The 141,466-nt window shown below is 45.3% G+C and overlaps 5 protein-coding genes across 12 annotated transcripts in view; 2 read left to right on the forward strand and 3 right to left on the reverse strand.

The window, feature by feature from the left end:
• Positions 1-7,277: 7,277 nt before the first annotated feature.
• LOC113479946 (rho GTPase-activating protein 20-like) lies at positions 7,278-27,771 on the forward strand. Of its 4 annotated transcripts, XM_026848372.1 has the most exons (16): positions 7,312-7,385; positions 9,466-9,572; positions 10,733-10,815; positions 13,488-13,658; positions 14,225-14,374; positions 15,932-15,973; positions 16,721-16,805; positions 17,698-17,775; positions 18,498-18,564; positions 20,533-20,721; positions 21,177-21,352; positions 21,857-22,018; positions 23,097-23,206; positions 24,017-24,206; positions 24,830-24,947; positions 25,497-27,771. In XM_026848372.1, the coding sequence occupies exons 3-16, from the start codon at positions 10,736-10,738 to the stop codon at positions 27,212-27,214; spliced, it is 3,336 nt and encodes a 1,111-aa protein (XP_026704173.1). In that variant the 5' UTR covers positions 7,312-7,385; positions 9,466-9,572; positions 10,733-10,735; the 3' UTR covers positions 27,215-27,771. The 4 variants fall into 4 exon arrangements, with proteins under 4 accessions (XP_026704175.1, XP_026704174.1, XP_026704173.1 ...); XM_026848374.1 differs by lacking the exon at positions 9,466-9,572 and having other exon boundaries at positions 7,278-7,322; XM_026848373.1 differs by lacking the exon at positions 9,466-9,572 and having other exon boundaries at positions 7,288-7,385.
• Positions 27,772-30,190: 2,419 nt separating this feature from the next.
• Positions 30,191-44,185, reverse strand: LOC113479948 (adrenodoxin-like). 2 transcript variants are annotated; one of them, XM_026848377.1, is made up of 6 exons: positions 44,093-44,185; positions 43,733-43,950; positions 35,985-36,200; positions 31,711-31,835; positions 31,195-31,324; positions 30,191-30,943 (listed from the first exon to the last, which is right to left on the reverse strand). In XM_026848377.1, exons 3-6 carry the CDS (start codon positions 36,161-36,163, stop codon positions 30,823-30,825), a joined length of 555 nt encoding a protein of 184 aa, XP_026704178.1. In that variant the 5' UTR covers positions 36,164-36,200; positions 43,733-43,950; positions 44,093-44,185; the 3' UTR covers positions 30,191-30,822. The 2 variants fall into 2 exon arrangements, with proteins under 2 accessions (XP_026704178.1, XP_026704179.1); XM_026848378.1 differs by lacking the exons at positions 43,733-43,950; positions 44,093-44,185 and having other exon boundaries at positions 35,985-36,319.
• A 209-nt stretch (positions 44,186-44,394) lies between these two features.
• Positions 44,395-69,914, reverse strand: MSN (moesin). Its single transcript, XM_026848376.1, has 13 exons — positions 69,878-69,914; positions 63,669-63,752; positions 54,846-54,941; positions 54,039-54,313; positions 53,483-53,566; positions 52,988-53,134; positions 52,433-52,529; positions 51,301-51,464; positions 50,708-50,838; positions 49,880-50,040; positions 49,275-49,367; positions 48,620-48,853; positions 44,395-47,619 (listed from the first exon to the last, which is right to left on the reverse strand). Exons 1-13 carry the CDS (start codon positions 69,881-69,883, stop codon positions 47,455-47,457), a joined length of 1,737 nt encoding a protein of 578 aa, XP_026704177.1. The 5' UTR covers positions 69,884-69,914; the 3' UTR covers positions 44,395-47,454.
• A 36,534-nt stretch (positions 69,915-106,448) lies between these two features.
• LOC113480111 (potassium voltage-gated channel subfamily C member 1-like) lies at positions 106,449-112,739 on the reverse strand. Of its 4 annotated transcripts, none has more exons than XM_026848714.1 (4): positions 111,824-112,739; positions 110,788-110,834; positions 108,584-109,121; positions 106,449-107,975 (listed from the first exon to the last, which is right to left on the reverse strand). In XM_026848714.1, exons 3-4 carry the CDS (start codon positions 109,073-109,075, stop codon positions 107,172-107,174), a joined length of 1,296 nt encoding a protein of 431 aa, XP_026704515.1. In that variant the 5' UTR covers positions 109,076-109,121; positions 110,788-110,834; positions 111,824-112,739; the 3' UTR covers positions 106,449-107,171. The 4 variants fall into 4 exon arrangements, with proteins under 4 accessions (XP_026704515.1, XP_026704516.1, XP_026704514.1 ...); XM_026848715.1 differs by lacking the exon at positions 111,824-112,739 and adding an exon at positions 109,689-109,809 and having other exon boundaries at positions 110,788-111,593; XM_026848713.1 differs by lacking the exon at positions 111,824-112,739 and having other exon boundaries at positions 110,788-111,593.
• A 668-nt stretch (positions 112,740-113,407) lies between these two features.
• Positions 113,408-141,466, forward strand: part of LAS1L (LAS1 like, ribosome biogenesis factor) — a 31,184-nt gene continuing 3,125 nt past the window's right edge. Inside the window, exons 1-11 of the mRNA XM_026848905.1 lie at positions 113,408-113,444; positions 113,633-113,702; positions 114,761-114,842; positions 115,817-116,008; positions 117,857-117,903; positions 119,041-119,150; positions 125,213-125,298; positions 126,272-126,487; positions 127,675-127,810; positions 128,398-128,777; positions 129,533-129,674. Coding sequence (XP_026704706.1) covers positions 113,667-113,702; positions 114,761-114,842; positions 115,817-116,008; positions 117,857-117,903; positions 119,041-119,150; positions 125,213-125,298; positions 126,272-126,487; positions 127,675-127,810; positions 128,398-128,777; positions 129,533-129,674 — 1,427 coding nt within the window. The 5' untranslated portion in view covers positions 113,408-113,444; positions 113,633-113,666. The remainder of the gene's footprint in view (positions 113,445-113,632; positions 113,703-114,760; positions 114,843-115,816; positions 116,009-117,856; positions 117,904-119,040; positions 119,151-125,212; positions 125,299-126,271; positions 126,488-127,674; positions 127,811-128,397; positions 128,778-129,532; positions 129,675-141,466) is intronic.

Below are 141,466 nucleotides of genomic sequence, written 5' to 3' on the forward strand. Positions count from 1 at the left end.
AGGGACTGACCTCTAAGTGGTGGAAAATACAAATTCCATGTAGCTCTTCTGTAAACCTTGCTGGACAATTGTTTTCTGCTCCAAACACCTCAAAATTGGAAAGATTCTCTCAAATTACAAGGTATATATCAAAGATCCACAAAAATGCTCATGACTGGAAGTATTAGTTTACACATAAATGTGTTAAAGCCAAGTAATGGGAAGTGAGGCATAAGGGGTAGATTAGGAAGCCTTTGGGGTCGTCTGTACCCCATAATGTGTTCTGTATTTGCCCTAGTTTCCGCTGATACATTTTTCACCCTAGTTCCTGTAGAGATTAAGGCAAAAGTGAAAAAGAAATACCAGGAGAAGTGAAGGCGGGGAATAATATATGAATCAGGATACGTGTCTTTAAATAGAATGTTTCTCGGAGTTTTCCACTGCCTGCCCCTTCAGGCTGCGCCAGAAATAGTCACAGGGAGTGACATGCCCAGGAGCCCCGTGGCCACGCGGGCTGGGTGCTCCCAGGAGACGGTGGGAGCTCTGTGCCCCTCTGTCCCAGAGCAAAACCACCGCCCTGACCCCAGCCTGTGCCCTCCCGCGGGACACGAGGAGTCACTCTGCTCTCTCGCGGTTGCTTGATTCACTGGAGATGTCTGCCTGCTCCTATAAATCCTTCGTGCTGCACGGCACTGGCATTTTATCATTGGCTTCAGTGGAACGAGACATTTTCTGCCTTAATCCTTCCTTCTCCTTGTCTCATCTGTGAATTTCTGCAGTAGCATGCACCAGTTGCTCCTCTGGAATAATGTCTAGGGAACATGCAGGGAACTTAATGTGAATAGTTGGATTCCACTGCTTATCTTTTTTCCACCTCTCGTGTCATCAAAGAACTGGGACATGTTCTTTAAGGCCGCACAACTTAACTTGCATTGGTTCACAGCAAGAGCTTTTTACTATAAGAATGTGCATATTTCTTTGTTAGCCTCACTTGGCAAACCATCCTCTGGCTTCCAGGCTACTTGATCTCGGAGCTCTTCATCCTCCACGGTTTGCCTCCCCCCTTCCCTGTCTCTGTCCACTGGTAGCTCTTCACACCCCTCCTTCACACCTTCTTTTTTACGTGGGCTCAGCTCACAGAATGCCTCTCCTGCCTGCCTTTCCATTCCTGACCTTTGCCCAGCTGCTGAGCCATGCCTCTCCCTTGGCCTCTGTCACTATTCAACCCTTAGTGTCTTCCTGCAAATCCAAAAGCTGGCAAAAAATGTCCAGTTGTTTAAGCCAAAGTCTACTTTTATTTGCCCGGCTCGTGTAACTTTAGACTTGCAGCTCCACTGTAATCGGAGATGTTTGGATCCTCATTTAAGACTGGGATGCCTGTTTTTCATTTGCATCAACTGCAAAATCCGTGGGATTAAATCCTACAATTTAGCACAAACCTATCATGAGTTTTGAGGAGTTCAACAGTGAATGTTACTAGTAAGTGTGTTAGCCGTCCTGATGCTGACAGGCAGATGAGCAAGCAACAGAAAGAGGAAAATGCCTTTCAGAGTGTGTGTGCTAGCAGAGGTGCTCTTCATTAACCCGTTTTTCAGCCAGGCAGCGCTAAGAGTGCCATTTAAGAACCCCAAGTCTGTGTAATGCTGACAGGATGCTTATAAGGCATTAATGTTCAGCTCTAATGAAATCCAGGTGCACAGAGCTGACTCTCTTCGAGGTCTTTTCCATGGCCAAGCTGCAAATAAAATGATTGAGCCATTTTAAATAGACAAGAAACACCAGACTTGCAACATGCACTAGGCCCTTAAACTCGGGGGCACCAAGAGCTCTGGCGGTTGCTGGGTGGAGGATGGGGTCACCCACGGACCCTCTGCCTGCAGCAACCTCCTTCGGAAGGTGGGACCGTGGGACCTTTCCCGGGAGCACAGTCGGTGCACTTTGTCCTGGGGCTGGGGGGAGCTGTCGGGGAAGCAGGCCTGCTTCTGTCCCAAGAGAGAAAGCCAAGGCGGGCAGAGAGGGCTTGGTGAGACTGGTCTGTCTGTCAGGGTGCTGGCGCCCCACCGCAAGCACGGGACACGCGTCCAGGGCGGGCAGAGGAGCCACGCCACAGCATCCATGCGCTCTCTGCTCAGGGGACTTGAAGCATTGCTGCCTTCTAGAGTGTCTGTAGTTTACACTTTCTCTTCCTTGTGTGGTTTTATATCCTCCTGTGTCTCACACCGAGCATGGTGCTGTGTGTTTCATGCACCGGGAGTTAACCTGGGCCCTGGCTAGGCCTGGACCAGCACACTTGAGCTCAGAGCCCTGCTTTGGAAAGGCTGGAGTCATTCTGTAGCTGAGGAGACCCTGCTATGAGTTTTTAATTTTTAATATGGCAGGAGGGGGAGTTCTGAACCAGGAGAGGGGAAGAGAAGGGGGTTATTTTAAAGACATGAAGGAATGCATTACATTTTTCTATTCCTCAAGTTTGGCTGCTCTGCAAGCTTTTCATTTTGCCAAAGTTCAATTCAGTGAACTATTTATTTGCATTTTTAAAGAAAGAGCATGATTCTTAATTTACTTTGGCCTCGGTGATGAATTCCTATACTGTGAAACCCAGCAAGTTCCCTTCCACTGCTATATATACATCCAACTTTACAGCAGAAACCTCAGCCACAAAGTGCCAGCTTGAATTAAATGGTTTAAAGGGCTTTATAAAAGTGTGCCCCCACTGTTTTCCACGAGTCTTATCAGTAGTCACCCCATAATTGTTTGGTGCTACACTCATAACCAGAGTGTGCCACATCATGATGCTAGAGACCGTACGTGTGTTTGTAGCTATGTAGAGGTTTTCTTTAGAGCTCTAGACACAAGAATTCCTCATGAGAAGTTCCTGGGGTAGCTTTCATTATTGGTTCAAAGGAAGGAAAAGGGTGATGAAAGTTCTATCAAAACATACAGGGGGAATCTGTTGCAGTGTGTTTTCACCATGGGAATAAGCATTGCAGGAAAATCCCAACAGGCAGCAGCTGTTTGGTCTAATCCATTGTCAGCAAATAGTTAAATTTACTCAGCCCTGGACATCAGAATGCAGCCAAGGCATCGGGACCTCCAAGAAAAGGTGAATTAATTTTACAAAACAAGGTTTAACTTTTCCCACTGCTTTTGGTCTCCTATGCTGGTACTAGAAGGGGAAAACGCTTTCTCTGGCGGCTGTTGGTTTCTTGCCAGGCCAGAAGCACCAAGTACAGAAGTATTTCTAAATCAACAATCAACATGTACTGATCTCTGAAGTTTCCCTCAATTAGCAATGTGCTGTGCTGTGCTGGATACAGAGAAGAGACTTCCATTTGTGTCATTCAGAGTTTTTCAAATTGATATTGATGCAAAAAAGACTTTGTCCAGGTGCACCATTCAGATGTTCAGAGCCTGATCCTGTTGAAGGTGATAACCAATAATCATCCTCACCAGCAGTAAGTGTTTTTCTTGCAGGTTTTTTTATAGTTGTTGTCCCAGAATACATAGATGCCACCCCTCCTTGTGAACCTTCAGACTGGCAGAGAAAAGACCATCCATGGGTGTTTTCAGCAGCAGTTGCCCATAATTTTCATAGAATTTGTCCACCAATACTGTATCAGCAGGCTGAGGCTTAGAAATAGCAGGATTTTTTTTTTTTTTAAATTCTTGTATTTATCAATTTTCACCTCTCTGTCCAGTACCGGTCACCACAGTAAGGATGCACAGAGCTCCAGGTGGGCACCCCTGTTTATCAAGGCACAGCTGATGAACGGGAGCTGTGGCCTTATCTTCGTACTTCAGGCTTTTGGGTGCTTTTTTAGGTACCTGTCCGGCTGTTTGAGCGACAGTTGAGAGTTTCCCTGTGGTTAAGGACCCTGGTGCTGTCAGGGACCAGACCCTTGTGCTCATCCCCAGGCATGGACGCTCCCAGAGGAGTGCGGGCAAGGCTGTGTCCAACCCACCCAAGCCTTGACAAATTCCAAGTGTCCCGGTTTGGGGTCCAGCCTGGTGTCACTTAAGAATGTGGGCCGTTACATCAGTTGTTCAGAGAGACCCACTCCAGTCGGGAGGGCCTCTGGTGCTCCATGAGACAGCAGTCCTCTCTGTGCTTCGCAGGACATCCTCTCTCATTGCCATCCGCTGCTGGTGTTGTTCCAGACTCCCAGGCAGGCCCTGCAGGCACAAGTCATCCATGGGAGTAGGGAAAAAAAGTGGCATGGAACAGATTAGTGTGAATCAAACTAATCCCCAGCCACCTCCAAGTGGAAAACCCACTTGGCCTTTGGCAGCTGAAATTGCTTCTCCCAGTCCCCCTTATATGGGCCATTTTAAAATAAACCAGCAGGGCTCCATTTCTTGGAAGGAAAAGGAAATGTTTCAAAGTGTGTCCTTGCAAACTGATTTACTGCCATCAGGCTCTGTATATTTTAAGAAATGTTTAAGTTTGGTTGGATCTGTGTTTTAGCAGTAGAGGAAAGCAATTAGTGAAACAACACGGGAAGATGAATTTGTGTAAAACGTCTCAGATAAATATTTACACCCAAGTTTCTTAGCTCTGAGTTCACATTAAACCCTGCCCAATCTCTCTGAAAGGATTTGCATCCACAAATAAAATACTGGTCTGTGGCTACCCAACATTATTTTACACTTCCTCCTCTGATCAATTAGGCTAATCATGGCTCTTAAGGAATTCAAAGGGTTAAAGTGGGGACAGGAGAGTTAAAGATTCTCCCTAGCATTTGGAAGGAAATGTTAATGCTTTACCATATGCTTCTGCTGGTAAAATTCACCCCAGAGAGCTCCTAAAACAGCTGCAGGTTTTTTTTCCTCTGTTCTGGGCACTGAATCTTCCCCCTGTGCAAAGTGAAGTAGTGCGAGCTATTAAAATATAGATGGACAGATGGACACACGCACAAGTTCTTGCCTAACATGAAAGAATGTGGCAAAATAAGACAGGATGGATTGAAAGAGGGTTGCATTAGCCAGAAAACAGAGTGGACTGCCAGTCTCGGTAGCAGGAGGCACAGGGCAGTTAGCGTAGTGCTAATTGGGGCTGTGTGAGCAGTTAATGCTGCTCCTCATTAGCTGGGGTGAGTCATCCCTGTTGTGGAAAAGCTTCTTGTAGCCCCAGTGGTAGCAAACAGGCCTGTTTCTTTGGACAGGTAGATAATGGCAAATGTTTAGATATCAGGAATTTGTGATAATATTCCATGAGGTTTGATCTGCTCTGATTCTGTCTGCTGACAGATGTTGTTGGGTCTGTCTGGTTTTGGATAACATTCTGGGGAAAGAACTGCAGGTCTTGATTTTGCAATGAAAATGTCACAATAATGACTCCAGGAGGTTATACCTTATGTTTGGAGGAGAAAGAACACCTAGCTTAGCCCTCTCCAGAACAAAGGCCTGGCTTCCAAGCCTAGCTTGCCACCACTTTTCTGCTCTGCCAGGGCCATGCTACTTAAATCTTCATTCTGAGCCTCAGTTTCTCCATTTCCCAAGCAGTCACGTCGAAGCTGGAGTAGAGATGTATGATATAAGAGTAAGGAAGGGCTTGGTTGAGTAATGACTGTAATGTGGTCTAGAGCCCATCAGCTGGAAAGCACAGTAGTTATGTGGAGGAGGAAGCAGAGTACACTTTGCTAAGGCCACCGCTGTCTCAGAACCAGCCCGTGCCAGTCCACTGGTGGGTAATCATTTTAAGTGCAAAGCAATATAAAGTGGCAAGCCCAGTTGTTTTCAGCTCGTGTAACTTAATGCTGCATTTCCTTTTATGTAGTGAACAATTTCCACTTCTTTTTCTTTGTCTGTCTCTAATCGGGTTTTCTAACTAGAAATGCAACCGCAGCCTTGTACGGGCCCTTTGTAACAGCATCCTTCGCTCACATAAACAAGAGATGTACCAGAGCAGGAGGCTGAAGTGTCTCACATTATCTCATTAAGATACTTCTGTCAGAATGCCACTGCTAACATAAATACTCATTACTGGATGGAAGAGCAGCAGCCATTGTTTTCACATGGATGGATCCAAGCCCGGGCGATCAGTTAATTGTTTTTGTACTCTTAACTGGATTCTTAAGTATTTTTATGAATGTTGCCTGAGAGCTAAATTACCATGTGCTGCATTTATACAGCAGCTTTTGCTGTTGCAGTAGACCACTGAAAAATGGGCCTTTGCTGGGTTCAGTTGATTAATAGCAGCGATCCCCACCTGCTCTGACACAACATACCAGTACTGTGCTGAGAGCGCTCGCAGAAAGAGAGGGTTTCACAGGATTCATCCAAGATTGAGAATAATACCAGTGTTATTGGCTCTGAACAATCTGTGATGCTCCAACTAATCAAAGACATTGCTGCCCCTGTTTTGCACTCTCTGACTGGGCCTTTAGCAACGTAAGCCTCCCTAACTGATCTGAGTGTCAGCATGGAATCAATTCAGAGCCCATGTTTATAAAAATGTATGTAGTTTTTTTAAAGAGTATGTGATACCCATTCACCACCTTCACAGCTAGAAAGTGGACTGTGTCTAACATGGGGAGAATGACACTGACAGCCAAATGTTTCACATAAATGAGTAACAGAACGTGGAGCTGAGAGCATTGGGAGAAGCCGATTTCCCTTGGCTGTGTGAGCTGGTGCCTGCAGCCATGCTAGGGACGTGTTGGTCGAGTCGCTCCACTCAGTGGCATGCAGAGAACCCACGATGAAATGTCGGGGTGCTGAGAATAAGGGGAGATCTAAATGAACTCTCTCCCTATTTGATCTTACTGCTTTTAACCCCTCTGGGTACAGGGAAGCCAGCCCAGTGTCAGGTCTGAAGTCTGAATTGCTTTGAGAGAGTCTTCCAGTAAAATGGAGGGCGGGCTCTGGAGGAACTCTTCCTGCCACACAGGATCTTAAAGCTTCCTGCCAGGCAAGTTTCCATTGGAACACGTCCTGAATTCATGTCAGCTTACCCACCCAGCCCCATGGTCTGCAGCTTTGCAGCAGCCCTATCATATGGATTAGCCCAGAAACTCTTTTAAGTCCTGTGGATGTGCCACGTCTTTCTGTGCAGGTGGTCCTGCAGCCTGGCGCTTGCAGGTGGCCGAGCCAGCCAGCCCTTGGCTCCTGTCAACTTGCAGCAGCTGCTAGGGTCAAAGAAAGCACATGGAGGTTTTGAAGACACAGTGCATCGATGTTTCTGAAACAAATATTTCAATTTATGTTTTGCAGGAAAATTGCACTGTTAAAAAAATGTTGTTTTCATTTCTGAATGTGAACTAAACCAAATGGCAGCATTCCAGCACCAGTCATTGCAAGTTTTGACCAGCCCTTGACAGAAGGAAAATCCACCCTCTTCTAAGCAGGTGTCGTCATTTTTCGGCTCCATCCCACCTTAACTATCTGAAGAATAACATTCAACTGCAGAGGTCAGTGGGGGGAAAAAAAACCCGCTCATGCTGGCCAGGCGAGCCGATAATGTAGGCCATACATGGGTTTGGAATGAGGGGTATTAGACTCACAGCCTCCCCGGTGCCAAGAAATACACAGCTAAAATGGGCAGCTCAGAGATGAGTAATGCACAAAACCGGTCCACAGCGTTGCAAGTGCTCAAGCCCTTTCAGAGTATGTTGGGTAAACGATTATCTGTTTCCATGGCATCAAAACAGCACACAGATGACGCCAGGTCCTGTTGGCGGTTCTCTGATTCCCAGGCCTGGTTAATGTGAGCTGGACTCCCGGCAGGGGCGCTTCCTGGCTCTGAGATGGAGGGGCAGAGCTAAGGCCCCCTCCATCCCAGGCAGTGCTCGTGGGAAGGGCTGGGCGAGGCTGCCGAGGGGTGGCAGGGCCCGGGCACCGCGGCTGCTCCGGAGAGCTCCGGCGTCGCACAGAGGCCTTGTGGTGTTCCTGCTGTGTCGGGAGAGGAGAGTGCTCTTTTGCAAGAAAACCGTAAAACTGTAGACCTTGGAAGCATGCAGGATTCAGAGCACATTTTGGTGGCACTGGAAGAACACTCAAGGTGTTCAGAGGCCGCTGGACGAGGAGAGTCTCTGAAGGAAACATCATTCACATGGGTGAGCCCCTGCAGACCAGAATTGTTTAAAATGGGGTACGCAGCTAGGGTCTCCCATGCAGGGAACTGTTTGACCTCGCAAGGCTACTGAAATCAAAGGCAGAACAATTTATTATTTCTCTATTAAATGTGCAAATTAGGATGTTAACTGTGAAATGATGCCAATTAGTTGTGTCCTGTTCCCTCAGTAAGATGCCACTCGTGTGATCACCTCAGTGATGTCCTAGGCTGGCTAGGGTCAAAGAGACTTTGGCTAAGGGCTTGGAAGGCAGTTTCTGGTTTGCCTGGAGGCTGTTTGGCTGTTTGGCATCAGGCAACTGGATCTCTGGGCAACGGATGATACCCATATTTGGTTTGGGGATAGCATGTGTGCCGAATACCTTGTGTCCTGTAGTCACAGCGTCTCCCTGGAAACCCAGGGCTGTGTCTTTGTGAGACTCCCACAGGTAGCCCAGCGCCTGCTGGAAGCGGTGCCAGTGAGAAGGTCCTCAGACTCCGCTGGAGAAGTGCAATGGGTGGGCAAAGATGAGGCTTCTCGGAAGGCACTGCTGCACCGTTCAGTTACAGCCTGAAACCGTTCCGAACCATCGGGAGAAGAAATCTACCGGTGCAGATTCTCAGATATCCACCCTGAAATTTCCTCTGAGTAAAATATCCTTCTACACCACGCCCACATCATGGGTGTCATTGGCACTCCTTACCACCTTGTACCACAGAGAAGACTCGTTCTGGGATGGCTAAAATACTGCTTTATGTACAGTGAGGTTATTATGTGCTGTAGGATTCTTTGGCACAGAAGATACTGTTATGTGCAAGGTTTTCTTACAGTGCCACTCAAGCTGTTACTACAATGCCCTGGCACGAAGATGCATCGGACTGTGCTGCTGTGACCTTGGCAGCAACAACCGGCTGGAGTTCCCCCCAGGCCACCACACCCATCCTCTCCTGAGATACAGCATGACTGAGGCTCTGCTCTGCTGTGTTTTGTAGGAACATTTTACCCTATTAAGGCACCTCTGAAAACCAGATGTTCTGTTTTGGTCAGGACTCTCTCTTTTTAAAACAAACATTTTTGAACTGATGTTATTTTTATGTAGTTCTCTCTGTGAAACTTCCGAAGACAGATCTTTGCTTGGCAAGGTCGTATCAGGGAATGAGGAAGAAATTGCCATCTATCTGTCACTGTCTACATATATACATGTACTCAGGGAATCTACTTAGAAAGCACTTGCAGATGTTGCAAAACTGAATATTCATGTGTTAGGAAATTGCTTTATTGCGCTTGGGAGTCCCACTCCCACTTTGAGTTACATGATCATGCGCTCTTTTTCACAAGGTCATCTGTGCTTTGGAGGGCTGGACCTGATCAGGCGATGAATCAGGAGTCTGTGTTGTAGAGAGCCCTTGCCTAAGAATTCCTTGGTCTTTTGTCATAGAATTCAAAGGTGTACTGTACATGAAATGGGATGTGAGGAGGAGTGCGCCTTCCCTGGCAGCTGGACTCCACCCTGGCCTCTGCCACAGATCTCCTTTCTGAAGTGTTGTAAATCACTTTCACCAACTTTTGAAGTGGTCACTAATCCCTTGTTCTTAATTTCTGGGGTTTCTGGAGACAGACTTACAGCCATGCTGAGTGCCTGTAGCTCCAGCAAAAGCAAGCAGGAGGAGTGTTTCAAACCAGCCCCACAGCCAACCTTTTGTCTGCTTGGAAAAGCCCAGCCCAGTGTGCTGAACACCAGGCACCCAGATTCACTGTAATCGCTTTGTTCTTGTCCTTTCCATCAGTGAAAAGAGGACAGTACCTTCCTCTTAACATCATAAGAATGTCAGGATATTGTGGTTGTAAGGTACTGAGCTGTAATAGCATCGTGTACTCAGAGATGGGACTAATGAGCTCACATCCAAGGAATAATTCTGCATTCAGCACAGAGTTTGAAAAGTATATGGTTAACAAAAGGGACACGCTTTCTCCGTAGGATCTCTCCTCAATCAGCAATCCTGGTTTCTTTTATTCTTAGGATATTCCATATTTTGATATGTTCAGAAGTCAAAAGATCAATAATTCTCAGCAAAATCTAATCTTCACTTAAAGCTCTAATACAGGCAAATACTGAAATTAGAAATGAGCCATGGGACAGATTTCTCCATGCTTACTAAGGAAGAGCCATTGACAGAGATACAGGTGTCCTGAGGTTACACTGCCTGGAGAGGGGCCTAATAACAGTATATTTGCTGAATCTGTGAGTCATAGAAAATGAAGACAGAGAAAAATCTACTAAATAGCCTCATCCATTTCTTCAGCCCATAAAATAGGGCTCCCTACAGTGTTTTATGCTGTTCATAGCTTTGTCCACTCCAGTTTTAAATTGGATTTCTATCCCTTTCCTTAACAAAATCTTCCATGGCATGAGTGTTAGGAAGTTTTTCCTGACCTTCAGCCTGTAGTTTTTTTCTCTGTATTTTGGCTGTGAAAACTGGAAGCTTTTCAAGTTAGGAAAGTTTTAAACGTCCCACATAAATGTGAGAGTTGACAAGTGTTTTAACAATAAGGAAGGGGAAGGAGGTGTCTGAAAGCACAGATCATGGCTCTTGGTGTGGAGGTGTCATGAGTGTTAACTAGATAAAAAGAGAACTTGTAGAGTGCAGTGAGCAGAGCTGCTTCCAAGGCGGCCAGGCTAACTGGAACGTCTTTTTGTCTTGCAGAAGATGAAGCCCATAGTCCAAAGACGACGATCTACCCCTTCTGCCATTACTAAAGCTCTCAGCAAGTCAAAGTACCATTCCAGGTAGGGGAAGTACCATTCTGACTCCTTTTTCTGCCTTTCTGCCTATACGGACTGAAATCAAACTGGTTTTCAGATTCATTTAATGGTGTTGAGGGCAATTTGTTTGTGGACAGTTAAGGAAGAGTTTCTTTGTTACTGGAATGACATGGTGTTCAGCAATACAAGCTGAGGGGACATTAGTATTATGGCATTTATCTTCCCAAGTAACCACTGTGTGTTCTGAGGCCCTGCTTCCCATGCAGAGGCTGGGCATCTGCCCGCTGATGGGAAGTAGTGCATGAATTCCTCTTTTTTCCCATCTTATTTTCTCCCCCTGTCCTGTTGGGAGGGAGTGAGAGAGCAGCTGGGTAGGGGTCTGGCAGCCAGCTCGAGTCAACTCACCATGCAAGGCTGGCTGGTTATTTTCAGTGCAGATAATATAGAGATTGAGGGAGCTGGGAGTGTTCAGTGTGAGGAGGAGGAGGCTGAGGGGAGCCCTCGTCCCTCTCTGCAGCTCCTGACAGGACATTGCAGACAGGCTGGGGCTGGGCTCTGCTCCCAGGGGATCAGGGACAGGACAAGAGGGAACGTCTGGAAACTGCCCCAGGGGAGGGTCAGGCTGGGCAGGAGGAGAAAATGTTTCCCAGCAAGAGTGGTCCGAGAGTGGAACAGGCTGCCCAGGGAGGGGGAGTCCCCATCCCTGGGGGGGTTTCAGGGCCGTTGGGATGAGCTGTGGGGGGATGTGGGGTAGGGGAGAACTTTGTAGAGTCGGGCTGAGGGTTGGACTCGGTGACCCCGAGGGGCTTTTCCAACCTGAATGATTCTATGATTCTATACTAGGACTAGACATCTGATGCCTGTTATATCCAAGTTTAAATACACCTGGACAATGTAACACAGTGCAGACACCCAAGTAAAATCAGGTACAAGAAATGGTGTTTAAGCTCCTGCTTTTCTGAAACGTGTGTGGGGTCAGTGTTGTAGGATCATTTAAAATAAAGTACAGGAATGATTTTCATCTGGTTGTCTTCTGACCAAGTTATGTGGCTTATTTGTCATTCCCACCCACCACCTTCTAAAATGCACTAAAAAAAAGTAGAGAAACAAATTCTTGACTTTATTTGGCTGGAGAATATCCCATGAGGGAGGGAAGCTTTAAACATTTCTCTTGATGGATTGCTCTGGAGGGAGCTGATACAATGCCATCTTTGCTTAGGCCACCAGAGTATTGATGAGATTTTTTTTTTTTTTTTGCTATCCTGTGTTGTGTTTACAAAGCTGTGTAACTCCTCCAGCTTTAGGAAATCCACCGCTGAGATTGTGAGATGGTGTGGCTCCCACTGCTCAACTGACGCACATGGAAAGTTTTTAATATCAAGTTTAAAGGTGATTTAGCTTCTCACTTGTAGAGGCAACAGATGCATAAGCCAAAAATTCACTCGTTGGTGACTGTGGAGTGGAGAGGAGGGAAGAAGGATTTTCTGCTTGCAGGAGTGCGGCTGTTCCTGTAACTGGGGGATGATTTTAGAAAAGCAGCTACTGGTTATCTTTAACCTCACTCCTGTGAAATACACATAGCCCAGTTATGAGGCCAGTGGAAACTGAGTTAAGACTAACAACGTCAAAAATATTACCTTTAAAGCTCATGTGGTTTCCCATTTTTTGCATAGAGACTGCCCTCAGACTAGACTAGTATTGCTGAGGGGTGGGTGGAAGGTAAAGCTCCTCCACGTGCATCTTTGCCTGCAGGCAAGAAACACATTTTTGTCTGTGTGTAGAGACAGGAGGATTTCTGGTTTTCTCCTATCTGCATAAATCTAAGGCCGTGTCTCGGAGGTTAGTTAATGCGGTCAGGGTCGGGCACGTGAACATGGTCTCTGAACAAGGCTCAGCAAAGAACCATCACTTGTTCCTTCAGCACAGGCCATCTGCAGAGCAGGGGCAGACCCAGGCAGCAAGGGTGGGACCCCCTGTACTGCCAGCATTGCTGACCTGAGCCAGGGGCAGCGCTGAGACAGTGCTGGGAGGGTGCTGAGAGGCACGAGGGGAGATATGCACTTGGCAGAGCTTTTCCAGCTGGGAAGAGCATAGAGAAGGGCTCTGGTTTGATCCCAACAATGGCTTGTTGACTGCAGACAACATGCAAAACCAGCCAGGTTTTCTTTGGAAATGGTAAACACCTGTATCAATCTCAGTAGAAACAAGATGCTGGATAGCAGCCAGGCAAGCCAGAAACAGATGGCTGGAACTGGATGAGTACGTGCAGTTCATTTTCTTTGTGCTGCAGCCCCTGCATTGACAAGCAGTTCAGTACGGGTGGAAGACATGCACTGAGATGGCAGTCCCTCCCCACGCCAGGCTGAGCAGTGCCATGGGTTTCTGTGTTCTCCTCGAGTCACAGCTCACACCCATGTGCAGGAAGTAAGTGTTTTACCTGAGTGAGAGATTACTCAGAAATTAGTATTTCAGCAGCTTAACCTCCCCAGATTTGGGGTGGGCATTTTCCATCTGTCTGAGGCTGGTAAAATTGATTGGCCAGAGGCAGGCAGTTGCAGTTCATAATTGAGAGCAATAGGGGCAGTGCTGGGAGCAGTAGGGGGCTGTCGGGCTGTTCCAAAACAGCCTGTGTCCAGTCACAAACCCCTGTGAGAAAAGCTTCTGATAAAGTCTTACAATTTTTCTTCCTCCTGCAGGGAAACTACCCTTTCCTCTTCCCATTCTGACAATGGGCTGCCAAGTGGCCTGTTCAGCAGCCCAGGCTCCACTTTCATCCTGGACGAGCGCGTACAGCTAACCGTGGGCCTGCAGACCCAAGAAAGACATCTGATTTTGTTCAGTGATGTGCTGGTCATCGCCAAGTCCAAGTAAGAGGAATTTGCACTCACTCCTTCTCCCTGGTATGTGCTGTTGAAGCTATTTGTGGAGCAGACATCAAAACAACTCTTCTTTACAAATGTGGATCTAAAATGGGGCATCTCCCCCTTCCACCTCCAGAAATTCTTCTTGGTATTAATGTTTCGCTCCATTTTCCTCAAGGAAAAGGCTGTCTAATTGGTTATGCGGCTTCTTGGAGAAATAGCATGAGGACAAGAGGCAGTAAGGACAGAAGACTGCGTCCTGGTCTGGCTACTTCTGCCACACATAAATTCAGAGCTTAGGTCACTCCAGTCTAATGCACAGACAGTAATTAGCCTAAATCACCCTTACCTGCATTGGGGCTCTAGTAGATCACATTGCCCTAAGCCACAGCTGTCCCACTGCAGGCACCACCCCCAAAATCCACTTGCAAAACTCCCTTGTAGTGCCTTCACGTGCCTGGACATCTAGATCTGGGGGACTTGTACATCCATATAGTGGAAAGTGGCACAACCAGACTCTGAAAGTCTAGATGTTAGTATCTGGCCTAAGAAATCCGTAATTTGAATTGCAGATCCTCCTCCAGCCTGAAGCTGAAAAAGCAGGTGCATCTGAGTGAAGTGTGGACTGGCACCCATCTCAGCGAAGTGACAGAGAAAAAGATGGGTCCTGAGAATTCATTTGTCATCGGCTGGCCTACCACCAACTATGTTGTCACCTTCAGGTATCTCATCAGACACCAGACCTCCCTCTGCAGCCTGGCAGCTGCCTGAGTCTCTCCTGTGTCAAGCAAAACAAGGACTGAGGCTACAGAGCCCTGAACTCTACTACAACCCTTGTCCCCATTGAGTAGAGCACTTCCACTCAGGCGGCGTGGTAAAAACTTAGATGTTGGGAGACAGTCACCTTAGAGAGATATCTGCCATCTGGTCCCTGAGAGCCTTTCAGAGGCCCAACCCTTGTGAGCGTTGTTATAGCAAGGGCTAACCCTGCTGCAGAGCATCCTGGGACATCACAACCAAATCTGCTGTAGCAAACCAGCTTGTGCCATCATGTAACCTACAAGATGGTGTTTCAGCACCTGTCAGCAGCCATTTCTGTCGGGGATTAGCCCTAGTCTGAGAATTTTTCATTACAGAGGACAGGTTAGTTATGTCAGTGAAAAGTGCCAAATGGCCTTATGCCGAGACTAAGTCCTTTATCCACCCCATGTGGGCAAACCTTCCTCCTGCATTTGTCTGCAGTTGTCCCAAGCCCACAGCAGCAGGCTGTAAAATGGAAAGGTTCTTCAAGGTGGGTCTGCACAATCAGCACAGTCCAGAGCTTGCTTAGCCCTTGCTAACCCCAAAAGCAGAAATGGAGGGGAGTATGGAGCAGGCTAGAGAATAGCCCATTCCTACCCAAACACCATCTCGAAGGCTGGCCCAACGTTGTGCCTGAGCTAATAAGGCTCACTAAAAAGCAGGTGAGCTTTTTGTTACCTGGAGTTCACTCTAGCCTGGATAGATTCAGTCTAGAGCTGGTATGTCCACAGGGAGCTCCGGGCACTGCTGGCTTAGGCACCTCTGCCTCATCCTCTCCTGCAGAGCAGAGAGGTCAGCAGTCTTCCAGGGCTGCTCTGCCCTCGGGGGTCTGCTGGCACAGCTAGGAGGGGCTGAGCTGCCCTGAAGCTTTTCCTTCCAGGGGCAGCTGCCTTGGTGGAAAAAGAAACGGGAACCATACCATGGTTTCATGCATGCTGTCTTGTCATTTCCAAGGGTCAGGATGGTCTGTCCTGGATGATGCATCCCTGGTCAGGATTTGTGCTCCGACACGCAGCTGCCGATCATGTCTCAGTCCAAACTCAACAGCAGTTCCATTGCCTTCACACTGCTGAGACCTGGGTAACCCATGTTGGCAGCAGAAGCTTCTCGGAACAGCAGACACTGGGAAGGAAATAATAGGAGAAAGAAAATAGCAATTAAAGGTCACTGCAAAGATAATAAGGGCTCAGAAGATGAGTTAACTCCAACATCACAGAAAGATATTTGTCCCTTAGCTGAACGCTCGCCATCCTGGGCAGGAAATGTAGTCTGGTTTGTTGCTGGGATTTTTTTGTTACTGTTATTTTTGTTATTCGTTAAAATAGGACACAAGCAGGAAAGGACTGTGCTTTTGTTCCAGGGCTTTGCAGGAAGGAACTTTGGCTTACAGCTATATATAAATGAAACTGGGTAGAGTTTCCAAAGGCTGTTACCCACTCAGCACTTGTTTGATGATCTGCCTCCCTTTTTGTCTTCAGCTCAGCTGACCTGAAGGAACGATGGCTGTCAGCATTACTGTGGTAAGTGACCCTCCTTTCATCCTCCTCCTGGGTGGTTCCTGTACAGTCCTCAGAGAAAGTTGTCATGCTAGGTGTCAAATTGCCCTCTGATCTTCAGCACATTGTCTAGCTACTGTTTGAAAAATCCACCTTTGAAACGTGAAAGTAGAAGCCCCTGGGTGAAAGCAAAATTGGTGTTAACAGTCCAGAAAAGATGAAATCCACCAGAAGCTAACATTGTTGGAGCACCATTTTTCCTTTGGAGCTGGAGGCTGATAACCACTATGAAAATGTCACAGGTGTTACTGATTCTTCAGATGTTTTCTGATTCGAACTAAAGTTTGTATTTCATGGCATCTAGAGGCTACATTTGTTTCTTTTTCATGTTAGGTTTTTATACGGTTTCCCCTGACATCCAGGCAGAAGTGTTTATTATATAGCTACGGAGAGGGGAAGAATTCTCCTCATTTGTGGAGAACAGTAATGATCCTAAGGATGCTGGAAGGTGTTATGCCAGACGCATCTATCTGCATTAAAGTACTGCCATGTGGGGTTTTGCTAGTCTGGGGCCTCAGGAAAGGTAAAGAAGCCAGTAAGAGCATGTGACCATGCTATGAACATTGCATGTTATTGTAACTGTCGTAATTAATCTGTATTTATTATAGTGCCAAGGAGCAGGTCCCTTGGACCTCTTGGATCAAAATCTTAGAGTCCTTCTCAAGTTTAGTTGGGAAATAATATTCCATCTCCCTTTCTTTGACTTTTCAGGCATATCAATGAGGTCAAACAGAATGAATATCTGAAGAATCTAACCCTTCAGATCTTTGTGCTGGGTGCTGACAACTGTTCTTCTGTAAGTAAAGCTAAGTACCTGCTCATCAGACCAATGCTACGTGGAGGTCTGTGGGGTAGGGTTGGGAAGGGAGGGCTGTGCTGCTGCTGCTGCTATCCCTGTTTAAAATTCAAGTCCCAGCTGTAAAGGTTTTAGAGGGTGTGCATCTGAGCAGCTGCATCCTTCCCGAAGCCCACTCAGAGAGTTTTGGTTTGGGAAATCAGGAGGTAGCCAGACCCTTACCAAAGAGCAGTCAATTCTTAAGATTATTCTTTGCCTCTGGCTTCTTTTCTCTTTTCCTTCTGCGTCACTTCATAATTGGTGATGGTTTGTGGTTGAGTGCCCAGTCATTCCCATTTTCAGTGCAGTAAGTTGAGGATATTGATCATGAAAGTCACCAGTGTGTTCTCCTGAACTAATTTACTGGAATGTGTCCCAGTCTCTTCATATTCATAGCATACATTTCTAGGTTTCATGCCAAGCTTGGTGGGTCACATTGAGCTCCCAGGGACTCTTCTCTCAGGGAGCGACCCCAAACACTTGTGGTTTATTAACGTTGTGCCATGTGCACCCTTGGAGTGGCAGTGGCACCACCATCAGTCAAATACTGATGGGATCAAATACAGCATCTAATAACCACCCACCCTGTGATTTCTACCAGATGAAATGCTTGGATGATATAATAACCCGTGATGGAAGTAGAAGAGAACAGTTTTCACAATGTATAGCCATCACCCTTAATGATTCCACTGTAGTTCAAATTAGTACAACTTCTCTAACCATGAACATTTAGTGAAGACAGTCAACAGACAGATGAGTGGCTTTTTATCCAGATTTTCAAGCTACAAGAAACTGCAACCAAATTTCATGCCTTCTTATTAGCTTCCCATGTTTTCTCTGCTTTCCTTTCCAGACTGCTGCAGTCAGTGTCTCCAACGTGGAAACCGCAGAGAGTGTGATGAAGAAGGCCCTTCTGCAGCTTGGACTTCCTGTAAGTGGCAGGTGCACAGTCTGCCTGATCTTAGCTAAGGAAGCTGCCAACGTCTGGCTTACTGGACAGTGCAGCTGTGGAGAAGTCTAGATGTGCTGAACCTAACCAGTAAGGCATTAATACTCTCTGGCCTGCAAGATGAATCTATTTGTGTGGGTGCCAAGTATTAGAAACACAGACATGCTTAGATGCCTATATTAAATTCAATCTTTGTATAATAAAGTCATTTGGATTTCAGAGGTGCTTGCAATCCAGCATTAGCCAAGCTTGTCAAAGGGTTATTAATGTGCCCATGAAATACTGAATGAATCAGTGGTGCTATCAGATGGGCCTTGCCCATTGCAGTAGCCCAGTCTTCCCCATCACAGTCTTTGACAGGTAGCTTTGACAGTGTTCCTGTAGTTTAATACCAAGGAAGGCTGTGGAACACAGTACTAAAATAGTATGGGAAACCACCATCATGTTGGTTTACGTCCTGCTGGCTCTTGGCCTTTTTATCTCCTGAGCCTTTCCCCCTCCACTCCGCATCGGGCAGACTGACCCCGAGCGCCATCCGCCCCGGCCTGCTGGCTGTCCTGGAGACACCCGTGTGTGTCAGGCTCCTCGGCCTCTCCGGGCGCTTGTGGCTGTCTTTTGCTGTCTGAGCGGAGTACAACCTCGTGGACCCTCACCCTGGCCCACTTCACCTCATATTTTTCTTTTCTCTGTTCCTCAACCGCCAGGGCAGGACAAGTGAACACCACCTCTGGGTGATCTCAGGGAAAGATGACCCTGCTTACCCTCTCATTGGTAAGAGCTCTTCATTTCCCCTCAGTCCTGGCACCACAGGAACTAGTGATAAATGGTACTGGTGTGTGTGGCAGAGAAACACCTCAAACATTGCACTCTCCACTTAAAAAAGCAATGGTCAGGGGACTGTTGCTGGTGTGAGATGTCACATCAAGCTGATGTGAGATGTCACGTGGCTTTTCATCTTTCAATGTCTTCCCACACACCTCCCTTTCCCAGGCAAATCTGGATGGGAGCCCGTGATGCTTTTCAGCAGATGCTTCAAATGAAAGGGAGATTTTTAGGCTGGCCTATGCAGTGGGTGTGATTCAAGGGTAGGACACGCCTCGAAGCCCAGTCCCATCCCCAGGGCTGCTGGTATGAGCTTGCAGGGCTGCGTGCGTGGAGGCTGCTCAGCTGTGCAGGCTTCTCCTCACAGCCAGCACTGTGGTCTGGGGCAGCCTCAGCCCAGCTTCGTTGCCATGGTGGAGACGTCCAGGGATGTCCCTCGCACAGAGCAGCCCCTGACACCTCCTGAGCACTTTGCCTTTGGGCTCCATCAGAAGCAGAACAAGTTGCTGCAGCTTGGTGGTCATTCAGCAAGAACATGCTGGGTCCAGAGGAAAACACTGGCAGCTGAAAGAAGTAGAATTTTTAGATGGTTCATTGGTGCCTTTAAAGCCCCTAGTTATGAAGTTAACATGTTTGTCCTACTTTTTGGGTATTTATTTAGTTTTCATTGCATTTCAGTTCACAAATAAGGAAACTGTTTTCCACGCAAGATGTCATGTCATATTAAAAAACAAATTTGTTGCATATGGCTCCTTAAAGTTACTGTCCTCTGACCTGCCACCTTAATCCCGTAACGATCTGATCTCATAGGCACACGTGGGCCACTTGAGGCAATGCCTTTGCAGGCTGTTTATTTGAAAACTTTCCTTTTTAACAATTTGTGTTTAGGTCTTAGAAACTTCTAAGGCTTGAGGGAAAGTAGGTGTGTATGTAAAGGGATTTGAGGAGAGTCACAACAGAGGAGAGTGCTGGAGATTTGCAGGAGATGATTTCAGAAATACAAGCAGCATTTTCAAATAAACTACTGAATTTTGTCTGTTAAGCATTCATCACAGAGATCACCAAAGGTGGAATTTTTCCAATAATAATATTTAGTTGTGGATTGCTGGCAAAACCAAGACAGCAAAATACAAGATTAAATGTACATTCTGCCAGAGAGGAAGCAAAGAAATACACTGATTTACCCAGCATCTAAACCAAAGCTGTTAGATGCATTGAAACTGCTGCTTACTTCTCCGACAGATGTGTCAGTGATGCAGCCACTGCTCAGACCCTATAGAACACTGCTTAGTTACGCTGAACGAGTAGTCTCTGCATTAACTCTGCATTGTGTTTTTATTGATATCCCAATAAATACATCCCCAGGTTCTCCAAGGAAGTTTATGCATGTTGGCTTATTATTAAAGAGATCTTGCTCCAAAGACCATGTTGTTGTAGTAAGACTATTCTGGGGCTATTTAGACTGCAGTTGTTTGTTTGTGGGTGTTTACTGGTGTTTTCCAAGTCGTCATGGCACATGCTTACGTTTTGCCTGCATCCAGTACCCAGCAGACTGTGGGAGTGAGCTGGCTCCTACCCAGAGCCACGCTCGCTGTGCTTCGTTAGTGCGGCAGGCCTGTGAGCCTGCTCGTGAGGGCGTAGACACAGGTAATATTGCTTTGTGGCATGATCTTCTGGGGAGCTGCTAATAAAGAGTGGCTGGCCAGGCTCAATTGGATGAACTTATTGATCATATATATGCATAGATGTGGCCCCCTTTAGTCCGCAGGTAGAGGCTTTCAGCGGCATTGCTGAGGGGCCCAGCTGCAGTCGGAGCCGTTGGATGCGGCCTGGCCACTTCCTCCTGCCCAGATTTGGAGCTGTTTTCACACAGCTCTGCATCCTTGTTTGCTTCTTACACAACTCTTTGCTCAACAGGGCATGAACATCCTTTCAGCATCGCATTGAACTGTCTCCGGGACTCTGCTGACCAGCAGCAAGGCACCAACAATAACACCCTCCTGGCTGACGGGACAGAGGCTTCCTTCCTCCATCAGCTCCCAAAGGAAAAGCAGTGCCAGTTTGTCCTGAAGCCCAGGCTCCAAGCTCCCATACAGCTGAGAAGAGGTAGGGGCTGCAGGGGGGCCTTAGAGCCAGGCAGAGACTATGCTGCTTTCCACAGCAGTGACAAACTTATGGCATCCTACACGTGTCCCAGAGTTGCTGACCTGAGCGTATGCAAAGAGGAGGAGATTGCAGAGGGGCTAAATTTGTCTGTGCAGATGTTCAGAATGAGCTTTCAGTCCTTGATTAGCTTTCAGTTGCAAGCCATTCGTAATGACTTGGACAGCAAGGTTCCCTGAAGAACAATGACTGAGTAAGAGTTTTGCTGATGGTTTTGAGAGGAACAAGTGGTTTCGGGGCTGTACGTTATCTGACCATCCCTGTTCAGTGTGTAGTTACTAAGCACACGATGGCAGAAGGTCTTGGCCTTGTTGGCAGCTCTGCCTCCCCTGTGGACCACTTGCTGGCCAGTAGGAAGCACAGACAGGTGTGTAACGAAGGCCTGTCTTTTCTTCCAGAGTCACTGCAGAAACACACCAAGAGGAAGAAGTCCTTGATTGACTGGGCCCTGCGGCGCAGCACCAGCACCCCGACGGGCAGCCCTCCCTCGCAGTCGCCCACCACCCCACGGAAGCTCTTTGGCCTGTCTCTGTCCTCTGTCTGTCCTGACGGGATCCTGCCCAAGCCCATCATGGTAAGGAGCAGCCAGGACTGTTCATCTTGACATCACCTTGATGTTAGCCCAGGATTTAAAGTCACTTGTGGTATTTATGAGGATTGGATCAGGAAGGAGACCATCATTTGCTTGTGATCAGATCTAGCTCAGTAACAGCAGTGAGAGCACCCCTCTCCTCTGTAATCTTGCCACTTTATGTCCATCCTGTCTCAGGGGGTGTCTCCAGTCAAGTCATCACACACTGACAAGGGGCAGTGTCAGTGGACTGGGCTGCACTACACAGCCTGGACCTCCTTCACTGCAAGAGTCCACTGGGCTCACATGTGTCACAGGATAAGAATACCCACATAAACTGTACCTGCAGCTTAGCTGACAGGCTCTTGTCTCTGGTTAAATCATGTGTCTGTCCTCTTCCTGGTACCGACTAGGTCTTACACAAATTAAGTTATAATGGGTGAGGTATAATATACGGACAACAGGGTAAACTGTTAGGCTCTTAAGTACAACTGGGCTTTCTCTTAGGATATGCTGCTCCTGCTGTACCACAAAGGGCCCTCTACTAGGGGCATTTTCAGACGTTCTGCCAATGCCAAGACCTGCAAGGAGTTGAAAGAAAAGCTGAACTCTGGAGATGATGTGCAGGTGGATGGAGAGTCTGTCTTTGTGGCTGCTGCTGTCATCACGGTATGTTTGGCCAAGTAACTCAGCTGTCAGGGCTAAGGGTACCTTCCTTCTTTGAGGAAGCAACTTTAAGGAGTCTTTATGGGTAGGGAAGATGGGGGGGGGAGCAGAAAACATTTTCCAGCAAGGCACATTCTCATTTGGTCCATCTGTGTGCACAGAGGTGTCTGCCGGGCCCCATGGTCCTCAGTTTCATTTGCAGATAGATGCAGTGGCCCTGAGGCCAGTGTGTTATTTTCACCTCCCTGTATAAAAGAGCCTCCAGCAGGCAACATCGTGACATCTGCCTGCAGGATAACCATGGTATCTATACAGAGCCAGAGTCTGGAGTCAGCAGGACAGATGCTGCACTGCCGTAGTGTGAAGCCCTTTGGTGGTGGCAGCACAGATGCTCTGTGTCCTTTGGACACACAGGGGAGACTGGGGGAGATGTGGGAGGACACTGAAGTGCTCTGCACCCCCCAGACAGGCCGTGCTCAGAGGAGCTGGCCTGGGCTGTCTAGACCCTGAGCCTTCACCTTTAATCAGCCAGCATGCAAGAGGGAGAACAGCTGCCAAATCCAAGCAGAGGGGTTGTGGTGAGTGGGGATGCAGCATGCAATAAGACCAAGTTTTAGTGAGAAAAAGCCTATCTTTTGCACTGGCAATTAAATCCGGTCAAAACAATTCACGTACCTAAAGCATCAAAAAACATCCCTGTCTCTTGCTCTTGTTAGCCAAATGCAAAGGCTGTTGACTGGGAGGATATTCAGGCACTTTCCAATGCAAGACATATATTATTAGATGGTCCCCTGAGGAAAAAAACCCAGCAGTCTTCATAGCTGAGAAATGTTTCAAACAGAGCTATGGGCAGCCTCGGGGGCGAGTCCTTTGCCCTCTCAGCAGAGCTCAGCCTGCTGCAGAGGAGTGGCAGGGCCGAGGGAGAGCCCGGAGGAGGCGGGGAGGGAGGAGAAATGTGTTTGTGTCCTGTCTTGTTTTATCTTGTGCTTAATATGAATAAACAGTGACTATATGCATCGTGAAACCACAACAAGGAATTCAAAACTGACCAGACTGCTCTGCATATATATATTTAATTCAGGATTTTCTCCGAAATATACCTGACAGTGTTCTATCCTCAGACATGCACGGACTGTGGATGGAAGCTGTGGACACAGAAAATCGGGCACATAAGATTGAAGCTATCAAAAGGTTCGTAAAAGCCTTTGTAAAACCTTCTTCTGGTGGGAGATGGGGGATCATACAGCCCTACACATAGACTTCATCTTCTGGGAGACTCCTGGTAATGCTCCAGGCCACAGTACAGCTATTGCTGATGGCTGGAGTCACTGGTCAGAACGTTCTCCTTTCAGAGGTCTTTTATGAATTGTTAACATTTCTGACCCCAAAAAATGTCATTCGAAAATTCCTTTCTGATGACCAGTTCAGGTTACCAGAACCAGTGAACTGAAAAAGTACAGTAATTCAGCCACCAGGAGTACATCAAATGTTAGTGGAATTAGATCCTTAACAATGGTAACTTTTCTCTTATGTGCACAAAATGAAGGTGATCATCATATTGGGAGTTAGAAGAAATGGCCCCATCAGGATGGTGACTGGGACCTTAAAAACAGCTTTACTGCCTTGAAGCTGCTGCCCTGAGCAGGACTGTCCTGTGCAGTATATCAGACCTCTTCTTGTCTGTGGCTCAGCTCAGTGTTTGACCCTGCCCTACGCCTGGGCCTGCTCCCTGCACTGTCCTGCATCACGGGGCCCAGAGCCTCGTGCATCCCCGTGGGCTCTGGACACACGTCCCTCAGTGCCGCCAGCTCTGACCAGGCGAGCAGGCAGGATGGATGTCAAGTTGTGGCTCTCTCAGAAGTTGCTTGAGGGGAGCGACAGAGTCTTAACTTTATTATCGAATGCAAAAGCGGGGAAAAGCCTTGGGAAGCACCTTCTGGTATCTGAAGAGTGGATTTTTGTGAACAGCCCCATTTTCCTTTGTCCCCACTCTCTGAACAGTCTGGTCAACCAGCTTCCAGAGGCCAACCTCATCTTACTCAGACACCTCTTTGGAGTCCTCCATCATATTGAGCAGAACTCCAGCGTGAATCAGATGAATGCCTTTAACCTGGCTCTTTGCATAGCACCCAATATGCTGTGGCTGCCAAGTCCTACTGGGCCTGAAGAGGAGAGCAGGTCTACAAAGAAGGTAATTGCTCATGGTTTAGCCTCACACCGCCTTCCCCTCCTACTGCTTCTGACGGGCACTCGTAGACTAGAGGAAGGCACAGGGCCAGTGACAGCACTGGCTGAGCGGCATCCGGGCTTCATCCTTTCCCCCATGCAGCTGTGTCTGTGCTGGAAGGGGAATTCATCTACTCAGTGTGTCCAGGGTGGAAGGGGAAGCTGTGGCTGCTTCACCAGAGCGACATCCCGTGTGGTCAGGCAAGCACAGGAGCAGCTGAAGTTAGACACTGCCACGTCAGCCTGGTCTAAAGCCATCTCATGGAGGCAAAGTAAGGAACAAACATGACAGTGCATCAGAGGGAGGAATGCTTGCTTGTAGCTTATGAGGTGGTATCAATAGTAAGGAAAATTGTAGAATGTGCTGTACCCCACTCACTGTACCAGTTCATGTAGCTCACATTCTTGCCCCAGGTGTAGTTCATAGAGTCACATTGCCACATTCTTAACAGCTCCTTCAGCAAAATGCTCTGTAGGGAATTACATCATTGTCCGAGGAAGAGGACCATTCTGGGGCTGATTTGACTTGCTTTGTACAGCTGGCTGCATTCTCCTGAAACTGACTCTGTAAATTCATGTCTTTGCCAGGTGGCCTTATTAGTGCAGTTCCTGATTGAAAACTCAGGAGAGATTTTTGGAGGTGACATTGCTTCCTTGTTTCAAAGACCAGACAAAAAGAAGTCCAGAACCTCAGAGGAATCTCTGGGTAAGTCAGTGGTGCTGTATCTTCCAGAAATGTTTAACATCTTTGAACAGGTAAAGTCCTCGTGCAGAAGAGTTTGCTTTCCCTTCATGTCTCTTCCAAGGAAAAGCATGGAAAAACAATTGGGTTGGGTTTTCCCTTTGCCTGTCAGGCAGAGGCAAGGGCAAAGCAGAAGGCTGAAGTACAGCACTTGAGACGTGCCCCTGAAGATGGCTCTGTCTCTGTGGCTGCTGTTCAGCCTGCTCTGCTCTCACAAGGGTCTAGCGTAGCCTTGGCAATGCCATGTCCCAGATTGAGCTAAACCAAATTCTTGAATGGAAAGAGATGGGGTGGTCTCTGTTAAATATCCTGTGAATACAGGCCAGTGGTGAAAGCTCAGGTCTTCAAGCCAGAAATTTTGGTACTGTTCCAAGTCCTGCTCTGGTCCCTGTGAAAATAATGGATCATCTTTGCTTTTCCATGGACTTGATAACATTTCGCTGCCATGATTGTAAGATACCATATGGAGTTAGGAGTCATAGGCAACAAACTGACTTGTGTTCTCTGTCCCAGGCGTAGGCTTGACTCAGCATGACGATTCCTCTGATGAGCTGGAATTTTCTGCTTGTGACCCAGAAGGACCAAAGCACCACCTGGTACCTGAAACAGATGCCATTTTTGGCCCATCCAGCGGCTTGTTACTCGATGAGGACCAGGAAGACTGGGACTTGTTCAGCGAGATCACAGCCTGCTACCAAAGCAAAGCCCGGAAGAACACCAGTGTGGACAGCTATGACCTCCTGGAAGAGGAGGGCTCCTTCTGCTCCCTCGGCTCCATCCGCTCCCTCAGCCTGGCCAGGGACCGGTGCTCCTCGGAGCCCAGCGTCTGCCTCAGCTCCCAGCCCGCTCCCAGCCACGAGCCGGTGGCCCGGCAGTCCAGCTGTGACGCCACCATCATGCGCAGCCACATGGACTGTATCCACCGCCTGCGGCAGCTGCAGGCCGAGAGCCAGAAGCTGATTGACGAAGGTCTAAGCCCTGGGGTTAGTAAGGCCAGGCAGAACTTGTGGCAGTCACCTCAGACCAGCTCTAGGGTAAAGAAGCTCAGCCTTCAGAAATCCAGCCTGTCCAACAGGTCCAGCTTCTCCAGCCTGTCCTCTACCACCACCTCCCCGTCCGCCTCCTCGCTTAGCTCCTTAGACAGTGCCTTCTCCTACTGCTCCGAGTCCTCAGCCGTCAGTCCCACAGACATCTCGGCCCTGCCCTTCATGTTCGGCACCTCTGCCAGGCTTCATGCTGTGTCCCCCAAGATTGCCAAGAGGGCCCCGAAAGAGTGGCACAAGTCCTTCACCTCTCCTGTGCCTTTACATCCGTGTGACCTGGAAGGTTTCCAGGGGTATGAGCCCAAGCCTGTGGAGAGCACTCGCTGCTTTGGCGAGGGGAGGAGGTGTCCGTCGGTCAGCGGCGCTGCTGCGGGGAGCCCACGAACTGGCGGTGACTGGGAAGAAGAGGAGGGACAGCTGAGTTGTGCGGGGGGCCCTGGCCCAGGGCTCAGCAGCCAGGATTATGCCAAAGAGTTTGAACAAATGCCAGAGCTCCCAGCTGCCAGCCCAACCGGCAAGAAGCCCCCAGAGGTCAGCCCCCAGCAGCACAGGGAGAAGGCAGTGAAGAACATAGCAATCAGAAGCGTTGCTGCCTGCCCGCCAAGCCAGGAAGGCCTGAAGCGCACCAAGATAACGTTTTATGTGGCCCCAAATACAGAAAGCTCTTGGGGGCTGCCGGAGGATGAGGAGGAGGAGAGCCCCACGGCGAACAACAGCAGCAGTGGGCAAGGCCTGCCCAAGGGCTTGCAGACTGTCCGAGTCCACATCCCCCAGACAGTTTTCTACGGGCAGAACACCCCCCTGGTCCTGCAGTCCATCTCCAGGCGCTGCCACCAGGAGCCGGTGATCCCGTCCCTGCAGGCAGAGCGCAGGGGTAGCCCCCCCCGTGCCCCCACGCCCCAGGAGCCGCAGAGCCAGCCGGTGGAAACAGCGCAGGCGCCAACCCCCAGCCAGGGCTTCAGCACCTTCAGCCACACCATCCGCATCATCCTCCCCACCTCCATTCGGAACACTGTCAGGGAGTATTTCAAGCACGATGAAACCCAGCCCTGTCCCACGGCCGAGGCAGAAGCGGTGGAGGATGAACTCCTTCGGAGCAGGGAGCAGTGGCTCAGGGGCCAGCCTGCGGCAGAAGCGGGCACAGAGGAGCACAGTGCAGTGGCCTTCGCAGAAGAGACCTTTGTCTAGGGGAGATGGGTGTGGAAGAACTGAGTATTTTTTTGTGTATGATGTGCAGCAAAATGGAATTTGTAAGATATGATCAGGGTGTGAAGAATTTAGCAGGCTCCATGGGGCAATAAGTGTAAAGTGACACTCTTGTGTATGTAATGTTGGGGTTTAACAGTCATTTTGGCTGGGACAGGGTGGGGGGCAGGGGCTTGTTTGTTTTTTTTTCTTTACACCATTTTTCTACAGCAGAGATTTCACTGGCTGGTGTCTAGGGGGCTGAACGCCACCAGACTCTCCCTGCCTGTGAATAAGCTGACCTACAGGGTCTGACTTTTTTTTTTTAAAAAAGCTGTAAAGGAGAAATTCTTATTTTCTTCAGCCACTTGTTGCTGCTGTGTGTGGATGTCCAGGGAGCTGGGACAGCTAATGCTCCATCAGAATTAGTTAAAAATCTTTATGCTTGCACAAAATTCTCCACTGTTCACCACCACCATTCATCCAGAGGAATACCCTTCACCTCCATCCCAGAAAGTGCTGCTGCTCCTCTCAGCTCACCTTGGTCTATCTCACATGTGGTCCACCAAGCAGAGCCCAGAGCCCAGCTTTCACTGGCAGATTGCATGTGTAACACTTTAACCCTGAGATATTGCTCCCCCCCGCCCCCAAGTAATTGTGCATTAATGCTCTTCTCATACCTCCCCCCAAGCTAGCATTTGACAGAGCCACAGCTACTACAAGGATTTTAACACTGTCACTGTGGCAGGGCTATGAATGTTTGTCTTCTTCAGTGTCCTCTGGGAGTACCTGGTCCTTTTAGCCCTAGTAAAAGGTGACATTATATTTCTGTAAATAACTCTGACATTTCAGAAGGCCCTTTTCCAGAGGCAGTGTGGATGGGGCAACTAATCAAATTCCTAGTCCTGCTGACAGGGACTGAAGAAGGATTTGGCTTTAGCATGAGGTCGAGGAGTTGTGGAAGTTGTTAGTCTCAGTTGAGAGTCTCAGTCCAAGAGCTGAGACTCTCCAGGTGGAGAGATGCACAGGCCGCCTCTTGGTGACACGTGGGGTTCCCACTAGCACAGGACCTGGCCCAGGTGCAGCAGAACGCAGCCTGGGGAAGCACTGGGCAGACGCAGGCTGCTGGGGTTGCATCACTACAGAAATGCAGCAGTGGACTCTGGGGGTGTCCCTGCGATGCCTCTCGGAACGATGCTTGAAGCACTGTAGCCACGGTGGGACTTGCTTAGAGGGTTGTGATGCTGCCAGCTGAGCTCTGAAAGAGGCTGAGAGCACCATATTAGTCTGACAGGCACTAAGAAAGTGATGGAAAAGGCCCAGCGGTTAAAAGGTTCAGGATGTTTCATTTCAAAGTGATGGGAGAGTTTTCGAAGGTGGTTTCTCTCGGAGACACTCCTTTTACAGAATTATCAGTGAATGCATGAAGGACCAGAGGAATACCCAAACCCTAATGACTGACAGGGGGTCCTGGTGGGCAGCTGTAAGTGGCCATACCTGGAGCTGCCAGAAACCTGCCATGGTTCAGTCCTTGTGCAGAGGGGAAGCCCCACTCCCACTCCCCACCATCAAATACCAGGGCAAGGAGAGAGGGGGAAGCCCACAGCCCCCATTCCAAGGTGTACAGCGTTTGATTTGTTATAGGGAGGGTGTTGAACACTCCCTGTCCCAGACCACGTCAGGGGCCCTTGTATGATGAAAGGTGCATGTAATCATAATACAACCCCCCACCATCGTTCCCCTCACACATGAACACTGATAAGGCACTCACAGCCTTTTTCCAGAGCTACAGTTGTAACTTTTTCAATAAAAGACACACAAGTTCGTCGTTGTGGTGCTGTTGTCACCTTTTGTTCCCTTGCTGTTACTTCCCTCCCTCCTATGCTTGGGCCATGGCATTTGGAAAGCACCAAACTGTGCTGAGAAGCAGTTGAGTCTCTGGCCCTGCACTCTTGGAAAGCCCAAGGAAGACAATTGCAAAACCTAGAACTAAGGGCCCCTTTCCTCAAGAGGAGAGTACCCCATCCTCACAGGAGGATGTGATGCTTGATGTCATTTTCCTGTCACATATTACATCCAACTGCTACCAAAATTCCTTTCTCAAGTCTCCCAAGTAGGATGTACCCCTCCCTGGGACAAAGAGGCACCTGGAAGTCACCAAGCAGTCTTGAAAAAGTTTCATAGCACCCAGCTTGCTGATAAAAAGAAATACCAAACAGACAGTGGTTTTCTGCCCCAGGAAGGCTACATTTTCCCTTCATGTACAGCCCTGACACAAATGGGCTTCCCTTCTCCCTCTGCCCTTTTTCAGACCCAAAGGAGAGATTTAGTCCAAGCTGGCCTGACACGTATCAGAAGCCCCACTCGGTGCCCCACCGGATGCAGTCGCTCAGGAAGACATATCATGCAGTTGGCCATCCGGGAAGCAAGGAGCCCTCAGGACCTGCTCCTGGCATAGATCAAGGCCAGACAACTCCAGCACATTTGCCTTGAAGAGACAATGACTCACAGCCTTCAGCCTCTTCTCATTTCTGCTTGGCATGTAGGATTTGTTCCCTTGCCCCACAGGCTGACAGAGACCCTGATGGAAGTTTATTTCAACCATCCCACTCCCTTCTCTGACATCCCAAAAGAGTCTCCCAAGACACATTCTCCCCCCTGCTCTGCAGGAGTCTCCTTCATTCAGAGTCCTCTGCACCACAGAACTGTCAAGGGACAGACGAGTTGGTTTAAATTGGTTGCTAAGGATAGCCTAGATTTTAACTAAATCCATAGGAAAGGTTTCTGTGCAGAATTCTGTTTGGAAAAATCGGTTAGAGATCATGGGTTCTCTATGACATTGAAATGGCAAGTTTGACATATTCATTCATACACAAGGGGAAAAATCCAGTCGAGTCAACCAGGCAACAGGATATTATACCTAAATTTCCATCAAATTCATTCTATCCCAAGCAGACTCATGTTACCACAAAAGTGCATCTCATAGGTCTATTAGACTGACTATTAGAATTTTATTTCATGTGGTATTACAGCAATGGGAAAACTTAATATTTGGAGAAAGTAGCAGGTTATGGCACATAACAATACAGTGACGTGTAACATCTTGGATTCACAGAAAGCGGTTCCTGCCCCAGGAGCTGCCGGTACCGGAGGGCTAACCAAGCCCAGCCTGTACCATCAAGCCAACAGCACACCGTCTTGTGCTTGGAACAGCTCTCTCTTAAGCTCCCCAAACTGGGAAAAATCCCCTCTACAGTTAAAGAGCCAAACCTTGCAAAATTCCCAGCAATTACTTAGAATAGCAGAATTCCTTAAATTTCAAAGGAGAGGGTGAGTCATAGCACAGATGTTTACTGTCCCCCGCCCAGGGAAAGGTGAAGCCATACGCTTTAGTCCAGTTGTATTCAGAGCACTTAGGCACTTAAAACATGTACCAAAACCCACAGTATTAAGCTTCGTTTAAATAAGAGATTTGTTGAACAGACATTTATACTGAATCAGACCTCTACAGTGTACCGCAAGCCAGCCACAAAAAACAATAGTATTAACCCAAAGCGAGTACCCTGCCACACCTAACATGAGGATGTGAGTTGTGCAGGAGTTGTTTCCAGCTACTGTTTGCTTTGCTTTCCAACCTCCAGCTGCCTCCTGATGTCCGACACATCCACAGGGACTCGCACCGTCAGACCATCCATCCACTTCTTAACACGCACCTGGCAGCCAAGGCGAGAGCTGAGAAAACAACACTGAGTGAGGCTCATCCATTCCCACAGTAAAGGGAGAAATTCCCCACCCGCATCTGGATGTCTGGTCCAGGCTGGGTTTTTACTAAATCTCCTGTTAAAGGTCTCATGTGCCCCAAGAGAAAACAGCTCTAGAGGCACAACTGTACCACAGAATAAGTCCCATCCCCTTGGAAACAGGTGCCAGGAGAATCTGCCTAGGATGTTTGAGAACCCGCTGTGGTCAGCGGGCAGGCTTACGTCTCCGTCAGCCCGTACGCCAAGTCCAGCATGTCCAGCTCTTCATCTGAGATGGCATCCAGCTTCTGGAAGGCGTCCTTCTCAAAGATGAGGTGACAGGTGGAGCAGGCTAATGTCCCTTCACACGCACCTGGCAGAGAAATGAGGGGGTGACAGCGAATCGGCAAAAACAAGGGGGTGAGAGCACTCATCTTGGGGAACAGTGTGAGAAAAGGTCCTTTAGCAGACCAGGAGCATGTCAAAAGAGATGCCAGAAAACTCAACAGATGATGCAGATTTCAGCCTGCCTCTTCTCTGGGGGGATCCCAAACAGTTTCCAAATTTGTACATCAGCTCTAACCAGCCAAACGCATTGGCACAGGAATCCCAGCAGTGATGGCACATTGTCACCTCCGTGTGGCAAAGCAGCCCAGCAAGCCCAATTCATGGTCTCGCCAGAACACAGTGACATGTGTAGAGCTGGTCACAGCACAGACACATAAACCCCAAGAGCACACACCCTTGTGCAACACCTACCAAATCCATCAATGGCCAAGTTCTGATTAACTACCACTTCCAGCAAACTCTCCCCTTCTTTGGCCGTGGCTGTAAATCTCTCTCCATCCCGATTTATAAAATGCACCATCACCTGGTCCGCAGAGCTGTAAAACAAGTTTGCAGAAATCAGAGGAACCCACCCCTCCTGCACGCCCACCGCCGAGGTCTTTCAGATGAGCACTAGAGACATGATACTTGGAGGGAAATGTGCATACAAACACTTTCTAGAGGGATTACAGCACTCATGTCAGAAGAGATTCAGATTATCAGTTCTCAGTGACAGGCAAATCCCAGTTGACCTAAAATATTTCCCACTTTATCAAACATCCCTCAGAATAAATGTATGGCTGCACATGAACAAGTGCAGATGCTCTACACCTGCTGCCTATGCTTGGGCAAAGCATTTGCAAGTCCTGGGCCTGGGATATTACATCCCTCTGTTTAGGATTAACAAGAACAGTGCTCAGGTTCAGATGCTAACCATGCAATAAAGGCTGTTGTCATTCACATTTTGTTTCCCCTTCCCAAGGGGATTAATCGATAACTGTTCCTTTTCTAATGCTTGTTCGTTCATGAAGTGCCTGCTCCTTCCTGAACTCAGTCACAGGAAGCCTTGTTATGATGAGACATGCTCAGCCCCAGCTTACAGATCAACTGTGCTGAGTAACCCCTGAGCCGACGTGAGCCTCGCTCAGGAGACGCTGATAGTTATTTTGACAGCCTGTGAGATTGAATCTGGTAGAGAGTTAAGAACAAGGCCATCGGCATCTCTTAGTGCTGACTTGCAGAAACCACATCTCCAAATAAGACGGAAACAGCACCCACTTCATCCCCTCCAGAGCAGGCTCTGCTCCCCACTAGTGTGGAGAAGGCTGCCACCCTCAGCAGCAGTGTCGCGGGTTTCTCACTGAGACAGCGTATTCCGAGACCATCTGTCATACGGGCCAGGGGAGCAGACAAGCACGGGGTTTTCTTAGTGTGCAGACCCAAATGGCCACTGGGAAGCAGGAGGTACCAGCGATTCCGAGGTCCCAGCCCCTGTGCTGAAGCAGGGCAGTGGAGGTTTTGCCCAGTACCCTCCACTGTGGCACTGGCCCTGTGCCCGTCAGCTCAAAGCCCAGGACCTTCTCCAGTGCAGAAGCTGCCCCCACCCTCTTCTCATCTGTCAGGCCAACACCACACACTACTCCCAGGGCCCTAGAAAGATCCACCCCTGTCCCCAGAGATCTGACCAGCTCCCGAGCACTAGCGGTGCCAGTGTTGCCCGTGGCCTTGCTGCTGACATTTCTGGCACTGGAAGAACGAACACAGCCTTGGAGATAGAGCGGATTTCAGTGAGAACTGCCCAAGCTCACAGTCCCCTGATTTTTTTCCACTTACACAAGACTAAGCAAAGCTGCATCCAGCTAATCCCAATAAAAGTGCTGTTTGGTACAAAGCTTGCTAACACTTCTCCGGGAAGCCCTGGGGCCAGTGGAACAAGCAGCAAGTATAACTCAGAGCTCTGAGAATTTCCAACCTGCCAATTTCTTGCAATATAATTGCAATATACACCGATACAAAGCCACAGCTCTGGAGTCACATATCACTGCAAACCTGCCAGCGAGGAAGGGCTGTAGCACCTACACTCCTCTGTGCCAGGCATCCTCTTGGACAGTCACAAAGGTTGGGAGAAGGAACTGGTTAAGTGGGAATTGTCCCTGGGATAGCAGCACCAGCAGGTGGAAGGCCTTACCCTGCCTGCTCATCCCTCTCTGCTCTGTAGCAGATGACAATGAAGTATGTAGAGATCTCTGCTGATTTCCTTTGAACATTAAGCACAGAAATATATGAGGATCAAGCTTAAACAATTTTCTTTGCTCTTTCTTAACTCATAAGAGGCAGAGGTGGAGTATGGGGGAAGTATCCAGCTGAATAGGAGACAGGAAAGAATTCCTGTAAAAGTGTAATGAAAAAGGGAGAAGAAATTTTCTCTTTCAAGTTTTTGGGTCTTGTTCATTCTGCTTCACATAAGTCACAATCACCATCTAGATCTAATCCCATTCACCTGCTGACAAACCTCTGCAGTACATCTCTAAGTGACTAAGGATGCTGGTTTTTAAAATGCCACATGGGCTTGACCAGCAAAACTCCAGGAGCAGAAAATTCCAAACAATTATTTATTTGGAAAGCCAATCCCCATATTCCATCGAAACTTGGAACTGGAGAAAAGAGTGAAACAGTGTATTTTGCCTTTTCTGCTCTTTTGTTTTTAGTTGTGACTTGATTCAGCTAGCAGGAGCAGAGCCTAGGGGCCACTGTACCTTCATCTGAGGCAGCTGGCTTCCTGTTTTTCAGAAAGCTTCAGCAGAAAACAATGCCTGGGCCATTAGTCTACAGCAGGGTCCCCTGGTTATGAAAACAGCTGTGAAGTTAGCACTGAGACCACACTGCAAAGGGAAGAGTTTCCTACATGCAGAATGGAAGGATCACACTGCAGTCACACACAGCCAAGCAGGACCACACTACCTCCCAAAGCAAACAGCCAAAGAACATCTTTAAGACATTTCAGTCTCCTTCAGGGAGACACCCACAGACATTTCTTTGTAAATAAGCAATTTAAAGACTAGTTCTCAAATGTCAAAAGAAAACAAAAGAACCTTCTCTATATTTTGATGGATTAGACTCATTTATTCCATTTTTATGGCAAATAGGCACGTTTCCTGGCGATGTTGGTTTTACAGTTATGGGTGAAATAATTTATTACACAATAGCAATGGTAAAGTCACAGGACTTAATGCTGCAAGTCAATGCATTCTTCAAGGGGATAATGCAAGCTGCCTGCCTGAAGGCAGAGCACGATAGATCCAGCAATCCCAGGGCTGCACGCATGTTTACTGACAGAAAACTTCATTCGTGTTGTCTCTGGGGCACCTAGAGCCCACATCAGCCCCAGGAGGATCCCCACACCAGGCTTCCAGGAGTGCTGGGGGGATCAGTTCCCTGCAGCCCCTCCTGCCCACAGCCCTGCCAGTTAAACGAGCCCGGAGACAGGTGAGCTGCAGCCAGGGACAGCACAGGGGGATCAGGATGGAGAGGGGGGAGCGCAGATGCTGTGGCCACAGACCACCCGCAGGACTCTGCAGAGCCTGGGTGCAGCAGCTCCCCCTCCTCGGGAGCGGGGATGCGGCCAAGCGCTCCTGCCCACCACACAGAGGACCCATGAGCAGCTTCTCTCTCTTCCCTGGCTGTAAGGGAAATTTAAGCTGTTTGGCTGTGTTCGTGGTATAGATGCCTCTGCCGGGGTCATAAACCCAGCCTGATTACTCCCCATTTTCACTGTTCAGTTCAGTCCCCTCCCACAGACCTGCTCACATACTGGCCTAGTTAGTTGTCTTCACATCCCCCAAAACAGTCCCACGCTCCAGTCTCCTCCAGAGGAGAACTGCTTGGTGTACCCTAGGCTCCAAGAGAGCCCGGAAGGAAAACATGGAGATTTCTTCATTTTCTATTTACTGTTGAATTTGTTTATGCACATTTCTGAAACTATGAAAAAATTCCTTTCACATTTTGTTAAGAAAATTATTTTTGAACCAGGATTTTAAAAACAAGTCAAAATGGATTAAACCAATTTTTGCTTCATTTAGGCTGAACTATTTTACAATGTCATTATTGTCACAGGACACAGTCAGAGCTTTGGAAAGATCAGGATGTGACAAACTCAGCACTGCAAGTTCAACATTTGTCATCTGAGTATCCCCTTTCAAAAAAAAAAAAATCTCAAACTTTCTATGACACATAGAACTAGTGAAGGGAGTTTCAAGAATGTTCTTCTCCCTGTGTTTTTCCCTAAAAGATACTTTCCAAGGCCATACAAACCAACAAGATGCCTACAAGTACTGCCAGAGATAGCTTCATAAGCAACAAACCAAGTAGAAAGAGACCCCACTGATAACAAGCCTTCATAAATCCCATTAGGCAGAGTTATCAGTATAGTTTTTCTCTAAGGTCAGACAGCAAAATGTTTTATTGCATTTTCTGTGATGACAGTTGGGTTTTTTTCTAGCGTCTAGCAGATTGCCATCTGACCCAGATCATACTGAACTAGGGGATCTGTGCATTCCCTTTATTTTGCTCAGACAAATGCAATCTCCTTCTGAATTATCCTTCAGGAACAGACAGAGGAAAGACTGGCTACTTAGAGGTTACTTACAAGGCAGAGGTAAGCTCATCCCTCCTGGATGCAGCAAGGTCAGGTTCAGCATTTCACTCACCTCAACTCCCCAGGGGCGTCCTGGAGCTTGTGCGTGGAGCTGAAGCCTCTTCTCCACCACTGCTTCACTGGTGTGTGACACTGCTCAGCCACCTCACGCAGATAAATAAAACCAATCTTGCTCATATTCAGTCCACTCCACAAGGATCGCATGAGCCCCGAGATGCCACGAGCCATCATGCTCTGTCTCCTGGGCTGTTGTCTGTTGCAAGGCCAGCTAGATCAAGAGTTATAAGTACAGCTGAGGGGTGGGGAAGGGGGAAAAGAAAGGAAAAGAAAAAGAGGAAAAGCTAGGACAGCCTCCCTGGGGGTGGAGGGAGGGAGGAGGGAGGGGAAAGCAGAGGGAAAGATGGACAGAAGGATGGTGCTTGGATCTTGCTGCAGCCTAGTCCATCAGGGCACGGGAACTGGGCGAGATGAGCCCCATCTCCACATACCAGTCCCCAGCAATGCTCACCTCGTCCTGCCTCCCCGACCTCCCTTTTAGGAACCAGACCTACCTCCAGTTACAGGGGCGATACTCACTGCAGTGTCTGATCATACAAGAGGTTGCCAGTTGAGGGCTGGAAGAGCCGAGAGGAGCACAGAGCGCGGCTGCCTCAGGCAGGGGGGCACAGCAGCTCTTAGAGCCATGGGGCGTGAGTAGGCCCAACAGGTCCCGCTCTTGACTGGATTGTCATCGAGCCACATCACTGCCTGCCCCAGTGCTGCAGCTCCCAGCTCTAAAATGTGAGTATTCGCTTCACAGGACAGTGGTGAGGAAGCAGCCACACTTTGCTCATTTGCTAAATTCTCTGCTGAAAAGTGTCATAAAGGCACAGATAAGGATTATTTATTTCACACTGATAGTTCATGCTAGTGAAACTTCTGTAAGAAGAAAACTCTTAAACGTATTCCCAGAAACACTGCCATTAATTTAGTCTACTCTCACCTCCAGGGTAAATCAATTTGCCCCCGAGGACCAAAATGCAACAGAGGACACAGTTTCAGTTCCTGGGTTTTGTGGAGTTTAAGAACAGCTCTCACCTCAGGAGCCCAAATTGTTCCTAATACCAAATTAACGTTTGCTTTAATCAAGTTTTTTTAATGCAGTAATGTATCAGTAGTCAGTATAAGCAAAAGCCTCTGAAACTAGACTCTCTCTAATCAATCCATACAGAGGAGATAAACTACACATGAGAACTAGCTAGAAATTGTTCAGAAAATGAATCCTCAACACACACACTGTGTTTTGAAGATAATTAGAAAGTTTTGGTTTTCCACCCCAAAATGAAAGTTTTCTACCCAAAGCTTTCAGATTAGAAGCAGATCCTTAAACCTTCTGAGAAAAGCATCGAAGGCACTGAGTGCAAGAATTTTCCATAAGGAGTGGGGAAGGGAATCCTATTCTTCAGTTCAATAAAGTTTTAAAGGCCAGTGTCCAAGCATTCAAACATGCCACCGAGGACCTGCAGTGGAGAGAAACTCATGGACAATGCATAAAGGATTAAAAAAGAAAAAAAGATTTCTTAGGGGGAAATCCAGTTTCAAAAGTCACCTGTCCAGTTCCCTCTCTTCCCTCTGCACCTGGTAGAGCAGCACAGAGCATTTCATTCCACCTCACTCCCATTTGCCAAGTGCAGGCTGGGCATGACTGCTCCCGTGACAGGGCACAGGCAAGAGGAGCAGGCAGTGCTCTGTGGAGGGACGTGATCTGAGGCAAGAGATTCGCATTTGCAGGGCATCACTGACCAGTCTCCTCGCCCCTTGTGCCAAACATGGGTGACACATGCCAGCTCAGTACACGAAGGGTTTGGCCACCAGCAGTCACAGCCCTGCAGCAGCCTCGCGCCAGCCCTGGCTCATTGCACAAATGCATTTTTTCTGTTGCAGGATTTGCTCCTCAGGTTTTGTTCAGACCAACAGCTCTGTGAGCGCAGAGAGGGTGGGACAAACCACTGAGTATCACCAGGGTTTTGATCCAGGGCGAGTGGTACCCCTGAGCCTGGAGTGGGCGAGAGCCACAGTGCGTGTCCCGGGGAGCAGCAGGGCCGGGCACGGCGCAGACTGCCCAGCCATGCCCAGGGTCACTGCGACTGCTCTGTAATTCCACCCCTTGACCCCAGCTAATGTAAAAATTCCTTACTTCCAACCATCTGTAGAGTGTCCTTCGAAGGCTTCCCCCCCCCCTCGCTCCTATGGGAGGAGAGCTGGCAGGGGCGTGAGCATTTGCTTTACCTGGACGCAGCCCTGGCCAGCGTCCCTGCTCTGTGCCCCCTCACTCAGGTCAGCCTTTCCAGGTGGTTTGCTCTCTCTTGCAAGCTGCCCTGAATGCCTCAGCCTTCAAACTCAAATTCTTGGGCTGCAGCTCACCCCTGAATTTAACATCCATCTGTGCAGCCTCCGCAGCCCTGCCTAGCCCTGCCTGCTTTTCAGGCCCTACAGGGAGGCAGCATTTCGGTGTCTCAGGCATTTCCATAGCAGGAAAGCAAGACTTGCCATGAGCGACACAAGGAAAGGGGCCACAGCACATCCAAACAAACCACAATGCATCTTATCTCTCCAGCAAACCTTGAACAGAGAAATACACCAGATATATGTGCAGTCGTTTTTCACAGCAAGGACACGTGTGTGTTTGCCCGGCCCTGACCCCTCCCCGTGCCAGGAGCTCAGAGCACACCAAGTGATGGGTCAGTGCCACCCGACGGGAGAGGGGCCAAGGCAGAGAGGGGTGTGGGGTCTGAGCACACCCAGCCCTGCAGAGAGGGGGGCACCAGTGGCCTCTGCTGAAAGCAGGAACGGCCTGCTGGAGGAGGAGAGAATCACACTCTGTACCGAGTTCGGATAGCCTGTTTTAGGGTCTTTGAAACGGGGAAAAAGGCCAGAAAAGTAAGATCATCTTTTCCTTCCTCTTCCCCAATTCCATCTAGCAGCAAGTCTAGATGTAAACGCAGCCTTTCCAGAGTAAACCAGTGTTCATTTAGCCCAGGACACAGAAATAGAAAGCTTTGCAAATAACCACCCCTCCTACAAAAAACAAAAAACGAAAAAAAAAAACCAAACCAAGCAAAAATATCCTTGCTTTGAAAAAACACTCTCAAAATGTTGCTTTGGAGATCAGCACACACTTTATGTGCAGGAAAGACACTGCCGAAGTGAATCTTTAACTCTGTTTCACAGAGGTCTGGCAGAAGACAAGTTTCCACGGGTGTGCTCACATGCTCACACCCCCCCGGCCCCCACCCTGCTTGCCAGCAGGTCACACTTTGCTGTTGGTGTGGTGGCTGTGCCTACACCTCTAGCGATGTGTTAGCACATGCTGGCAAGGAAGTGGTTTTCTAGCTCAAAACACGTTGCACCAACGCAAAGGACAATTTGCCCCTGCCCCAGTCTAGGGACTCTCATGCTAATGCCCAAAAGAGCTAAGAGGTGCCATTAACTCCACCTCATCCCTGATTTCTGCACAAAAAGTAAAACAGACTGAAGTCAGCACTGCACTGACCCAACAAAAAGTTCCACAATACCAGAAGCACACCCAGACCTTCTGAGGTATCGTCAGAGTTCCAATCCTTCCATGGGCGGTGCAGTAAACAGAGAGAACGTCAGCACAAGGCCGACTTGCATCGGTTCCTTTGGGCAGGAGATACTCTGAGCAAACAGCTCTGACCAGAAGAGCTCTTCCATAAACTTTGTGGCTTCCAAGAGATCATAGACGGAAGGTTTAAAATTATCTTATTAGTCTGCTGCTTCTCTGAAAGCAGATGGAAACCATTGTGTAATCCTGTTATTAATATACACATTAATACAGTTTTAACGATGCTGCAGTTCTGGGGTTGTGACAGTAACTCCACTACCATTTGAATCAAGATTTGATACATTTGATAAATGGAGGAAGAAGTTCCTCCGCAAAGGAGCAGAAGAGGAATCAGAAGGAGCAGGAAGCACCAGGAGAGGCAGCCTGTCCTGCAGCAGAGCAGCCAAGAGAGCAGGAGAGGGAAGAGACAAAAATCTCACACGAGTCAGAAACCACCTGGCTCCTACCCATGGGCAAGCTACAACATACACAGAAAGATTACAGGTGTCATCCAGGCAAGCAAAGTAACACCTGTCTGCTCCAGTACTGGAGGATTTCATCAAATCAGTACTTGATAAAATCCCAGGTGACTGACAGTGGAACTCCCACAGGAAGAGTGTCCAGAGTGGAGGGAGGACCTGAGCCAGAAGGTCAACAAATCATGACAACACTGAAGGCCAGCACTGAGCCCCGTCACAGAAGCCACTGCCCCGGCACCGTCTGGAGCAGGCAGGAGCGGCCGCGCTCTCCCCGGGTCTGGGGGCCGGTGGTCTGGGCACGCCAAGGGCACGGAGCTGGCGGCCTGAGCTGAGGTCTAGGAAATGAGCCACCAGGTTCAGCCACAATTCCTCTGCCTTAGAAGAAACACATCGTCCTCTGTGCCTTGTTTTACCTCTAAAGAAGCAGGAGAAAGGATTCTTGGTTGGCCTCTGAGGAGCGTGGATGAAGGATGATGGATGAGACAGAGAAGTGCTCTTGCCAGAGCTGCACCGTCTCAGTCATGCCAAGAGACAGCCAGAAGCAAACCTGCACTGTTCCCACAGGTGAAGTCTCAGGGACTGCAGTCAGAGCAGCAGACACACAGACCCAGGAATAATAAAGGTTTCCAGAACACAGCCTCCGTTCTTAACTTGAACAGCAAGAACAGATCACCCCCCCACCTCCTGCCAAGCCCACCACCTCGGAGTCCTGCGAGGGAGCAGATACAGGCTGCTTACGTGCACAGAACTAAAGCCACTGAACTAAACTAAAATTCTCCTTCCTTGTTGTCACTACGAAAACCCATCAACCACCCTTCCTGTTCCAGAACAAGCTGCTAATAAAAGCAAGTAGGACAAGTTGTGCTTGTTCTGCTTTCTCCAAGCCCACAAGAACCAGGTACAAAGTGCTGCCCCGAAGCAGATGTACTGACACAAACCTGCAGACCAAGTGCTCACATCAGGTGTACTCAAGCCACAGACACTGCCACGGAGACTGGAAGCTGAGGGGGAAGACGGTCAACATGTCTCATTTCTCTCTCAAACAAGACCACCGCTCATCCACTCCAGCCTTTCTCTAGGTGTTCCGCAGCCTTCTGAGAATCACTGCCAACAGGAGCAAGGGCCCAATTTTCACCACTGGAAGCAAGAGGGCAGCAATGCAGTCATTGGAGATGGGCCAATACAGCAACAAGGAAACAAAAAATTCACAACAGCGCTTCTTGACAGCAGCCACTTCTGCAGTGCAGCTGCTGCCCGGCTGAGTGAAGGCCACCGAGAAGTTACAGTGCCCCAGCCAAGGCCTTGCAGATGCTTCTCCTTTAGTCAGGGATGCTCCAAAGATAGATGGGAGCACATGTGGGGTATAGACAGCCTTCACCATAACCTCCCAGCTCAAGAACAGTATATTCCACATTACCTTGACCCTTCAGTCAGTCTTGTTGATTGAAGATCAACCCTGTCCGGTATTTCTTTAAAAGATGATCCACAGCTGGAGGCAACAGCAATCACAAGTGCTTGTAATTTTCCAGCTAGCTCTGCTCACTTGAAAGCAGCATCAATGGCATTAACACCTGCTCAGAGCAAGTGCATTCTCAACAGAAGTCAGAGGATCAGTCCCTGCCAGGAGTTCCCAGTATTCCTTTTTGCAGTCTCAGCACTACTCTTTCCTTAATGTCTCCTCATTGTTCTTTACTCCACTTTTCCCCATACCCACTTCATGCTTCCTTCTACCCTGAGAGACTCCATCTTAAAGTTGCTAGTAACTTCCAGAGACCCATCACTTACAGCCATAAGGACCTGCACCCTTATCCACAAACTGCATTTAAATTAGAGCTGCAGACATGCAAGACAAAGGCCAGCCTCAGCCTAACATTCAATGCACTGAGGCCCAGATTCTTTTTCTTACAGATAAGTTATTTTTTCTGTAAGGGAGACATTAACATCATGAGTCAACTTGCATAAGGGTATGCAGCAGTTATGGGTCGACATCAGCCACAGATGATTGCACTGCTCTCTGCCAGTTGTCACGTGCTCCCATTACACACTGGTGTAAGATCATTGGACTGTCTGCCCAAGACTGTGTTACGTACAGCTGGGAAGCTGGTACTCAGCAGGAGTCACACTGACTGGACAGGACAAAGCAGCCATTCCTCAGCTACTTGCTGCTTTCTCATCGAGATATAGTCTGTTCACAAGTGTGCAAGCAGCTGCTGTGCAACTGTCTACAACTATCATACCTTGTCCTGTGCGTTACCAGGCTTTGCAAGGTGTTGGAAAACAGCGATTAGATGCAGCTGCTGAACAGAGAGCTGCTGCAGCATGAAGCACCAAGTCTGAAGCCAGGTTACAGACAGAAGTAGCAGCTTCTAGGACCAGCTAAAGTGAGAAAGAGGGGAACAAGTCTTGTTTGGTATCTCAGACTATTCAACCCCAAACAGATTTCAAGAAGATAGTGCTGTCAAGTCAGAGTCCTACCCTGATAAGTAGAGCGCAAAATCTAGTTCTTACTGCTGTAGTTACTAACAGTTACTAACACAGTTCCCTTACTGCCATAGTTACTAACAGTATCCTACACAAACTGACCTGAACTGCCACGACAACATTTTTTTTAATGTGACGAACAATAATAGAATAAGTGGCTGGGAAGCTCCCAAGCCTGGTCATCTGTTCACTGAGAATCTCTCACGAGGACACTTCAAAAATAAAAATGCCCATGCTGCCCTCCAAATGTTTTAGCCTGAACAAGCAACCAATAAGCTTGTCACCTACTTGGAGAAGTCCCTACAAGACCTGTTTACACCAAAACAAATCAGAATTTAGAGACCAGCCCCTTGGTAATTCCCTGCCTTAAAGTGAAAACAAGAAAAGGAAAAAGCAATCATAGCCTTATTTCTACAGTTGCACTGACTCCAAGTAGGAGGACAAAGTATCCTAGGCCAAGTGGATTAGTCCACCAGACAAATGTATCTCAATAAAAACTTGATTCTACTGTTACTTTGGCTTTTAAGTTCAGTAAGCTCCACTGCTTAATAAAACCACATTCCAGAGCCTGCAAAAAGACAGTGTTTCTGGTCCCCAGTTCGTCTGAGAGCTTTTTATGCTCCAGCCTGTCCCTATCCCACAGAAAAAAAAGTCATCTGGGCCCCAGCACTTGTAGGTATGGCCTAAACTGGATCTGAAATGTAATACAGACTACAAATCCCACAGAAGCTGTCTACACAAACTAGAGCTTAAATACAAGTTGTTGATTCTAAACTACAAAAATGCCTTCCAACAGATCAGAAGAATCAGGTGTTTTTGTTTTGAGGTTGTGTTGTGGATTTTTTACACTATGTAGTCCTGTGGAAGCAGCCTTCTGCCATTAATGCTTTGCACTTCATTTCTTTAAAGACAAACTGAATATAGATATACCTAACTGGAGAATTACTAAGCCTCCTAAATCTCCATGGATACAGGCAAGGGAATCCATGAAAGCTGGACCACACATGCAGAAGAGTAATCTGGCTGCAAGAGCAGAGTCCTCAGAGACTCCAAAAATTATTGTGCATTGAGAAGCAAGGGCAATAAAATCATTAAGAACCCCATTTGTGAGAGCAACCCTTCCAGAGCAGCACAACCCTCACCTGAAGGCTGTGGCAGTACTGGAGCAGACACACAATTCCTCCAGGGGGGTTCAAGGTTTTGGAATCCTGGAAGGAAGAAACGAGAAAGACCCACCTATGGAAACTGGCTCTGCGCCAGGCCTGGCAGGGATTGCAGAAGTCTCTGCTGCTCCACACTTCACGTTTCGCTTACAGACAAGTTCAGGTTCGTCCCCTAGCACCAGAACTCTGCGCACTAACACACTCTGATGGAATCTCTGCCTTATTCTGCAGGGCAGCAACCGCGAGGCTGTGGTTCTGCAAAGCCCCTCTTCACAACCACGCTGAGTGCAGCTACAAACAGAGACCACAGAGTTAATTAGCAGGAAGGTGTCAGCAGCCACACTCCTCCATCACTGCTCCCAGGGCCAGGCGCAGCGCCGAGACCCCGCGCCCCCGGCACCCTCACCTGGGTGCAGGCGCAGCAGGCACTCACCCACAGCGAGATCCAACAGCGGCTCCTCCTCCATTTCCCCCATCTGATACAAATTTATACTCAGTGTCTCCACAGAGAAATGTGAATTCCAGTACTGGCTCCAGTCAGCTTGGAGGGCTGGGGAGGGGGAAAGGGAGGTTATTCAAGCACTTGCTTTTCAGGAGGCAAGTAAGCGATGTCCTTATTGATGAGAGTGCTTCAAGGCCAGTAACCTCTGGGGAGCCCCACGGCAGACCTGTTTAGCTTGGAGACACAGCACTAGACTCAAAGCAACCTTAAGTAACCAGCCAGACACCATCTGCTGAATTTCTCTGAACTTTATTGGCACTTTAGGAAGAACAGGGTATGGATTTTAACAACTCCTCGAAACAGGGGGAAAAAAAAAAAAAGCCTGAATATCAAGGTTCTCTCTGCAGATAAGTACATGGACCCATGAATTATTCCACAACTTTAATGAACTGATGTTTTATTATAATCCAGTAAAAAGACTGGTCAAAAACTTCCAACATAATTTACAGCAACAAATAAAACAAGAAAAAATAAGCCAGGCAAACATTTGATAAAGTACTTCCCCAACCCCCAAGAGGAGTAGTTATCCAATTAAACTGGAACATGAGAGGAAGAACAACTCACTGTATTCTAACAAATAAAAAAATGTGTCTACAAATCTCATTGTAATACTGAAAGCTTCTTAACATTAGTTTTCTTGCAAAATATCATTTCTTTACAATACAGTATACATTTCCAAGGGAAGGAGGACAATAAAAACATCCTCTATCCCATGACTAATATTTTCTAATTGTGCATAGCTAGAAGTACTGAAATCAAATATCATTAGATACCACTTGAATATAATACTGGTTAAGAAGGCAGCAGGGCTGAAACAACTACAAAGAGTTAGGTGGACTCACTGGCACAAGCCGTTCTATTCCTATACTGGACCATCTGGAATTAGAACGGTTAGAAAAACCCAATAAACAGAAGTCATGCCAGAATCATAATACATGAGCTCAGCAGTGTTGTGTGACCCATCAAAGCATAAAAGGTTTACTGGTTTATTATTTGAACACATATTCCAGGCACCATACATCAGCTTGTTAGGAAATTGTTAAAATGTAATAAAGGCTTTTCTCCCCCCAAATGCATCACTAGTTGCCACAGACAGAGCAGAAGTGCTGAGAACCAGCTTTAAAGCACCAAAACAGAAGTGCAAAGGTTGTCTGTTCCCTCAGTAACGAGACTCACATAGAGCCAGTGCCAATAACCCTCCCATATAGAAATACGCCAATCAGTTCTGACAAATTTAACTGCAATCTTTCATTTGTGACTTTCAAAGTACCGAGGCATGTGTTTTTGGCCAACCAAAAGCTTTCCATGCCGTGCATCCCCCAAAAGCATGCTGTATCCAGGGGAGAGAGAGGGACTCCCATGTGATCCACCTGAATGTTTAGAAGCAGCATGCTGAGCTCATGCTCCTAACGGAGGTTGGTCAGTTGGTATTTGTGTGGATCTCCACACAGACTTCTATTGCTTCCAAAAAATATATAATACAGCACTGGTAAGGTTGTTTCTAGCAACCCAAGGAATTATTGGGGAAATACTGCAGTTTATTAACACTATCATGAACAATTCTTTTTGGCACAGTCCCTCTTTACCTTTCCCGTAGAGCGGGGAGCTGAAAATGCTCTAGCATTCAGATGCTTTCCTTCTATCACCACTAGCAGTGATATCATACAATGGGGGAATCCACAAAGCTGAGAAAGTCACAAGACTTAGCATCATGCTAGGCAAGAAAATAAATCCCAGGCTAGCCTGATGCCTTCCTACATGGACAGGCCAATCCAAGGAGGGCAAAGCAAAGGAGGACTCCATTGCAGATGGAATCCATTTTTAAGAGGCCTCTTCTGAACATTAACATGTCCTTCTACAAAGGATCAAGGCAAAATCCAAGTCAACCCTGAGCACACACAGCTGATTCCTCCCCAGAAATGGCAGGAAGGATTCTGGGCAGCCACAGCATGGAAGACAGGAGGTGATGGGTATTACAACAGTTGGTACAACAGCTCTCGGGACCAGCCTCACAACCACTTGTGTCCCACTGCTGAGACAGAGCCTTCTGTTCTCAAAGCCACAGAGGGGCAAAGCATCCTTCTGGGGAAGGAAAAGCACTTCAGCCAGGGATCTGGCAGAACATCAGTGAGGATTAAGGCAGCAATTGGACAAATATCTCAGGATCCTCTCCCCTTAAATACTGCTTGAAGCCAGGAAGACAGATGCAGTCTTGTACATGTCCCAGATACAAGAATAGTTTTTGGTCCCCAGCTGCTGATCACTTTTTATGATTGCATCTAGTTTAAACTATAGACATCTGAGTTACAGTAGATCTATACAGTCATAAGGCACCAATGACTATGTGCTAAAAAGGCCTATTATGGAAAAAAAACTGAAATCCTATTCACATGACTGGAAATGTATTAGTTCAGCAAGGGAATACACAGCTACAAGAATTTTTAGTCTTTTACATTTCTACTCACCCCTTTAGGTCTCCATTGGCAAACCCCAAAAGGCAAGCAGCATTCTTTAGCTATCTCTGCCTCACTGGTTACCACTCAAGTCAAACAAATGACAGTGAACAAAGCCATTTACCAGAGACAACACTTCTGGAAAGCAGGGAAGTCAAGGCTCCAAACTACACTGCATCAGTGAACATATTTCAAAGGCCTCCTCATGGTTAAGAAATTAAAAAGTTCCATCATTAAACAACAAAAGGTAACACCAGCAGGAACGCCACAGAATCTGTTTGGTCTGTTTATGTTTGAAGGACAAAAGCTTTGGTCTTTTAGGAAGTCCACATTCTACTTCCAACACTTCTTCCTAAGCTCCAGCCTCCCCTTCTCAACTACATGGTTCAGACCCTGTATTTAAGTCAGAAATTCAGACCCTGGCTACTAAGCTTAATACTGAAGCTTGCACAAGTTAGTAGGAAGGCACAGTGTCAAACTGTTAGCGCTTTACTGTACGTAATTCAGTAAAAGTATCTGCTGGCCTCCCCACCCAACAGGGGAGGACAGCAACACAGCCACGTCAGTAAGCAACACAAAACTAAATGCAGTGAGACTTTACCCAAAGCCAAACAATCTCAGATTTGCCCCAGTAAATGTTTGTTTTCCCAAGCCACCCCAGGAAGATGACTGCTATTCCTTCTTCTGTCGCTTAACTCCAGCATTTGCCCAAAACTTGATAAATAAGACCATGGTCACTCTTCTGTAGTGGTTCCAGCGTAGCACGATTATGAGTGAATGATGGGAGAGGATGGGAAAGAGGGGAGAAGAGAGTGCAGGGCAGCAGGTGCAAGGGAGAGTTTACATGGACTCAAACTCATCAATTCGCTGCTTGGTGTTGCCCTGCCGAATCTGACGGAGGGTCTTGTACTTGTCTCGGCCTAGACGCATGTTCTCAGCGTGGATCATATCATTGGTCGTCTTCTTGGTTTCATCCCGAGCATTTGCCAACTCTGAGGAAAGAGCCTTTGGAGAAGGGGAAACAGACAGCAGTGGGTTAGCACATGCCAGACTCCAAGCTGGACAAGAAGGTTCCTTGCTGATCCTCCCAAAGATTCAGTATCACGGAGACAGGAAACAGATAAGCCCAAATGTTAACAGTTCTGGGCAACCTGCTCTAGCTGACCCTACTTGAGCAAGGAAGTGGGACTAGATGATCTTAAGAGGTCCCCTCCAACCTAAACAATTCTGTGATTCTGTAGAAGTTGTTAATATTTTCCCCTAACATTTGAAGGTAGAAAACATCAGGCAGTCTGTCACCCTATTTATCTTTGTCTAGCACAGTAAGAGAAACCAACTCCACTGTACTTATGAAGAGTCAAGTGGAGAGATCCCTAAAGACAACAGGAGCATCTTGCAGAATTTGAGCAATTACTACCTTTTACCAAAAAAGAAGCTTGCTGCAGAAGATAAAAGTGCACCTCTGTCACTCTGCTGTGCACAACCACCGCAGCACAATGCGAGTCAGTCAGCTAGCAGGCAGCGTAACAAAATGCTTAAAAAGAATCAACACCAGGACACTGTCGTTCCTTGTAAGGTGGTGGTGCAGCACTGCTCCCTCCACACTGAGCCCTGGTGTGTTGCTCTCGGGGTTTTGCAACACAACGCAGTCAGACAAGACAGTTACCAACAGCTGCTCAACAGGAGCTGGACCAAGCTCTCCGATTCACCGCAGCCAGGGCTACAGACAGCTGTCAGATGGCCGGCCAGACTCACAAAAGCACACTGTGTCTGACAGATGCTGTTTTTTGGCACTGCTTGAAAATACTTCGCTACTTCCAGCAAAATGGAAGTGCCAGGAGACAAGATCTGCCCCTCTGCTCAGTAGTTAAACAGCTACCTGGCAAGATCATGATTCCCCCTTCTTCCCCACCACCCTTTTCTTTTAAATATCAGTAATACCTCCCAGCTGCAATGAATGGTGAGAAGAACAGAAGCAGCACCCTCTCTGCTGCCAAGCTCTTACCTTCAAGTGTTTCTGGACCCGTTCATTCTTCTCTGCCTCAGTGGTGCGCTGCTCCTCACTGCGGTCCTTGATGGTGGCCTCTGATCGTAGCTCAGCACTGGCTTCTGCTGCATTCTCATCCTGCTCGTCATCGTGCTCATTCTCAGAGTGCATGGGCTCAGTGACGTGAGGGGTGCTCATGGCTGTCTTCAGCTCCTCTTTTGTCTTTTCTAGGTCCTCCTGCACCATCTGTGCCTGCAATAGGGCATGCCACAGTAAGTCAGTGTAAACTTGAGTGTGAGAGACTTCTGGCAGAAGCACTGCTCAATGCTTATTACAGGAAACCTTGCACCTCTTACACGTTGAAGTGGTACATTCCAAAGCTACTCTGCCGCAATCATTTGCAAAACTTTCTGCTGGATAACGCTTCAGAGATTTGAAGAATGATTGTAATTCATGGAAAATGGGCTATAGGCCTAGTAAGTCAAAAATATTTCTACATGGAGTTAGAATACGGCACTCATTCCAGCAAGAAAACTAAGCTGAGTATTTAGAACAGCCTCAAGCTCGCAGACACTCAGTCTAGTGAGTTACCTAGTGCAGTAGTTTAGATCACCACACAGAATGAAGAACAACTTCACAGAATGTATCGCTGTTTGCTCAGATTCTGCTTTACCTTCTGTTGCCACTCCTGGGCCTCACTCTCTTTCTTCTGCCTGGCCAGCTCCAGCTGCGTGATCCTAGCTGTGAGTTCTGCCATCTCAACAGCCTACAAAAGAAAGGCTTTTAGTGGGGACAAAACCAAGTACTTGCTAAATGAAGCATTTAGTCCAAGTCCTGAACAAACATGGTATCTCTAACATCCTTCCGGTAGAGAGAAAGCTTTCCTGTAAACTTCGGTCCCACTGATATCTCCATGATGCAAGGGAAAAGGAAGCCAAAAGAGTTTGGGGCTTTGTGTGGTGTTGTGTTGGTTTTGGGTTGGGTTTTATTTTCCCCTCTTCTCCCAACAAAGCTACAGAACTCAATTCTTGAATCCAAACCAGGGAAAGCAATTAGTAAGCTCTACACTCTGTTCTCAGTATCACATACCCCAAAAAAAGGCAAAAAGCACAACAATCCAGATCTACTGTACAAATGCACTTGTATTTAGGTATAAGAGGCTAAAAATTAAAGAACCAAACTATACTTCCTCACTATATTCATAGCCTGGTTTGCTTCAAGAGCTTAGATACCTACCCTGTCACTATTTTCCTACCTAATTTTCAGCCACCCACTTACCAGTTGTTCCTGGGTCTTCTGTTGATCATGGGATGCTTTCAATAGGGCCTCCTTTGCCTCTTCTGCTTCTCTACGTTCTTTAGCCAGTTTCTCTGCTTCCTCCTGAGCTCGTTTTCTCTCCTGTTCCAGCTCCATAGCTCTGCGGGTCTGTTCTTCCAGTTCTGAAAGAATAGGGGAGTGCATTTGAAGAGAGATCAAGTAAAGAATGGCAGTAGAGGAGGAAGGTGCCCTTACACCTCTATCTGGATGAGGGTTTTCCTTCAGAGGGACAAGTAAAGGAGAAATGCAAGCCACTGTCCCCTTTCCTCTTTCACATTGTAACTGGAGCTGGAAGATGAAGAGCCAGGCCTGTTTCAAGACAACAGACTACTTGCCTAATTGATTTGTGGGAAGCACCTATCCCAAAGTGACATTGTTAAAGGCAGAGGCACCCTTACAGCATTTTGCTTGGGCACCAGCACACCGTAAGACTGGCCAAGCAATGAGTAATCACACCAGAGTACGGGCTATGTGACCCCTGCTACACTTCGACCCTTCCTCTACAGATGTGCTGGGATAAAGCTTCCAGCCAGCACACGAGCAACTGCAAGGTTCTCCTGCTGCAGACAGGCATCTTGGCTGCCACCCATCTCTTTATGTGAGTCCCATAGGCAGCTGCTGACATAGGGGGCTCAACATCCAGCTTCAGAAAGCTAAACCAGGGCCATAGTGCCAGTTAGCACAGAATACTGGAGAGCCAAACGGCTCAGAGGTGCTCACAGCTTTACTGCTTGAGCCCTTCTCACTCAGACTAAGCATTTAAGGAAATACTGGTACACTTCATGTTACCTTGCTGCGCTTTCTTGGTTTGCTCCTCAATTTGCTTGAGTCTCTCCATTAGCTCCTCCTTTTCACGTTCAATCTTCTCCTTCTCCTTTTCTGCCAACTCCCTCTTCTTCTTCTCATTCTCCAGCAGGGCCCTGATGAGGGGGAAGTCATAATGTAATTTCAAATTAACAACTACTCTGATTGGAATGTTTCCTGGTGAAGCCATGAGCACACAAGAGATGTGCACTACAGGACTCAGCTGATGAGTTTTAATCCAGACATGCCCCTTTTTAGAAGTGCAGAAAAAAAAAGCTCTGCTGGCATTCATCTCAATGGTAAGTTCATAACAGGAACATTTAAGGGAAAGCTCCTTGTATCAAGATCCATACTAGTCCCATCAAAGAGACAGACAAATTTTTAACTCTTAAGAAAGTGATGGCAGGTCACATTTGTGATGAGTACCATTTCCATCATCCTATTAGAACTACTGAAGCAGAAAGCAATCTGCTGTGTTTTTTGCTCAAGCAGGTTACAATGCTGCCAGCAATTTATCCAGCACCTGAGGCTACTGCACAGTGACTGACAAAGTCCAGGTTCCTCAGAACCCTACCAACCTCTCCATCTGTTTCTGATGCTTCTCTTCCCGAGCCTGTGCTTTCATCTGCTGCACCTCAATGGTGTCTGGCTTACGTCTGCGCATGTAGAGCTCATGGTTCCCCATGCAAAGTGCCAAGATCCGTTTGTTAATCCGTAACCGAGGGGCATAGAATACAAAGTCCTTGGGACAAGAAGAAGGCAGCATTAGACTTGTTCTTTCAGCATAAGCAGCCCCCTCCGTATGCAACACACTCAAGATCCCAAACTTTCTAGAACTGTTAGCTAGCTTTTCTTATCGGTGTCTAATCATCGGTGGTGGTAGTCAGACACCTGCCTTTGAGGAATGAACTTCAACCTGACAAATAAGCACAGGGCAGAAGTGCCCCGACTTGTTGTTACAGCAAGCTGGGTTTCACTGCAGAGCATCCCAAGCACAGGGTGCACAGCCACTGCGCTTTGCTGTTTCATCAGGAACACTACCAGGGGCTGGTTCACTAGGCACACTGAGACCGTGACTTCCCCCCTCTGTCTTCCCACTCAGTTATTTAATGCAATAGTCTGGCCAGCCACAGCAAGTGTCACATTTTGTCATATGCCAGGAAGGGTGATAAACATTATCGTCCAATGGGTAAATAACTTTGTTCTGTTAAAAAGGAGCAACAGCAGTGAAATGCTTCCAAAGAAGCAACACAACAGGAATGACATGATGAACAGAAGGTGTCAGCTGACGCAGAAAGTTAATAAGCCTTACAAGATGAAATCGATTATATTAATTATAAATTTGCAAAAAGAAAAGCCTCCCAGCATGCCCTACAAAATGACCTGAAGCTTCAGCTTCAAGTAAGGTGAAAAATTGCAAAAGACCATGCCAAACGCCACTAAGGCCAACAGGCTGCAAAGGCAGCATTCAGTTAAGACAGGTGCCTCAGATCCCTAACTCTATTATCAGAGAATCTGAACAGCCTCAGGAGAATCAGAAACCCTAAGCAAAGAGCTTCTCTGCCACTGCCTTTGAACAGCTTAAGGCTATACTGAACAAATTTCTACTGCTTAAGTCAGCATTGACATTATTGATGAAAAGACTGTGTGCAATTAAAAAAAAAAAAATTGAGCTAATTCAAAAGCATAAATTTGAATATTGCTTCTTACCGGTGCTTTCTTGTCAATAGGCTTGATAACAAATTTCTTGTCATTGAATGAGATATTTCTGATCTCACTCCAAGGGAATCCAATTTTCGGTGTTAACCTGCAGAAATGGAAAGCAAAAGGAAATAAAAGCCTCAAGTCATTTCAAATTCTTGACTAACAATATAAAGCTGGAAATTCTACCAAATCTGCCCTCACATTTCAGTACTCTTACAGTGACTGGCACCAGCAAGCAAAATTAGTCATGCAATGAACTACAAACATAAGAAGCAGTTTTTCAATACCGCTTTTTTTAAAATGGAAAACAGGAATGTATCTGTGGCAGGAAGACTAGGGATACAGTAAAAGTAACTTGATAAGATTTGCCAATTTCTTGTGTTGTTGGGTCCAAAGCAGTACATTTTATGGATCATTCTGGTAGTGTCAAAGACACAGCCAAGAATGATATAGACACTGTAGCATTTAGTTTTAAAAGTTGAACTCCAGAAAAGATTAATTTTGAATGCTTTCATACTGGAAAGAAGCTGAAGGTAATGATGAGGAGAGGGCGTTTATTACCTGTCATTCTGCTCATAAATATTGAGTCCAAGAGCATCTACCCCCAGCCAGAGTTCAGAGCCCTTCTTGTTCTTAATGCTGAAGTAGTTCACACCATACATTTCCAGATCTTGTGCAATTTTCAGGTACTCCAAGACAGCATCTTCTCTGCAGAATGCAAAAAGAAAGCAGATATTCCTTTCTGAGTATATAAGCCATTAGAGCAAGAAAGTGCTCTCTTCGTACATGGGCAAAGGAGCAACAAACTGGCAAAGATTCCAAGTATCACCCTACTAGACAACAACAAACTCTGCAAACTCAGTTTTGTTTTACTAAGAACAGGCAGCTGATGGGGACTAGCAAGGACAGAGGCACATGAGCCTAGTTAGTCTGAGCAGAATAACCTGAAAAATGCCAACTTGCTCTGAAGCAAGCTACAGAATTCTGTATGCACTTGTACATTACAAACTAGCATATATCACACAAAATACAGCAGTTTCACACTGCATCAGTTACCTAATCATTCCTCGATGTTCCTCATGCCACACCTGGATCCTCTCCTCCCACTGGTCCTTGTTAAGCTTGTGCTGCTCCAGAACTCTGGAAATAGAACATGGGATGTTTGAGACCAGTCACTGCATTTATGCACACACAGTCATGTAACTCTTGAATAACGCTTCATTAAATACTCCACTGGCATCACAGTTCCCCCAAAAAAATATTCTAGGAAAATACAGTTTTATTATAAGGCTAACTACAGACACACTGGTCAGCGTTCAGGCTTCAGACAAATAACAAGTTGATTTCAGTTGTGCTGCTTGTACCGTTACTTTTTGTTCAAAGCTTCTCTCACTAATTCTGATCAGAGTTTCTTCAGTAGCAATAGGATGTTTAAAATCAAAGCTCTTAATTAAATGAATACTAACCCAAATCCTCGGAGAGGCTCCAGGCTATATTTTATTCTGAACGTTCCAATCAAGACAGACACACACACACACACATCCCCCACCCCTCAAAAAAAACCCAAACCCTTTGAGGCAAAGAAGGTCTAAGACTAGCCAGGTTCATTCACCTCTGTGGAAGCAGTTTGTCACTAGCGAGGTAGCCAGACTTGTGGACCTCTTTGTTGAAGTCTCCATATTTTGACTGAACAGCATAAGAAGCCAGAAGGACAGCTGTTTCTGGAGGGCAATAAATGTCATCATTCAGAATTGCCTCCTTCACTTGGAGGAAGAAGAGGCGCTGTGTGATATCCTGGATCAGCTCTTCAGCCACATCCTCTGGGTAGAATTTGGCACGGAATTTGAAAAGCAGGGGGCTTTCCTTGCGTACATCCTGTGCAGTTACCTGGAACAGAGGCATCAGATCTCAAAGCCTACTGACCAAGTGAAGGGGAACAGGTTTATGAACAGGAAGATGAGCACACATTAAGAAAAAAAAAAAAAAAATCTCCTTTCCAACACAGAAAAGAGCGTTCAGAAAAGCAAGGATTTTCAATTCCTTACTGCTAAATACCTCATCACCTCTCCCCACAGGATGTAAGACAAGCCACTAGCTACAATCAGTGGCAGGTAAGTTACTTTCCAGGTTTCTCTCCAACTGAGATGCTCACATGAGCACCACACTAGTGTGTTACTGGGAGGGGTAACAAACACACACTACTAGATGCAGGAGGCCCAGGTCAGACACCAGGACTCCTTGTACCTTGGGAAGGGTATGTGTGGACTGAAGGAAGGCAACACCAACTTGCTAATCTTGTGGTACTTCAGGTGTGTGGAGAGGCAAGGACAGATCCCCAACAGAAATACAGGGACTGAATTTGCCCCTACCCTCCAAGAGAAGGGAACCCAGGACAAGTGAAAGCTTGGAGCAAACATACCTTTTTGTTCAATTTCAGCCATGTTGAGAAGCCCTTGGTGTCTTGATACTGAAGTCCAAAAAACCAGACCTCTCTTAGACCAATTGTCTTGACAACCTGGAAAAAAGACAATTAGCAAGAGCCCCAGCCATATGGGGGGATCTCACTGGTGGTGGAGGATGCGTTAGGGGTAAGTTCAGACTAACACAAAGACAGCCAGTGCCGTAGCCTTCTGCCTCCCCTGCTACAGTGATAGGGTGTCTGAGGGGTCTTAAGTGAGAGAGGTGTTCTTCCTTCTCTCCCATCTTTAAGGCTTGTTGCTATTTATAAACAGCAGCTAGAACACTTTAGCTACTTATAAGCCAACATGTATAGACAAAATACAATGCAAGAGGTCTGAAGATGTAAGAGCTGCCAGGAATCAGTAACACAGCTCCATCCGCACCCCTCACTTAACATGCAAATGTACTTACTCCTGGGCAAGCCACAAATCACCCTGCTAGGTCGTGTCCGGTTGGGCTGTGCCATTTTAAGATCCGTATTCTACTCCATCCATAGCTGTGGACAGGCCTTTCACACATCTCTGAGTAGCAGCATTAAGAGGTACTGCAGTGGGTAAATCGATATGCTATCACTTGTGCCAGGACAAAGAGATGCTGCAGAAGTTAACTACACTGCTCTCCCATTAGTCATTTCCCCAGCACACCATGGGTGCTATGTAAATAAGAGTTAAGAAGGCTTTACAGACATACTGTAACAAGAGACAAGAGCCTCATGGAGAGGCAAAACTACTGCAGTATAATGCTACTGCCAGTAGGAAGGAGGGAAAAGTTTCTTGGTAAAGCCCATTCGCTATCATGAGGCCACAGCTTTGCGCCCTGGCAAGTCTGAGACATGTCACAGGCCACAGCAAGCCTGGAAACTGAAGTTCCCCCACATTGCTCCTGAATGCCCAGGAGCTGATCTCCTATCAGCAAACGAGGCATCTACTGTCACCTCCACTACTAGAGAAGGCAGAGGACATTTGTCTTTATGTCAGCACAGTACCGAAGGAGGACACTGCAGCTGCTTTCACACACCACCTGCCCTCAGGCTGGCTCACAGCTCCCCTCCCTCAGCAGGGATGAGCCTTGCCCTGGGAAAACCAGCTGCCTGGATCATGGAGTCTCCCCTGCCAAGTAAGCTGAGGTAATTCTGTACCACCCTGTCCCATGTTTCATGATTTCTCCCTGAATGCCTACTTCCTTTAAAATTACTTCCTTGATGAATCCTAAGGATGCACTGTTCCCTTCTGATGTGGTCCTCTAGCTTTGGCAAGATACAACACCAAGGATGCAGGTTCCCTGCAAGCACATTACTACTTAGATTCTTTAGGGCTTGGATCAGACATTTCTGGCCTTACAAAAGCAGCATTAGGGCCCTAGTTCCTTTCAGGCCCAAAAACCAAAGGGAACATTCAGCAGAGGCATACTACTAGCAACACACACGGAGGCACAACCTACACAAGGTCACATAGTCTATATACTTCATCCCACTGGAGTCCATGAAATTGTTCAGCCTTTTGCGTGAATATGAACTTGAGACTGCCTAAAGCCCCTGTAAACACAGGGGAACACAGGGCAGAAACCTCCCCTCGTGCCTGTCACGCAGTAGGATGCACACCACTAATCAGTTTGCTGCAAGCACTGAAAGCCCGTGGTATGAGCAGAGGAAGAAAGGCTGAGTCTAAGGCAAGCTCAGTTCTCGGCAGCATTAGCATCTGAATGGGATTGGAAGCTCCCCCTCTGCTGCATGTGTCCGCCTGCCTCCCTTCCATTTGTCAGCAGCTTAGGCCTGGCAATGCAACAAGCTGGACTGCCAGAAAGGAACTGAAAGGCCCCACACAAAAGGGCTTTTATTCCCCAGCAGAAGCCTGCACAGCAGTAGCAGTGACAACAGGGCTGGACAGAGGAGAGGGGAGACAGCACAGCACACATCACAGCCCCGAGCTGCTACTGAACAGGGGGGCAGAGAGTCCTCCCTCTCACCTCAGTTGTAGCAAGTTTACTTCCTTTAGCAAGGGAAAAAAGCACGAAGAAAAAACAGCTTGTAGAAAGCTGTAGAAGCTGCAAGGAGTCTGTCTGGCGGTTGGCAGCTCAGCCGTGTTTGAGGGCGTGCAGTGCTCAGAGCCCTAACTGAGAGATGTTCCAGAAAGCGAGCGGTTACTGGCAGCGGCTGAGGATGGAAGAGGGCTAGGCAGGCAGGGCAGGGCAATACAGACTAGCGTTTAACACAGACCACTACATTTCAATACCTAAAGTTTATACTCTCAGCTGGAGTGACATCTTTTCTTCATGCCAGGGAGAACATTAAGCCAGTCCCTGGGTCTTGTTTAGCCTGCAGTACAAGGCTTCGCCTACAACTGGCAGCCTCAGAATCCAGCTGTCCTGCAGTGCTGTGACCCCCCACGACAAAGCTCTTCAAGTACAGTTGCTTAAAATCCCACTTAGTAAGCACTACTGCCTCGGGGGAAAAGGTGCATTTCTGGTGACTCTCACTTCACTTTCTGCAGACAGTCCAAGCACACAGTAGCACAATTTCTACTCACGTTCAGTGAACAAACACAAGGTTTTCCAGGTAACCTTTTCTTTCACTCCTCCTCACCCCACATTTTCCAGGCCTGCATGAAAACTCCGATCCTTCCCCTCAAGCACTCACACATACCTCTCCAAACCACATTCTTGTCACCAAGAGTTGCCCCATCACAGGAGAACCATAAGCAACCTCTTAAATGTAGATTTTAGCATCAAGATGATGCTTGAAGATTGCCTTCATTCTCAGCCCAGGAAATACACCACCCCACTGGCAAACAAGCATGGATCCTGCATGAAAGCACTATCTACACATGGGCAAGACCAAAGCCTCAAAGCAGAGAAGACATTCCACTCAGACCAAAGTCCTGCAACAAAAGTCAAAGCATCTGAGGCTATACAGAAGCACAAATCTGTCTTGAATCTCACCTGCTGTCCTAGTTAAAGGTGAGTGGCCTCTCTCCCTTTCTATGACAGACACATTGAGCGCTTCTGAGAGAACTGCTATCAAACCTTAGTGCTGGAGGAGCTCTGAACTGGTGCCACACCTGCATATGCCAGAGCCAAAAATGACTTAGAACATGGTCTTCCAGGTACCCTAACTTGACACCCAAGATGGGCTCCCTCTACAGCCATAAATACTCAACAGTTCCCTTTCCATTTGGCTGATGGATATATTTCTAACTTTTCCTTCCAAAGTGCTAAAATGCCTAAGTGCTACGTGACAGATCTTTGAGTTTTCAAGCTTATTACAGTTTGCCATTGACCTTCTTAACAACAAACAGCCCATTTTTGTTTGGACTACTGCTTTTATGAAAAGCCAATAAGTTTCCACATGTTCCTGTGAAATCTGAGACACATTTCCATACCACCCAACCACAAGCCTTCATCACACAAGAGTTCTGGGGTTTGCTGGAGGAACCAGCCACTGTCCTGAGAGCCGCTGCTTTCCACCGCTGAAACTACCATAGCAAGTTTTCAGTGCAGTGCTTTCATCTACCGGATCAAGTGCTCCAGACCAGTCTCCTATGTATTTAAACAGTAGTAGGCAGGACCTTACTAAGGCTAAAGGCTTCTCTACTGTCTCCCTCCTCAAAGCTTAGTTTACAGTCTATGAGAGACCAGCCACTTTTATTCCAAGCACAGCTCAATTCAGCTGGAGTTACTCAAAAGTCAAGAGGGATTTGGGCAGCCTGTGTTGTCAGCTTTAGCAACCATAAAAGAAGAGACTCAAACTGGTACTCTACAAAAACATTAACCTTGCTGCAGTGGAAAAGCAAGCAAGGGCAAGGCATGTGAACTCAGAGTCTTAGGAGCTCTGGCTCTTAATGAAATCTGCAGGATCCTTAATAAAAAAAAAAAAAAAAAGATACCCCCACACTCCACTACATATTAGGCTCCATGCTGAACATACAATACAGCATCAGTGACTAGGTTTAGAATGAGTAGAGACATTTACAAGCTTAGCCTTGACCCCAAAAGCTCAGGAAACTGAAGAGCCTTCCTCATTCTTTTGCAATGTCCAAAAGCTGACACCAGGAGGTCTGAAGTTTACATGGTCAGCTATGGGCTCAGAAGGCACTAAGCACATCACTGAGAAACAGAACTGTCCTGAAGTTGGAGAAAAAAAGTTCATTTTAGGTTGGGGAAGGAAGTACTGACTGAACAGTTTAGTAACCACAACTCGTTAAAAAGTTCCTGACATAAGGCTATCATCAAATGGGTGGAGATTCCCCACCCATCAACTGCACCATGCACCACCAGACCTAGCCTGGCAGGGAGCTCCATCTTCTCCACCAGAGACTAGGAGGAACAAGGGGCTCTGGAGGGGAATGGAAGAACAAGGCACCAGCAGGATCCAAGGTCAGAAGTGATCAGAAACAGCATTTGAGAAGCTGCCTCATACAGCACGTGGGGGACACTGAGGAAGGGAGCATGTTTTCCTATGACAGGAGTCAGAGCAGCTGAGGATTTTGTGACTAGTTGTATGCGGGCTGCCTGAGGAGCCTGGGAGACACAGTGTCCACCACACTGTGGCACTTCTGCGAGAGCTTGCCAGCCAGCTGGGAAGCACTTAGGAGAGGTAGTTTCCTCCCTCCCTGCCTAAGGTACATCCCCTTGCATCCCCAACAGCCCAAAGTTTCACTAATTCAAGCTAGATTCAATTTACCCAAAACAAGGAAGATTGAGCAGAAAAAAGATTGGAGGCACACAACTTCAAAGCTATCCACCTCAATAAGCAGCTAACAGTTTTACCAGAGAAACTGTTAATCTTTGACATGTAGGAGATACACAAAGCAACACTTTGTTTTACACACTAGTCTCCAGTCCAATGGCACTTCAGTCTGATACAGAAGCAGATCAAAGGAGGAAGACAAGCAGCTATCACTGTTGCAGCACCTGTGCCCTGCACCCCCAGGAAAGCAGAATTTCAAGGTACCTGTGAAGTGACCAGGCCTGTGGGATAAGCAGCACCTGATAGGCACAGCCCAGCCTCAGCTGCTCTTTCAAATCCATCACTAGCAGCTGAGGAAAGGGAGCAGAGTTACTGGGTTTCCTCCTGAGTCAGAAAGCACTGGAGTTCAGCAGCTGATACTAAGAAGTACATAAGCAAAGCTGCACAAAACAGACAGTACAATCCTCCTGTCTCAGTTAATCCAGGTTTTGTCCATGCACACGAGCTTAAACTGCTTAAGCTAAAGCTGTACAACTACAAGCCATGGGATGGGGTGTTGTAAGATGATCATGATGTTACTGCACTGTCTATCAGCTCAATGCTATTTCTACAGCCAGCCTGCTATTTGGGGCACAATAATTTCCAACAAAGCAGTGAAGCAGGTATTATTCTACTCTATCCCTACAAAAATTCACTTTGGAATTTAACCAAGTAGGAAAAAGAGGGAGACAGGAACATTTATACCTCAAACCCATTCACCTATTATTACTATGGAACTTTAGACTCAACCTGTTCCTCCTCATGAAGTCACTACCCAGATACACACTTTCCAAAAGTCTTCTGAATCCTATTCAGAGTAGGTCAGAACTATGTGTGGCATAATGTGTATATTTATCTACTGATATACACAACAGGTGGAAACAAATACTGCCTAAATGTTACTGAGCAAAGCCAGTGGCATGCACCAAGGTAGCTGTGCAGCTAGAAACCTTGGTAATGCTCAGCAGCTTCCTTTTTGCTTAACTCAGAACTGACAACTCAAAGTGAAAGGGCACTCTAGGGCAAAAACATGCAGGATATCTTGAAATTTTTCCACAAAACAGTCAAAAGTCAGGTTTCACACCAGAAGGTTAATGTGCTGCAACAGCAAAAACTGTAAGTTTGCTTTGTAGGGAAACTCTCCCTTCCCTCAAAAAAGCGTCAATGAAAGCAGCTTTCTTCAGAACCAGCATCATGCAGAAAATACTAGATTAGCAGTTCCAGGAGCACAACGTAGTTTAAGGGAGCTAAAAAATGAACAGCCATAACTTTGTTCTTACGCACCCCATCATGGGACCCAAGACTACCTCAGGATAGAAACTGCGATGGAGTGAACTGATCATCAGACAGCAGCCCCTGATTGTCCCGTTAGCAGTGTCAGCGAAAACAGCTCCAGCCCATCCCTTCACAGTAACTAATCTAGACAAACAGCTCAGCCATCTGAAACATGCTGGATGTATGCTAGCTGACAACACATTGAAAGCCCCATCCCTATACTAAAGGGAGCAAGTTTGGATTTACTATCAGCTCACTAGAGGCTCTCATGTTTTGGTTTGGTATTCAGTTAGTTCTCTATGCAAAGATCAATAATCTGTTTGAGCACACCCATGTACATGAAGAACTTGCTTTCCTTTGCTTTGCTTGTCTGACCATAAAGTCTCTTTCACAATACAAGAGAGTCTCGAATTTGTCAATTAAAGAAAAAAATGGACAGTCTGTTGTGTACCTGCATTCAGGGACCAAGATGAAATGTTTCCCATTGTGGCAGGAGCTGAACAACTACCTCCTTTGCAATTAGATTCCTTAATTGTGGAGGGCAAATTATTAGATTGCAGGGCAGCAACAGAAACTAGGATTATGCTCCTTAACCGCTCACATATCAGTAGCATCCAAAACTCCTTATTCACACCAGAGGTGGAAGACTTGACATCCCCATATCTACTGCCAACTCCCTACCTTACTGCCCACAACACCCCCAAGCCCCGGCAGAGTGTCAATCTTTCTACCACCACACTAACACCACCCAGCACTTCTGTGCTAGGTCTCTGGCCTTGCAAAGCCAGCCAAAGCCTGGACATCTGCCACTAGTGAGGCTCTAGGACATTCACTGCAGAATCAGCCCTGTCTGAAATCAACATCACCACCTCCACAAGGAAATCTTGTGCACTCAGCACCAGAAAAGCTGAATTCTTATTCCAGCAAGTGTGATATATGGACAGTGTAAGACATGGTGTGCACCAGACCTTTTCAAAATAGCAAATGTTTAACATTTTAAGATGTTAACCTAAGAGCTTCAAACACTTTCTTCTCCACTGTATTTCCTCTTCTAACTCACCTACAATCCAATTTAGCTGAAGTAAACACTGTCACATTTACATTAGCAACTTAGAAACTCAGTTCTGCAACAGCATTTGTTTTCTGCCTTCGAAAAGTGTTTACTATGGAAAAAACAAAGCTTCTGTTTAGACAGGTGCTGTATGAAACACTGCAGGGAGGAGAACATGCAGCTGTTGGAGAACATGACACAAAGGACTGAAATGACATGATGAGTTCACATACTGGAAACATGATCAGATGCTTTTCAGAGACAACTTGTTGAAGTCCAAGTCTGCCACCACAACGACAGTTTGCAGCAGAAGCTGCAGATGGTCTAGAGATGACTGAAAAAAATCATGTGCAAATTCTTCGCACCTGGTGCTTTGCTTGGATAATGTCAGAAACTAGATACTGAAAAATAATCAAGAGAAGTATCCACGTGAAGTACGTTCTCTCCATGAAAACAGTTCACCTTTTGATGAACTTGGGGCATATGCTCCCAGGAGCTAACTGTGGTGGAGTTCCATGTTGCACACATTCTGGACAGAATCCAGCTCTCACTTCCATGAATCAAAAACTGTCATATCTGAGACCACACAGGGCCTACTATGTAGTAACACAGAGGCAACTGAGAACTACACTGCAACTCAGAACTTTCCTGAAAGCCTTCCTGCTTTTCCCATTATGAAAGGATGCTGTTTCAGTAAAGCTTAGGATCTCGCTTGATTCCCTCCATTTCAGGGCTGGGCTGTAAAGAGCAATATAATATCTAGTGTTGAATCATCCAGCTAAGTATGAGAGGAAGTAGTAGTTTGTGGTTAAACATCTAAAAAAAATTTTTTAATTATGTTTGCTGGCCTCAAATGAAATGGCTGAGTCAGCCCTTAAATTTCTCTCTTCATTAAGATAGGTACTATGTGGAGCTGGCCCCAGAACACTTAGCACTACTGAACCACACCCATATCTGGTCTGGCAGTTACTTCATCTTGTCATTAAGCCAGGATTCATTTTACTTTTAAACTATGAATTCACCGTTCAGATTTTCCTCCAAGTAGCAAATGATGGCCTTCAGGATTACAGCACAGAAACACCGTGGAGCCAGTCAAAGTTTCAACTGCTGCAATTGATAATGTCTGTCTTCAGCTGCTCCAACTCCAGGCTGTACATGCCTCCCTGCTTCTGCTTGGACCAAAAGTAGGAAGAAATTTGCCAAGCCAGTGAATGCAGAGGAAGGCTGAAGCACCCAGACAAAGACAGCCCAATACAGTACAGTTCATAACTTCAGGGCACAATAAGAGTACAGAATGTCACTTCACCTGCACTTGAGGGTTGCAGCAACATTTGAAACCCAGCTAAGCCTCTCCTGTTTTAGAGACCAACTACTCTTTGAAAATAATTACACAATGGTTGCATGTAAGCCAACCAAAGGTAGCTTACTAGCTCCCTCATAAGACTTTTCTCATGAATTATGACTGCAGACATCTACAACTTGGCTATCATCATTATTAGCTATAGTACCAATTCAGTTCATAAGAGGTAATAATAGCTCCTAACCCATTCTTGGAGATTAAAAAAATGCAGCAGCCTTTGAAAAGTGTAATTTCTTATGATGCTGAGATCTCCTGGAGTTATTATACATACTGCCACTTGATCTTTGAAGTCCTTTAGAAATCGTTTGCTGTTGTCTTAATAGAATCACAACATCCGTATCAACTTCAGATCTTCTGCAGGTCCATCACTTACCTGATCAAAGAGTTGCTTCCCTGTAGTGTTGGGCTGGATGGCAAACTCCAGCTCAGCATCCATGGTGGTAACACGCACACTGATCTGCGAGACAGAAAATCCATCGTTAGGACACGTGCTCTAAGTGATACCCAGTAATGAAAACCAACATCTGCCTAGATCCAGGACCAGCTCCCAGGCCTCCAGGACCTTCACTACCAGCAGTTACAAAGTCATTTGCCCTGCCAGCACAGGCTGCCAGTCCACATAGAATAGAACTTCCTTGTTTCACAGTGTAAGTTTATCCTCTTTGTTCCTACTAATATTCCCATCTATATACTGACACGCTTGAGAGCCGCTTACACTTACGAAACTGAATTTCTAGTGTAGAACATTCTGGCATCTTTCACAAAAGCAGAGATGTTCCAAGCCTCGGTACACACCACCAGACACCCGCCCCTTCCATTTGAAGGACAAACGTCAAGGAAGTCCCTGGAAGCATTAACAACTCAGCCTACTACAGAAGACTGGTCAATACTAACAACAGTGTCCCAGTCTCCATGGGTATTTGGAGAAAGTAAGGCACAATCTCTGACATGCTCCAAGACCTGTGGGTACAAAGCAGACAGGACACAAGGAGGACCTCATGTGCTAAGGCAAAAAAAGGTGCATGCTGAACTAACACAGGCACTAGTATGTACAGGTACTTCAAAAAGCAGTAGAATTACCTCTATTTGCTTGCCTACAGCTTTCCAATTCTTTCAGGGAAGTGAAAGATCTCTAAACACTGCAGAAATGGTTTAGATGCAATTTAATATTACAGTCAAGTTTTCATAACAACATTAGCTTTAGACATAAGTAGTAAGATCATGAATGGTCTTCCAGAAGAAACACTGTGTGACATACTCTTATCTTGACAGAAAAGTCTCACCGCCACATTTTCACATGTGAAATGAAAGTGGCAAGGGATTGCAGCAAGGGAGTTCACAGTTCCATCCCACAGAAGCAGGAAGACATCTGTACATCTTTCACCAATAGTTCTCATGAAGCAAGTTAAACAGCAGAGGCATTTCTCCTCAAAGATTAGTATAAAACATAACCAATTCCATTCACAACTCCTGATCATTACTGGAAAACTTCACATAGATTCTCAGAGGTAGAGAAGAATGCTCATGCCTGAACACAGACACCTTAACTTTTGACCAGGCAAGGTAAGGCTTGCAAGTACACCAAGCTGTCCGAGAATTCACTTCTATTAGCATACCTATCAACTAAAATGGGTGAAGATATTTCACAATTTATGAACACAAGCTGCAAATATTTGATATCAAACCATTTTAATGCTTTTCCATCAAAGCAGAGGTTCAAAACCTAAGTTGTACCAATGAGATATTCACAGTGCAAACCCCAGCATATAGGTCTCACATTCATAGTTCTCTATGACAACATCCATCTACCTCGCATCAGCAAACCCTCATTTATTTGCTCTTCAGTGCAATCAATCCTCTTAGCATACTCCATCAGCCTTCTGGGATGAGGGGAATTATGTTGCAAACAGTTTTAGTAAGAATAACTCAAACTCACATTTAGACTGTAAGCTAATCACATGAGACCAGAGATCAAAAAAGCCAGAGTAAGCAGAGAAATATTCAAGGAACCAACGCCGATATGATTGTAGTCAGTTCTGACCCCTGTATTTCTAACAACTATATGGACAAATTTCACATCTTGTTTATTAAGAAAGCAGTAGCAGAGTGCAACAGCTACAGCCAGGGATTTTTTTTCCCCATAAGCAAGAAGCATTCTGCTTGTTAAGTCTAAATCAAGTGCCGGAAGAGACCATTACAGCCAAATACATTTTGAAGTTTCTCAAAAAGCCCACTTGAGCCTAGGCACACCACTATTTTGTGCCTGATATCCCCTCAGGATGAACCTGAAGGTTTTCTTGTTTTAGGTTTAGCTAAAGATTTAAGTGTATTCTGTAAGAGATTAAAGGTAGGCTTAGCACAGCAAGGCTAAAGTCAAGAGGAGTTGCAGTTCTAATTGCTGCATGCTTAAGAAATGCTATTTAAACATTACATTATTGAAGCAGAGAGATCATGAACAAGCAGACCAGGAATAAGTTGGTTTCAAAACACTCTGAATCTTCTGACACAGTGAAGTCAAACTGAGGAATAAACATCCCATAGAAGGAAGTAACAAGGAAAGAGAAAATGACCTAAACTCATAAGCAATCATGCATCGTTTAAAGTTAGCAGCTTTCAAGAGAATGGAGTTGCTTTAAGTCCTCTTGTTATACCTTCAAAAAATTATTCTCCTCAGATCTTAGATGTTGACAAGTGGCTAATTTCATGGTGCTTTGGTGAACCAGGAATACAGTAGCTTGCTAGAAGGGCTGAACACTCCCCAAAACAGCTTTACTACTTATATTTGAAAGTAGTCGCTTCTGCCAGGAGGAGTGCTGGCTTGTAAGCCTGACCTGCCCAGCACGCCCACCAGCGAGAGCAAAGATGTCCATAAGCCACATCTGAGTATAAGAGGGGTTACATTAAATGAGCTGTTAAGAAACAGGTCGCTTTTTGTTTGTGTTAAGGACTTTCCTGTTCAACTAACACACAAATGTACCAGCTACCATGAAAGAAAATGTCTTTTTCCTCCAGTTTATGGATAAAACAGTAGCTACTCTTATCTGGTATCATCTGCATAGGTGATTGAACACTGAAGTATCTAAGCTGAGGAGCACCAGAAAACAGAACCAAAACATTTGTAGCAGCTCTTCACCACCTGTGCCTGACTAACTTATTATATTCAGAGCAAATCAGACCTTAAAATTTAAAATAAAGCTGCTTCAGTAAGCATCCTCATAGTTCATGCAGAATACTTACTTGTAAGACTCACATCTTTCTTAGCACAGTAAAGTAAGGTCCCAAGCTGGAACCAAAATCCCTTCACCGTCACTCAAACACTTAAACTATCTGAGCAGTTAGCATCCTTCAATGAGTACATTCCACAGGAACAGATAGACTTTTTAGCCCCCTCAGAAGCCCCCTGCACTCAAGATGAGTAGCAACCTAAGGCTTAGTAGTAGCAAAGTTCTGAATGGGGTCTGCACTTGCCTCTTCAGTCTGTGCTATTTTAGAGGACAGTGTAAGCCAAGATACCACAGGAAACAGGCTTGTGCTTTAGAGAACCACACCCCGGTAACGCTTAGCTTCCCTCATCTGAACAGAGTTTTAACACATGGGACAGAGCGCTGCTGTTAACTGTCAGCAGGCTGAGCTGGGGAAACCATGTCCTGGGCTCTACCAGGGAACATTTTAACAACTAGTTTCATAGTAATTTAATACTTGTCTGAGAAGTTAGTTTGCTGTGAAATTGAGCTTTGTTAAACCTCACTGGTGTGGAAACAACACACAAAGAACTTTTCCCATATGCTACCAAGCCAGGTTTTTTTGAGCCAGTTGTTGTGACCTGGAAAAACAAAGCAAGGCTTCTACCATTTCAGGTGGTGGGAGGCACTGCTCTCCCTGCCCAGTTAGCACATAGGAAGCCAACCATAGATCGGAGCAGATGCAGCTTCACCCAGTGTTTTATTTCATGTCAGAAGTCTGCATACTGGCACAGAAACACAAATTGTTTCTCCCAGCATGTAAAAAGGTTGACAAACCAAGCCCAAGGGAGCTCCATTCTAAAAGATAGCCGGGGGCCACCTCACAACTGGCCAGGCAGTTTCCCTGACCTTAGTGTGCTCTGCCTGCAGCTCAGACAAGCTACAAGTGATCCACCGACTGCTATAATTAATTTCTACCTGATGAGTTGCCAGGCACTGCAAGTTTACCCTCATCCTCCTCATTCAGGTGAAGTCTTACTTTTGCAAAACCACTTCATCAAGGCATTCACAGGTGAGGGCTGCCCAGCACAGCTGTTACACAAGGGTTACACAGAAGTGCTATACCAGAAGAAAGCCAGCATGATCGAGTCCCATCATAATTTAGACTCGTTTGCCTTGTCCCTTGAGAATTACCCTGCCAAAGCACTTTTACACCATTTATCTAGTTTACCATCAATGCTTATTCTAAGAAAAGCCTCAAGATTCATCAGCATTAAGCTTTTATACTTTGTACTTCTAAACCATCTAATGAGGATTTCCTAGGTTTGAGGGCTAGCATAATCATCATCATGCTTACCATTTGGGTTGCAAACAGAATAAAATGCTCCTCAATAAGATAATCAACTTGGACTACAGAGGATATACAAATCTAGCTCTGTCAGTCCAGACAGGCAAGGTGCACGCTGCTGAGATGCAAGGAATATGAGTAAATACAGTAGAAAAATACATTGTCCACAGTGATCAGATCACAAGGTCCACAGTGGCAGCACTCATCCAAGTATACTACACCCCTTTTCCAAAATTTATTGCTAGTAAACTTCTGTCTTAAACCTTCAACACTCAGGAGATGTTTTAAGAGGATTTACTGGATTCATCATCAACAGATTTACCAAACACACTATCCTAAGGCAGTAATTTATACTGAAATTCTATTTAAAGCAACTTACTGAATTTTTTTCATCATAGCATTTATAATTATAATTTTCAACTGCTGCATCCAAGTCTCTGCAACCCTCTCAACAGTGCTTAAATCTTAAACTAGCAGAAGTCTTTCCCCAGTAGGTGGCCTCTTAATAGCCGCCTTCTGTCTTTTCATCATCATTTAATATAATATTCTGCATACAAACAGCTAGCAACATCATATGAAAAGCTTCCAGAGGCCATCTTGCACATTACAAGAAAATTCAAGTATTACATTTCAACAGGCAAATTTACACTCACCAAGCTAGAAAATAAGAAAAAAAGCGCCCATATTTAACTGATTAATTTCATAACAGCTACAGGAAAGCACTAGAAACCTAGCAAGTCTTCCTCTTTTCTATTTGAGGAATGACCATTGTTCTACCAGTCTAACAGCTAAAGACTGCCACTACCAGAGAATGTCAAAGAGCTTTGGGCTGCCAAGAGCAGTGTTGTGGTAAGGGCAAGACCTCCTGCACAGACAGAGCCTCTTGCATGTTCCAGCTCCCAGAGCAGCTCCAGCCAAAGAAAGCTCCTTTTGACAGGCAAAAGCTTTCACAGGCTACAGGACACCACTACCCTCCCTCCTCCTGTGGTGTTTAGCAGGAGACAAATGTAATAGGTGCTTGGTACCACTGTCTATCTGCGACATCTTTTCAAAGATTTTAACACTGCCCATATACCTTTAAGTCTCACTTTCTGCCCCACTGAGATCCCCACCAAGTTTTAGTAGCAGCAGTGATTATCAGTTATCTTCCAGGTCTCCGAGTTAGCCCTACTAATAACCTGCTCTAACTACTTCCTAAAATGAAAATGTGTAGCTGCATGTGGCAGGACAAACAGGAAAGGCTGATACCATCACGCTGAGTAACGGATGTATTACTTGTACTAATGCCCCAGTGCATTGAGCAGTGTATGAGGTAGAAGAGACAATTCTGTTTGTTGTTGAGACAGGAACAGAGTACTAGGAAATTCATGTCAGAACAACAGGTAGAGTCAGCACAACAGAGTATCAACCTCTACAAAACCCTGACCCTGAACTAAAGCTTCTTTCCTCCCTGGATTTCCTGAATGCAAGGAAGCCGTTATACCCTGCTGGTCTGTAGGCTTCAAGCTGCACATATTCATGCTTTCCCAGACTCAAGCCATCAAGTGGACTATTTCTGGAGAAAATGGCAGAGGGAAAAGTCATACTTTATTGCTCATTTAACAGTTACAGAACAGAAGTAAACTTCAGTTAGAAGAAATTCCAGGGCATCCTTTATGTACACTATGCTATGGGGCAGCAGTTCATGATACCAGCCTAACACCACACATCACTTCCAAGACCTCTGACCAGAGCAGCACATCCAATGCAGCTAGAGTTGCATGAACTCTGAACTCAAGATCTCATAAGGCACCCTAATAATCTAAAAACCTTCCCAGTTTTGGCTTTCAGCAAGATTAGCAACAATACAGTAAGTATAACAGTAAGTATAAGAATGGTTCCCTGTCCCTTAAAATGCACAGCTGTTTTCTGGAGGACACGTGCTCCCCGGGGCCATGCTGGCCAGCCCAGGAGCCACATGCCAACCCGCAGAGCCTACCAGAGCATCACGCTTCACGCTGCCTCAGACAGTGACATCGGCAGCGTATCCCCCGCAGCACCAGCAATACTCACAGACATCTGGCTCCTTCCCGAATGCAGCACCCTGCCGAAACAGCCCTGGCTCCTGTGTCAGGGTGAAGCTCCAATTGGGTCATGTGAAAGTGCTTGCAATTTCTAAAGGGATTACACTAAAACCAAGCCCCCTTCCAGCCATCTTAAAGGGCCTTTTCATACCCCTAAGCCCATCAGGGAACAGAACAGCAGCAGCACAGCCCAGGCACCAGCCGCACTGCAGCCCCCAAGCGCCTTAACCCTCCCCATGGCTCCCTGAAGCTCCCCAGCCCTCCTCACTGCCACAGACATGACACTCCTCCTTTGGCTGCAGCTATAGCAGGGCCAGCAGGGCCAGGGAAGGCATCCCATTCCACCTGCTACCATAACTGAACAGGCACTATAATCCAGTGGAGGAGGCGGCTTGCCCACTTTTGATGGGCTCAGTACCAGTGAGCCACATGTACAACTTACAGGCTACAGAGCATGTGTTCTAACATCACCTTACGGTCACCGATAGTGTCTTGGCTTTGTTCTGGTACCTAACTACAACCTGTAGCAGGAACTCACCCTTTAAATAATCCCTAATTATTTTAGTGCAGAGCCTGAAGACGAAGATCTGATGTTAGAGAAAAATTGAGCTTCTTCACACATACATCTTTTAGTATCTTATGCTGACTAAAAATGGACACAAGCAAAGATCATTATCTGAAAATATTTCACCAGATAAGACACCCCCATGACCGCTGTAAGAGGGGGGGGGGGGGAAATTGCACTTTCCCCACCCATCCCCTGTTCTCTTTGCATATTTAACAGCACAGCATCTAAACTCATTTTGCAGTAGTTGCCAGTTGTTCAGTTGGGGCTATTCTTAATGTCACTTCCAACAAATCTAGACAGGGAGCTGACTGCACCTTTCAGCAACACACTAGTTATAAATATATCCCAACCTATTGCACCTGTTATGTATAAGACACAACACTGGACAGTCATCTATAGATTGTGGACAGACTTCTCTGTAAGCAGCCAGTGACAAAAGGAACAAGGGACTAGATAACCTGATCTCAATTAATGGGCTCAACCACAGAGTTCAGCTTGGCAGAAACATCAAGAACTATAGTCTGGAAGCACAGAAAGAAGCTCCACTTACCAGCTTCAGCAACAAATACTTCTTCTGGCCTGTTTTCTTATCCCTATCACCATCCTTCTTGCAGAAGGATGGAGAAGATCATACATCTAGTGTGCTATGAAACACACATCACCAGGGTCTAGACCAAAACCACAAGGAACTGGTAGCATCCTCCAGCTTCCACTGGAAAGTACATATTGCTGCTGACTGACCTAGAGATCATAAACATGATCCGAATCGTCAAGGAGAGACCATAGCTACTGGGTTTATGTGCAGAGCCCTGTGGTCATGTATGCAGTATATTGATTTACCTTAAGTATACCACATGCATTAATAAATTAATTTCAAAAAAAACCCAAGCCCAACAAGCTTTATTTCTTTAAAAGCAAGTGGCAGATAGGGCTGAGCAGCGCCCCATCAATAAAACCTCAGCTCAGCCTTTGGACTAAAAATGATAAAAGAGCAAATCACTTGAATTGCAGCATGATTGTCACATACCAGCCAGCTGACTCAATGGTAGACTGAGGAGGAGCTGGGAGATGGCAGGCTGGCTGACAGCACAGAAGGACAGACCGTCCTGTGGGTGCCAGTGCTCTCCGAAGCCACTGAAGGTGCTGAGCTGTGCCCACGCCGCATCACCACCTGCAGCACCACCCCAGCGCTCTCAGCCCTGCTCACCCTGGGAAGCTGTCAGGCTACATCTAACTACATTTGTGCTCACGGGGTCTTAATTCTCTCCCTATGAAGAAGCACAGCAGCAAGCCAGCTCAGAGTCCGACGCAGCTGCAGAGCCGCACCTTTAACGCGGCCACACTGGGGCTGCGTCCCCTCCGCCACCAGCCTCAGCGCCAGGCCGGCAGGACAGCGCGCGGGCACGAGCTGCGGCTCTCACACAGCTCAGGAGCCAAGCTGCTGAGGACAGCAAGGGGAAAACGCTGCCACAGGAAGTGAGCCACAGCAACAGCAGGCAAGACTAAGAAGGTTCACAGCTTTGAAGTGCCTGCCTGCAGAAAATTAAGTGAGAAAGGGTGGAGGAGGGAGTGCCGGGGCTGCAGGAAGCCAGACGTGCCCTGCAACACAAACCCACATCTGACACTGACGGTGGAGACACTGAGGGGGCTGCCAGGGCAGAAAGCGCTCTGGCCACAGCTTCCAGCAAAACTCACCTTCATAGCACTGATTTCCTAGCACAGAGCAGGGGGGAAGCTGGTTACAGCACACTGGCCATTAAAAAGCTATGCTGCAGGTCACCCACTCTTGTAGCACTTGGTGACTAACATGGAGGTTTTTAGAAGTACCTCTGCCTCACACAGATCTTGGAAGAGCAGAAAATTCCTGCTTTAAGAAAGGGGTTCAACATAACCTGATTCGGTTTCCACTCCAACAGCATTTTCTAGACAAGTTTTCTGACAGGGTTTACAGCAGGCATCATACCCAGTGGTTGAAAGAGCCAATCCCTATTCTTGAAAAAGGTAAAGAAGTGACTGACTGAGGTGCCTCTAAAAATCCCGTACAAATACAATGCTAAAGCAGTCAGTTGCAAAGAGGAAACCAACAGATTTATCCTAATATAAATCCTGTCATACTATAGTGTCAGAGCTCCAAATATGTATTTGTTTGGCTGTTAACACAAAAGAATATTGAGATGAATTTGGACTGATCATCTCCCAGTGATAAAGAAAATAAAGTTCTTCCATACAGCCTGTGATAAATAGGAACGTTCTCATGGGAAAAAAAAAAAAAATCCGTTTCCTTGAAGACATTTCTGCCATTGAAAAGGTAATGCCTACAGAGCAGAGCAATACAGCAATATTTTGTTGCTTTTCTGGTTCTCAAGATCCAAGTGTGAGAAGCCACAACTACCCTCATGTTTAAGTTCCCCCTTGGAACTGACCAATACACAGTACTGAGAGGGGCCTGATACCATAACCAAGAGGAGCCGAGGGGATCCTCCTTGCAGGACACGTCCACCAGTCCAGAGATCAGTTATTCGAATCTAGGCAGGGAGTCTACGTCCACCATCCTTATATAAGCTAGGGCTGCTCCCCCCCCCGCAAGTAGCAGACAATCAGATTTATTACCTCCAAGGACAGCCTCTCAGAAATAAAGTCTCCTCCAAACCATTCACTGAGCTCACCAGAGGCTTCAGCGAAGCCTACTCCTTCGGCAATGGGGCTGATGTTTGCCTTAGAGGTCTTCACCCACCCACCCTGCCCCAACTTCAGTTCTCATCATCAACGCTCCAGAGGTTCAGTGCTGTCCTCGATGAATACTAGTGAGCACATGGTAGTAATTCAAGAACACAGAGCCACACAAAGCCAGGGCTATCCCAATGCTTCCTCATAGGTTGGAGAGCTCAGCATTTTTGAACTCTGGAGGCATCGTTCACCCAATTTAATAAGTGATCTGATTTGGGCAGGCAACTTTTTCAGGAATAATTTTGTAGTAATCTTATAAATTAGAACTTTTATTAATTCAAAGTGGTAAAAAACCCACAGGGAATTCCCCTACCCCTTACACAGCATGGCTTCCAAAAATCACTACGGACATGTTTCCAAGTTAAAGTTACTTGAACATAATCCCCTCCTTTTCAACCAAGCAGATAGTAAACCACATCCTACCAGTGGTGTTTCAACACCATGGCTGCTAGCAGCTTGCCACTCTGTCCAACGGGCAAACAAGTTTCAGTTTGACAAAAGGAGTTGCAAGATGAGAGTACTAAGCCAGCAAATGAAGCCATGGGTGGATCCCCATATTTACAGACAAGTCCAGATACTTGTATGCCACTTATTACACAACTTAGTCAAACCTTGTGCAATGGATCAATTCCTCTATTTTTGCCATTTCCTTTCTCATAAATAGATCCCTCGCACACCTCCCTTTGCTTTCCTTTAGCTGTTCCAAGCCATTAACATTGCCATTTGCCATTTCTTTAGAGCTAGTTTGAAGAGGTCCTTAGAATAACTATTTTTGTACCTGTTGTTTGAGCTATTTGGAGAGAACATCCTTTACTAGTCAAAACCCAGAAGATTAAAAAAAATCACGGGGAAAAACCCTGACCCCTTTTTCCACAATATCTGGATCAGCAGGTAAAACTCGAAGCAAAATCTAGCCATATGCAGTTGCCATCATTCAACTTCTACATTCTGGGTAGCTTTGTTTTGTAAACACCCATCTGTTTTCTGCCTGTTAGAAGGTGCTATTCTCTGGAGATACAGTATATGCCCCTTACAGCCTCTGCACACTAATAGCAGGGTTGGCAGCTGTACTTCACATGTCTGAGCTTAACCACATCCCTAGCTAAAGCTCTTCAACCTAAAGGCAGTCAGCAGGGCCGTGGGCATGTTTGAAATGCCAGCACTGGTACGGGTGACATTCCTCACAGCTATTGTATGCCCCTCCTAGGCAATCCTATTCACAGGTTACAAACAAGTATTTTGTGCACATACACACACATCCCCCAGTTGTACACCACACACTGGTGGTATGATCCTGGCAGCTACTGCAGTAACTTTTATCAGCAAAACAATTCCAGCACTCACCACCACCACCAGAAGCACTTCAGCTTTTCTGAGAAGATGCTTAGAGGGCAGCTTGTTCCCCACCCCCAAACTAGTGTTAGTCTAGTTCTTCCCTCCCAAGCCTCATTCCAAAGGCTGGGGATTTCCCAGTACAGTTTAACAGCTGCACAGACCCAGTTCAAGGGGTTAAGCAGACAAGCCTCGTAGCCAAGACGCATTTGCAGACAGCCAATAAGCTTTCCAAACCTAGCATCCAGTGGATGTCTGCCAAAATTACAAGCAGCTATTTTGCTGGAAGGGGCTCAAAACAAAATCAAGACAGGATGCTAACAAGACAAGTGTGAGCTGCAGAGAGGCACCACACGTACAGTACATACTTGAGGTTAATAGACTAAATACACATTCCCCAGGTAAAGGTCTTTAAATTCACCTGCAGTTAAGAATTGGTTTAGAAGTAACTTGGAATGCAGGGCAAATAAAAGAAAAACTATGCTCAGATACTCCGCCTATCATTCGAGAGACTTTCCACAGGGAAGGCAGCATGAAGATGACTGCTCTGTGCTCTTCCTTCCAAAGAATTCTTGTGTTTGGATGAGCAAGTCAGAAGCGTGCTTATCTGTTTCACATGCTCCTCTGTTCTTCAAGAGTCACCCAGCACTTCAAGTCACTGGTAAGGAGAGGGGCAGCAGAACACAGGGCTGCCTGTTTCAGACATCCAGAGCTCTGCCTGGGTGTGGCACGTCAAGTTCTTGGCCAGTTCACAGCGCTCACTGAATATCTGAACAATAGCCAGACTTCCAGGAGTTAGAACACAGTCTTACTGTGGGATCTGACTGCTCAGACTATGAGCCATCCCTCCAAATTTAACTTGCAGGCAGTCAAGTGTGAGGTAAAGATGTTTCATCATCCTGTGATTTTCAATTTTATAATTTCCAGCATGCTAAACAAATCCTGCAACTTCCTTTCAGTACAGGGTCTCATTTAGGCTGGCTGCCTGCCTTTTCCTATCTGTTTAGGTCATGGCTCCCTGAAATGGCTCAGTTCTACACTTCTTTTTAATATTCAGCTTCCCCACCCACATTTACTTCCCTCACCACCAACCTCTTTTAGGCTTTAAATAGCTCTGTGGGGACTGTACATAATTTATAAGAGACCTGCTTGTGACTGCTGAAGTACCTTTTGTTATTTTAAGCTCCATCTAGTTCAAGCACTTGAGCTTTCCTAACACAGAGGAGTCTCTACACCACCAGTATCTACACCTGTGTCCCCACAGGCTCCCAAAGAGGCACAGAGCTGCACAGGGAGCCACAAGCAGTGGTGCAAGCACAGGCAGGGTGTGATCCCACCACCACCTTCCCTGGGTTCACATCAGCATTCTACAGCCACCCCACAAGCAGGACCAAAGAGTGAATCAGGCTGAGAATAACTCATCTGCTATTTTCTCCAGCAGAACCATTCCACTGGTCCTGTTCGCTACATTTAGAGGGGCACTGCTACTGGCACAGGTTATGGGAAGAGGGAAGACCAAGATGGCTTTTTGGGTACAATTGGAAAGGATGGGCCAAGTACCAAACCACTTATTCCTCGCTCCCAGGCACTCCTGCTTTATCCTTTGCTGTAGCTTTGAGACACAATGCCTTGGTGAGATTTATCCCTCAAGCCACATGTGCACATGCCATTAACCCAGTATGCTGCTGAGCCAGCAGAACAGAGCTGAGGCACTGTCGAGTTGGACTATCAAAGCAGTGCAAGGCAGGAGCACACAGGTGGGAGCAGGACTTTAGAGTGGCAGCAAACTACGAAAGCTCACAAACATGCAACCAATTTGATCTAGCCCACCAAAGGCTGCAATTAGATGCATAGTCTCGAGTTCACACTCATACACCTCTTGAAGTACATTGTTTGAAATTGGGCTATTTGAAAAGAATGGTTGATAAACTTCAGTTACCACTTGAGACCTCGATGCATGCACAAAGACATTACTAAATGTCCAGGAATGCTTGACAGTTGTCAAGCAAGATTCATTAACATGTCTTCCTTTTAAAAACAGGTCCGGTACATACCACCCTTAATGCCCATGAAATTAAGAGTAGATGATAGCTGGACATTCCATAGATCAGGCAGACACCATGAGACCAAGTAGTCAAAATCCAGCCACAGTAGTGGGTATCACTTAGACTGTTTCAGATGCAAAAATAAACAACATTCTGCATTGTGTAGCCTTCTACTGAAAGCCTGACTAAACCGAAAAGAAGCCACAGTTTTTGGGGGGGTTTTTTTGGGTTTTTTTTTTGTTGTTGTTGTTGTTGTTGTTTGTTTTGTTTTTTTTTAATATAAGAAAACAATTATACCTTCAACTCCAGATTACTGCTGCTTTGATCTTTCAGGGTGTTCTCAAAGTCTACTACAAAGCTGTTATAGGTACCTGAACATAATTCATATCTGGCAGACTTGAGTTAAAGGCTGTAGCTGTCTACAGTTTTACAGAGAGACAAAGTCACAATTTAAAGAATAGAATAAAGGCTTAGCTCTCCAGTGAGTGCTACAGAGTCAAGCTATTCCCAGTTTGCTACAGGGCTGCCTGTTCTGAAACCCAGCTGTAAGCACTGCTAAGGAGCAACTATCGAATGCATCAGTAACACACTGCCTCAGGACTCTCACAGCTTAACATCATCTTCTGGCCTGTGCCAGCTTCGTGGGGGGAAGTGTTGTTAGAACACTGCCTGGCCAGAACCAGAGACACCCTGCATAGCTCAACTGTACCAGCAAACACAGAGGATTAAGACAGCTGTACTTGCAAGTAACCAGGCTTATATTAAGTATTCCTTTAAAAAGGGTTCGCTTTTCATAGGTTTTAATCATTATACTCAACTAGATCTTTTCCATGCCTCTACACTCCAGAAGATGAGCTTAAGAACTTCCAGGAACCTACACAATACTTTGCAAGTTCCCGTACTTTCCAAGTTGTTTTTGTCAAGAACTACTGTCCCACTGTAACAAAAACAAAACCTTGAACAATCGAATTTAACTTAGAAAGTGATCCAACTTTGAAATTGGCCTTGCTCTGAACACGGGGTTGGACCAGATGACTTCTAGGATTCTCTCTCAGCTTAACTCTTTCAATAATTCTACAAGACTGCTGAGGCTGTTAGGAAGCTACCCTACATAAGCTTAAACATTTATAATATGGCAGAAACTGACTTCTTGTATGGAGAAGGCAGGGGCCATTTCCTTACATGATCTGCAGTTTCGATATTTAGATCCTTTAAAACTCCTCTGTAAACAGAGATGTTATGAACTATCTTTATGCAGCCAAACATCCAGATAAGCCAAACTGCTAGTGGTCTTCGTGAAACTGAAGGTCAAAACTGAGAAACACAACTGAGTAGCAGGAAGATAAATAGCCAGATGCTGAGTACATCTCCTGTGTAAGTCAACATTCAGGCAAATATAACATACAAAAGCAAACAGTAAAACTTGCTAGACTAACCAGAGGCAGGGAGTCTGCAAAGCAACCCTCTGCAAGGAGCATTCATAAATCAGCTTGAGAGCTTAGCTCTTTTTCAGACCTGCTGCTTATGGTTGCACTTTTTTTGTTTTCAAGTTTTTTTCCATACACTAAAAAAGAGCAGCAGCATAGGATTTGCAGGCTTTAATTCAACTTTGATCAAAGCCTGAGGCTCCCTCAACATTCCTGCATGCAGATACCTCACCCCCAACTGCACATCTCCAGAACACCAGGAGCAGCAAGAGCAGCTAACTGCTCTCGCTCAGGCTTGTTGCAAGACATATAGTTCCACGCTAATGCATCTAATAACCTATCTTTCTCTCAGGGAATGGCAGACCAGTGAAATCACTTTGTTTACAAGACTGTCTGAATCCCCTCAGATCCAAATTATTTTCAAATCCTTCCAAACACTGCCAAATCCAAGCTGCCATTAGAATATCATAAAAGCATTTCACTGTAAAGTCCTCTATGCCAAACTTTTCAAGAACCAAAGCATCTGCAGAGAGATAAAGAAAATCTTGTAAGGACAGAATAATGCAGTCCCAAGATACAAAGAGTCACATAACGAGCACCCCTCCTCTAAACCAAGGGAGCAGCTTACTGAGAAGCAAGCTTATGAGGCAGTCAATCTCAAATTTAAAATACCACATAGGAATTGGAGGGGTTCTATATAAAAAAGGAGAGACACCCACCAACCATCCTTTTTGCAGTATGAAAGACAGACACTTTCAAAGCTTCACCATGGGAGAAGTGGCTGGTCACCTCCTCTGCCTAAGCTACACTTAGTGCTTAGTGGCAGAAGAAACTGCACAGAGGTAAATCAAGTATGGAGCAAGCTACAAAGCCTGTGTTTTAAATTTGTCAGAACTGAAGCAGCAAAGGAGAAGCAGGACAGTCTTCTGTGAGATTTCTACTTGATTATTTAGCATCTGTCAGAAAAAACACTAAGATAGTTTATTTCCTGTGTTTGATGCTGAAGCAAGTGTTGTTTCAGACATCTCATCTTTAGTTGATTGCTCTGATCTTTCAGAAATTTGGAAGTTTTAGTTCTATTTGCTCTGTCTTTTTACAGAGAGATTCAAGACAGACACTACAGCGACACATTCTTACAACTGAAGATGCTGACATACCGTCATTCAAAAAAGATCTGTCGGGTGTGCAAAGGGGTGTTCAAACTGACCACAATACGCTGCATTGCAGCTTGCTGTCAACCTTCAACTTCAGAAGTTAGTAACAAACCGTAGAGCAAGATAAAGCAAAAACCACCACCAACTTGGGGGGTTGAGCTTTAACTCGCTTCCGCATGCATAGCTGTCACCACAACACCCTAAGCATACACTGTGCCCATCAGTGCAGAAGAGGAAGCCACAAAGATGCTGGGGGGGTTGGAGCACCCCCCTGTGAGGACAGGCTGGGAGAGTTGGGGGGTTCAGCTGGAGGAGAGAAGGCTCCGGGGAGACCTTAGAGCGGCCTCCCAGGGCTGAAAGGGGCTGCAGGAACGGGAGGAGGGACTCGTCATCAGGGGGAGGGATAGGACGAGGGGTGATGGTTTTAAACTGACAGAGGAGAGATTTAGATGAGATCTAAGGCAGAAATTGTGCCCTGTGAGGGGGGTGAGGCCTTGGGACAGGCTGCCCAGAGAAGCTGTGGCTGCCCCCTCCCTGGAAGGGTTCAAGGCCAGGTTGGACGGGGCTTTGGGCAACCTGGACTGGTGGAAGGTGGCCCTGCCCGGGGCAGGGGGTGGCACTGGAGGGGCTTTGAGGTCCCTTCCAACCCAAACCAGTCTGTGATTCTGTGATTACAGCAGCAAGGAAAGCATGTCATCTCAATATTCCAGGAAGGAGCAAGAGTCCAGCTCCCATCACAAAGGCAGCACAACGGAACTGCAGGCTGGAGGACTAAAGCACATTTGCTTATTCAAGTATTTTCTTGGTTTAGTGATAAAGTGTTTTATGGTGCTGAATAAGAACCCTCAAAGTCTAACACCTTCCCAAATATGGACTCAGAACTTTCAGGTATTATAAGTAATAGTAGCCTCTTCTGACCACATTCAAGCTACTAGTAACCTTAACGTTTTTGAGACTGCTCACAAAATAAGCAGTCACATGTAACAGTTCATTCATACAGCAGCTTCTGGCTCTCTAGGAGATTGTGGATATTGCCTAGAACGTAATCATCTTACTGCTCTCTGCTTCCTGTATTTCACCAATGCAAACAAATTCACATGTTGAATGCTCCTTGGTGAGAAATACAGATACTGCAACAAAAATCCAATTGCTCAAACAGGACATTTTCAGAAATGTAAGAAAGGTTTCTCAGCTTGAGGTGAGCTCAGATTTGGATTTTTCAATGAGGACAACTGTAGCCAGAGTGCTGAATACAGCCAGACACTGAACTCTATACATTTCAGCTAAAGTTCTCATTATCTACCCAATAAAACAGATAAAGTGAAGCAGTCCATTTTTCCAAAAGTGATTTTAAGTTTTCTTAATATATAGCTACATGTAAGGGCAAATGAAATAATCAGATGTTGGTAAAATAGTTACTGATGCTTAAGCTTTAGATCTCATCTCAGAGAGCAGTTATCTTCCCATTTGGTATGTAGTATCTAGTAGTTACAAACAGCAAACTATAAAAGCAACACCTTGCTTATGCATGCTGTGCAGTGTCCCCATGAATGAACGCTGCCAAACAGAACTTAGTGGAACATAAGAACATAATGAGTAATATAATCTAATATCATCCCCAAATGACAACTTTGGTTTTAAAAAAAAAAAACAAAACAACAAACTAAAAATGCACACACAAATGAGGCACACACAGCAAACCCTGCCACAATTTCACATATTGTTATTGCTTAGACACTAAGTATTCTATTGTCTCAGCTGCACTATAAGGTACAACACAAGCAAGTTTCTTTCAATCCACCCAACTTCTCAGGCAATTTTGCTTTCTTGACATGTAGTTACTACATGATCCGTTTCAGTGGTCAGATATTAACTTCATTAACCAAGTAATTGGGCACTCTTGAAAGGACAATGCAATCAGGTCTGGGAGTGCTGGTGGGCAGCAGCTCCACAGGAGCCAGCAGTGTGCCCTGGCATCAGGAGGGTAACCTGGGGGCATCCAACCTGGCACGGCCAGTAGCCAAGAGCGGGGACTGTCCTGCTGCATCCAACGATGGTGCAGCCTCACCTCGAGCATTGAGCACAGTTCCAGGCCCCACCATTCAAGGACGTGAAGGTGCTTGAAGGCATCTAGGGGAGGGCAGAGCAGCTGGGGGGGGGTGGTGGAAGGCAGGTCCTGTGAGGAGCAGCTGAGGACTCCGGGTTTGCCTGGTTTGGAGAAAAGGAGGCTGAGGGGCCACCTCATCCCTCTCTGCAGCTTCCTGAGGCGGGGACGGGGAGAGGGAGGTGCTGAGCTCTGCTCCCTGGGATCCAGGGCCAGGATGCCTGGGAATGGCCCAGAGCTGCCTCAGAGGAGGTTCAAACTTGGCATGAGGAGACATTTCTTTACCCAGAGGGCAGTCAAAGCCTGGAACAGTCTTCCTGGAGAGGTGGTTGGTGCCCCCAGCCTGTCAAGGTTTAAGAGGCATTTGGACAATGCCCTTAATACGCTTCAACTTTTGGTCAGCTCTGAAGGGGTCAGGCAGGGGGACCAGATGGCCGTTGTAGGTCCTGTCCAACTGAAATATTGTATTCTAAGTAGAGGTTGTGATGGGGAGTCCCATCTACTTCTTTTAGAGCCCAACAAAAACATGAAAATGCTATTTATATATTGGAGGCATGTTGAACAGACAGTAGTTTCATTACAGGACAAAATCCCTCAAAAGTTAAAAGCTCTTACCCATCCTAACACAGAAAAACACTATCTCCTTTGGATGAAGGTACAGAAACCAACTTCTCCGGAACCTTTAACTTTCCAGTTTCCACCCTTCATAACAACCTTGAAGTTGTATGTTCAAGATACAAGATGAAAGCAAGAAACTCACCAAGAAAGTGAGTATATCTGAAACAATATCCATGCCTCCCATATCCAACATGCTGACAGATTAAAGTTCTTGCTTAAAACAAAGGAAAGAGAAGGATGAGAGTGGAAGTTTTCTCTTAGCCTAAGCTCAATTTTGAACATCCTCATATAATTGAAATAAAGTATATTTATTATTACCATTTTATGAAAAATTTTGATCTACTACCCCTTTCTTGATCAGTGGTCAGCATGACTTTGATAATGTTAAAAAAAATGTAAAAGGTATCTGGATCAACAGTTCTTAGTTTTCCTGCATATATACACCATTAGCCAACTTCTGCAAGAACCATCTCTTGCACACAGGGAAGAAGCATTTCTAAAGATGTCTATACAAAGACTTCTATGCCATATGCTTCTTGCTAACTTGCAAATGAACAGGTGAACCATCATTAATGTGTCTGCTTAATGGGTCAGTAAGTAAACCTTTACTTTTAATACATATGTACAAGTCCATCCTTCTCTACCATTTCTAACTGAAACTCCAAGGTTGCCACTAAATCATCATACTAATAGCATTAATAGGATTTTTTTCATGTAAAAGGATATAATGGACCATAAAGTATTGTGTGGGTTTTGTATCACCACTTTTTTATTGGTCAACTTGATACTGCTTGAATTTGTCATGAGTAGAACAGCCTTACTTCCTTACAGAGTGCCCTCAGAACCATTTGCTGCCATTCTGCAAGTCCTGCCAATTATGATACTTTTAGGATGATACCAAGTTCTGGGTTTTAACAGAGGAAAAAAAAAAACAAAAAACCAACACACAATGAGAACCCTCTTGTCCCTCCAGCAGCCATCTAGAAAAGACATTTAGTGTATTGAGGAAATATATATTCTTTTTAATTCACTATTCCAGAATAGCCTATTCATAAGGTAAAAAAATACCTTGTTATTCTTAGTGATATTGTGAACAAAAAGCCACACCTCCAGGGGGTGGAGGATTTGGGATTTGAGAGCCCTGAAACTTCAGCCTGATAATTTGTCCAGCAACTCATTTTTTGCACTGCAAACAAGCACAGAATTAATATCAGAGAGTTAAGTTCAGTACAGTTTAAACACTATGGCAAGGAAAGATTTAGCCCAGAATTCCATGATTTATTACCCTGTGTTACATAAAACCAAATACATTTATTAAATGTGTGACTAAGTGATTGATCAGACTGCAATGGCAGATTTTTCCTGTACTTAGTCACCTCCCCACCATAACTAGGCCTCCCAATCCAGAGACAAAAAAAAGTTGCGAGTCATTAGAGTTTACCGGGGAGAAGAGGCCAAATCAGTGATACACAGACAGGCAAGAATGGCTCATGGCTGCAGGAAGCCATCAGTTTTGCTTTAAAAAGAAAATACCTGGAGAGCACAGGAAGGTATACAATCGCAGAATAGCAGTTCTCCAATATGCTGCATGCAAGGTTCTCTGACATCAACATAATCCCCTCCTCACCCACCCAAAAAAATATATATATACACTGAGGTTTTTACAGTATTCACTCAAGTGCAGTGAAGTCTATTCTCCTGAGTTGCCTTCCTCTACAAAACAAATGGAGTTGACCAACAGAACTAGAAACTTGCACGAGATTATAGATCAGTCTCGAATATGTGCATCATGCCATTCTTACTCATCACTTCAGTTATCCTCATTCTGATCTGAGATTTTACTTTTCTCTACACAGAATCACTGCTGGCAGAGAAAGGAGTCTGTCTCTTCCCCTCCCAGTCTCATTTGTGTCCAATTGCACATTTCTCTACAGCATGGATCAGATTTTCAGCTTTTTCATTCATTCCTCCTTTAGGGGCAACCCCCGTGCCTGTGTCTGTAGCTATTAGTCAACCAGCAACAGCCAGAGGGAAAAGCCTAGCATGGCCAAACACTCCCATTTCTTACACTGGGAATGGGATACAAACCCAGCATCATTCCTTCATCCTAAGTGTATTTTTGAATAGGTTTCTCAGAATCACTACAGCTTCAGAGATGTTGGAACAACTAGGAAAAAGCATTTTTTAGGAGTCATACCATTAAAAACCTCTTCAAAGAGTGTTTTCTCCCCATTTAATACAAATTCAACAAGCTGCTATACAAAGGCCAGGAGTTTGACTGCCCTGGTACTCCACTGGAGGATCACATATTTGCACAACTGAAGACACCCTTTCATAGCTGCACAGGAGGGGAGCGGCACTAGACCACCTGCTTACCCTGAGCACAGCAGCCCTAACTGTCTCTTGTCAACATAAGGCCCAACCCTTTGCAAATTCAGGTTTTAAACCTCCAAACAGTTGCAGCTGACCCTGTGGTTTTATAACCACCAAGCTTGCCAGTGACTGTCTCTTCCTACAACGCTGCCAAGCATTGGCTGTACGATCTTTTAAACATTACAGTAAGTCAGCATTAGCTACTGAACTCAGAAGGGTGGGTTTTATGCCCTCAACTTCCAAAACACTTTAATACTCCACCTAGAAACAGCTACAGAAGCGTTACAAAGATGTCTGCCCAAAAGAGTAGCCTTCCATGAATCTAGATACTTCAGCCTGCTTTAGAAGTTTGATGGGATAAAAACAACCCCCTTTGATGCAGTTTATTGGCTGCACTATGCAAATTCCTGCTGTTCCCAAACACCCCCAGGGAAAAGCAAGCAATTAACTGGCTGCTTACTAGTGCTCTTAATTTACATCAGTTAATTGCCCTGGATTATTCCTGGGCAGGGAGGGATTTCCTCTTTTCCAACAGTGCGTCTGCAACAACAGACTCCTCACAGGGTGATGTTGATTTCTAGTACAATCATTTAGCAGACAGACAAACAAGACAGTGGGAGGGGGGGGGGAGCAAGGAGTTCTGTAGAGATTTTGGAACTCTTTTTCAAGCAGACCCCATTGTAGCCCTCAGAACAGCGATTAAGCACAGATAACAGCTTTATTGTGCAAATTCAGGGAGGCCCTCTCGCTACGCAGAAGGGGAAAAAAAAAAAAAAGGCAAAAAAGAAGTCAGCCAAATAAGGCTGTTTGAGCTGCAGAGGCCAGGAAAGCGTCCAGGAGGTGACGTAGCTGGAGGAAGCTTTTAGTCAGCTTCCTCCCTAACCTGGAGCAGGGCCAGGGCCAGGGCCTGGGCCACCTCTTCCAGGGGAGCCTCTGGAAACACCCTCGGTCTGTCCTCAGGGACCTGTCGAGCCCAGCGGCTCAGGAAGGGTCCTGCCCCCTGCACACCCAGCGGCACAAGGAGCAAGGGCAGAAAGTCTTTCAACGCCTCGGTTTCAGTTCATCAGCGGTCTTTCATGCGGCCACCGAGGGACTTCAGGGAGTTCTGTACAGGAGGATTTCACTTCAGACCAGACACTACCCATAAAACAACTGAAACCAGTTTCCTCTAGAGGCAGTGATGCCATTTCCTGTCAAAAAAAGGAGTCCATATTAAGACATCTTACTAACTATCGTCACAAGAAAAGCAAGAATTGTCATTAACCTTCACGGGTGATTAATCAGATGAGGCAGAGTCACCCCAAGGAAAGTGCTGCAACCCCTTGCAGGCCCAAAAAAGGTGCTGCCTGTAGATGTTAAGAGGACAGGATATTTGCAAGAAGTGTGCGATGACCAGCCCCCGGCATTAGGCACTCTTCTCCCCACAGGATTCTTACAGCAGAGGCAGATCTAAAGCTTTCCTCAGGCTCCTTTTATTGTGTGCACCTCACCAACCCGCTTCCTTGCTTATCTGCCTCAAGTAACAAATCAAGAGGTCAAAAACAGAAGGACTCAACTAACACTTTTAATCTTCTAGAACCTCTGGTATGATAAGCAATCTTAGGCCTAACACTGTCACATTAAAGTTTTAAGAACTGGATCATGACTACCAATTCAGACCAGGCACTCAGAACAGTTCTTGCTCACTACAGTCTGAAGCTGCTATAACTCATGTTTTCTGCACAACACCACCAGTTAGGTGGAAGGCTTGCCACAAGAAGAGGAAGCAAGATTTTACCAGTATGTAAAAACAAAGTTAAAGCTAGTTATCAATGGTATTCTTTAATTCTGTTTAACATAGAAGGCCCAGAAGTACCAGACAGAAGCTTTTGCTCACCCTCAGGTTCACTGCTTCATCTGCACAAGAGCTAGAACCTTGCTATTCCTGCAGAATCTAGGAACCAAGCTGATGAATAGAATACAAGTCAGGGTGTAAAGGCCTTTCCTGATTTGTAAAATCCCATGACAGGTATAAAGCTACACCTAACTCATCATACACCAGTGCAATAGTTTACCTGGTGCCACTGTACACTCAGCATGTTTTAGCTGTCATTGCTTCTTAAGTACAAAGTCATCTGAAATTCATCCACAGGGACAACACTTCTGTGTATAACAAGGTCTTTGGGAGCTCTCACCTTTTTACAGCAACTCCATGCATCTGATACTTCTAGAAGAAAGGTACAAAGCCTGTCTAATTTTGATCAGTGCTTCCCAAGCTATACTGAGTGAGGGAGAGAAGAAGACAGAACACCAAAGGGTTGGTCCTCAGATACGACAGAAGGCATCTGGAATGTTTCTGGTGTTCCTTCATAGGACAGCAGGATCCAGACCCAGGGCATCAAGAGAAAAGTGTCCATCCATTACAAGTGATGGTTTTCATCGCTGCCCACCCTTACCCCTCAGCTTTCAAAAACCCTATCAAATTCCCCAAGGAAAAAAAAAAAAAAAAAAAAAAAAAAAAAAGGGATCCGATCATAGCTGCCATATTGTTGCAGCCCTTGGTAGGAAGTAGCTACATATCCAGAAACATATTATCTGGAGGAACCTCCCGATACCTACCCCAGTCTCTCAGTTACCTTTCTAATCAGACCTCTGCCATGCCAAAGAACAACAGGAGATACGCTTCAAGGACGTTTGGAGTCCAACTGAGAATTAAGACCATCAATTTAAGCTACAGACAGGGTCCCTGAAGGCCCCAATGGCTATTGCTAAACGGAGTTTTAAAAAGTATTAGGGGGAAAAGCAACAGCAGAAAATACTTTTTTAAAATCTTAAATAGCATCATAGAGCTGAGACTTTGGGATCTTACTGTTCTCTTGTGCTGAAGACTTCATGCTTGTCCAAGTTGATTTTCTCTGTAGTAACACTTTGCCCTAGAAACCTGGACACTTAGGTTCTGAACAGAGTGAAACACTTAGTTCTGCTAATACAATAAGGGGAGTCCAAACTTTATTACACCTTAGTTTGAAGCTTTCTGTATTCATGAGATTAGTTCTGATTAAACCCATTTCTCCCCAACAAGTGAAGACTATGTTATCTAAAACAGAGCTGCTCAAGACTTTGTGATAGGACAGTTGAATGCACAGCTCATACATGACAGATGCTCAGCTTTCAAGTTCACTGGCCTATCCATTATTATATCTACAAAGTAAGAACATTCATAGGCAAAATAGTTAATGAATCCCAATTCAGAAGCATTGCTTTTTCTAATCGCTAAAAATACAGTAAAGTATCAGTCCATTAAGTGGGCACCACCAGTACAAAAAAAGGTCTCTTTCCCTCCCACTCTCCCAACTAAGATGGTTTTTGTAACACTAAAGTTCAAGTGATTAACTATGGGCTTGGAATAGCCATCACCGTGACAGCTCAGTCACTTCGACCAGGATTTGGAACTGTGACTCCCAGCTCTGCCCAGCCTGAAATGACTCAGGGAGAGACCAGAGCTGACTGAGTTAGCATGAGATCAGAGCCTACTCATGGCAGAGACTTTTCAGAGCTTGACAATGGGTTGCAAGAGGCCTTTTAGCACTCAACGACTTCCACTCCTCTGCCACACAAAGTGTGAGGGGAATTACATGCCCTCTTTGGTGTGTGTATCTTTAACTGTTTACATCTTGCAAACCTTTCAGAACAACAACAAAAAAACCCAAACCAGAGTTGGTTGCTTAACTATAAAAATCACTCTAGAAAAAACAGTGAAGCTTTCCTGTGGCAAGCATGGCAGGATCAGCCCGCCTACCCAGGATAGACTTTCTAGACAGCCAGTAGTTCAAAGGTTATCAGTTAATCTTGGATTCCTATTAACAGTGCACCAAAGCACAGTGCCACTTGTAGCAAACCTTGTGTAACAAAATGGAAATCTCTAGCTAGATGTGTTAACATTTACCCTTGCTTAAGGAGGAGTAGGGACTCGGAACTCAACAGGTTTTGCTGCTAAAGCCACGCAGCAGCATGTTCTGTAAGCCTGGTGAGATGAATGATAAGAGCTACCAAACACTCTAGACACAAGTGTTTTTCCTGCCCAGCCAGAACTGTTCCCAGGAACATTTCCTCCATCTGTCTTCTTCACAATGGATTTATTTTTGTGATGAAGCCCACATATAGCTACATCTAACTGCTCAAGTTTCACCCACGTTTGACCTTCATTGAGGAGTCACTTGCATTTTACCGTTTTGTTAATTAAGTGGCTATTAACAAATCTTAAACTAGCACACTAGCAGTCATGTTTCTTTCACATGAAGAACTGATTACACAGTTATGCCGGCATATCCTGTTCCTGCAAACCACAGCTCAAGAAATAATGTTTAAAATATTATTTCGGTTGGGTCTGCAACTAGGGCAGATGGGGCAGGAAACCAAAGGCTGATAGAGCAGGCGGCCAGCAGCTCTGCACCTCAACAGGCACAAACATCTGCGGGATCTGCGGTGTGTGATACACAGTGTCACAGCAAAGCACTTGCATTTCTTCATCTCTTCCAGTTTTTAAAAGCTCCGAAAGCAGAACTGCTCTGTCAGAACCAGAAAGCAGCAGGCTGAGAACATGAATCCAGCCCAGGGCGTGTCTGCAGAGACAGGCTGCGGCAGCACCTTGAGCGAGCACCGTGCCCGAACATCTGGATTCGGCCTATTAGTGGCAACTCAGGGTTGCACACGCCTCTGCAACATGTCCAGGATTTCTGGGCTGGTTCACGCTAAAAGAAGTCACTCATCACAACTGTAATCTCTCTGCCTAGAAGGTCTCAACTGCATTTTAGACACAAATTCCCTAACCTGAACTACTTCTGTTAATCTTACTGAACATGTTGTCTGGGTTTTTTTTTTTTGGTTTTGAAGTAAATCTTCACTAATCATTGCTGATGTTTGAAGAAAGGCCTTTAAAAAGCTTCAGAAAATACTGTCTTAACCTTTAAGTGGCTTGAGTTTGATATCATTTAAGATGTTGCTGTTTAGAAAAAAAAAAAAATCCAGCTATTGTCTCAGAGAGCTAGCATTTAAGACAGCAGGAAAAGCAGAAGTCAAACAGGCATTTAATATCTATTTTAAAGTAATAAAGTTACCTGTAAAAAAAAAAATCAGGGTGGATTCCCTTTCAACTTCCACTTGCATGGGGGTGGCTTTTTATTTAGGGGATTTTGGGGTTTTTTTTTCCTCTTCTTTACATAAACCACAGGCTCTTAGCTTAAACATCAGATGTTCTTAGGCCTTCAAATCAGTCCCAGTGAGGAAACATCCAGAGCCTTCCAGCCGGCTCCTTCCTGTTCTATCAATGAACGGCTAGAACCAATTCTCTTACCCCAGCCAGGAGAAATTAAATGGAAAAACCCCGCGCTGCTCATTAGCCACCGAACTCCTGCTGTGGGAAGGAGAGTCAAGTACGGACTTGACCAGACTTTCTGAAGTACCGAGATCTCTCCAGCCAAGAAATACTTCGAGTCAAGCTGGGACAAGGCTCCCCGGCAACTCACACTGACTAATTACAAGTTGCGAAAACCCCAACTTCTCCTCTTTGCACGGCACACGAGGGGCGGCCACAGAGTTCATTAACTCCCCACCAGGCTCCAGGAGGCTTCGCCCAGCGCGGAGCAGTCCCGGGGGGGTACAGGGCGCTCCCGTCGCGCCGTTACCGGCCGCATTCAAAAGATCTCAAAGTGGCTTATAAATACCCATAATTAAATCCTCAGGGTCTGCAGAAAGGAAGTTTCTCTTTTGTTCGCTAAGAAATAATACTGTTGTAAATGTATATGTAATATAACACAAATAATTTTTAAATGAGAAACTGATAAAATGGGTTGATTTGCTTTTCAATGTGATGTTTCCTCACCATGCAGCATTATGTGAGGACGAGAAAATCCAGTATAGTTCTTGCCCTATAAAACAGAAAAAAGAAGTTTGGAAGAGACAAGGCCTTGCCTCATCCCAGAGTAAACCAGGAGTAATACTACAGAGAGTAATAAAACTATCCTGTGCCCGCCTGGCAGGAGGTGGAAACGTTTGTTTCCATAAGCTTTGTTTGCTTCATCTGAATATGCAGGTTTCACCTAAACTAGAATCTCTGTGCTGTGTCTATGTAGGAAAAAACATCAATATAATTGGATTGATGTAAACTGATGTAACTTTTCTACACAAAAAGGCACAGGGTTCTTAAGAGCCTAATTTACAAGTTACCTTTTCTGACCCATTTTTACATTGAGACTTTCTTAGACTAGGCCAAACAAGACTGCTCCATGAAAGAGTTACACTTGTTTCCCACAGAAATCAATATTGATGGAAGAGATTCAGAATAGTAAAGGCACATGCTCATGATTTTTGCCAGGTTTGGATCCAGGAATGTTAGGTGTGAGCTTTGTCACTGAATGCAGGTGCCTCTTTAGGGAGTTCTTCATTACTGTACATGATGGGGACAGCCTGTTTCTGCTTCTGCTGGGACTTCTAACACTGAGGTATCTGATGGAGGATTCAATCATTCTTCTTCACAAAGGTGATGAAACTTCAGATGATAAAAGTTTAGCAATTTCTGTGCCAAATGTAAGGAGCCGTAGTTTAGCATGCAGGGAACTAATGTTTTCTTCCTAGTGCTGAGGACAGGAGCCGTAACGCAAGCGAAGCCGTGTGCTAGTGAAATAATCAGGTCCAAAGCAAATGCATTCCCACTCACAGTGTGCCAGGCAGGGGCCTGCACACAGAGAGTCACAAATGCCTGGCAAACAGTCTGCAAACATTCTGAAGGGCTGAGGCAAAGCAAAGTGAATTCTACAGCGTGACAGACACTTCTTTCTCACCCCAGCCACTTCTCTTGTCTTTCTTCTCTATTACGGGTAGCAACAGCCAAACAAAATACCATTCATGCCACTTTGAAAGACAAGGGTTCCTGTGACAGACACGTGAAGCTCTACACTTTATTTCCTCTCCTCCTTCTTTCTTCCCCCTTCCCCTTCCCTGTTGAGGAGGAGGATGAGACATCTGAAGCATTTGAACATGGTGCTCCAGCGGAATTCCTGCTGCGGAGGTGCTGCACCAAGATCTCACCTCCCCCACAGGCTCTCCTTTGCCAGCTGCTGAGGAGGGATGGTACCGAGCAGCCGCTTCGCTGAGCCCTCCCTGCCTGGCCCTGTGTGAGAACAAGCACATCCGTGGATTCCTGGAGAGCCACAGGCAAGGGTTATCTCTCTTCCCCAACTGCAGGATGAGATTCCAAGGGGTAAAAGTGTCAGCTGATTGCAGATCCTCCCTGCAGGAGTCTGTACAGATGAGTAACATTACCCAGGGCCTCAAAAATGCTGTTTTTTCCAGACTGCTCAGAGCCCAAATAATATTAAAGTATTTCAGAATTAGATTAGACCAGGATGACATTAAACGTTCTTCTGGGAGGAGGTCTGGTATTTCAGTGGGGATTTATTGTCTTGGTTTCATTTACATCAAAGCTTTCGTAGTACCTTTTAAGCAAAAAAAGCACATAAATTATTTGGTCTGAAATACCAGATTTATTTAGCATGAGCACTTAAACAAGGGGCTGTTTTGTCAGCATATAGTTTTTTTGGACTAATGCTGGGTGACTTGAACAGCCATTCATGTAGCTTTGATAAAAGATAAAGTCCTTATTCCATCCAGTTTGCCTCAATGTAATTAAAAAAAAACCAAACCCACAAAGCAAAGGTCCCATACTAGAAGGTGTATTTCAGAGGGCTGAAAGAAATTGAGTTTGATTCACACAGGCAAAAGGAGGCACAAAATGAAATATTTACCACAGGGCTCCAGGTGGCTCTGATAGAGGTAATCACTGGAGAGAAGTCCATCAGGAAGGGATTTACCTATGCTGGGGTTTTCTGAAGGCTTAAACATGTAATAACCATGTAATAATTGTATACAGGGTCAGTCCAAGACAGTGAAAAAGGGCCAAACTGAGCATTACTGAACAGGTACCAGGGAGAAGCCAGTTTTGAGAGGGATTTTTAGGTCAATATGGTTTGGCTGTTTAAAATGAAATACCTCCCAAAGGCATGTGTATCACCAACACCCAAAATGACATGTCACAGCAAGAGTCTGTAGCTGCAAACAGAGCCCAGTCATGACAAGAGGCCGTGGGGGCAGGCCAGTGGTGCTGTGACACACTGGGCAGAGCGTGGTGGGTTTTAGTGTTCACTCACAAAGGTTCTAGTCCACTGGCAGGGCTTTGTGTTTCATTCATGGGATGACAAAGGAGAAGCTCTGCAGTCAGGGAGGAAGGAGACCTTGCAAAATACATTCATCCTTTATCTTGTATCTTCAGTGGAAACAGCAGAATTGTACCAGAGCTGAATTTAACCCACTGAGAATAATGAAATGACAGCAAATTATTCTGACAACTGGTTCCAAGTTTATTAGAAATACCACTGACGGTAAGCCAGTTCTCCCCACTGCTCTGAACTTTGGTCAGGTCAGTCAATGCACTGGCACAAAGGCCTCAGACAGCCACGAGGAGGGAAAAGAAAACTGGCCCCTGTTTCCAGGTAATGGCGTACAATGATCTCAGCACTAACCGTTACAGACAAAGTTTACCAGTTCTTTCCATCTAAGTCTTGGCTCCATTCATTTTGCCTGAGACTTAGACCTATTTTTGGAAAGCTTAAAAATATACAGGGAGTTGCCAGTCATTTTTATTCCAATGCAGGAACATTATATACTGAAGACACTACTCTTGGCTCCTGCTCGGATGGCAGATTTTTTCCAGGTGCACACCAAACCCTGACCCATGACAGTGTTGTCTAGGTAAGTATTACAGCTGATTTTGGGCTAGAACATGAAGTAGACTCAAAAACACCCAGAACGTTACTGTACGGGAGATGCCTAGAGCTGGAGTTTAATCTGGGAATGTTTGTGTCACCTCTCCCACCCAGTTGATTCACTCACAAGAGAAGGGGATTCCCTCCCACACTGTTAACACTACATAGCGAGATCTGCCTCAGGGTTGTGTGACTGTGAGAGACAAGAACCCCGGGGCAACCCTAACTCCCCCACACACTCTGCATCCAGTTCTTTTCCCCACAGCAAAACACGATGATGCACCACACAGCACACACCGTCCCCCTGCCCAGTTAGGCACAGGCATGACAGATGGCATCATTTATTTTTCCTAAGTTTTTGCTAAACACATGGCATTTCTGATCCTAAAATGCAGGGAATTAAGGCATTTAGGATTTGTACCAGCAGAGCGAGTATGTTATAAAAAAGGAATGGATAGATGAGTAGACAGACAGATAGATAACAGGTAGATAGGTAGACAGATACATAAGTACATAACTGTGTTCTTTGCTGTTTTCTGTCCCGCAAATGGCAGCCTTCAGCAGCAGACACCAGACACTCAGTCCCAGTTATGCCTGTTCTGTTTCAGGAGAATTTTTCTCTCTTCATAGGGAACACAGACTTCCACTTTTAAGACAGCCACAACTTTTTTTCCTTTGTTTTACACTCTTTTTCTCTCACTCAACCTGTTCTGTTTGTTTGTTTAAGAAAATCCCCGGAGTTAAAATGACAAGGAAAAAAGCCCCCAATGTCAAAACTAGTTTTTCATGCCCAAACACACATTTTGAGAAGATCCCCAAGCCCAGGAGCCTTTCCCCTTCTCCACCAGAAACCTCCATCCTGAGCAAGCATGGAGGCAGGGAGGATTAGCTTAGGCATGTTTGTACACTGCTTTGAAAACACAAAAGGTGTCTGGGTGGTTCTCTTAGAAACAACACAGCCATCAAGATAGCAGTCCCCCTCAGTGAAAGGCTAGTGCCCAGCTAAAAATAATCATTAAGGAAAAAGGACGGCTCCTCAAGAGCACAGGAGGTATTACAAGTCCTCACTGAAGCCAAGGAGAAAAGTGGTCGTCCAAGAGTCCCGGGGCCGAGCTGCAGCACCCTGAACGCGTGTGTTTGTGCATGTGCCTTCTGGCTTCCTGCGGTGGTCTGGGAAGAAGCCGCAGAGCCCGGGCCAGGCTCCCCGAGCCGGCCCACGGGTCACCCCGGGCTCAGCGCGCCCCGTCCCGTCTGGGGGTGGGGGGTAACGGGGCGCAGCACTTCCCTGCGGCACCACTCACCGGCCCTGCCGGTGGAGCCCCGGGGTCCGTGGCTCTGAGTGTCTGTCCCTCTCTAGGCAGGAGGACCGTGACACTGGCTGGCTGTCCTCTGCTGCCTGTGGTGAGTGGAGCCCCTCCGTCAGGCACCAGGCTCTTGCTGCTCTGCCGGAGTTTCAGCTGCTCCTTGCTTGCATTCCCTTCTTTCTGGTCACGTTGCTCATGGCGGGACCTCCAAAGTCAGGGAACAGGCTACCTGTTTTGAAATGAACTGAGACCTAGAGCGAAATTTGGGCTTCATTGTTTCCTAGCTGTATCCAAATCACTGTTTTCATGCTTAATGAATATGTTTGCATCATCATCATTATTATTATTATTATTAGAAAATTTACTTTAAAAAAAAATACACACATCCAATTCCAGGAGCTCAGGTTCATAAGAAATGCTAAGGATATTAAAACCTCGAAATTAAATCATATAAGCTGGCAATATTGCTTCACTTTAACCCAATGGATGCCACATTCTCTACTGATACAGCTCCAGAGGTACAATGACAGAAATTTTGGCTCCATATCTCTAAATGTGATTAAACTACCACTCCTTTGGAAGAAGATTTAGTTTTAAACTTTATGCTATATTAGATATACTCCCTGAAGGACTGGTCCACACTATTGGCTGTATTTAGTACTCCGAAACTACAGGCCTCTCCAGTAAACCATCATGCATCATGCATAAATCATGAGGTTTGGCTCGTTTTGTCATTGTGTCATCTGCTAGGTGGCTCTTTCACCTTAGTATGAGACATGTATCAGCACTACGAAGATGAAAAACTGTATTTTTTCAAAACTGAGGCTGAGATTCTGATATGGTTATGGGAGTCCATCAGTTGGGTGTTTAAGGTTTTTATTTCAGATAATAAAAGCAGAAAAGTGGGCAATTTACCTTCACCTCTCCAAGATGTTAATCATAAGTTTTCCACTTTGTTCTCTAGGAGTTGAATAATGAATAATAGAAGTTTGTTGGGTTGATCCTCCACTGTGACTGATTTCCATCTTCTGCTTGAGTTGATACATGAAGAGCTAAGAAACTTTCATAGGCCTTATTGCCTTTGGCCACAGTAAAACTCTAATGCTGCTGTAATTATAGGGTTTCCCTGAGTTCACACCCATCCTGCCTGTTTCCTCAGGGGATTCACAACAGCAAGGTTAAAATTGCACAGCTAACCATACAAGAACCATTTTTTCCTTTTTACTTGGCTGTAGTTAGGAAAAATCAATAGTAAGGAGAGCAGAAAGCACAGCCCATTAGATTTGTCTTTGTTTGCTGGCATTCCCCCACACAGTTGTGTTTGCCATAGATTATTCTGCAGCAGGAACTGCTGACAGTACAGGTGGGTGAACATTGGGCTGCTCCACAGCACTTCAGAGGAGGTAAGAAAACCAGAGGGTTGCTGGTGTTCCCAGAGGAGATGTACAAATTTACCTGCTCTGTTGAATAGAAGAGCCGTATATTACAGAAGTAAATAACCTTATTTCCTTTCCCTACCTGCAGGAAGTAGCTTTCTTTCCCTCTTGCAGAGTCATGGGAACAGAGAAAGTAGGTTTATGAGGGGCCTCCAAATATCATGCAGCATCATCTAATCCACACTGTGTGGACTACTGGTAGGCTGCAGAACATACATGCACACATTGCTTGTCGCACAGGCGACAGAGCCAGTTCTGCATTCATCTTGCAGAAAGCATCACTCTGGGTATTGATCCAAACTCTGCCCCAAGCCGAAGAAGCCATCTGTCCTTTCCATGTCTCCGTCACTACATCTGCAACACCACAGTAATGTCTTTCATCAGAAGCCTTAATCCTTTGGGGAAAAAAGTACATTAAATACTGTCTAGTACTTTCCGGTTTGCCAAACCACGTATGTAAAGCATATCAGTTTCTGTTCAGTTGCATTTTCTTGTATTTTCCATTTTCTATTCTCTAGAGGAAGTAGACCAACAGAACACAAATAAGGTATTTATTTCTTTTTAGAGATTTCCTTTCACACAGGCTCTGTTTCTGTGAACACTAATACTGGATCCACAAAGTTCTGGATCGCTGACAGTAAACTTTTCATCTGGAGCGGGCAAGGACATTTCAGTCTGATTAGCTCGCTCATTTTGAGTTTTGCTGACTTCATGCTTTAATGCTAGCACACTTCAGCAGAGATGAGATTTGATCTGGCATAAATCTATAGGGGCATGGAAACAGCAAACAAGTTCAGCTTTTTTTTTTTTTTAATAAATTTGAACCAGAAGAAAGAGCCACCTCTGGACTGGCTTCTTGTATCACCAGACCAATGTGTTTCTGGTCTGATACTTGGAGTCTTAAACCTGGGTTTACTGCCCCAATGAATGAGTGCTCTTCCAGATTCTCTTCCATTTTGTTTTTGCCTAGCTTTCCACAGTAAATGGAGTCAAACTTTCCAGGATGATTCACCCTGGCTATAAGCAGAGATAATCCTGTACAAATCAGTGGGAGTCAAGCACACTTTGATGCTCTCCCAAGCTTGTCATCATAACTTAAACTGCTATAATTTCTACTGTGTCATCTTTACTAATATTCTTGCTACACCACTTCATATTAGTCATAGAGATGAAGTATTCTCATAAAGCTCAGTCATACATCACAGTCCTGCGCTGTTTTTATCTTTGTCGTATCCAGGAAACACGGCATCATGTCATACCATAAAAGCAGAATGGGAAATGCTTGCCACCAAAGGCTAGCTGTGTCAGAAAGCCATGTGTCGCTCACCTGCCCTTTGCAGAGCTGAAGCAGCCTGCCGGGGGTAACCGTAAAAGTGACGACCCATCTTGTGTGGGCAGGAGATTCCTGCGCTCTGGGAATGCGATGGGAGAGACTCAGCACACGACCCAGACCTTCTCCTGCACAGACAAGGATCAATATTCTAGAAACATGCAAGGCAGCATCTTAGCTGGGCATTCACAGCACACAAAACCCCAAACTTCAACCATCCTCCTGTGGCCAGGGCCCAGCCCCGCTGCCGCTCCCGTCACTGAGCACACACGTGTTCCCACGTGAGTCAGCAGAAATCCTGGGGACAGAGTAACTGCACTCTAGATCTGGCAGATTCATTGCTTAGAAGGAGGAGCTTCTCCGCTCCATTGCCAAGCCACGTGATAACCTCAGCGCTCTGGTGAGACACAAAATCATAGGAGTTAATTCAAGGCCTCAACACCTCGCAGCTATCGCTCTCCTGGTGCCTTGCTCACAGCAGAGCTGGGCATAAATATGCAGGTTCCTGCTACTGTCATCAGAACCTGGCTCCTGGTTTCATTAGATGCAGAGTCCTGACATAGTTGTGCATAAATCTGAGTTCATTTCCCAGTGCTGCACTCTGCAGCATTGGGCATGAAGAGAAAACTGCTTAATGGGTGATAGTCATGATGAAGAATTGAATGGCTCGGTTCTCCTATTCAAAAATAGCTCACAGGGAACAACCCACTTTCGTATTCCAGTAAATCCAAGTGGGAGTAGTAACAGCAAAGCTTAAACATGATTGTTAGGTTTTGTCCAGTAAACTGCAAGACTATTCTGTTTCTTTTTAATGTCAATCCCAAGCGTGCTTTATTTACTAGACTTGCCTTCTCTAGGCTGACTTTCTTCAGACATTTCAAGTCTACTTTATGGTATGACAAATCTAATTTTCTGATACTATTTGGAGGTAGAGAATTGGTTTAAACCCACATTAAGAGAATACATTCTATTCTGTAAAGTGGTAGGTTCATTTAATCTCAGTGCTTCAGTTTCCTTACATATGACATGAAAACACTAATTTCTCCTGTTTCAAGAACAAAAAGTTACACTATAATTACTGATGTTTGCCAAGCACTTGATAGGTGTGCAAGGGAGGATATGATTCCAAATTATTACAAATGCAGCACTGTATTTATGAAGTTTATTTCCTTGCTTTGGGGGGAAAAAAAAATGCAGATACCCCATCATGGTCTATCTGAAAGGCTGCCCAAAGATATCATAGCTGAAGGGTTTGGTGTGGAATCAGCCTAGTTATTATCCCTTTCAGAAAAGTTATGAGAGCCCATCTCTGTGAACAGAGAGGTGGTGGCACAGACTGCGTGCAGTGATTCAGGATTAACTGTAACTGAGACTCTAATCTGACCCGTTGGGTCAAATTCCAGGATAGTTTGTGTATCCAGGCTCAGAAGAGCTCAGCTCTAAACTTTCCGGGTAAATGTCTCTATTGATTTAATGCTCAGGAAAGGAGGAAGAACATTTAACTCACAATCTCTGCTATAGTGAGGGCTAGCTTCACCTTTCAAAATTACCAAATTAATTCCATATTAGACTGTTTTATATAATCCACAGCTTTTGGCTTAACTACATTGTTTGTAGAGTGATTAGGAATAAAAGTGGGTACTATAAAAAAGTGGATGTCTGGGAACGATGAACTGACGTGATCTTGGTGAGGGACTCCCCTATGCTTGTCCTCAGCTAAGAGCTTTTCTTGTATTTCAGCTCTGCTCCTAAAGTAACTATGGTTCAAGGCATCAATATTTAATGAGGCATAAACGTTTCCCCTTTAGGAAAAGTAAAAGCAGTTTTTCCTGTTTGTGAAATCTCCACATTGCCAAGAACAAGAAAGATTTCGAAACTCTCTTTGCTGCTTGCAGAGCTTCACTGCCTTATAGGGTCTGAATCCCTTGGATTCACACTGAGGGCGGGCTGGGAATGCTGGCTTTTCCTCCTTCTGGGTGATTCTGGGAGGCCCACAAATGATGTCATGGTACATTTTAGGCTACAATAACAGGAAATCAAGTGTTTACACTGGCAGACTGGGCTGTGATGTGACTTTCCTCCTCTTCCTCTCCACTCCCCCGCCCACCTCGCCCCTGCCATTAACTTCCTTGATGTATCTGCTTCCTCTGATTAAAATACTACAAGGTGACAACACTGACGGAGGAAAAAGGAAAGTGGGGGAGGGAGAGAGAAAGGCATATTTTAAGAGGATGATTCCCTTCGTATCACTCACACAGAGCACGATCTCCCTCCCCACCCCAGGCCCCGCACACACCATGTTAGTACAGCAGCCCAGACACAAGTCAGAAACTTGGCCTGCTGAGGCACTAGAGGAGGTACCTCTCCAAGCTGCAGAAATGGAAAAGAAACTCTCCCCTCCCTAGCACAGATGAATCACAGAAGAGATCTCCCCAGCAAAGTTTTGCTTCTGAATTTCCCCATGGCTGGGGAAACTGCCACACAGGCACATCTGAAAATACATGGCATAGGCTGATGGACTCCAAGGAGGAGGAAGAGGAAGCCACACTTTCAGGGCTTGGGTCAGAAGAAGGATGAAAGTGAACTTCACCCAGAGGCTCTGCTGCAATTTGGGGCCAACATCAGGCTTCAGTCAGAGGTGGGTGAAGGTGCTGGGTTTGGGCTGGGTTTCAGGCACCACTTGGACTAGGAACAGCATGAATGTTAGATATTCTGTCCTTTCCAGCGTGCTAATATGGAGGGAAGAAGGAGGAAGATGTAAGGAACTATCCAGAAGACAAGGGATTCCAATGAGGAAAAGCAGGAGCACTGCTAGACTAATTGGCTTTGGGCAGTTCATGTTTCCCTGAAGGACACAGCATGACTATATCCTCCCAGCTCGTGTTACTGCAGGGGGCTAGGCAGGGCACGCACGGCAGCTCGGAGTGGGGGGACGCTAAGGAGGAGCGAGGGGTGGCTAACTCCAGAGCAGGTGTCAGGATTGCTGGAGCGGAAGGAAGATGTGTGAATAGACAGGTCATTTACAGCAATGTGGAAAAAAGTCTGAGATGAGAAAGATGGCAAATATTAGAGAAGTTTTCTGTAAAAAAGGATACCTCAGGATAAGCTGCAGTCTTCTTTCTACACTTTGTCACGAGACAAGGTACCCAAAGAAACTGAAAAGCCAATTCACTTTAAAGATTTATTTTTTTCAGTACAGTATGAATTTAACCTGACATAGGGTATCACTACAGAAGAGAGACTACAGAATTTCTGCTCATTCAGGAGAGAATTGGACCTTTTATAGGTAAAAAGGACCATGGTGTATAACATACAGAAACAAAGACTGAAGCAGCAGGCTGTACAATCAGGCTGTACAATTTCTAACCTGTCTATTGCCTGTTTCTCTCTGTTCATGCAACATCGGCAACACTGACAGTTTTAAATCATGCCAAGAAATCTCCCAAAGGGAAAAGCAAAAAGCCTGAGACAGTCACTCTGCAAAACTATGAAGATGCAGGAAGCCTTTTGCAAGGCACCATGGCTAATGCACTGACATTTAGAAATTTCAGATCTCTAGTTCATAAAGCTCCAGAGCAGAAAGGCAGGAAAACCTTTTAGAAAAAAATAGTCAGAGGCACTTAAACCGTGCATCTATGCTGCAAGTGTGAGGCGCAACATACAGAAGTTAGCAGAAGGAACAGAAACCAATGAAGATGTGACTTCATCGCTTTAAGTTACTCAAATACTTACTCAAATTAGTGACAAGGTGATACAAACTGCATTAAAGCCACTGGTGCTATGTCCTCAATGTTATTAACAATGGTGTTATTACCTGAGGCAGCTAATCGGGGCTGTAAGGGAAGGACCATCCCAGCAATGCTCACAGATTCATCCTCCAGCTTGGGTCTCTCCTAGTCCTGAATAAACAGGAAGCTTTTGCCCCAAGCAGGTAGCTGGGATCCTAAGCCCACCTAAACATGTACTTCTCTCCCACACACAGTTAAAATGAAGCACAATCTCAAATGCTTTGCTGAATGAGGAGTTGAGGCTTTTCCCTCTTTAGTAATCCCAAAGACAAATTGGGCTTACCCACTGGTAAGTTATGTGGACTAATCGGCTCATCTTTAGGAAGCACGTTAAAGATCAAGAGTCCTGTATGCTCTGTTGTTATTAAATACAACTCTAAGGCAGCAGAGTGCACTCTTTCACAAGCTTTGTAACAGACAAAAAGCAATAGCCTAAAACTACAACCTGATCTACATTATGAAACCATATTGGCTCCAAGAACCATGTGAATAGATGTGGATATGGATGTGACTCTTAGCGCTGCTAACACAGAGGGCACGGAGGGTCCACTTCCTGTGAGGCTGGGGCCAGGGAAGGATGTTCACTTCATATTTTGCTCCCAAATGAATGGTGGGGATTTGTTTCAAAGAAACCCAAGCAAGCAGTCGATTAAAGTCAACCTCACGACCTCATTCAAGTCTCCTTCTTAAATAGTGACAGAGGTGGCCTCACTGGAGAATGACTTTGCAGTTTGCCAGCCAGGAGGGAGGGTGGCTGCAATTAAGCCTTTTGGTGGAGAATTATGAGAGAGAGTCACTGCTCACAAGTTTTCCTCCAGTGCTCTCTGCAGGCAGGGTTAGGCTGAAAGAAGGATACACAGTGTTAGGTAGGAAGGTTTTAGCCTTACTGCAAGCAGCTTTTTTTCCAGGCACAACCTTTAGACTGAAAAAAGGTTTGTTCAACATGTAGTAGCATAAGAGTGGTTACAAACTGCCTGGCCACAGCAAGTGGACAGGCCCCCCACACACACACACACACACTCCCTCCCATCATTCACAGGATTTCCCATCACTTCTTTGCAAACTTTGTGGCATATGAATGAAAAGCTTTTCAGACAAATACAACAACATCAAATCTACGTGTGTCCACGAGAGCAGTGCTACAACTGCACAGAAACACAGAAAGGCATAAATATCTGGAAGGGGCACTGCTTGCACCTCAGCAAGCAGAAGTTTAATAGCATGACCATCTGAGAGTCAGTTTATCTCTTGAGGGTGCTTGTTCTTGTGTCCTGAGAAAGATCCAGATTTGGGAACTTTCATTCACTTCCCACATATGCCAAATGCATTTGGTTTCTGTGAGTCAGAGCCTGGGGCTTCACCAGGCTCTGACTTCATCATCCACAACTGAATATTCCTTTGCTGCTGAGTCACTGCCCACAGCCAGGCTGTGCAGATGCCCTGTACATGCAAGCTAAATGACTGTGGGAGTGTGCTACACCAGACCCTAAATTTTCCATACCCTGTGGGCCCAGGAAAGTCAGTGCCCTCGCTGGCACGAGCTCTTGCCAGTCATGGTGCTGGGAGTGTTCAGGGTAGCCAAGAACACGGCTTGTTTCTCAGAAAGTGTCCTGAGCTGTGTAAATGGTTCCCCTCATCCATTTCATGGGTACAGTGAGTCTGACATCCTATCCCTTCTGTGAACAGCATGTGTAACAGCCTTTGTTAGGGGATGAGAGAAACAGTGGGTGGGGTTTGGCCCTTCCCATAATGAAACATTTGACCAAGAGATTTCTTGCAAGGGGCTCGTGGCTTCTTCATTGCAGCCTTGAGCAGTTTGGGTCCAGTAACTGCACCATGTGCAATGCACAGGGAGAAGAGAGTTGTCACAACCTCAAAAAGCACATGCTTTGGAATATTTGAGGCTGCTATGGAGTTAACACAGCTAAAATCGCTGGAAAGTCAGCCCATCGAATGTAGACAATGGTAAGAAAACAGACTCAGAGGAGAGGGACAGGAGTACTGAACTCTTAACTGCTTTCAGGCTATCAGTGGCTGGGAAGAAGTAGGAGTTAATATTACCTAACAGTGATGAATGGCCACTGTGAGCATCCTCAACCTCAGTTTGAACCCTGCTCACCTCAAAAGCCCTGCACATGTCTCAAAGACACAAGCTCAAACTGCATCAGCTAATTTGCTGCCATGCTGTGGCAAAAGTGGTAGGGAGATGGAGCATGAAGCTGGCTGCAAATCAATGCAAGAAAAGGGTGTGGGACACAGCACACTTGGCTGCCTTGGTCAGGCTCCCACTTGCAGCAGCAGCAAAGAACCTCACTGTGTGCAGTTACACCTCAAAATCTCATCGAGCAAGAAAACTGATAACCAGGATGGCTCACTTTGTCTTACCGCAGAAGGCTTTGTTCTTTCTCTCTGCTGCTCCAGATGAGTGGACAATGCTGTTCTGAAGGTGCTTGGCTGTGATGGGGACGAACCACAAAACACACTCCTTTAGAAACCTCTCCTGGAAACCAGGCTCACAGGGAGGTGCCAAAGGCTGTGGGGGTCTAGCAGAGACCTCATGGCACAAATTTATTTATCATGCACAGCATCAGAGACAGTTTGGTCCTTAACCCACTGTGAGACAATTTGTGTTAAATACTTTAAGTGAAAGAGGAAAGAATTTTGGAATAAGATAAGAAAATAAACCTTGGCGGTGAATGTAGCAACCTAGGAAGATAGTGACTTCTAAGCACAAAGTGCATGATATGGATGGTTAAGGAAACCACCCACCTAAAAACCATGTCAGGTGTCAATACAACCCGTCCCCATGACTTTGCTCTCACCTACTCCTAGATCACCTGTGGCTTGAGCCCTGACTCCCTGCTCCTGTCCAAGCACTGCAAAGGAGACTGAAAGCTGATCAGAGGCTACAGTCACCCTTATCACTCACTAAAGCACAACTAACTCCCCGCAGAGCTCCGCTTGCTTGGGAAATCTGCAGCAAAGAGCCTCCACACAAGAAAGGGAAGCGTGCTCTAGGGAGGGGAAGGGACTCTTCTCATCTGCTTTGGCAAAGCTGTATTGCCAAGAACAGGCCCCTTTTCCGATCACTTTTGCACTGTGTGAAGCTGTTGGTGTTTCCCAGTGACAAGCAACTCCTCATCCTTCCACACTGGGGAGCACCGGGAACATGAAAGGAGGCGGAGCTGTATCTTTCAAGACGATTCAGAGGTCAGCACAAGTTAGCAGCACTGGTCAGCAATGTGCAAGGGAATTTTCTGCTGGGAAAGCCTAAGCTGTTTTGCAGGAACATGTTCTTTTAACTGATATTTTCATGAAAGAAGTAAAAAGTGCTTTTTGTCATATGATTTAGTTTTAAGTAGTCCTGCAAGGAGCAGGGAGTTGGGCTTGACGATCCTTATGGATCCCTTTCAGCTTGAGATACTCCATGATTCTATAATTCTATGAAAAGTAAGTTTTTTACTTCTGATCAATAAAGATGGAAGGATTTTGATGAGCTAAAAATGCTGCAGTACATCTTTCTTATTTTGGATCTTACATCTGTATTAATACATTACTGTGTTTGCATTTTCTCTTGTTTTGCCTTTATTGCAATCAAGTGGTTTTATCGAATCAAAAGGAAACCGTTTGGTATTCTCAAAGTGATTGTTTCACTCTGGACCTGCCTGGTGATCAGTGGGCTGTGTGGCCCTGGTAACCGTTACTGGATGTGAGCCTGACTCTGCTCTGCAGAATCACTTCTTATCACTACAAATTTTCCTCATGAGCAGAAGTCTTGGATGAACCTGGCTGCCACCTCCGTGTCTGTCCTGTTCCCCTCACCTCCCTTGGTACTGTGTAGCTGGGTCCTGGCTGACAGGGACCCTGCTCTCTAGCGTTGGGTTTGTGCTTGGCGCCCAGCTCCCTGACCCTTCGAGGGCCACTGGCCCGCACTCCATCCTGGCAATCAGATTCTTGAGAGATATTCACTTTTTGACTTTTTATTCTGATTCAAAATAAAAGCACATTACCATCTGCTGGGATCGCATCTGGGGTGGGCATTCACAAAGTCTACTTTAAAGCACTGTACAGGGAGGAGTGGTGCCTGAATCCCCTGTGGGCAGCCAGAGCGCCTGGTAACGCCTGTGCTCTGGTCACTGGGAGGCTGAAGGTCTGGGTGGGGCCAGAGCTCTGATGTAAAATTCCACTGGTGTCTCTTACTCCCTGTTGTGAATCCCAGCCTTATTAATACTGAAACCTGCTGGAGGCTTTTCCAGTCTGCTGTCAAAGCTTCTCTCCTCTCCTCTTTTTTCAGGACGAGCCTGCCATGCCCTCTGTAAGGACTGTGTGTCCGTGACCCAGCTGTGAGAAAGGGTCTGGCACAGCAGCCAGGCTAACGAACAATGTGTGCTGGGAAGTCATCTCCTCCATGATTTCTAGCTCCAGGACCCATCGCCAGAGGCTACGTTTGCTGCACCAAGCATGTGGCAGGTGAGCTCATGCGTGAGGGACCGTGTCATCCTTGTGCTCACCTTCACCTGGCAGCACGGCCTTCAGCCAGCCGCACCGGCACGGGCGGGCCCAGAGAGCCTGGAAGCACCTGCTGAAGAATGGACTTACACCAGCAGAGCTGGCTAAACACAAAGGTAAGCACTGCAGGATTCTGAACCACCTCCTAACTTCACAGCCAGCAAAGGCAGGTGCAGGAGCCCACCTAGACCTTCCTTCCACTGTCAGGGCGTCTCCAACTTTTCATCCGCTTTGTGCCTGAAATACTTCCTTCCTCTTTAGACAGAAACTAGTTCATTGTAATTGCACTGGAATAGAGGGAATTTCAATTTAAAAAACGAGCCTTAAAATGCTGTCCTGAACAGAAGAATCATAGTGACAGACAAAACTTAATCAAAATTGCAATTAAAATACAGCCTTAATGAAATGTAAATACATAAGCGTTATTGTATACAGAAATTTATACTTACTAAACAGAACAATCTTAGCACATCATCCTGCTATATAAACAATGAGATGTGGGGTTTTTCATAGCTCGACAGTATTTGTTATTTCAAAATTAACCATAAGTAACAATTAAGAGTATCCAGTTAAAAGACAAATATTCCTAGTTTACATTTATGTCTAAGAAAGTAAATGACATTAAAATGATGTTGAGTACTGTAGCTTATGTTCTTCCTTTTGAACAGCAAAAAATAGATATTTTGGCTAATAGCTCAGTGACTGTTACATAAAAATACAAGAACTGTTGAAATGTGTTGATCCACTGGAAGTGCCCAGTGAAATGCTGATCTCACTGAGGTCAAGGAAAGGTTGCTATTGACTTCAGCAGAGCAAAAAGGATTTGCTGTTGGAGGCCTCCCAAGTGCCACAACAAAGACAGTAGATTTGGATTAGATATTAAAGAGGGCAGATTTAGATCAGATCTAAGGCAGAAATTGTTCCCAGTGAGGGGGGTGAGGCCCTGGGACAGGCTGCCCAGAGAAGCTGTGGCTGCCCCCTCCCTGGAAGGGCTCAAGGCCAGGTTGGACGGGGCTTTGGGCAACCTGGGCTGGTGGAAGGTGGCCCTGCCCGGGGCAGGGGGTGGCACTGGAGGGGCTGTAAGGTTCCTTCCCACCCAAACCATTCTTTGATTCTGTGATTCTATAATTCTGTGGCTTCCTGTGAGATCGCAAAGTAGGTTATCAAACAGTGATGGCTCTCGGGACCACAGGTACTCAGTTCAGCCTGCTGCCTTCCTTACCTCTGTGTGTGAGCACAGGCAAATCAGATGCACTGGCTTGTTTGGGTAAAATGAGGGAACAGAACATTGTTTAAAAAAAAAAAACCAACATGTTTGCTCCTCACTGTCAGAGCAGGACCATGCAAAAATCTTTTTTCCCAGCATGCAAATTGAGATTATTGTCTGTCAGGCGATGGAGGCATCGCTGGCATCACAGGTTGTGTGCCAGCTGAGGGAGTGTGCTGGGGCCCCAGGTCGTGGAACTGAGCTATGTGGTGCACGTTCAGGCTGTAATGCAGCATCACAGCCTGTCTCCAAACAGCTAGATGAGAAACTGTGACATTTAAAAGCATGGAATGAAGTACAACATGGGAAAGACCTGTGGGATTTGACAGGTCTGATCAGTTGTGTATCAAGTACTGCAGCTTGAGGCCTCAGCAGTGGTTTGAGATACACTGAGGCAGCAGGTAAATCCAGTAAGAACTATCTGCACTCCCTTCCCACCAAAGGGCATAAATCATGCTGAAGGTTTATTGCCAAAAGCAAAGAGGAACAGAGGGTATGAAGCACTATGGTTTCTTGCTCCTTTTCAGCTTCTGTTTGAAGATAGCAATGTCGTAATAGCTTTTAAATTTCACCAGGAAAATGGGTATTGGGATGGTAATGGTTAACATGCCAAATACTGCAGCTAAGGCTGCTGTCACTTGGCCAAATGTGGTGAGAGGGATAATATCTCCATAGCCCACTGTTGTGAGTGTGATCAAAGCCCACCAGAAGCAAACAAGAATGTCAGCAATGTGCAACTCCCCTGTGTAGGAAGGATGACTACCCAGCAATTCCCCATAGAAGAAGAGAGAGCCAAAGAAGAGAGTCTCAAAGGCCAAAATCATCAACAGAATGCAAATCTCTCTGAGGATAGATTTGAGGGTGTAGGACAGAACCCTGAGGATCAGTGGTGTTTCTATCAGCTTGGATATCTTCAGGAGTTTGAGGAGATAGACAACGCGAACAAAGCCCAACCAAAGTCCCAGGCTTGGCATTCTCTGAATCTGCCCAGCCACAAAGAGTTCAATATAAACTGGGAAGAGGGAGAGGAAGTCAACCACGTTCAGGGGATTTTGGAAGAACAACTTCTTGTCTGGGCAGAAACAAAATCGCACAGAAAACTCAAAAGTAAACCAGAGGACACACAAAAGCTCCAGATGAAGCAAGTAGGCAGCCTGGTGGTAATAGTGGTCATGGTCGTTGTGGGAGAGCTCAGAATGGCCACTGGAGGAGAAGTTAGCAGTAAAGAACTCAAACTGCGCCTTGGTCTCCTCACAGAATATGATGACAATTCCAACGATGAACAGCAGAGAAACAAGAGCCAAGCACTGCAGAGGGAGCAAAGGGCACACATGCAGTGAGTTCAACAAGCAGGTATTGCATAACCTCCCTGCCCCAACCCATCCCCAGGATCCCCTCCACAGGCACTGTACAGTCCCAGACTAATCTTTCTCAAGATTACCATTGCTTTGCTCACATGGAATGCATTTTTTTCTTCTGGATTTGAAAAGTAATAGAGAAGAGTGGAGTCAAAGAAAAACCACCTGAACTCCTATATCGGAGTTTGTAGGGAAGGGGAAATGTTGGACAGCTGGAGTAACACAGCCAGATTCACACTGAGGGCCTCTTCAGCACTGAAGAAATACTGGCTCCAGAAATACCAGCAGCACAGAAAACATCCTCTGCAGTCTCTGACTTGCGTTTGTTGCTCTGCATGCCTGACATTTTAAAGAGGCACAGGGCATGCATTTTGTACAGAGACCAGGGGCAAGAAGAGGAGAGAAGGAGGTGTCTCTTAATGAGAAGAGAGAATTTTATTTTCATTTTTACGCTGGGACTCAAAGCATACTTATCTAAGCTATGAACCCATTAACATTTTTCATGGACTCATTCCAGTAATTCCAAAGGCTATGTCCATCTCCGCGTATAGTATTACCTTAGCACTGAAAGAGGAAAAGGGTTTTTCAAACATAGACCAAATCTTTGGCTGCCACCTGGTTCGCCAGCTGAAATCCCTTCTTTCTGTCTGGACTATGAGGCACTGGTCATCCGTCTGTTCATTTTCATCCCAAATGTTTAACTCCTCTGGCTGCACCTCCTTTTTATTCAGCTTCAGCCAGCAGCAGGATGATAGCTGTGCCTCATTTATTTCCCAGAAAGCCAACTCTTCTTCTAAGACTGACCTACAGGTATCAGTGGGGCAGTGGAAATGTTTGGTCCTATAATAGTTCAACACATAGCTGAAGATCTCAGCACTCCTATCAAAAAAGAACTCCTTGGTGGTGGGATCATAGTCGTAGATGCTTGGGGCGTGGGGCTCTGTTAGGCTGCACAGCTTAGTCCCTGGGAAGGTCCGGAGGGTGCTGCTGTATGTCTCATATCTGACTCCCCCAATATTCAGGGTGATTTTTTCCTTGGAGCCTTCCATCTGTGAGGGAGGACGGAGGGGCAAGTCCTCATAGGATCTTGTTTATCTTCAGTCAAAAAGAGAAGAACACAAATTAAAAGAAGTAAAGCAAAGCAAGTTTTGTAACAGGAGAGTTTTCCAGGGTACCTCATTCCAGTGCTTTTAAAGCACATTTTGTACCTGAAACCTGCAACTCCTATAGGGAGGAAGGCCATTCCCCATCATGTTCAGTACCTATTCCCAGACTCTACTCCATGATCATATTGTCTGAGCACTTTTCAGGAGATGCATCAAACAAAATGACAAACATCTGGTTTGTGTTGCTTTCTCTCAGTTTCTCCCCATGGGGACAGAGCACACAGTCCAGAGTCTGTTTCACCACATTTGTTCATACACTGCGGATAATAGATGATAGATGTACCAAAGAGGCAAAAGAGTTATCAACAGCTTCTTCTCCAAAGAAGTCTTTAACCATAACCTCCCGTGTTAAGCCTGGCATAACAAGTTTCACAAGAGACCCTGCTGCCTAGTGGGAACATTTAGGTTGTCTGAGTTATGTTTTTTCCTTGAGTCTCCCTGTACAGAGTCTCACTGAGGTGAATCACCTTTCCCTATGCAGGAAGCTGCCCCTTACCTGGGATCTCTACACAGGATTCCTGGACTAGACAGAGATGCAGAACACCATACTGCCTCCTCCTTCAGGGCTGGCTGATATCTCAGAATAGCACCAGAACCTGCTGCCAAGGCCTCTGGCACTGGAAAGCATGCTCAGTTGCTTATTTCCTGTAATACATCCCCTGTTTTGCTCTTCGAAGTGCAACATACCTGGGAGAAACTTGAGCCCTTCTTTATGAACATTATTCTAAGAAGGGAGGGAAACCAAGGATCTCTATAGCCTCAGGAGCATACAGAAGAGGTGCAGAATATGGGCAGGGTGTTCTTGAGGAAGTGGCTAGGGCTGTCTTTCAACCACACGTATCCACTTCTGACTGTCTGTACCCCTCCACCTTCCTCCTCCATTCCTACACATTTCTATCCAACGGCCTGCAGTTCTAGTTCTGGCCCTTCTCTACTTGTAGCAGAGCAAGCCTGCCTATCTTTCCTGCTTGGGAGTCTCACCCAGAGATGACTGCTCAGTGTGCTGAGACCATGCACACAGAAATTCCAGTTGTCCCTCCTCCCTGCCTGTTTTGCAGAAAGTGCTGAGTATGGGAGTGGTCACTTCTGCAACAAACGTTTCCATCCAGGATCAGCAGGGAAACAAGCCCTGCACCAGGGGGGCTCCCAGAAGTAAAGAACTACATACAGATCCTCACTCAGCTTTACCAGAAAAGGCTGGAAGCTGCAGCTTGGTCACACGCTTGTGTCATGAGAGAATTACTGCCCATCTGCTGTCCTTGCCAATCCCAGCACATGTGAAGCTCAATGCAGTTTCATCCTGAAACTTCCACTAACTTCAGCGAGAGCAGGGTTGAGCATAAGGACTGAAAGCGTGCAGGCTTGCTGCACAGGAATCTACACAGCGTGATTCTAAGCAGGTTAGATTAATTCAGCACTCAGCAAATCTGGAGTTGCATTATTGACCCTGTTGCCTAGCTCTCTAAAAAGCACAGTGATTGTTGAGATCCCAGCTAAACCTGCCTTTATCTGCTCAGAACACCGGATACCCCTTGCTCAAACATAACAGTCCCCACATAAGAAATGAGCCAAGAAGTGCCATTTCATATTCTTACCTTGGTGCTATTGCAGCAACTCTGCAACCAGAAGAAAGGAGAAGAGACTGGGAAGAACAGAGACAAATTCAGTGAAAACAGGATGTTCGATGGCTAGTCTCCAAAGCTCAAGTCTCATAGATGCCAGAAAACAAAACCAGCCAATAGCACTGAAAAGATGCAGAGGCCCCTCTCTCTCATTCCCTGCCCTATCAGCAGCTGCTTTCCCCACTCCAGGGAATAACACTCAGACCAGAAGGCAACAACTGCACGGCCAGATATGCTCTGGCTACTCTGCCTCCCACTGCTCCACGCTCTCAAAGGGCCGTTGGGAAATACGTGGAGCTCAACCGTCTTAGGACCAACTAGAGGTTAAACTGTCAAGCCACAGAAGGGCAGACAGAGTATTGTTCTTTCTTGTCTGTGCCTTATTCATGTTTGTGTTAAAAAATAATATAGAAAACAACAGGAGCAAACAAATCAACCAACCAACCAACCACCTGACCACCCATCTTCTTGTCACACTCTCTCCTTTTATGGTTTAAAGGGCTTTTTCTTCATTTCTGGAGGACTCAAAGCTTAATCTTTTGCACCCACTGATTTTCAATACATTTTTTTGTCATTATTATGTGATTACTCCAGGAAGAAGGTTGGCACACAGTTGTTAATCCCAGGGAAGAAAGGCTTGCTGCATGTGAAATTTACTTTCAGCTGACATTCCAAGGCCATTTCTAGGTATCACCTCTGCTTACTTCAAACTCTCTGGGAAGTAGGGAAATGAATCTCCTTGTTCCCAGCAAGAGCAAGGCTGTTCAGGGAGGCTCTGGGGGCTTCCTTTTCAGTTATATGAATGGAGAGCAGATTCATGGCTCTTTAGAGGAAGTATCACAGTTTACCTGCTGGATTTTTCTTTTTAACCTGCCACCTGTATTACCCTGACACACTGAAATCTCTTTTCTTTTAAAAGTTTTCCCATTGAGGCCTTTCACCTAGAGAGCAGTCTGTTTCTTCACTCCTCATTGGCACTTGACCTGCAGGTGCAAGTAACCTCACTCACCCCAACCATCCGGATTCCCAAAGCACCGCAGGGACTCCACAGACAATCCCAGCCTCTTCTATCAGCCCAACACCACCGCAAGGCTGCAGAAACCAGAATGGCAAATTGCTGCCAATCTTGGGGGGGCGTTCTGGGCAACAAGCCCTCTTTGCCCATTACCTCCCAATTCTGTACTGAGCAGCGTCCCAGCCCGGCATCACAAGCAGAGGAGCAGCACAAGCACAATTCCCCTTACATCCAGATTCTGAAAGCAGGTGAAGCATGTGAAAACTACCCCAGTTCAGTCCTTGCTCCATCTCTGTAAGAGACCAAACTCATCACATCTTTCTCCCTCCCCAGAGACAGTAGGAATGAAAACCACTCCTTTAATTTGATTTCTGATATGTCTGAGGCTCTGGAAGTAGGAGTTCTGATCAAGTTTGATGTATCCTATCTGTTCCACAGCACTGCAGTATTTGCCTTTTACCACCTTTGCACTGCGGTTGATTTCTGAAACCCAGAAATAATCTGGCAAGCAAAGTGACACATGGTGTTCCTATGCTCTGAATAAGACCCTTTGATTGCAGTAAACAGCTTGTCCTTTCAGAACATTTTTTAAGCAGATGAAAAGTGCAACTCCATTTCCAGAGAACAGGGCCCTGTTCCAAGTTTTCTCCCTGCCTTGTGTCTTCTGAGAATTCACTTTCACTGCATGAGGCACCACAGGAGTTTGGCAACGAAGGTCAAATCCATTCCCTCAACCTCACACTTCTTTTGAGTAAACTCGTTTCAATCTGGTCTACATTTATTAACAACAAAGAACAAGGTAGACTTTTTTGGGGGGAGATTGAATCTGTAAATGAATGGAAACAGTTTTCAAAGATGGTATTTTAACAGAACTCATTCAGCATTTCTTTCCCATAGTCTTTGGTATGTAATAAATATTCTGTTCAGGGCAGACGTTCTGTGATTTTTTCCCGTTCACTCATACTCAGTTGCACACAGTCTCAACTGTGCACTCGGGCACCCTCATGTTATAGTCTGAACTGGGGGCGAGGGGGGCTTTGTTGACTGCACTTGTGACAGGATATAAATGGAGCTTTAGCTTTCCAGAATAAACATTTCTTCAGAGAATGTTCATAAAGAGATAGTGAAGATGATTAACAGTTCTGCAAACAAAATCTTGCATTGGAATATTGAACAAAAAAGCTTACGCTAGTTCTGACAGCCTTGGGGAAAGGCTCTTTGAGGTGCTGGAGATAGCACCAGGACCTACAGCTCGGCTTTCCTACCCGCAAAACCAGTGTGAGCAGCTCCTGTGCACTTCCACCTTCTGGGCTTTCTCTCCATGCCATGTTTCAGTTCTACCCTCCTCTGACCTCTAGCACAAGCGCATTCCTGGGATTATGCGAACAGTACAGTGAAAAGAGACCTTAAAAAATCCTCCCGAAATTAATTACAGCCTGGATCTCTTATTGTATCAGCCTACTGCAAAGACCTGTAAAATATTGCCACCAGGAGGGGCCGAGCCTCCCGCAGGCGCGGGCACACGGAGCCGGGGCTGAGGGGAAGGACAGGGGCCCCGGAGCCGCCGCCTCCCGTCGCATGAGCTCATCCTCTCTTACGGGCTGGCTCTAGTAAGGTGGGGCTCTGAGGTCCGTTGTGCTGTTTGAGGGGGAACCTGGACAGATCGTGTTACTCAGCCCTCTAATTTCACTTCGTGTCTCTGGAACCGACATGTTACACAGCATGTGTGGGATTTCTCTCTGTGGCTCCAAGTTTCTCTGCAGCTCTCAGTGCTCATTTATCTTTTCTGTAACTTGCTTGCAGGTTTGTCAACTTGATCACAGAAAGGAAGCAGAAAATGGTCAGCATTCCTCTGAGACAATTAGCCAAAGAGGTAAATATTTGATAAGTTACTCAATAACCCATGTGTATACAGAGAGCACATGCATTGTCTGTCAGCAACACTGGGTGGAGGAAGTCTTGGGGTGTCATTGTTTTGTAACCAAAATAATGGGTACAGATGCCAGCGCTTTTCAGCTGTGAACTTTTAAAGAGACTTGATGTAACTAGATCTACAACTTGGTTCTTTAAAGTCGGATCAGGAATAAAAGGCTGGTGATCATTAAAGCATTTTGAATCATGTGTGATCAAAAGTCTTGATTTACATGTAAATAGTCCCACTTGACATATGCACCACACATTTTTGTTGAGGTGAGCTTGTCCACTTCTGTGTGGAGAAGGGAAGGCTCAAGGTGGAATTTTAGCAGCAGGACCAACTTGAGTTGCCACATGCACTGAGCATCGTATATGGGTCTGAACAACAAGTGTTGAAAGTGAAGAATAGATAGTTTATGAGGCTTTCCTGTACATGCAGCCTTAACTGGGGCTTCTATGTGAGAATAATGAAGTGATTTTTTTTTTCTGGGTTTTTAAGAAAGGTGCTGCTTCTCACCTTTTAAAAACTGATCAAGCTTAAAAATAGAGGTCTTGCATAGTTAAAGTTAGTTGTCCTTAGGAAAGTTGCAAAACATTGCATGCAACTTAGAGTGTGTATGATTTGAGTATTATATACGATGTGTTTTGTATCTTTGATATACAAACTGTCATCCAGAGGGTTTCATCAGCTTAAATATAATTTAACTGATTCTCAGTATCTTGTTAAATTATACATAGCATCTCTGTCTAAAAAGGCATCTGTTGTTGCAAGTAACATTGAATATCTTAAACGGTAAGGTCCCAGGTCTGTATGGATCCTGGGCCACAGGAGTTGTGGATCAGAGAGGAGGGGATTTCAGCCAGCCCTTGGAGTGGGGAGTGGGGGACTGCGGGGCAGGAGTGGCCTCAAGAGGCTGTTCCCGCCCAGGTGGAGGCTCTGTGCAGCTCACAGGAGTGCCTGCAGCTGCAGGGCAATGGGGTGGGAGCTGTGGGGTGACGCCACGGCTTTTTTTCCAGGTGGACATCCCCATCTGGGTTGTGGATCTGCGCCACGAGCTGACCCACGGGAAGCTGCCACGCCTGGCCCTCTGCCGCAAGGGTGAGTGCTGGGGGGGGGGCCGTGCCAGTGCTACAGGCCCTGCGGGGAGCACCCTGCCTCTGTCCTGGGGTGCTGTGGGGCAGGCAGCAGGCTCGTCCTGGCAGGGAGAGCTGCGGTGTGAGACACCAGGAGGGTTTGCTGCTGCCCTGGGTGGGTGGTTGAAGTGTGTCCACTGGCTCCAGGCTCTTGGTGCATCACAGGGCAGGTGCTCAGAGACTTTCTCCTTCCCCTGAAAAAAATAATGGAAACAGTAGTTCAGCCCTCTTGCTTCTTTACAGCACTGGAAGTTCATCTCAGGGAAAGAGGTAGATGCTTTTCTTGATTGTTTAGAGATACCTGAGACTGTTAAAAAAAAATCCCATAAATGCAGTAGGTGCTGCAAGCCTGAATGAATGACCAGCTCCTGGCATTTGAAGGGATTCCTGAGAATTTGGGGTTTAGCACTGAGAAGCCAGTTAAACAACCTTCAGCAGGGTCCTTAGATCAAGTTGGGTAGTGAAATAGTGCTGGGAGAAAAAGGGTTTTTTTTCCATTCTATCTAATGTATGCCTAGTGTACTCTCTGCAGAAAAAAATAATGTTGTTACAGACACTATGTTGATCATGGTGATGCTAAAGAATTGACTCATTTTCTCATCAGAACACCCCTGCTGGGACTTAGTTTCCACTTAAATTTGGCCTAGCTTGAGCAAGGAATGGTGCTGTAGCAGTATCTGATCTTTTTTGTTGCCAGAAACACAGTGGGTGGTGGGTGTTACTAGGCCTGTGATACTGGGTTATGGGGTGTTTTGGGGTGTTTTTTTTTTAAACTCGTGCATCTTTTCGTTAACAGAGCTGTATGTGATTTCAGGGTTCATAACTTGTTAACAGCATTTCTGTTCATAAGGCAACTTAACAATCTGCCATCTATCTATTTTTTTTTTCAATAACAAAGAAAGCCTCACTGAGAAGAGAATGTTTTCTGTTCTCCTTTAGGCTGTGATGTTGTGCTGGACTGGCTACGGAAGACGTATTGGAGTCGTCAGCTGGGTAATAACCTGTGCGAGGAAAGTGAGGATGAGGAAGAGGAGCAAGAAGGGGTGGAAGCAGACGCGGAGTTGGATAATGATGCATGGGAGATTCAAACCCCACAGCATGAGGCCTGTCAGAAACACAAGGAGTTCCACGGTGGGTGTTCCTAGAACAATGGCGTATACAAGGATTAGATATAGATTAGCTCTGCCGATGCATAAAGATACACATTCAGCTCACATTTTGGGATTCCTCTTTGGGCCTTGGTGTATTCTTGAGCTGACTGACTTTTTTGGTATTAGCTCACAATTTGTAGCGTAAAATCTTAGTTCTGTTGAATATGCAGAATGCTAATCAGTAGCAACAGTTATACTAGGATGGTTTGGGACCAAGTGTTGTAAAAAATAGTTACAGTGTCTTGACAGCCACAGCTTTGGTATTGAGGCCACTACTGACAAAGAAGGCCGTGGCCCTCAGAACTCTGTAGATTCATAACTTGAGCAAGAGCAGGAAAAAGGCAGTTTAGCTAGTTTCAAAATACTTTGCATGTAGACAGAAAAATCACTAGCTGCCAATAGTATAAAAAAAGTCACAGGTAACTCAACCTGTGATAATCTAAGATACAAAGTGCAAAACAGTGGGAGAAAACAGTTTGGTAAACTGTTCCAGTGATTGCCTTTCCATCACCAGAATTCTTTGAACCCAAAATAAGGAGTTTTTCTCTCCTTAAAAGTGGACTTCTAGTTTGAATGACTTCTGGAGGAAGTGGGAGTTCAGAGTATGTGGCTTGTCTGTGAGTTTGAAGCATATGTGAGGTATCAAACAGTAGCTCAAACAGTAAAACCAATTAGTCACTGTCCCCATGCTATGGGGAGTAACTCACCTAGTGATTACAGCAGCCCAATCCAAGGCCCAGAGTGTGCAGAAATGCTGAAGTGACCCTTACTGCTCCCTGCAAGGTCACGTTAGGTGGCTGTAATGATCATTCTGGCTTTAGGATCTATGGATTTGTTGCAAGTCTTTTCTAGATTCCTTTATAACAGACTCATACATAGATAGAGTAGCTGTGATCCAGAAAATGTTAGCTAATTTGTTGTGCACTTTGAGTTTAATACAGATTTTATTGGAACGATCCAAACCTCAAGGCAGTGCTAAACTTTGGAACCCGGCAGCACTTGCCACTTCTCTTGTCAGAGTGTATGTCTGGGCTTTTGTCTGGACTTTGTGTTGGATGAGATACAAGAATGTGCCATTCCTTCCCCTCCCTGAGTACCCTTAAAAAAAAAAACCAACTATCCCACCCCCAGTTGCTGAAAGAGAGAACCACAGAATGGTACAGTAGATTCTGTGATTTATATGTCCAGAGTAATGGAATGGCAGTGGTGTCTCAGTCTCAGGTGCATCTGAAGTTTTATCTAGCTGGTGCTGGGTGATAGGCACTCGATAGCACGTGGCAGGGACACCTGAACAAAGTGCTTTGAAAGAGGGTGTTATTGCAGATAAGTAAGAGTGGTCCACAGATAGAGAAAGGACATTTTATGTAGATGGTAAATTAAAGTTGAATAAAGTCCAGTAAGGCTATGGTTGGTTTGTGAATAGCCACAGTGCTGTTGCAGTAGATTTTAAAATGAGGAATGCAAATCTGGATCAGAACATGAACTGCCTATGCAAACAATTTCTTCCTAAACTGATGTATTTAGGCTTGGGGTTTTTTTTTTTTTTTGGAGCTGTCTGCATTTATCCAGCTTCACTGTCCTCGGCCACTGTTAGTGATAAAATACTGAACTCCTGTTTCAGTCCCTCTTGATAAAATCTGTTGCTTGAAAAAGTCTGGGAGCTGTAGGAGTCTTCAGAGTGTTGTCTGAATCAGAATTTGTGACTTAATTTGACTGATGTCTTCCTTGAATGTGTATTCATCAGAACTAAGGAGCTTGCCCAGATAAAAAAATTCCCTTATACAGTTGATCCATTCCCTGCTTAAACTTTGTTTGTATTTAATTCTAGAAAAGGTCAGAGATGTGTTGATATCCTACAAGAATGAGCAGTTTCGGGTAAGTACAGTCTGGCACTAGCACTTTTGGTGATTCTTGTTTCCTGCTTGGGGCAATGAGTCTTAGGACTGGTGCTCTTGGCCAGGCCTCATTTGAAATACCTGAGTTAGCACGACCAAGCGCTGTTCCAGGAGCTTATTTCACACAACTGCAGGGATTCCTTTTTTCTCCCTGTAGCATCCTCCCACAGTGAGATCCTCCCAGAAGCGTCAGGGATGCAGCAGCGGTGCTTGTGCCGGTGCCACTGGGCTGGCACCATGCAGCGTCCGCAGCGCTGCTGGTGCTTCCTCGGTTGTGTGCTCCTGCCTGAGCAATGCTGCCTCTGCTGTGTGTGTGGAGAGGGGCTTGGTTAGTGCCTTCTTCAGATCCCTCTCCTAGGGTCGTCATACATGGCTTGCCAAGTAAAGCTTCGCTGTGGAGAACAAGCAAGTGGAGCTGTAGTGGTTTCTAACGTGAATACTTTGTTCATGTTTATGAATGAGACACGTACTTGCTGGAGATCCCAAGCCTTCCTTGTCCAGACGATAGTGCTCAGCTTGATTTCATTCATCCTAGTGTCTCTGGAAATTGGGGTCTGTCCTTGAGAAGTCATTAGCCCATGTTTTCTATCATCCATCATATTATTTTTGCAGTGGCCCAGTGGCTGAGGTGCTGCAGTTCAGATTTGTGAAATAATTTGCCCCAGAAATCTCTCTCTGCTTAGTTTCCCCTTCTTAATAATGGGATAGTTCTCAAGATGTGGTGAGAGCTGGGTTGCAGACATGTAAAATGTCTTTGGATGTGACCTCACCAATGTATAGTTGTTGTTGGGGAGCTGTTCTCACTTTTATTTCTGTTAACATCGTTAGGGGATAAAGGCGAGGGTATGCTAAGATTCCAGTGAAGCGTAGACTTAAACAGCAGCGAGAACTAGGGCCAGGAATTTTACTGCAAATGAACAACCGATTTCCTTCATTGTCTTGGTTTTGGAGCATATAATATGATTCTCCTTTATTCATCCTTCCCTTTCTGTAGTTGGTACTGGCATATTTTATATGTATTGTGTTGCATTGTAAAGGAGACAGATTGATTATTTGTGGTGAGTTACCTCTGTTTTGCATTATTTCCTGTTAACATTTGGGTTTTTCCTCTGCTTAGGTTATGCAGACTGCACAGTCTGTTTCAAAGTCTCGAGAACTGTGGTCCGATTCCTCTTCAGAAGTGGACTGGATTTTGGCTCAGATCAAAGACCTGATGCAAGAGAACAGGTACATCTCTGATACGGAATTGAGGTGAAAGGTACAGTGCTGGTTGATTTCCTCAACATCTTTGAGGACTGAGTAGTTAATTTGTGTTAGTGAGCAATGTTTCCTGTGACAGACAATCTCCAAAGTGTCTTCCCTGATTTAGCTGTGCTGGCCCTGAGGCATGTCAGTATCTTTAGTGTCTTCAAGAGCTCTCCCAACAACCTTGTATAGACTTAGATTTCACACTAACCTTTAGAATTCTTCAAAATTGCAGGGTAATACTTGGCCTCTTCTATCTTTCTATTACTAAAGGGCCTCTAGGACCCCTTGCGTTGAGTCTTCAGTATTACTGTGTAAATTTGCATTGAGATCTTGTCCCAGTCTGAAAAAAGTAATCAGTGCAACTGTAGAGGGGAGAGACTATCACATTACAGATAGGAGCTGTAACTCCTGGTGTTTTGAGTATAAATGTATATGCCCTGCAAGCTGCTGATTGGTTTGAGGTTATCAGATGTTGTGCCAGAAGGAAACCCTGAGGAAAAAACTTGTGCCTTGGTGGTATTGCCCATCGGTTCCTGAACATGGAGTAATGAGCAAGAAGGCATGGAGATTCAGTAATGAGAAGCATAACTTTACTGAACACGAGACTTTTATCTATATCACTTCAGCTGTCTGTTGCTGGTTGGAAGGTACTGGTGGAAGGAAGCCATTGCACTTCCCTGTGATTCTGTTGCTCTCTCCCTAAGCATCCTCTGGTAGCCGCTGTCAGAACACAAATGGACCTGGTGCAGCTGCTTTCATACAGAAATAGGTACCTGAGCCTGGCATCAGCTACATGGTAGAGGGGAGACGGGCTGCCACAGTACAAAACGGGTTTTGAAAGGTTTGAGTGAGAACAAGAGACTTAATCATATGTGAAATGGATTTTGTGGGAAGCGTTCAGGCAAGAGTTGTAATGCATTGGTAACAGGTAAAAGATCATAGGAAATCCCTTTCCATATAGGAAAACTGAAGTAGTGAAGATAACCATGTATTTGGGGTCTTTCTAATGCTGCCTTGTTGGCATGCTCTCCTATTAGCTTATGTCTGTGCAAAACTGTCCTGTAACTATACAATCAAAACAAGTTCTTGACTTGGAAAATATGCTTTTGATTCACTTGCTGTGCACTGATTCTGCAAAACATACTTGTGGTGTCCCATGAAAATGTGTTAAATCCCATTCTAGCAGTTGTTTGTCATCATCTTTGTATGAAGCACCTGTTATATCAGCTCTTGTTCTTTGTTCTGTGCAGCTGCACAACGTACGTTCCGTCCCAGTTGGGTGGATTTCCAAAAGAATCAAGAATCTATTTTGTCTATCAAATTAAATCTTCCTCCAGAATACTCAAAATTCATATGCTAGTTACTGTATTTGTGGCCTTTGAGGCAACAGTGTTTCAGAGTCGTCCTCATCAAACTGCAAAATACCATGTCCTGAGGGGTGAAGAGGAGAGTTGGGGCAGCTTTGTTTCTGAAACCCTCGAAACTAGTGTCATGTTTGAGAATACAACCCCTTGGAATACCCAGCCAGTTCCCAGGGCTCGGCAATGCTGCCTCTCTACTACTAGCACAACCAAACCATGCTAACATTTTTCCCATTAAACAATCTCAAGTGTCTATCTTCAGCACATGACACTATATATATCATGTGTTTTCATGGGCGATTCTCAGAAGAACTCTTTAGTCTGAATTCACCATCTCAGCAGTGCCTAAACTGTTAGGATGGACAGCAAGGGAGTGGGATGGGATTCTGAGGCAGGGCTGTCAGTGAAACCTTCACTACTGTGCCTGTCTGTGCTGGCTGGAGGGCAGATAGGTCGGGACGGGAAGCCTCTTTAGAGCCCTGTTTGGTGAAAAGATGGTGACGTGTGATTAATTTTATAACGCATGATCCTAGTACGGAGCCATTGCTGACCCAGGAGCATGTGGTAAAACAGGGAATCTCTGTTCTTTTTTTGGAAGTACTGACTTTAAAGAAAAACAAAACAAAACAAACCACAAACCCCAAACCCCCTGACATCAACAGGCAGTTTCCTGTTTTGCAGAGGACTGAATGTCTCCAGAGCATTTCCCAGCTCCAGGATACTTGTGGTAGTCTCACTCGAAGTGGTGCTTGTGTACAGCATCACGGTTATCAGCAGTTTTCACAGCTTGTCATAAACAGCTTTTCTGCTGATACTCTTGGTTACATTTTTCCACTTGCTGCTGAAGGGTGCTCCTGAGCAAGTGGCAAATAACTCTGAGAGCAGCATAGCGGGGGAGCCTGCAGAGCTGTAGCTGGCCAATGGGCACATAAGCAAGAGCATGCTTTCCCCTGATCAGCCTGGCACTCCTGAAACAGTTTAACAGGCTTGAATTCAAGCTTTAAAGTGGTTCGGTGGAATGCTGTTCTATACAGGGAGCTGTCAGCAGAACGAGGCAGCGTTTTTTGCATTACTGTTTCTACAGGAAACTGGTCTGGCAGATGTAGAGAAGACTTGAAAAGTAACCATCCTGCCCCCAACACTACCTCTAGATTGGAAGGAATGTGTGCAGTTGTCGCGTTGAGCAGCTTCTGTTAGTCCAAAAGTGTCTGTGTGTGAATCTTTTCTTCTGGAAGGCTGTTACCGTGGATGAGCAGTTACAGCATTTCAGTGTTGTTAGTGCACTGTGTAGGCTTGTGCCCTTGTAAGTTGGTAAGTCAGATGGAAGTGTTAGACTTTTCCTGTCTTTCAAAAAGACTTACTTGTGGAAATATTTTAGGATAGCTGCAGATTATAAATGAAACGTTTAATTCCTGCACAGTGTGTTGGGAATTTCACAGCTTTGCAGTCATTTCTTTAGAAAGTAAAGTGGCAGTGGGACGGAATTGTTTATACATTTCTTCCTTCTTCAGGTGTATGTGATAGCATGGATTACAGGGCACCAGTGAATTGGTGTGCTTAGGAGATACTGCTTCCAAAATTAAAGCAGTTTAAAAAGTTTGTCATCTGTCTGGGAAAGTCCTAGAACTAGGTGGCACATGCCGGGAGCCTGATTCCATTTCCTACTTTCACTGTCAGTTTTCTGAAAGCTTTGTTTGAAATTCTAGCCCAGTAATTTAGGTAAGGGTATGCAACTCAGATGCTAGGTGTGGCCTGAAGAACTTCAAAAATGGGGCAAAGAATCTGTGAAAAACAGCATCACTGGATTATTTGTTCCAACCAAAAAGTCTGGTGATACAGTATCTGTAGGATATCAGTCATTTCTTAAGAAATCAAACCAAATCAAAAGCTTTTCTAAGAACTTTGTCTTCACTGCATTGTGCTACATTGAATAAGGCTTTTTTGATGGTTCCCTTAAGCACAGGCTTCAAATAAGACAAAGGGAACAGAGGGGAGGAAGCTGGTTTCTGTGACTATAAAAATGTATGTTCTGTCTGATGGGTTTTGTTTCTGTGAGCTGTTTCATGGTTTCCTGAGTGACTCCTAATGATCAGGCAACTTTGTTAAAATAGTGGCTCTGATATGCAGGGACATGCCCCACTTGCAGCAGCCAAGAATGGGGGACTGTTTCACAACTCACAGCTTGAAAACCAGCAAAGAGCCAAAGCCTTCAGGAGTGACACTCCTGCAGAGATTTTGCAATTGCATTTAACTGCCTTGTGTGTTTGTTGTTCAGAGAGAAGTTTTGGCAAGCATGTTTTTATTTATGTGTGTGTGTATACACCTAATTATTTCTAGTGAATACTGGTCCCACAATTCCAGACTTTGGGCCAAACTTGTGGAAAGGAAACATACATCTTTCTGCATTGAAACAGTTTTGGCAGTGAGTTTCCAAAGCTTTATTCCTTTTACTTTACAGGCTCTCTCTCCACTCCTTTTGCTTCTTTAAGCAGTATTAGCTCCAGAAAGCCCCAGGAACGCAGTGTCAGGTTGCTGCTAAGTTTTGGTGCTTTTCTGTATTTTTCTGCTGTTGTCAACGATAGATGTCAGATAGGCCAGCTGCTGTAATGATGCATTTTCCTTGATTTGGGCAGAGATGTGTGAATATAATGAAACAAGTACTTATTGTTGGGAGCTGGCAGAGCCCAAGTGGGGAAGGGGCATGTGTTACAGGAGAATGTGGAAGTCTGGCCACTCAGCTTATTATTTCTCCTGGTGGGTTTCTCATTCCTTTATCAGAAGATAGAAAGAAGTGGAACAAGGGATTTGATTGACACCTTTTTTCAAAGTCAAATAGGTCACCCTTAACCTTTGCCTCCTTTGTTCTAGATAGCACAGCTGGAAGCCAAGTGCTGGGCAAGGCTCTGGTGCGGGTACTGCTTGAGCTTGGTGTTAGTTTCCAGGCCCCCAGGCAAGATCCAGTCATGCATCACCGCGTAGCTCTGCAGGAGTTTTGTTGCACTTACACAATGTTCTCTCTAAAGTTCCTGAAATAATAGTGATGTAATGGGTATGTTTTGTCAGAGTGACAGTAGAGGCTCAACTCCACAGTTGTTCCAGTGTGAGGCAGCAGCCACTGGAACCAGATTTTAGCAGGGCGTTGAGGTATAGTAATTTTTCCACTGACTATTGTTATACCAAAGAGCCATTTTATCCGTTCTCTATGTCTGTTTTTGGTTCAAGCAGTGTAGGCCGGATGCTGCCATGCTTCCCCTTATTTAAGCCTTCTTTATGCCTACTTTCCCCATTTTAATCCTTCAGGATGAAAATTACTTACTTGAAAATCAGTTTAAGGCTTAAAAATAATAAAAATTCACATCTTGAACCTCGCTGGGGTGTCCTTTCTGCAGACCAGCTATTTAAAACAAACCAACCAACCTACAAGCATACAGTTGTTGGTTTTTTGTTTTTTTCTTTTTTCTTTCCCCCCAGCAAGAACATGTATCTACTATAGCAAAGTCTGGGACTAACACTGCAATAAGATTGCTACCTTCACTACACTTTTTTAAAAACACCTGACTGTGTGTCAAATTTGAGCTGGGAGGGAGGAGAAAAGTAAAGAATTCCCACTTGTCTCTTGCCATCTTCTTGGCAGGCTCCTGACAGAACCATGATGACTTATTTAGGAAGTTTTGGAGTTTGCCTCATGCAGCCAGGTCTCAAAACCCAACTTCCACTGTTCTCTTCTCTGGATCCCTAAGGGAGAATCTTGTTATCATGCAGTTATTTGTTTGCAACATGCAGGTGGCTTAATAAAGAATCCTATTCCAGGCCTTTATGTTGTTTAATGTTAGAAAGTTGCTTGAATAATAGTTCTGCTTGAGAGAGAAGATGATTTTTCAATTAATCTGTGTTTTCTACTGAAGCTGTCCTCTGGAAGCCTTTCGTTTTGTTTCTTATTTCGGAGTAATAACAGGACAAAGGCCACGTTGCATCTCAACAGATACTGCACTAGCTTATATTAAAAAAGTGTCATTATGGACAAATGCTAAATCCCAGTAAGAACCAAGTTGAGCAGGCTGAGCTTGAACAGTCAGACAAGTCACAAGTACATTTGTCTTGTGGAGGGAGAGAGAGGTGGGGAAGCCTCAGAATGCTAGAGCAAGCTCTAGGATTTGGCAGTCCCATATTTCATCCTTGAGCACCTACTTCATCTCATACTATTTTTATTCCAGCATCCAGATGCAATTTTTAAAGAACACAAGCTGTTGTATTTATAGTTAATGGAAGGCTGTGCCTATATCCAGCTTTTTAGAACCACCCACACACTTTCTTTTGAGAACCCAAAATGATTAAAAATGGTTCCCAGAAGGGATTCATACATGTAGCTTTTACTTCTGTTTATTAGTAATAGCATGTTAACAGTATTGAAAAGGAGACCCTATCCCACTCTGTTTTCCATTGGTCTTTATGTAGCAATATAAATACAGTGATATGGCACGGGGTTTCTCTTAAGTGCAGACTTATCTTTCTTTAAGAGGAATTCTCCATTAAATGTTATTGTGTGAATGGTCACAAGCTACATCACCTCCAACCATAGCTCCAGGTATTTGGCTATCGAACTTGTTTCAGAACTGGTGCAGGTGGTGTTTTGATACGTAAAGGATTAATGGCATTAATAAGACTCCCTGATTGCTCTAGGGAGACAGTGGCCGAAGCTCTTCTCAGTGATGGCTTTCTCATCCCAAAGGTGGATTGTCTGAAGATGCTCAATATCAAGTATGAAGGTTAGTGTTTTGGGTACCACGTAAGTAAAAAGTGCATAGCTAGTGTTATGTCCAAGTCTGTTATTTTTTTTGTCATTATATTGAAATCTGTAATTCTCTGCATATTTTTCATATACCTGGGTCCTTAAACATCTTTTGACCTGTTCTCCAGACCATTTTATGGCCAGGCTTAGCCATTGCTTTTGCATAAATCTCTTACCATGGAAGGATTGAGCACTGATTGAAGCATTCAATACTGAATGCTGCCTGGCCAGAACGTGTTTTGAAGCTTGCATCTCTGCTCTCATCTGCAAAGTTAACTGATTTCATGAACTCCCACTAGTTTCTTTTCTACACTGAGGATTTGAAGCAAATCTACATGGTTTATTTTGAGCTTCACTCACCAGTTACATCTTAGTTCTGTGCTGCTGCAGGTACATGTGGAGTTGCATGGATTTTCTGGAAGAGTATTGGGTACCTAGTCAGTGAGAATTAATAGTTCGTCTCTTTCCCTGGGGCCTCTTAGAAACAGAAGCCAATGAACATTTCAAGAAAGATCCACAAATTTCTGTGACTATGTTACAGTAGGGAAAATTTAGGAGCTTTTGATCCTGTGTTGCTTTGCTCCATGTGTATTCTTTTTGCAGTATGTTTTTGGACCCAATAGCTCTCCATTATATGTGAAATAAGCTGAAACTGGAAAAGGAACAGCAAAACAGGTAGATTTTCCGGTGGTTTACCATGTGATTAGATCAGGCCTTGTTTTTTTTTTTTTTTCATTGAGCTTTTGTGTTAATTACCAATTTGCTGCTTATTTTACTTCCCTAGCATAAGAAAATAATAGTTCCAGGTTCAGTGAGGATCCCATGAAATACCCTGGAACCAGTGATCTCAGAACAAACTACTTCAGTTTGTAACAAGTGTCACACCTGTGGTTCACAGAAAATTACAAAACAGTGATTTTTTTGCTTCTCTATTTTTTTTCTTCCTGCAGCAAATAAAGAGGTATGGCAGTTCAAAATTCCTCAGACATTTTACTGCTTTTGGCAGCCTTTACTGACAGGCCTCCTTTCCCGAAGTTTTACACAGATCCTAATTGAGAAAATGTTTATGGAGTTGAAGGAATGTTCTGACTCTACAGAACTCCGGCCTCAGTTTTTGATCAACTGGATTTCTGAGATGCTGACTGGCATTGCTAAAGTAAACGCTGGTGAGTATGTCTGGAACTTCTGTGTGTAAAAAACCAACCAAACAAACAAAAAACAACCACCAAACAAACCTAACAGTCTTTTCTGTACTATTGCGAAAGAAGAGTGGTGTGACCTTCAGATGGAAAGTGTAGTAACGTAATTATTACATTTTGTCATGTGAACGTAGAACTTATATTGTTGCATTTTTTACACTTTTCAACCTGCAGCTTATGTCATGCATTTCTTAACAAAAAATTGAAATTGTTAATTGCAACTCTGCTGCAGCCTCCTCAAAATAGAGGAATCCCTCCCATGAAAGATCAGGCCCTTAAGTGCTATTTTTTCCAGATATTAGTACTTGCAGGAAACAATGGTGGCAGGTAACAGGTTGCATGTAACATCTTTATTTGTTATGAGTTCCCTGTTCCCAGTTTTTTCCCAGGAGCCTGCCTTTACAAAATACTTAGGCACTCTTGCTGTCCTTTTTTAATCCTATCACAGGATTTTCTTGCCTTCTGAATTTACACAAAAGTAGTAAGTAATATTTTGTTTTCCGTTCCTAACTCTGTAGAACTGTTTAAATTGTCAAACTGCACGTTTCACTCCAGAGACAGGGGCACAGATGATTTTTAATTATTCGAAGCATGTCACAGGAATTTTGTCAACAGGACTTTTATACTGCGATATGGTGGTCCCTGAGGAAGTTTCCAGCTGGTTAATTCTGCCACCTCTTCTGTCCTCTGCCAGTCTGGCTCAGTCTGCATCAAGGTTTTGCTAGTATCTGTGGCAGTCGTGAGTTAATGTTTGATGCTTTCAGTCAGTGCTGAGCATATCTACTGTGTACCAAGATCCTTGAATGGTAGTAGCTCCCAGTCTACTCACTGCAGTGTTGTCTGGAACGATCTCAGGTCCCAGAAGCAGTACACTGCATTTATTTGGGACAGTACTGTACAAACACATCTTACGGCTTTCCTGTTTGGGATGGCATGTACAGAACTAGCTTGGGAACGTCTGTGGTCGCATCGTAGCTGTCGGTGCGTTGGCAAGTCCCTAGTAACAACCTTGATGTATTTGGTCGGTACAACTGGTCTTGGACGTGGATTGGAATGCCAACTTATTTGAGTGTTCCAGTAAAAATACAAAAGTATGAAGGACGTATTTTTAATGAGTTTTAAGCACCGTGTTGTTTTCATTATCTCCTTTGAAGGGAAGAAAAGGCAGCACTGTAACAAACAGGTGTCTGTGAAGGAGCTGTTTCTCCATAAAGTTCCTTTGCAGTGGATAAGACTAACCGATAACTGCTTGGAAGCTCCCTGCTGGGCAACCCCACACCTTCTTCAGCTGTAAGTTTGATCTCATGACCTAGAAGAGGGACAGCAAATGGTACTCTGTACCCCCAAAGGCCAGCTCCCTTGTTACACGCTGAGCTATAGCCACGTTCCCTTCCCTCCCTTTACATCCAGTAGAAATTGTGGCAGGTACACGTAAAGCCCTGCTTGTCGCTGCTCATCTCCCCATTGATTCTACAAAGAGAAGGAGGAGAAGAACCTAAAAGGATTGCACCTTCAAAATGAAAGCAGGTATTATCTGAGGAGGTATTAAAGTGGCAACCTGATCAGAAGAAAAATGACTTGGTAGCAGAGGTGTAATTGCTTATACAGGTGTTACCAATTTAGCACAAGTGGTAACCTTCCCATGAAAACAACAAAACAAGAATTCAGTTAGAAGTATGCCAGGTCCTTAATTTTAATCTCGAGGGAGTATTCCAGCATCCACCCACCAGGGAATAATCAGATTTGCCTGTTAGAGAAGATATAGGAGTGAGCTGTTCTAGAGGAAGCTCACACTTAAAAGGCTGCTCAGCTTGATAAGCCTTGGTCTGGAATCTTTTTTGCTTTTAAGACTTTTACATTGCCTTTTTCTTTTCTAGGATTCTCACAATCATGAGACCTCGCTTGCCACGTTCTTCACGGAAGAATCTTCTCTATCTTGCTTCTGTTTACACAGAAGGAGGTGGCCCTTTGTCCAGTCCAGGACTCTCTTCAGACTGCAGTGAACAGCCAATTTACACTATAGAGAGCTTACAGTGGAGGGCCAGGCAAGAAAATCAGGTTAAAAATCAAGGGCAAACTGTAGAGAAACAAGATGATGTGCTGGAGAGAGATGATGGTGTAGAGGAGGTGGAGGAAGAGGAAGAAGAGATGGTAACTGAAACAAATCCTTTGGAAGGACTTACTCATTCTGGGAACATGGTGGCTATTGCTGAGAAGAGGGCAGCACTGCAAGGGTCTGCCTGGCAGATCACTGCAGGTAAAAAAATAACTTTCTGAGAGATAGTCTTCGTCACTGGCAAATGTTAATTGAAATGCAGAGGCATCTCAACCCTCTGGGCCTGGCCAGAATTAAAGTGTGCTTCAGAATCATCTAAATGCCAAATCACTGAAAACTGTTTTTTTCCAGTCTTCTGTCATCTGCAGGAGTTATCTCTCTTAAATTCTTAAAATACTCTGAGTGCTTTTTCCAGGACCGTATTGTTACTGCCCCATGAAATTTTTTTGTCAGGCTTTTCCAAACTGTTTAAAAGTTCAGTGTATTCAGCTGATGGGACAGCAGATATATGCCAGCTGTGAATGGCAAAGAAAATATGAATGTTTCTTGGACTTCTGTTTGTCAGACTTGGGGGTATTTAAGAGCACAGTTTGGCTGTGCTGGAAAGCACCAGTCATATGCTCGTAAGTTCTGTGTTCCAGAAAAATTGCTGTTATGACATGGTGGCAAGCAAAAGAAAACAGAAAGGCAAGGGTTTTTAGAGGGAATAAATGGTACATCCAGTATTTTGTTATCTTTATTATGGTAGCTATGCTTTCTTGCTGGGGTGGAGGGTTCTGTAGCTGAGATTTTTGGATGAGTGATGTATGGAAGGACTTGAAGATAGGAGGAGGAGGCTGGTGGAGAGGAGTTGAAGGCAAAGTGATATTTAAAGGAATAAGAGCAGCCATTAGAAGATGAGGAACTCTCGTACATCACTGTTGCAGACTTCTTGTTTATGTACTGTTTTTATCCAGATGAAGTACGATGGAAAGACTTTCCTCTTGGGAAACTCCCAGGTCAGACAGATGACCCTGATGGTCTCATGTTGGATAATTATTCCATGATGTCCCTGCTTGATCAGCCAGTGAGAGATGAGTGGAAGTCTCCCAACACAAAGTAAGTTCTGTGGACAGGACTTTGCCCTGAACCACAAAGTGCGTTTGTCTCTCTCTGCCTTGTACTGTATGATGTAAAAAATAAAAAATGAGGTTTCCTTTTTACTTCTAAGTAGTTTGACCCAAATACCTATCCCTAATATCTACTAACTGCACTTTTCACCGATTTTTCAAGTAATGTGTGTTTCTGGAAGGACATTTGCAGTGCTGGTGTAATAATGTAGCAGTCTGCTCTCAGACTGTGCTGACAACTTTGTGTTGCCTGATGCTGTTAGTAAGAGACAGTCTGTTGATTCCTTAGAGTTACTGGTCTGGAAGTGCAGAATTTTTAAAACAAAGCTACTGAAATCTGGTGCAGGATCTGCCTGGCGATACACTGGGATGAATAACCTTAATGGGAAGAACTGTCCAATTAAAGTGTTCGGGACTAGAAGCCTTTGGAAGTCGTTTGGCCTCCCCTGACATCAGTTCCCAGACGAGCTAATCTTGTATAGGAAAGAGTCGTCATTTGAAAATGCACAGTGGATTGCTGAAACTCTTTGATGTGCGTTAGTGAGAAAGCTTGGAGATGAGGAAAGAAAGTAGCCACAGGAGGTGGTTGACTGCAGATTATTTCCTAACACCCGAGGAAGGAATTTGCTGTACGTAACTGGGGTGGTGAATATGCTGAGAGTTTCACATCAGCGAATGCAAACGTGTCTCTTCTGTACATGTGAAATGGAGACTATAGTGTGTGTACTTCCTGAGTAAGGTCTATGCCACTGCAGTCTTGGTCATTCATCCTATGGTTAACTCAGCATGAGACAACCTCTCTTCTCCTCACCTTCCTCCACCACAACAGGAAGCTCTTCCTGCTTGTTTGTACTGCGTTAGTCTGACAGTATGCTTTACTAGTCTGACAGTCTCTTGAACCAAGGAGCCAGCGCCAGGCCCCGAGGGAATGGCCTCAAGCTGCCCAGGGCAGGGTCAGGCTGGCTCTGAGGAAGGATTTCTGTGCAGAAGGGGCTGTTGGGCGTTGGAATGGGCTGCCCAGGGCAGGGTGGGAGTCCCCATCCCTGGAGGGGTTGAAGAGTCGGGCTGAGCCAGTGCTGAGGGATCTGGGGGAGTTGGGAACAGTCAGGGTGAGGGTCATGGTTGGGCTGGAGGAGCTGCAGGGGATTTTCCAACACAGATGATTCTGTGATTATTGATGGACACAGTCTGACAGAAGTTACTGCTGCCTGTATTGCTGTGACAACTCACCAGTATCATCCAAAGTTACTACATGAAGCTCTAGCTGTCATCCTTCGAAGCTGAAAGAATATACTCAACACTTAGCTCTCTGCATTTGTCTCCTGTCTTTTTTCTGTCATCAAGTCTGAGAGCTGCTATTTGTAATTGTTGCTGTTCCCATTCCCCTCTGGGAGTGTACCTTTGGGGTTTTTTTCACTCCTTGGGTCTTTTGCACTATCTGAAAGTTAAATACAGTGGCATAATTGGCAATCAAAAATATGATTTACATGGTATCCTTTGAGAAAGCTAGTTTATAATCTTACCATCTTCATTCCTCCTGCTCTTTCTAAAAGAAACCATTGCAAGGATTATGAGAGACTGCTCTTTAGCAGTTTGGAAGTTATTAGCACAGCCCCAGCAGACTTGAAGACTGTCTCTATTAACTAGGGCTCTGATCCTCAGCCACAGTATGTTGGCATTGCTCAGTGACCTTTTCAGAACTGCAGCTAGTAATTTAAGCTGCAGATTTGACCTCAGTAAAGAAAGACAGGTTGTCATGGAAATAATGGTAGCATTCTCTAAAACTTTAGATCGGTTACCTCTATTACTAAATGAAACTTACCCAGTTAAGCCACCCCACTGAAGACATTTTAATTGGGTCATTATTTTACCCTTTGAAGTCAGAGGAGCTTGAATGCTGTAAAGCTGTCAAATCAGTTTCATCACATACACAATAGAAGATAGGAACACTTCAGAATATAAATACATGGCAGTTACTTTCTTAAACACTTCATAGGATAACTTTATAGTCAGTGCTTCTTTCCCTGTAGTTGATGGGCCCAATCTAGTAGCTTCCAGAAAATGTGAACAACAGTGACAGTCATGCAGCCTTGGGTGTTGCATTGGGAAGAACTCTTGCACTTACTCATATTTTCACATATTCAGAGTTGTCCTCAGATTGGCTTCCAGTTCCAGACCTTCCAAAGAGCAAGATTTCTACTCTCCTCTATCCTCCTGGTCATCCTCCCCGGGACTAGTCTGCTCTTTGTCAGTTCAGGCCTCCTGAGAGGGTTTTGTTTCTGCTTGATTTATCCAATCAAAATGTAAAATTAGCATCTCAGAGATTGGTATGTAATAAAAAAGAAACTATCCTTTCCTACTGCTTCTCTTTCTAATGGTCCAAATACTGAAATGAAGTCCTTGGTTCCAACGCTTCTATGAGTGGCAGAACAAAACCTGCCTGTGTCTATATTGAGAAGTTAAATAGGTTACCCTTTTTGAGTACTCTTGAATGATGTTGATCACTGACAAGACCTATGCTTTGAGCACAGCATGAATTTTCTCTTGGACTGTGAGGAGAGCAGGTAACTATTTGTCTACTGATAGTTTCTCATTCCCAAAAGTTAAGTGAGTCTTTACTAGGTGCAAAGAAACCCCTTTTGATTCTGCAGAAGGGCCCTTTGATGTCAGCCAGCCATGAATCATGTTTCTTGAAACATGTTTGTTGTTGGGAATAAGGCAAATTCCTGGAATCTGCATATCTGCTTCTAGTCTGCAGAGCCCTGACACCCTCATTTGTAGACTCACAAATGATAGAACACTTGATCTCAGAGACTTTAAACATAAAGCTGTTTGACTTGATGTTTAGGTAGGTGAGACCACTGATAATAAGGACCTACAGCAGAATTCTAATTAGCTGAAGTAATCAGCACCATTTGGCATCTAGCCAGCAGGGTCTAACAAGAGATGGGTAGAGTGTTTTAATCTGATCCTTATGGGCTCAGTTGATTTTTCTGTGCGTGGTAGCTGGAATCATCATTACAGAGGCTGTAATGAGGTGTACATGGAGTAGTGTGATTCACTGCTCTGGCTTGTTTGTAAGCTGCTCCTTGAAACCAGCTGTAGCATGTGCCCTTTATGACTTGTAGGCTTCAGGTGTTCTGTAATCCCAGTATATTTCTTGGAGTGGTTTCTAGAGTAATGGGAATTAAAAATCACCTAATGATTCCAGGTTCTGCTCTACAAGCAAAGGAATTCCCTTAGATATAAGCTTTATATCATACCGCTGATTTAGATATAGGGGAGCTAGAACTTGGCCCTACTGAAGTCTGTTGTCTGAAAATCCACAGCACATATTACTCAATTTATTTGTTAATAAACATTTACTAACATTACTCTTTTTTTGGTCATTTTGGTTTGGAGATGAAAAAAAATTTTGGTAGTGTCAGCAGGAGTTAGAAGTGAATGCTGCTATTGAAGTGTGATTATTAACAGCTTTACTCTGAGTGTGCGAACATCTGTGTTAAATAAAATTTAGACTAGAATTAAGAACAGAAAAGTTTGGTCAAAATATCATGGAATATGAGTCATCTACGTGCATCATTGTTACATTCCAAGTAACGTGATGTCATAGAATAGCTCAGGCTGGAAAGGACCTCGAAAGATCAGCTGGTCGAACCTTCCTTGGGAAAGGGAGCCTAGGTGAGATTATACAGACTCCATCCTTGCCAGATTCCTCTTTTCAATAGGCTAAGCTTGGTATCAGGAGGGGTAGTGCAAAAGACCATCAGAAGAGGAAAAAAATCCACAGAAAAGTATTTTTGGAGAAAAAATAGCAAGCAGAAACTATCGCTATGGTGCTGCCCAATTTTTGCAGCTGGTGTGCTTACCAGTATTTTGTCCTTGTTGCTTTTATTCCACACATTATGTGGTAACAGCAGTGGTTTGGGATCTTTGGTAACCTGCGCCTGTTTCTTTTGCCTCTAATCCTCTAGTCGCAGGTGGTTGGAGAGATGATCTGCTCTTTCTTTTACTGGTCTCCCAGCTCCATCTGCTTTGCCTCCTTTTCCCTCCTGTACCAGCAGTCATTCTGCTGCAGCTTCCAGCATCTGTGGTGGTGAGAGTGAGCAGGTAGTAGTTATTTGTTGCATTGAGCATCAGTGCCAACAGTGGCAATATGCTCCTGTACTCTCACAGGGAAGGGGAAGAGTTGAGATTTATCACCATGACAACGTTCTCCCATATCCCGAATTCCTCAAAAGTCTGTGCCATCAGTATACTGCTAGCTGCTCCTGCCACTGGCAAAACACCTTGCAGTTTCTACTGCTTTGCCATCAGCATGGTAATTAAGCATCTTCTCATTGCTTTTGCTTTGGTTTTGGCTGCTTTCACTTAATCCCCACTAAACCTTTCTTTCTACTACCATTACAAGTTTTGCTTGCTAGCCCTTCATAAGAAAAGCTCAGCAGTGGGTGCTAGCAGCTGGAGATGTTTTCTAGACAGTGCTTCCAGTGTATTTTTTTTTTTTTTGTTCCAACAAGAAAAAGTCCTCTGGGTTTAGGTTTCCATGATAGTTCCTGACAACTAGAAAGCAGAACCATTAAGCAAGCAACCACCTGGTCCTGCTGTATGCCCAGTGTTATGTTCTTTTCTACTTCTTATTGAACCCTGACACTTGTAGCTGCTTTTGTGATGCTCAGTTGTTGCACTGAGTCATGGGAAGCAGTTCAAGTCTTGGCAGCTTCACAGCACTGGCAAGCAGTGGTTGAGTGTTAGGATTAAATGGTGACTTGGTAAAGCTCCCAGTCTGTCCCTGACTTAATATCACCTCTTGTGACTTCAGAACAAATGTCATCTAATTATGTGGATTTGGAGGGCACATAAGGGTAGTAGTAGGAAAGAGTTTGGGGAGGTAAAACTTGTTAGGATTTTTGCATCACAGAGTTATTAACGGAAGCTGGAGCTGTAGTTCTGGGAGTTATGATGTTTGTGAAAGTGCTTTGAGATTCTTGCTTGAATAGTCTGCAAAGACATATTTAAAGGATCTTAAGAAAAAAACCCAAACACAAAACAAACACCCACACATTAACAAGTGCGTCAAAACACAAGGCTGACCTTTGGCTCAGCAGGTTTCTGACTCACAAACTGCTGGCAGGTGGGAGGGTAATTGGGAACATGGTTCTGCTCTTCTGTGCTTGTGTGCTTACTTAGGCATCTGCTTTTGTACATAGTTGGAGACGGGCAGCTCGGAGCTTTGGTCTCAGCCAGTGCAAACACTTTTACATGGTGGAGCCAATGTGCAGCCGAATCTGGACCCTAACAGCATGATGCATGCTTTGGCAGTTCTCCTAGGATGCATTCATCCTCTCTTCTCCCTGAATGTTAATAGTCTAGGAAAATCGCATGGCTGTTTTCTTAAAAGGCTTCTCTCATAACGAAATTGTCAGGGGTATTTTTCTCCCTCTGTGCTGTAAAAAGCATTGGAAAGTCAGATTTCTACTTGGTCATAAACAACCTGCAACATGCAGGTTAAAAAAAAAAAAAAAAAAAGCGTAGCTTTAGAGTCACTCTAGTCTTAAAATAAAATGAGAAAAATATTTATACTGCTAATTAGATACTGAAATGGAATCTCATAGTTACAAATGAACTATTTTCTTTATTTGTAAGCTGTTGTTTGGAATGTAGTGTTAAGTGATTTTCTGCAGGCAAGTTGTTACTTATCCATACTTTAGGTAATGATCTCTAGGTTTTACTTTCTAGAACTTGCTTATGATTCCATTACTTATAAATTAGAAATAAGGGATCCTTGCTTCTGGGTATGTGAAAAGAAGCATACAGAACAGACATGGCTATGGGGAAATGCTAGGTCAACCTGTCTGTATACAAAAGAGCAGATATATTGTTGTAGGACAGAAAAAGCTGTCTGCCAGCCAGCTGAAGATTTCCAAGAGGTTCTTGGGCTCAAGGCTTTGCTGAAGTATATAAATTTTGAGGAATTTCTGCTCTATACCATACTTGTGTAATGGGAAATTATGCTGAATATATGTAGCAGAGGCAAGAACCTCAGAACAATGTGGGTTATCTTCAGGGTAGTACTTGTCTGCGCACTTGACTGTGGCCCCTACCCTGACTTGGAGAATAAGCTGCCGGTAACAGAACGGAAATGTTTGCCAAGGCACACAGCTCCTCTGTTTCTGGAAGGGGGAGACCTAATTTGCATCATAAATTCTCATGTGTGCCAAGCCACTCCTCTTGGAATGCAGATGGACAGCTGGAAATACCTGTTTTTTCCAGTTTCTTTGGTGCTTTTCTTGTAGGTAGTGCTTAGTTATTCAGTGCTTGCAAGGATATGAAAAAATATGCAGTGGCATGAAGGAATTCAGGACAGTGCTTGGTGTAGATTGATTGTTCATAGTTTTATAGTTAGAAGGAAGCTGCCACTTAATTTTATAGTGCAAAGTAGTACATTGTCCTGGAGTTTCTGCAGTGCCTGTCCTGGGGGCAAGGCTGGAATTTCTGTGGTGGCACTTTGCAGAGAGGCTTGTACTGATGTTGCCATGGAACTAGCCATCAGTGAAACCAGTGACACAAGCCGGTTTAGAAACCTTGCTTTAAAGAAGGGAGGGGAAGCCTGAGCCACCAGTAAATACCTTGCAGTTAAGATTGAGGGAATCATTCACTTTTTACCTACAGTACTCTGTTCTCTTCATATAGCATGGAAATAAAAGAAGAGGGAAAGTGATGTATGTGATGTAGCTGCCTTCCTGAAGAAATCGCCTAAGAGCTGATTTCTGCTGCAGTGCAGTGCCTCATGATTATGTTACAGAAGCAGAATGAGTCCCCACTAACTGCTGCATTGCAGACCTGCAGAGTGTGTTGCTGGTCTGTGTAGCACAGAATTGCTTGTACTTCTTGAACTCTTACTGCAGAGAGAACCAAAACTATTACAAAGCAGGTGCTTAAGGAATCATCTTGCTAACCACAAAGTTCAGCCACATCTTGGTTGGAACATGGTAGCAGCTAAGACAAGCATAGCAGAAGTATGCTGGAAAAGTAGTATCCTGGAGACTTAAAAATACCAAACGTCACACTGGTTTCTACTCAACTGTAGGCTGTTTTTTTCATATGGTCTTGAAAATAGTCTTTGCATAGATTGCTGTATGCCTTTTCTTCATATTTTAATGTGAAACAATTTCAACATAAGTTCAATGGTGAAATTGCTATAGAGGTATGTCATTAATTGCTTCTACGAATTTGTAAATTGTTTTGAAACTTGCTTTAATCAGAATTTGCTGCTGTCATCTTTGAAGAGACCTCATTTTAAATAATGGCAGTGACAAGATTTAAAATTGCTCTTGTCATTTACACAAGAATCATGTAAGACCTTGTTGACTGGAAGGAACCTGAGACTTTGCTTCAAATCATTCTCGTTTGTACCTCCTTGGCCTCTATGCTCAGTCTGTTTGTGGCATGAAGGTACTGAAGTGCCTTAAGGCACCGGTGGTGTCATGACTGTAAAGTTATTCAGGGCAGTGCTGGTTCAAAGAGTGTTTCTAGTCTGAAAGACAAGAAAGAGGATCAGAACCCACTGGCAAATCCAGAAGATGGATTAAGTTTTATTTATTGTTGTTAACTGCTTTTGATATTGGAGAAGAAGCAAACGTGGGAAAGGAGCATGGTCTGATGTCTGGAGGCATGTTTCCTCATATTGTATTCAGGCATGAAGAGGCACAGGGAAAGATGACAAACCATTTCTCATGACAAACCTGTGTTCTCCTGTTGCCAGAGATGGGGATGGAGAGTGAGCTGGAGTAGTTACAACAGAGTCTGGGAGACCTGTGCTCTTTTCAAGGGAAAATATGGCTGCACCAGCAGAGCGGGAAGCTGGCTCTAGCCTGCTATTGAATGTTGGAAATAGAGGCCAGAGTAAAGAATCTCTCGCTAATGCTGTCAAGGTTTAGCATGGCAGTCTCAGTGATTTCTATACTAGAAAAATATGATTGAATTGATGAGTTAAAGGTTCATCCCTCCTTATCACTTCTGCTGACTCAGCTCTATCTGCCCTGGGTTGCCTTCTATCAAGCAAGAAAGTTTTGGTTTTGACTTTAAGCTCTGTCTTTCCTAAACTAGCAAACAAACTGAGATTAGGCTCAAAACATTCTCAGACATCTGCATTCCTTTGAGCCCACAGCAGTGTTTTATGCCTACCCTGTTCTGTACTGTTACAGATTTAATACAGTCTTTTCAAACAAGTAGTGTTGTGGTGCACTGCAAAAGTTGGTTGTGCTACCACAACAGAGCTGTTAGGGCCTTACCTGCATGGAAGCACGTGGGCTTTTTTCCTTTGGAGAAGGCTTCACCCCTTTTTGAGGAAAGAGGGACGTTCCTGGATTTATTAGAAAATGACAGGAGGAGATAGTTGGAATCCAAGAAGACAGCAGGGGAGCAGAGGGAATATGGAGGCAGCTTAAAGGTAAAATTCTGGAAATGCATTGTCTGTTGCAGTGGGATTCAGGATGACCAGTTTGTTCTTCCCTAGTCTGGTGTGTTTTATGACTCTGTTTTGCAGTTGAATTTGGTAATCTGCACACATTCCAGTGGCGTGACATGCTTTGCTGCTTAAGTTAGATAATCTCTGATACTGCTTGATACTGTTTGCCTTGTGGTTTCCCTGTACCATTGAGAACTGTGGTGTTGAAACAGAAGGAAGGGCATTTAGCTGAAGATGTCGAATTAATGCATTTCAATTGGAACCTCTGTCTTAAATGTTGCTGCATGAGATATATATATATTTTTTTTTTTACCCCCTTCTCTTAAAACTGAGCAGTTGGATGATGCAAATCAGTGTGAATAAATCCATCGATGCAGCAGCACTGAACACAATTTAAACTGCTCACAGGCATGGAATGGCTCTCACTTAGCTTAAAGGCTTAAACTGTTCAAGATCACTACTAGTGGTAGGCACTGAGAACAACTTTCAATGAAAGAAAAGAACCATCTCAATTGGTTTATTGAAATACTTTTTTTAAAAAAGAGTAAAAATAATATAATGACATGGGAAATATGCAGTGACCTGGTGTAGCTGGATTTGTTTTCTAGAAATTCAGTCTCACTGCAGTAGTAGAAAGGCCTGGGACAAAGTTGCATTACAGAAAGCAGCATCCTCAAAGAACAGGAGCGAGCACACAAAGGTGACATTTCTTATCCTTAAGAAGAAGGGCATACAAGACATAGCTGCCAGCAGGTTGTTTGAGCTTGGTCACTCTGAATTTAAAGGTAGTTAATACTGGAATAAATGGCCCAGAGAGGCTGTGGAGTCTTTGTCCTTGGAGTCGGTCAGCACCCGGCTGGATGTGGGCCTGAGCAGCCTGTTCCAGATGACCCCAGCATCGGACTAGACAGTCTTAAGAGATTTCTTCCAGCCTTAATGATTCTGTGAAAATATCTCTGCTCACTTCTCTTCCTACTTCCTCAGTGAAAATTAGTAATAAACTGCTGAAGTAGTTTTAGAAATAACCTAAAAACTAACTGAAAAGAAGCTTCCACATGTAACTTTAGTCCAAAATGAAAACTAATTTGAGGTATTTGTAGGAATAGTAAGACTAACCTGTGAAATGTAGTTAGTACTTTTTTTCAGGAGTTAATCAGGGAGGGGCTGGGATTAGGAAAAAGCAACTTTGTAATAGATATTCTATTTTTCTGCTTGGTTTTGTGCTGTCTGCTTAAGCACCTAGTTCTGGTTACTCAGAGTGAAAACATGGGAGTGTTTAAGTTGTGGATTTGGTTTCATTGTGCAACTTCTGTTCACCTTAACAGTATTTGAAGTCTTTCATAGCCTGCAAAAGAAACAGATAAGTCTCTTTTTTTTTTATTTTCTCATTTTTGAATGATTATTTCTTTATTGGCTTCAGAATTGAACATCTTTTGATCTGTGATTGACTGTGGGGAAAAAAAAAAGTCTTTAAATATTCTTTTATTTTCATTAAATGGTAGAGTTCTCATAGGTTAGCAAGTATTATGCTGTCCCTTCATCTCTGGCTGAGAGTCCTCTCTAGGCCTCACAGTAAACCATTTCAGCAAGGGGTCACAAGCAGCAAATACTTTGTTAAAAGGAAAGTCTGTTTCTCCTGTAGGCATATCAAATTCTGCAATGGTCTAGATCAAACTAATGGACCAACTAATGTTTCCTTCCCTTACCAGTAGCACTAGGTTCCTTTAGAGGAAGATGCCTGGACTGCATTTTGAAATATGATTTAGTCATGGTGATGACTGATTGTATTTTGACTGCAGACTAAAAAGTTGCAACCCAGATAAATAGATTTCAGTGCTTCATTGTGCAGACTCTGAAAAAGCCAGCAGGTGTTGCTTTCCCCTCTGTCCCCAGTAATCGCTTTCCCTGTGGCCTAAGGCGCAGAGAGGAGCAATTGCAAGGGTTTCATCTATATTCAGCCAAGGAGGTGGTTTTCTTTTTCTCCTCATGTACTGCTTCCAGTTTGCTGGTTTTTGAACAGTGTGTCATGCGACTTGTCTTACTGGGGAATACCCATGTAGAAAATGAAAAAGCACATACCAGGCCAAAAGTAACAGTTTTCTGTATCTCTGTGTGTGGGTGAAAGGGGCAGACAGTTTCTGCCACTAGGATCACAGCCTGGCAGGAGGCCAAGGAAAAAAAGCTCAGAAAGAAACATGAGGAAAACCTGTTATTACCACAAATAAAAAGGAGCAGAACCTGATTCATTCCTGTAGCTGTGCCTGGGAACAATCCAAGTTTCATCAGTGTTACAACGGCAGCTTGTTCATTCTTTATTTCTCTTGCACAGCTGCTTCTCTGTTTGCCGAGGGCCACGTGGCATCAGAAAGGTTCTGACTTGTCCAGAGGCCTGAATCTCGGAGAAGCAAAATAGTTCAAAAAGAGCTGAATCCAACGCAAAGCAGTGAATTTTAGTGGCAGGCAAGTGGCTGAGTGACAGAGTAGCTCTGATTACAGAAAAGGCACTTTCTCCCATGTGTCCCAAGTAATAAAGTTGTGTTACTCTGGTGGCAATACTCTGGCAGTCGATCTGTGGTGATGAGCCTGCTCTTGGCAACCTTCCTGCAGTACAGTTAAGGCAGAGAATGATGTCAGTGTCTGTCCCCTGAGCCCCTGTCCTAGGAATGATAGCAGGCCTGTGAAGTCATGAATGATGAGGAATATACATCACAAGGAAAAATTATCCCGTTAGCAAGCTGAATTCAGGACAGTTTCCAACAGCCAGAGGAAGACTGTCGGTCATTACACCGGGTGTGATAGCTGTGATGTTTCTGTGTTGGCTTTGTCTGCAAGGCCCCTGGCAGTGTTTCATCTGAACAAGGAGTGTCTAGGAAGTGTTTTGACCTTAAAGGAGAAATTATCTGTCTCTTAGGAGCTCTGAGCACATCATCTGCCAGTTATTAGCCAGTTATTCCAGTACTGAACACCTGGGAAAGGCATTGAGTTTTTTTGTGTAGAGCTTGAAGTTGCTGTATAAATCTTTCCAAACATCTCAGTCTTGTTTGCAGAGATTATTTACTGTTATCAGAGGTTTTTGGGTTTGTTTTGAGACATAAGTTCCTGCGATGCTTGGATTCTTTGGAAAAGCTTGCAGTACCTTCCTCCCTGGTCCCAAAAGACTGTTCTTTGGTGGGTTTCCTGGCATATGTGTGTTGTCAGAGTGTGTTTAGTGTTGCTGTGGCAGCCTCTGAAGCTCTGAATAGCTGCTGTCATCCTCAGGCAGACGTTTTGGTTTTTGTGATAAGCATATATGCTTTTTGTTTACTCCCAGT

This window comes from Athene cunicularia, assembly GCF_003259725.1.
Source record: "Athene cunicularia isolate RWA chromosome 4 unlocalized genomic scaffold, athCun1 chr4_part3, whole genome shotgun sequence".
NCBI lineage: Eukaryota > Metazoa > Chordata > Aves > Strigiformes > Strigidae > Athene > Athene cunicularia.

Excerpts from the sequence above, each read along its gene's own strand:
- LOC113479946 (XM_026848374.1), top strand. The coding sequence starts at position 10,736 with ATGAAGCCCATAGTCCAAAGACGACGATCTACCCCTTCTGCCATTACT. Across the intron at positions 22,019-23,096 it reads TGGCTGCTGCTGTCATCACG|GATTTTCTCCGAAATATACC; the intron begins GTATGTTTGGCC and ends TATTTAATTCAG. Across the intron at positions 24,948-25,496 it reads AACCTCAGAGGAATCTCTGG|GCGTAGGCTTGACTCAGCAT; the intron begins GTAAGTCAGTGG and ends TCTCTGTCCCAG.
- LOC113479948 (XM_026848377.1), bottom strand. The coding sequence starts at position 36,163 with ATGATGGCTCGTGGCATCTCGGGGCTCATGCGATCCTTGTGGAGTGGA. Across the intron at positions 31,325-31,710 it reads CTTGGCCATTGATGGATTTG|GTGCGTGTGAAGGGACATTA; the intron begins GTAGGTGTTGCA and ends TTTCTCTGCCAG. Across the intron at positions 30,944-31,194 it reads GCGTACGGGCTGACGGAGAC|CTCTCGCCTTGGCTGCCAGG; the intron begins GTAAGCCTGCCC and ends TTGTTTTCTCAG.
- MSN (XM_026848376.1), bottom strand. Across the intron at positions 51,465-52,432 it reads CTATTGACAAGAAAGCACCG|GACTTTGTATTCTATGCCCC; the intron begins GTAAGAAGCAAT and ends TCTTGTCCCAAG. Across the intron at positions 49,368-49,879 it reads AGAAGACCCAGGAACAACTG|GCTGTTGAGATGGCAGAACT; the intron begins GTAAGTGGGTGG and ends TTTCTTTTGTAG.
- LOC113480111 (XM_026848714.1), bottom strand. The coding sequence starts at position 109,075 with ATGGAAGGCTCCAAGGAAAAAATCACCCTGAATATTGGGGGAGTCAGA. Across the intron at positions 107,976-108,583 it reads TTTCCTCTTTCAGTGCTAAG|TGCTTGGCTCTTGTTTCTCT; the intron begins GTAATACTATAC and ends CTCCCTCTGCAG.